Consider the following 105000-nt stretch of genomic DNA (forward strand, 5'->3'; position numbering starts at 1 on the left):
CTCTCTCTCTCTCTCTCTTGTATATTTGAAGAAAATATAGGAGGAAAAACCTGTCCAGACTCCGTCGATGCAGTTTGAACAATACTGTATTGAATACAGGCATCTTAATCATTTCTGCAGAAAGATTATTGAGTTCACAACACAGCCAATTCTCAGACAACACCCCCAGTTGTTTCTTCCTATGGACACAGCGACTGGCCTTACTGTAGTTACAGCTGTGCCGGTTCGAAGGTCACTGCAGAAAGAACTTCTTAGTAGTGGGCAAATACCTTTTCAAGTGACCTAGGGTAAATGCTGAAAGATCACTTATTGGCTATAACATCCATCTTTTTAGACAAGGGTGACATTCCTCAAGTTCCCCCAATTCTGTGGTTCTGGGGCCTTGTTGCAGCTAAGTCTGCGGAGAGAGACAGACTTACTCCACAGACATATTCACCTTTAACTGACCAGGCAAAAAAACAATATAGTCCAGTATGAGTTGTCTACAAAAATGCACCTCTCTCTATATATATACTGTCTATATATGTCTATATATACTCCCCCTCTCTCTCTCTCTCTCCTCTCTCTCTCTCTCTCTCTCTCTCTCTCTCTCTCTCTCTCTCTCTCTCTCTCTCTCTCTCTCTCTCTCTCTCTCTCATCTCAGAATCAACTTAATGTAGTGTAGCACCTCTGTCTTCCCTTGTATTGATCACACTTTTATAGACTGGTCAGTTCATTAGGTAGGCGGCGTTCCGGCTCCAGAAATCCCAGGTAATCAATCAAAGCGAATCCATTACTTACGTCCCCCTAGTGACATCACCAAGACATCACCAAACCCTGTGGCCAAACAGCAAGGAGTATATGAAGTCTTTCCCCCAGCGTCTAAATAACCTTCCAGACCAAATCCATACGTAGACTAGACAAAATCAATTTCCCATCATGTGCCTCCTTTAAACAAACCTTTTACAGCCACACAATGTAGAAAATACAATTACGTTCTCATATTTACCTTGTTAGTTCTTGTATCAAGAGCTCAGTCAAGTGAGAAAACACGTCTGCATGTCTCATTCCTGGAGGCGGGGGCTACCCATTTATACATGTTTGGATAACTGATTGGGGCTTTAATAACACTTCAGACATTTCCCTGGTTTGCCTTGATAAAGGGTTGAAACGTTGCCTACTGGAGTATTGCTTGCTGTAATGCAGTGTGTGGATGGATGTATTGTGGATGCTGCACCTCGCCCAACACATGGCTGGAAGTAAACACAGCTGCTTTACTGTGTTTCCCTTTTTAGCCATATTCATCATAATATTCAATCATATTAGATCTTGAAGGAAACAAGGGAAAAACAGGCTTCATCATGCCCTGTTTCTCATGTTACATATAGAATATACCTTGGAGGGGCGTCTAAGTGGCGCAGTGGGCAAGGTGCTCGCCACTAACGCAGGAAATGCTGGGTTCGAGCCCAGCTCTCGGCGTTGCCTTCCGGCTTGGCTGGTCTTTCATACTAATACAATTGGCAGTGTTAGGGGGTGGGAAAGCTGGTGGGTGGGGATCGGATGTTGTGGACAGCGACTCCTACAGGTCGGTTGGGTGACGCCTGTACAGCAGAATCAGGAAGCAACGGGGGCAGCGTGAGCCTCCCACGAGCTGAGAGATTGCGCTGTACAGGTGAAAATATGCGACAGCTGCCTCCTTGTGTACCGGAGGGGACACGTGATGCAAGGCTTGGTCCACATTGCAGCCGACCAGTGGGAGGCCTGGTCTAACAACGTTCGAGACAGGGGAGGGTAGAATTGGATAATACGAAATGGGATGGAAGAAAAATGTTAAATGGGGAGAAAAAGTAGATAAAAAAAAAAGAATATACCTTGGAGGAGGCAGATGGAGCTCTGTAATTCCAGTAGTAGTATTCCAGTCACTAAAGAGACAGGAGTTCTAAATGAAAGTTCAACTGAGAGCCTGAACCTCTTTCGGCCTTCATGTCACTTTTACATTTAGTCATTTAGCTGACATTTATCCAAAGCGACTTGCAAATTGTGTACAACAAGTCAGCAGGAAGGGTACAACTCTAGCAGCTTGGGTAAGTGGTATTGTTCGTCAAACAGTGTAGAACTTGAGTACTACACTCTGAGTGCATAGTAGTATAGACATATTAGCAAAGTACATAATAGTAAAAGACAGTTTTTTATTTATTATTGATTGAAGAAGTGTGTTTTTAGTCTACCGGGAAGCGTCTATTCTTTTACCAATGGATTTCCAGTTCCGCGTTCGCGTTCTGCGACTGATTGGCCACTGACGTTTCTGGTGCGATCTGTTTGGCCACTGACGTTTCTGGTCATGTGACATGTGCGCCCAATCCGGTGACACACCCATTTCCGCCTTGAACAGCAGCAAACTACCTAACGCCTAGTTTATCAGGCGACTCTTTCGAAGTTGGTTAAGGTTAGAGTATGAAATCAGGGCTGGTGTTCTATCGCCCTGCTCTAAGACAAACTCTAACCTTAACCAACTTCGAAAGAGTGCCTAAGCTTAACCGGTAAAAGAAACAGGCGTCACACGATTGGCGCGACCAGAAACGTCAGTGGCCAATCAGAGCGCAGAACGCGGAACTGGAAATCCGTTGGTAAAAGTATTCAGGCGACCGGGAACGGCTCCCTCCTACCTCCGGACCGGTCAATGGTCTCTAACTACACACACCCTCAAGACCCCTCCGCTCTACATCCTCTGGCCACCTCAGACCTACTCCTATCCGAGCTCCGGGAGGGCCATCAAAGAGAAGCCGCCTGTTCTCGGTCTTTGCTCCACAATGGTGGAACGAACTTCCCACCACAGTTAGGACCTGAAGAAACATGACCAATCATTCGACTAAAAACACACTTCTTCAATCAATATCTGAAATGAGAATTTTTTTATTTTATTTTGTATCTTCTTACTGTCTTATACTATCATGCACTTTTCCTCTAACATGTCTCTACTACTATGCACTCAACACTCTAGCAGTCAAGTTTCAACACTTTGATGAACATTGTTACTCAGCTGAAAGAGTTGTACCCTTCCTGCTGACTTGTCGTACTGAACTTGTCACTTTGGATAAAAGCGTCAGCTGAATGACTGTAAATGTAAATGTAAATTGTGGGGCGAGAACAGAGAATAGCCTGCTTCACTATGACGCCCCTAGGAGCCTGAATAAGAGTGTGTCTCAGAGCGTAGGGGTCTTGAGGGTGTAGTTAGAGACCATTGACTGGAGGTAGGAGGGAGCCGTTCCCCTCACTGCACAGTCTGCCAGGTCAAGGACCTTGAAGTGCATTCGTGCGGCAATGGGGAGCCAGTGCAGCTCTAATCGGAATTGGACAACAATTTTATAAAAAGTAAACAGTTATACTGTATTTTCTGCATACCACAAAATATTTTCTTCTTCTTATTTGTATTATTGTTAAAATATTTAATCGTCACCCCTGTATCGTTATAGGGTCATTCTACAGAAAATAAAATCTGCTGAAAAGTATTCCTTCTTACGTACCTACAACTTTTTTAACAGAAATAACTAGCACCTAAACTTTAAGTAGAGCTTAATGACGATAACACCAGTGACGATTGTATGTGGCTCACAAGAACATCACTGGTGTTACTGGTGTTAACAACACCATTTGGAGAGAAAAAAGTCCAAGTTTAACAAAATGGTTGTGTGGAAGAATATATCTCTATGATCCTACATTCCTTTGTCTGATCAATATCCGCCTTTGTAGGGTCAAGCCCTCTGTCTGAAGATCTGTCCACATGATGTATTGATCCAGTTCCACCACAACTGCCATGACATGTCTTCAGTCATATCAAAGTTATGCAATGTAATACATTTGTATGTTTGATTTTTCACCCTCATGGCCAATGAGTAACAATGTTAATGACTTAAAAGCTTCTAAAATAAATCATGACATTTTAAACTAATGAGGTAAGAATATGCCTTTGTGCACTGCACTTCCTCCAATTACCTCTTAATGTGTGTGTGTCCCCCGACCTTCTGTTGTTGTTGCTCTACCAGCGTATAGAATTCAACACATTCTCCTCTACGGTTTCTTCACCATTCCTCACCAGCCTCCAATAGGAACAAACTCATAGGCATCACACACACAGACACACATTTAGAATCTTTATTCATGTCCACATAAATACAATGTCTAAAGGACACAAATATTATCAGTGCAATTGGACAATGTGGGTTATTCTGTTACATTCATGCCCAAATTGGCAATGGCAATCAAAGTTACACATAGGGTGATGAACCAGACAAGTAGCATACAGCTCATGGGTACAGATAGCAGCGTCTTCTCCAAATTGCACGGCTGCCAATAATAGCTGACACTGAGCAATATCTTGCTAACTGTTTGGCTCTTCACTTCGGAAGACCGGCCATCTGAAGGCCTCTATCACCAACTTATGAACATGACCCAGGCTTCCAAATATGAAAACTAAAGGTTTACTGTTGTAGCCCAGTTGTGATATGATATGGTATGCTCACACACGCACGCATACACATACACATACACACGCATACACATACACATACACACGCATACACACACACACACACACACACACACACACACACACACACACACACACACACACACACACACACACACACACACACACACACACACAGGCGGTCAGGGTGGGGGGTCAGACCTCCAACACCATCACCCTGAGCATCGGGTCCCCCCAGGGCTGTGTTCTAAGCCCCCTGCTGTACTCACTCTACACACACGACTGTGTGGCCAAGTTCAGCTCCAACTCCATAGTGAAGTTCGCAGACGACACGGTGGTGGTGGGGCTGATCTCGGACAACGACGAGAAGATCTACAGGGAGGAGGTTGAGGTACTGGAACGCTGGTGCCAGGACAACAGCCTGCTCCTGAACATTGGTAAAACCAAGGAGCTGATCGTGGATTATAGGAGAGGACAGCAGGAGACACACACACACCACTGATGATTAACGGGGCTACCGTGGACAGGGTGAGCAGCTTTAAGTACCTGGGGGTCCACATCTCAGAGGATCTGACATGGTCAACACACATAGACACAGTAGTAAAGAAAGCGAAACAGCGCCTCTACCACCTGAGACAGTTAAGGAAGTTCAGAGTATCGGGGAAGATACTCCAGTCCTTCTACTCCGGAGCTGTAGAGAGCATCTTGACTGGAAACATCACTGCCTGGTATGGAAACAGCACGGCACAAGACAAGAAGGCCCTACAGAGAGTGGTGCGCTCAGCCGAGCGTACCACGGGTATTGCACTACCTCCCCTGCAGGTTCTATACAACAAGAGGTGCAAATCCAGAGCCTGCAGGATAATGAAAGACCCTCACCACCCCAATAACAGCCTGTTCCAGCTGCTGAGGTCAGGCAGACGCCTGCAAACCCCAGCTACTAGGACAGAGCGGCTTAGGCTCAGCTTCTTCCCCCAGGCCATCAGAGTCCTGAACAATGAACATTGAGTACCACTGTAACACTTTAGCATGAGCGGGCACACACTCAGGCCGCACGCACCCTCACTTATTGCCAAAAGGAAAGGCCACTTTAAATTAGTATTAGCAACAGTAACAGTGTATTGCACTACTATTACTACTACTGTTAACTGTCAACTGTTACCCGTCATTGCACAAATTTATTGTTACCTGCTACCTGTTATTGCACAATTTTATTGCACAAATTTTTTGTATTGGATTCTATTATATGTTATATGTTGTACCAATTGCACATTGTTGCGGGCAAGACCACCCGCATTTCATTGTATATCCGTATGCCGTGACAAATAAAACTCTTGACTTGACTTGACTTGACTTGACTTGACTTGACACACACACACACACACACACACACACACACACACACACACACACACACACACACACACACACACACACACACACAATGCCTCCAAAATGATTGGCCTCCCCACCACCCAACCTCTCAGACCTCAACAGCAAAGCCATTACAGGCAGAGCAGCACGCACCATAGCACATGACACCAGGCAGCCCCTCCACCCATTCTTCACACTGCTTCCATCTGGTCACAGATACAGGTCCCCGGCCTTGAAACAGGCACGTTATGGCAGGAGTTACTGTATGTCCCCCTCTGCCCCAGCATCACTAAACAAAATACCCCGGTATAAATGTGTATAATGTACTATTTATATCTATCTATCTATCTATCTATCTATCTATCTATCTATCTATCTATCTATCTATCTATCTATCTATCTATCTATCTATCTATCTATCTATCTATCTATCTATCTATCTATCTATCTATCTATCTATCTATCTATCTATCTATCTATCTATCTATCTATCTATCTATCTATCTATCTATCTATCTATCTATCTATCTATCTATCTATCTATCTATCTATCTATCTATCTATCTATCTATCTATCTATCTATCTATCTATCTATCTATCTATCTATCTATCTATCTATCTATCTATCTATCTATCTATCTATCTATCTATCTATCTATCTATCTATCTATCTATCTATCTATCTATCTATCTATCTATCTATCTATCTATCTATCTATCTATCTATCTATCTATCTATCTATCTATCTATCTATCTATCTATCTATCTATCTATCTATCTATCTATCTATCTATCTATCTATCTATCTATCTATCTATCTATCTATCTATCTATCTATCTATCTATCTATCTATCTATCTATCTATCTATCTATCTATCTATCTATCTATCTATCTATCTATCTATCTATCTATCTATCTATCTATCTATCTATCTATCTATCTATCTATCTATCTATCTATCTATCTATCTATCTATCTATCTATCTATCTATCTATCTATCTATCTATCTATCTATCTATCTATCTATCTATCTATCTATCTATCTATCTATCTATCTATCTATCTATCTATCTATCTATCTATCTATCTATCTATCTATCTATCTATCTATCTATCTATCTATCTATCTATCTATCTATCTATCTATCTATCTATCTATCTATCTATCTATCTATCTATCTATCTATCTATCTATCTATCTATCTATCTATCTATCTATCTATCTATCTATCTATCTATCTATCTATCTATCTATCTATCTATCTATCTATCTATCTATCTATCTATCTATCTATCTATCTATCTATCTATCTATCTATCTATCTATCTATCTATCTATCTATCTATCTATCTATCTATCTATCTATCTATCTATCTATCTATCTATCTATCTATCTATCTATCTATCTATCTATCTATCTATCTATCTATCTATCTATCTATCTATCTATCTATCTATCTATCTATCTATCTATCTATCTATCTATCTATCTATCTATCTATCTATCTATCTATCTATCTATCTATCTATCTATCTATCTATCTATCTATCTATCTATCTATCTATCTATCTATCTATCTATCTATCTATCTATCTATCTATCTATCTATCTATCTATCTATCTATCTATCTATCTATCTATCTATCTATCTATCTATCTATCTATCTATCTATCTATCTATCTATCTATCTATCTATCTATCTATACACAGTTATAATATATATTACATTTTGTATATAATGACAGAGGTGGAGAGAGAAGCCATATAGTTCAGTTTTCAAAATACTTTATTCCAGGCGCTATCGTGTCATTTGAACAACTCTTTACGTCAAGCCATTAGCAGAGCTGGATTCACACTCAATTTGGATTCGATTTGGGTTACTGTAAGCATCCCCAGTGGAAGACCCGAAGTGGCAACCCTGGGGTCTTCATCTACTTTAGTAGGCCATTTGACCTCCTCCTGTGCAGATAAACACAGAACTGCAGTTATCACTTAAGGCACTGGGACAGGAGAGTTAAGCTTGGGGTAAGCGTAGCATCAATTGTCCTAAATAATTTATTCATGGTGCAAAGCCTCTCTTTCCTGAGAGGAAGAATTGGTCACAGATGTGGGCTAGCATTTACATGAATGAATCTGGAATGGCATTCTAGTTTAATCCACCATCAATCTCTTGTAATACAATAATTTAGCAATGACCTTAATTCAGAAAGTGCATTAGAAAACCATGATTGCTAATATATCATCTACAAGCATCTAATATTTATTTTCAGGATTAATATTAACAGGCATTTAATGAGAAAAGTCTGGCATTTAACACTATTCCCTGAGCTACCATGTGACCACAAATCAATTATTTTAGCAGACATTGTAAGTCGGATTTGCAGAGTTTAGCCTAACATTCCAATATATACAATATTTACATACTGTAGACAGTAGACATAACAACTGACAAATGGAAAATTTTACATCTATCAATGTATCATCTCTTCAGCTGTTAACCTTGTGGCCCCTTACACATCAAGCATCTTAAAAGTACAGTAGTAGTGCTGATCAATAATCAGGGCCTGTATTTATCAAACATTTGATTCAAGTAGGAGTGATGATCTGAGACCAGATTGGCTCATAAGAGGCATTATGACCTGAGCGGTGATCTTAGATAAATATGGGCCCAGAAGATAAGTCTTTTGATCACAATAAAATGGGATCACCTCTGTGTTCTATCAGCCCAGTGTCTCATGGTCCTTAACAGAGTGATACAAGGATATAATGGGCTGAGGGAACATAGGCCTGAAATTGGGGGAATATGCATGGTGGGAATGAATGAATGAATGAATGAATGAATGAATGAATGAAAACTTTATTAACAGATTGCAGAATGGGTACAGTGCAGTACAGCTCAATACATACAATTGTTAAGGGGATGCAGACCAGAGAAAGACTTTCGTCTTGTTTACACCAGGGTCCCCCATTTCCAATTCATCGTAACATATATGACATACATGACATACAGATAGACAGTACTGCTACATCTATACATTTATGACATACCAGATTTGCAATTACAGTACTGTATTTGTGATACAAAAAGAGTCCAGAAAGAAAAGAGTATATACATTAGGCGTATAAACTGTACATTGGATTGGGTAGGTGGGGGTGGGACTGTACATTGGAGGTGGTTGGGGGGGGGGGGGGGGGGGGGGGTTGGGTAGGAGGGGTGGGTGGGGGACACTGTATAACTGTACAAACAACACTGTACATTGGATTATGGGACTGTACATTGGACTGTACATTGGAGGTGGTTGGGTGGGTGGGGGGGGGGGTGGGTAGGAGGGGTGGGTGGGGGACACTGTACAACTGTACAATGTGGGAACCTACAATTCACCTATCTCAAACCCTGCTCTCTTTTCTTGATCCTCCAATTACAGGGAAGTGATCCAGTCGTTTCCCTCGGACACACTTTGTTGGGAGGGGTTTGAGATAGGTCAATTGAGGCCTTTCACAGAATTCTTGTGTAGTTGTCTTTCTCTTCCAAAATGGATGCCTGTAACCATTGGTTATAAAATGGTACATTTCTGTGCAGTGGTAGAGCAGGTAAAACACTGGAAAAGCATGATATTACCTTTCCACTGTGACTTGTTTACAGGATCCAGTAATATGATACCACATTAGAACACATGTATTATAGTTGTTATATTTATCATATACAGTAACAACTCTTCTTCCAACATGGTGGACAAATTGGATTTCTAAACATTCTGTGAAAGGGCTCTCGCTAAATGTATGAACTGAAAAGACATTGAGCATCAAGGAATACAGGTTCATTGAGCATCATGTCACTGTGAAATCAGTGGTCATGACTGGAATGGTTTTCAATTATGGCTGAGAGAACCTGGGCTGAGGGAACATGGGCTGGGGGAACATGGGCTGAGAGAACATGGATTAAGAGAACATGGGGTAAGGGAACATGGGCTGAGAGAACATGGATTAAGAGAACATGGGGTAAGGGAACATGGGCTGAGAGAACATGGGCTGAGGGAACATGGGCTGAGGGAACATGGGCTGAGAGAACCTGGGATGAGAGAACATGGGCTGAGAGAACATGGGCTGAGAGAACATGGGCTGAGAGAACATGGGCTGAGAGAACATGGGCTGAGGGAACATGGGCTGAGAGAACACAGGTTGAGAGAATATAGGGCAGACCCCAATGAAAGAGATTGGAATGAAAGATGGGCCCCACCTTCTATCTTAGATCGATACTCTTACTGTAGGAACAGAAGACCCTGACGTGTCATCATCACATACAGTAGGCCTATGCATATTGCAGCTGTCGTCAGAGAAGCAGTTTGCATAGTATCCATGTTATGCTGTGCTGTACAATATCAACCAAGCACTACACTGTAAAAAAATGTGTCGTCTCAACATATATATTCTCAGGTAACCTTTGCACATTGGCTGATTTCACAGTTAGGAATAAGAATAGGAATGATGTAAACTTGCTATTTAATATTAACTCACTCCAATTTAGTTGATTCAAAGCCTAAAAACACATGTTGAGACGTCCCATGACTTATTTTACAGTGTAGGGCACTAAGGACACTGTCGAGGCACACAATTGCTAGTGAGCTCAGAAGTGGGGAAGCATTCAGAATGACACACAGCTCTCCTCGATCCCTCACTGTCCTAATGTCCTCACCGGTAGAGACGGGGCGCTGATCGGTCATTGGTGGAAGTGGGCTTCAGCTTAACCGTGGCAAAAGGGTTGGCACCCCTATATAACAGAGAGAGAGAGAGAGAGAGAGAGAGAGAGAGAGAGAGAGAGAGAGAGAGAGAGAGAGAGAGAGAGAGAGAGAGAGAGAGAGAGAGAGAGAGAGAGAGAGAGAGAGAGAGAGAGAGAGAGAGAGAGAGAGAGAGAGAGAGAGAGAGAGAGAGAGAGAGAGAGAGAGAGATTAACTGCTATCAGAAAATGGCCTGGCCTATGATACTTGCCTGGCTGAAGAAGATACAGTGTGAATAATGGTGAAACGGCGAAAGCACATGTGTAGCTTTTCCACTTGATGAGCACCATCGAGCAAATTGTTCATTTGAAATAAGAGAGAGAGAGCAGCTATCGCCGAGGTAACTACCATGACTGAAATGGTTCTCTGCGCCAGACCAGCACTTCAAACGTGAACGGGGGAAGCCGTAGCAACCCCCATTTATGGGTCTCTGTCTGATAGGAGGGTTTCGTCTGACGCCATGGTTCAAAATAGATGGAAATGTTCACTGCAAATAATGGTCTTGTTTTTTTAAACAATATTGTTTAAAATGTGTCATTTGCTCAGAACACAACAGTGGAATGAATGTTAAGTGTAACGGCAGAGTGTGGTGTTCTTACTTTGGGAAGAGTGATGGTGGACCTTCGTGCTTATTCCGTTTCTATAGAGGGGTTTGAGACATGGAGAGAGGGTTTGTTAGCACAGAGATGGATATGACAACATTTTCGTGCGACCCCAAAACCTATAACCAGATCATATGCAGGTTTATGAAACAAAATGTACACTTTTCCATAATTTTTTAACCTGAGTTTCCTGCCGGTTATAGCTAACCGCTATAGCTAGTAGTAAGCTGGAGCAATATAGTGCTATCATATGAAGCTAGAGACCTTGGGGCATGCCATGAGAGCTTACTTGGAAAGGGGTGACATTTTGCTCCAAGGTTAAGCAAAGTTTCGAGGTGAAGAATTGGCACCGCCGTTTCCACAGGGGAATGGCAATGAATGTAAATGTAAATGTAATGAATGCCAATGGACTCAGTCCAGCTCGCCCCCCTGCTCCCAACAATGGGTATGTGGGTCTCAGACGGTTAAGGTGGGTATCAGTCTACCTTACTTAATATATACTACATTTCGGGGACTTGAAACTGCCTACTCTTTGGGTTCTGACACAGTAAACTTTGTCTCATAGGCCTGCAAATTAGCTTGTAAAATGGTTCTGGGGTCTGGGAACATCTGGCCTACACCACTCAAATACCAGCCAACCTCAAATGATTCTTCAAATGAAGAACCTGTCACACAGGGTCGAGCAGACAGAGAACACCATGCCAAGCTTTCAAAACCATGCAGCAAAACTTCTACTCACACGTGCATGCACGCAGCACGCACACACACACACACACGCACGCACACACACACACACACACACACGCACGCACACACACACACACACGTGCACGCACGCACACGCACGCACGCACGCACGCACGCACGCACGCACACACACACACACGCACACACACACACACACACACACACACACACACACACACACACACACACACACACACACACACACACACACACACACTGCCTCACCCCCTACACTGTGTCAGCAGTTGGAGCTGCCCCCCTGCATCCACCAGAAGGAAGGGTGTGGCGTCATGGAGCAGAGCACCGTGCCACAGTGCCCCTGCTGGGTGGAGGTTAAAACACCCTACTGGTCATAATGGTGGTAAGGATCTAATATGGCCGTGATGAAGACATGTCAGTCCAAACGTTGGTAAATAAGTCCTATAGGGAGGTGTCTGACGTCACTTTAGTTTCCCGCGCGGTCCACCCGTATAGGGATTTATCATTAGGAAAATGTATTATCGGATATTGTAATAATTCTGCCTTGCAAAACTACTTCATTAAGTTAGGCTATGGAAAAAAGTGCGATATGTATTTAGTCTCAAACAGCAGCTTGGATCACACTCTCCCTGAGATAATCCTGACAAACGCCCACTACATACAGTAGGGCACATTTCTACATCTTCACAATATGTAAACAACATTGCATGGGCGGAGTTTATGGGGGTGGCCGGGGGTGAAATTGCCTTTTTTTTTTTTTTTTTTTTTTTTTTTTTTAATCAAGATTATTTTTATTTTAATAAAATTATAATAATTGTGAGAAACAAATCTGAATTCTATTATGTTTTGTTTTACAATACATTCATTTTATAGTAGTAATCATGTCACATTATAAGGCGAACCTTCTGTAGTGTGGCAGTGAAAGGGTTAACGGCAACGCGCGGCCAGCAGCAGCAGCAGCGCGATACAAAGCCACTTATTCTGAGATGATAATTAATGTATCTGGATAACCAATGCACGAATTTTGTCGAGGCAGGTAGCGTTATTTCGGGAAAATTGATATCTATAGCCTGGTATATTTTTCGTCCACGAAAAATGGAGGCTGTAATAATTATTATTGCTCGAGAGTCTCTATGAATAATAATAATTAGAGCCTAAGTCAGTTAAAAATGATCCCCCGTAGTGCTGTGTGTGTGAGTGTGTGTGTGTGCTGCTGTACTACCTAAATAAAATAAAAAATTAGGGGTTAGGGCATTGTAAAAACGCTAAAATAATAAAATAAAGGTCACAAAAAATCGCGCGTGCACGCTGAGCGTGCGCGCGGGTATAGTTCGCCAAGCAGTCGCACCCCCTGGCGTCAAGTTCAAACTCCGCCTATGCAACATTGTACCTATACAACTGTGAGGTAAAGTGTAAACAACTGAAACAAGATAACACATTTCTTTTTTTAAAGAACTCCAACAGCGCTGAACCAGCAGCCCCAGTCATTAGCCTACTTGGGGTAACACAATCTTTCAAATAAACTGGGCTCAAGCCCTGCTCTAGATAAGCTCTACATGTAACTGGCCAGTGGCCATAATTTGTCTAATACTAATGTATTTTTGTTTTCGATCGAATCGTTAAGGGACAACTGGGTGGGTTTTCTTGGTGTCATTTGTTACTTATTTTCTTCGTTTGCTTGCACAAACGTTGCGTGTATCTCCTGATGATTCTTCCTGAGGTCGGAGATTACATTTGAAGTATTGAAGGAAGACATCTTGGTTCCTCCTTGCATAACCTCCGCTTTACAGTCACTGCGCCCACCTCAGGAAGAATCATCCGGAGATACACGCAATGTTTGTGCAGCAAAACGATGAAAAGAAGCAACAGGCAACACCGAAAAAACCTACTCAGTTGTACCTTAACTTAAACGGCAAGTTTAATATCCGGAGACACATGGAAATAATTCCAAATCAAAGACATAGTGAGCGACTCCACTAACAGGCTTGTTGTTTTGCTGCAAGTGACGATGCAGTTTGATGTTGTCATCAAGCGTGTGCCGATAGACGTCTGCCCAAACATCTTCAGGGTCGGCTCAGAAATACGAAAGCCACAGCATTTATTGCGAGTTGTGGCAAATAAACATAAATATCTCAAAAACGATACATCACATTTCTCATATTGACATTTTGATTAAGAGGAGAAGTAGCTTGAAGAGTTTGATGTATAAAATGTGCATTTTGTGTAAAAGTTGTCATTAAAAAAGTTAAAACCGATACCGATCACTTCCGATATTAAATTTTAATGCTAATATCGGCCGATAATATCGGACATCTCTACTTGATAGCCTTACCTTGCTGTCTGAGTAAGTCTCCGCCCTCCTGTCAGAGGTGGGTGTGATTGGTTGCATCTCTGATTGCCTATTGGACGACAGAGATGGTGGGGGTGGCGGTGCGGGCAGGGCTGCACTGTAGCTACTGCCTCCTGATTGGTCCAATAGGTTGCTCAGGCTGTTGCTGCTTCGGAGACTGGTATAAGGCGGGACGAGAACGTGACACAAATATCAATGTTTGTAGTCTTTGTTTTGATATCTACTGTATCTGTTTTCAGTTGTGACAGTACTGTTTCACTTTTCCAATTCACGAAATGTTTGTACGGCACATTTGCCAATAAACAGCAAAAAGAAGAAATATGATTGTGTGAATACTGTGGGCTTTTGGAGTGGGTTACACTCTTGCTTATGTCATTACGTCACTAGTCGCAATGTCAATTACAGCAAGGATGATAACGGAGAATCACTGGTGATTGTATTTTCTTATTTTTGGCAGAATGACCTTTTTACAGTGCAAACTGTTGCTTGAGTAACGTTGCCTTTGTTTATATACTAGCTACAGTTTTCTAATCAACAACCATCATATTCTGTCAGCACAGGTATACTCACTCTTTTTGAGCTGCATGAGGGCAGCATCAATGCAGAGAACTAAACCAGTCATCCAGTTCCTCACAGCCATGGGTCACCCAGATAGCTTAACTAGTTCACGAAATTCTTTCAGGGCTGGGTTTGTAGTTGACCCAGTTTCCAGTCTGTTTATTCCATAAACCATTGGGAATGGTCTGGGAATAATTCTAGCTTTGTGTAGAAAGTTATACCTTGCAGTCCTCACTCTTTCTTTTTCATATTGTAGAGATATGAATAGTTTTCTTCATATTGTACACAGAGAACATTTTCCCGGAGGTCAAAAAGTGTAAAATGAATAACAACTTAATGGAACGTAATCCATTTTAATAATTCACATGTGTTCTTCCTGTGCCCCAGAACAGTTCAGTTTGTATTTGTGGAACACCACTCCTAAAATCAGAGAGAGAGAGAGAACCCTCCAGAACCGTCCAATCGTAGATGTAACTGGGATGTAAATGATGGGGTTCCTCCATAGTCAAAGAATGCAGCTCTGACGTCATGAGGCCACAACATGTGGCCAAATCAGGGTTTAATTCTGGTTCAAACCTTCTCGCAACGCTAGAACATGAACCTCATTCTGGGTGTAAGAGCACGCTGTCTCTTCAGAGAACCGTTTACCTGTAGCTACGCAGTTTGTTAGACGGTGGTGGAGTGTCGTCCATGGTTTCCACATAAGCAGCTGGGAACCAGCCGGAACTGAAGGAGACAGAGACAGACGTGTTTAGTGGATATAAGTATATAGAGGAGGACAGTTGTAAAGATGATCTGTTTCCACAGCAAAACGTAAACATACTCATTTGGACCGAGTTGAAAGTAGTATGACAAGTATAACATAGAAGGATAAGATAGAACATCTAGAATAATAAACACACTGTAAGTAACCAACACAAGCAGATATAGACAGACAGACACACACACACAACAAGTCGCGTGCGAGTGCTCTCACCACTATCTATCTATGATTATAGTTAGAGTTAAGGTTTGTTTTAATATTCGCTTAATGGCTATTTAAAACATAAAGTTAGGATTAAGGTTAGGGTTTGATCCCCAGCAGGGGAACTTTAAATGTTTCTGACAACGTTAAATGTTTTTGAATATGTACTTAGTTGTAAATACAAATACAATATTGGAAACAATATGTAAATATATTACTTATGGCTATAACATAAGATAAGATAAGATATTCCTTTATTGATCCCCTTGGTAAAATTCTGTAACATTATGTACCTTTTAACATAACGTTCATTATGGACCTTTTCTCCTGTGGTCTATTAGTACTTAAAACCTGTTAAGCCTTAAGGTCCCCCTATAGGGGACTTTTCTTTTCTTTATCATAAATCGATCAATAGAGACCGTATTAGATCCCCAATTATCATATCATGGGGTATCATTGGAAAGCCACACTCATTGGCTACAACCCTGTGCAATGATTTTCGAGATCGCCAAATGATTTACGGAGCTATAGCCCCGGGAGTCAGGGGTGGTAATGTGTACTTTTGCGTACTTTGGGGCACGCCTCACATATCGGCATGTAACTCGAGAACCGCTGAACGGATTTTGTCACCTGAATCGACAGGCAACATATAGGGCTTTAATTCTATAATCTATATATTGTATTAAAAGAAATGCACACCGAGCCACTAGAGGTCGGCAAAGAATCGTCCACATGTGGGCCCTTGGATGTTAAGAGGTCAATGTTTTTAAATATTTTTTTTGTAGCCAAGAGTAAAGACCATAACCCTATCAAAAACAGTAGTCAAAGTGTATATTTTCATTTTTACCGATGTTTTATACGATTTATCGGAAATACAAATTTATCGGAAAATGCTAATTATCGTAAAAACTAAGCAAGAAATTACTAAATCCAGATTCAACCCTGCCATTGGAAAGAGGAGCATTTCCCCTATCCATAGATGTATGATTTGGCCATAATAAGGTCAAGGTCAAGTTCAAGGTCAAATATGAATTTATAATTAAAGTCGATTATCATTAATTACTGTATCTACAAATCCTTCTGTTTAATCATCTTCCCGCGGTTCATTTGCTTAGATTTTTTGTACACATGATCTCAATAAGGTGGTGAATGAGCTCGGTGAGCATTTTCTCCTACCCGTATCAATTTTTGATCAAAGATGCAAAAATCATAATTCTCCTTTTCTTCATTACAATTTACTCAGCCTAGTAACAGACGCAATATTTCTGACACTGGAAATACATACCCCCAGGTCCCTAGATGTTCCTAGATACCATGCAAATTGACCTTGCAGAAGTGGAGCAATCTTCCATTTACTTAGGCATGTACCTTTAGGCGAAAACGGTCTACAGATTATGTACATATCCTAAGCAAGATCGGGCTGCACGAACAACAAACAAATCGATATGAAGTCACACACAACACTCCCGGACCACACAGACAAACTCCAAACTGAAGTCTTAGGGCGCGTTCACACCTACCCTGTTCGGTCCACTTTAAGTGGACCATGGTCCCTTTAGATCGATAGTCCGTTTGGTTTGTACAGGTATGAACGCAAACCGAACTATAATGAGGACCAAACAACCGAACCATGGTCCTCTTGAAAAGTTGGGACTCGGTTCGTTTCAAAGTGGACCATGGTTCGTTTGCTGTTGGTGTGAACGCAATCGAACTTTATATAGTATCTGTTACAAAGGGTCAGATTAAACCGAATATATGTATTTATTGATTGATATATATTGCATAATATTTGTATATCGTTTGATATCCCTTGTGTATTCTTTGTACATATACACGGAATATCCCTTTAACCTAGTAGCCTACAGACCATAATATTTCGTTCTCTTATTGGATAGCGTTCCACCAGCGCCAGTGTCTTACCCCCAGAGTCGAGTTCAAAGCTACCGTCAGGACATGTCTGTACATGCCCGGTTCTGCCCAGGACTACGAGACAGAGGTGGGGCTGGTACTAGTTTGTTCGCCCAACATATAAATATGGCGCAGGTGAATACAGAAGTAGTTCAGTCCGCAGTCCGTTCAGTTCAGTCTTAGTAACAAGTGAAGCCTCACCCACTATGCAACGTGCGGTGAAGTAGGGCTCGTATTGCCCCAAGATAGAGTCTTGTTTATCCTAATACGTTTGTTCAACGTATCGTTCGCTCCTTACTAGTAAAAGCCTTCATCACGAGTCAAAGACCAAGTGAAGTGAGCAATTGTGTGTCTAAATAGAGCACTTATAGCCGCGTGCGAATAGGATAGTAAAGTATTAGAGCCTAGTTGAGTAACGTCAAGTTCAACTTAGTTAATGTGAACCACCGCGCACCGGAGGATATAGACCGGTGAATGCAGACCCCCTTTCCGGCTGGAGGATTATTATTATTGCTTTGGACCATGCTGTTGGAGCGGATAAGAATCGTGGATCTACCGTGAGGACCATCATTCGAGCCCGTCTCTATTGGAGAGGCTGACCGGCTTCCACCTGTGCTGCGCGCATACTGGGATTACAGTCGCTGCCCTTCGTCTGCCGAGCAGGGAGTAATATACCGCCTCCAGGAGCCTATTGAGTTCCCGCTGACCCAGACTTTGCATTAGAGCATTGCCTCCCCCTGCTGGCTTACAACCGGTAGGAACCCCCCTACCAGTATCCCCTAGATATAATTCCTAATATTCAAGTTGTATTATTATCTCATGCGTAATATGAGAATGGACATTCATTATTGATTTGCCTACGCACATTCCTTTGCCTTACAAGTGCATTCAATTAAAGTATATTATGTATTCTTGCTGCTAATAAATACTTAATTACCACTTTGTGTGGAACCGATTCATTGTGGGAAGTGTTCTCATCATATACTCGTGTACGGTATGGCCAGTATAATGTACATAAGACGGTAGTGGTTTAATGATACCATACTTGATTAATACAGTCAGGGAATTGTACCCCTCAGTTACAATTGGTCCTTCGAGCCGGAGGGTAACTAGTGTAATATTAATATAGTGGTATTAATATTGACATGGCCTATGATGAACACTCCACAAAACGGTTCTCCTAAAGTAGATCGCCCGCAGCGTAGACGGCAGACACCTCAGTACTTAGAGGATTACGTTGCCAATATACTACCTAGCTTTCTACAGACGGTAAACGCGGAAAAAGGAGATAGTAAAATTATGTCCGACCCTATCGACCAGGCTACCCCGCCAATAGAGGCCCTAGTGGGTTCTAACGTAACTGACCAAGCTCACGGTAGGGACCAGGAGGGACCCGACATGACTTTACCCCCCGCCAAGACCGAAGAAGTAGTCCCCGGAGAGCTCCAGGATAAAGACAGCTCTCCAGGGATGGAACTCTACCCGCTACAAGAAGAGGAGAGCACCCCGGAGATGGATCTCCAGGACTCGCCACAGGAGAACAGATCTCCAACGAGTACTGCCAGGAGCGGATCACCTCAACCAGCGTCTTCCCCCAGCGAGGCGGACAAGATGCTGGCACAGGCATTCCTCGCCAGCCTGGCAGCCTCCACCGAACGCGATCGACTTCAAGCGCAACAGACGCGCGAGCGCGAACATTCTGCAACCGAGCGAGAGCGCTTCCAGGCGCAACAAAGGAGTGAAGACGACCGCATAAGACTGGAGACCAGACGCCTTCAGACGGAAGAGAACATTGAAAGAAGCCGCGCCGATGCACAGCACGCCGCCGCCAATGCACAGCGCGACGTCGCAAATGCACAGCTCCACGCCGCCCATGCCAGCGCCAATGCCCAGCGCGACGCCGCCAACGCACAGCGCGACGCCGCCCAGGCCAGCGCCAATGCACAGCGCGACGCCGCCAATGCCCACCGCGAAGCAGCGCGCGACGCAGCCCATGCCCAGCGCGAGGCAGAGCGCGACCGGCTGCAGGCGCAGTTGATGGACAAATTGGTTGCCATGGCGACACCTCCTCTCTCCGCACGGAGCTCCCGGAGATCGTCACGACAAGAGTCTAGGACACATTCCCCTACCCGACCAAGCGACCCGGGACCCCGCCAACAGGAGGATCCTGTCCACGTCTCTGAACCCCCTCCCCGGCCGGTCCATACGAGACCCAGCAACCGGGAAGAACCGGACCGCGCCGAGAGACTGAACAGAAGACTCCAGGTCCTAGCAGAGGAAGAGGAGGAGGAAGAGGAGGAATGTCAAGCCGACCAGCAGCAACGTACTCTGGACCAGGAGGCCCAGTACAGCCCCGACCAGCAGCAACGTACTCTGGACCAGGAGGTCCAGTACAGCCCAGACGTCAGCCCCGAGGCCCTGCGCTACAAACCCCTGACTCAACTCACGGGTGAGTTTGACGCACCGCCAGCCCCGAGGAACAGCACCTGGGTACCCGGCCCTTGGTACCCACCAAGTACCAGCCCAAGACAACACGTAAGAGGAGACTCGCCTAGGAGGCCTCTCCCCCAACGCTCACCGATGTGCCAGTCATCCATGGCATCGTACCTTGGCACACCGACGTTCCCGGACTTCACACACGAGAACAGAGCACGTACACAGAGCTACGAATGTGCCTAGAGACTATGCTGTCTGACGTACCAGATGAACCGTACAAGTATGCTATCCTACTCAAGCACCTGAAGGTGCCCAGAGCGCACAATATAGCGCTGGCATATTCCAGCTCTACTACCCCATACACCGCGGCTCTAGTAGCCCTCGACCAACGTTATGGACGCATATGGGACTACGTGATACAGGAGATAAGAGACATTGACCGTCTCCCCCCAGCCAGAGACAACAGAGCATTAGATGACCTCGCTATCAAGGTACAGTCCCTGGTAGGGATGCTGGGGTCCCAAAAGGAAAAAGGGATCTATGAACTGTACGCTAACTCTAATGTAGAGAGGATACTAGAGAAGCTCCCTCCCGCCCGACAAGAGCGCTTCAGGCGGCAGAGAGACCACCGCGACCCCAACAGCCCAGAGGCATCCCTCCTAGACCTATCTGAGTTCCTCGCCAGGGAGGTCAGTAGCCTACGACTCGACACGTTCGTATGGAGTGGACCAAGCCCAAGACTCGGACCTCGGGGATCAACGGATAACCGCCGGTTGGTGACCGTTATGCACCAAGCCGAATCAGTACCGCAGCACAACAACCACCACACCCCCTCGACGAAAGAGGACCAGTGGAAGATTGAGTGCCAGTACTGTGAGGGAGAACATCGGCTGTACCAATGCGACACTTTCGGGAAGCTGACCACGGACGAGGTGAGTCAGTGGATCAAGGACCACCGCCGCTGCTTCCGCTGCGCGCGCAGCCACCTAGCAGCTGAGTGCCGCTTGAAGAAGAAGTGCAGCAGGTGCGGTGGCACCCACTTGGAGGTCCTGCATGACATCAACAGGCGTCAGCCAGGACAACAGAGTGGGCCCGTCGTGGTAATGTACCATGCCGAGGCGGTGGCACCAGCACCAAAGTTCCACCAGACCGCTCCCTGGTGTCCCGACTGCTACAGCAGACACTGGGAGTCACGGTGCGACTCGCACCATATAGATTCTGTGTCACCACAGACAGGTGACAACCCCCCCGAGCGGGACCCCCCGAGTGCTCCTCAAAGTGGTCAGAGTGCTCCTGAGCTACGAGGACAAGGTCCTGGACACTTACGCCGTCCTGGACGATGGGTCTGAAAAGACTCTCCTCCTCGCTTCCGCAGCAGCCCAGTTGGGCCTGCGGGGTGTCAAAGATACCATGACCATACGCACCATCAGAAGGGACCAGAAGACCATAAAAGGTGAAAGGGTCTCCTTCAAGATAGCAGCGGTGGACCAGCCCGAGAAGCAGTATAGTATAACCAACGTCTTCACCAGCCACGACATAGGCCTGTCTCAGTACACCTACCCCATCCCACAGCTGATGGCTAAATATGTGCACCTACGTCAACTACCTATACCGCTTATCGACGGCGCCACACCGACCCTGCTCATCGGCTACGACCACGCGGACCTCATTCTCCCAATTGAGGCGGCCCACATCGGACCCAAAGGATGCCCAGTCGCGGTTCAGACCCGACTGGGATGGACGCTCCAGGGCCCCCTCTACGGACTTGACAGTCAACCCACGTCTACACGCTGCCTACACACAAAGGCGAGCGACACCGGCCACTCCCTCGTACAGCAGAGGCTATTGACATTAAGCGAGAGGCCCGTGAGAGAACCGTGGGCACCAGAGGGAGTTCGGAACTCCACCCCCCTCAGCTGCGCTTCAGACGTAGCTGACCTCGAACCCAGCACCCCAAGCGACTCCTTGACGGGGCGGCCGGGACCGGCCCCTCCTCAGACGGGGTACAGAGCAAACAAGAGAAACAGACGGAGGAGGAGGAGGCACAGCCAAGCACAGATCAAAGCAGTCTCAGGCCCGCTTCCTCCTAAGCCCCCCTTCATCCCGTCCAGTCGTCATGACCATAGACCAGTCACTACCCCGAGCTGCGTGGCCGGCCGGCCGCGTAAGCAAAGTGATCACCGGTGCCGACGGAAAGGTCCGAGCAGCCGAAGTGCTCGTCCAAGGACGGATCTACACCCGACCCGTGGCGAGGCTAATAGAACTGCCAAGGCTCCCCGATACTATCGATGACGACCATGACCCCATGACTTTGTGAACTGCCCGACCCCTCACAACAGACATTGAGTAGTGGACAGTGCGGTTAATCTGTCTCTGCTTAGCTAATTAGGTGGGACTAATTAGGAGGCGGCTGTTACAAAGGGTCAGATTAAACCGAATATATGTATTTATTGATTGATATATATTGCATAATATTTGTATATCGTTTGATATCCCTTGTGTATTCTTTGTACATATACACGGAATATCCCTTTAACCTAGTAGCCTACAGACCATAATATTTCGTTCTCTTATTGGATAGCGTTCCACCAGCGCCAGTGTCTTACCCCCAGAGTCGAGTTCAAAGCTACCGTCAGGACATGTCTGTACATGCCCGGTTCTGCCCAGGACTACGAGACAGAGGTGGGGCTGGTACTAGTTTGTTCGCCCAACATATAAATATGGCGCAGGTGAATACAGAAGTAGTTCAGTCCGCAGTCCGTTCAGTTCAGTCTTAGTAACAAGTGAAGCCTCACCCACTATGCAACGTGCGGTGAAGTAGGGCTCGTATTGCCCCAAGATAGAGTCTTGTTTATCCTAATACGTTTGTTCAACGTATCGTTCGCTCCTTACTAGTAAAAGCCTTCATCACGAGTCAAAGACCAAGTGAAGTGAGCAATTGTGTGTCTAAATAGAGCACTTATAGCCGCGTGCGAATAGGATAGTAAAGTATTAGAGCCTAGTTGAGTAACGTCAAGTTCAACTTAGTTAATGTGAACCACCGCGCACCGGAGGATATACACCGGTGAATGCAGACCCCCTTTCCGGCTGGAGGATTATTATTATTGCTTTGGACCATGCTGTTGGAGCGGATAAGAATCGTGGATCTACCGTGAGGACCATCATTCGAGCCCGTCTCTATTGGAGAGGCTGACCGGCTTCCACCTGTGCTGCGCGCATACTGGGATTACAGTCGCTGCCCTTCGTCTGCCGAGCAGGGAGTAATATACCGCCTCCAGGAGCCTATTGAGTCCCCGCTGACCCAGACTTTGCATTAGAGCATTGCCTCCCCCTGCTGGCTTACAACCGGTAGGAACCCCCCTACCAGTATCCCCTAGATATAATTCCTAATATTCAAGTTGTATTATTATCTCATGCGTAATATGAGAATGGACATTCATTATTGATTTGCCTACGCACATTCCTTTGCCTTACAAGTGCATTCAATTAAAGTATATTATGTATTCTTGCTGCTAATAAATACTTAATTACCACTTTGTGTGGAACCGATTCATTGTGGGAAGTGTTCTCATCATATACTCGTGTACGGTATGGCCAGTATAATGTACATAAGACGGTAGTGGTTTAATGATACCATACTTGATTAATACAGTCAGGGAATTGTACCCCTCAGTTACAGTATCTAATCTAGAGCAAATGAGTGACAGGTGCCTAGTGGCGGCGGCGGTCGCGCGACCCAACTTGACAGCGCCAAGTGACAGCTTGCGCGCGACCCAACTCAAATGAATGACAGGCGCGCGGACAGTCTCTCTCTCTCTCTAGTCGACTTGCGCCACGCTGCTTTATCACAAGAGACGCTGTCTGCAACTGTTTACGTTTGTGAGTGCTAGTCCAATAGATGAACGACTTGGCGACAGCATGTCCTTTGTTTACAAATTAGATCTGCACCAAACAGGGTAGTGTGAACGCAGACCAAAATCAAACAATGTATCATTTTCACATTTGGTCCACCAGAAAGTCCACGGACTTTCAGGTGTGAACACACCCTTACACTTGCGCAACACGTGATCCTCCTCTTACCGTTTGGAACTCTCGGCTCGTCCGTAGAGCCATCCGTTCCGGGCCTCTTGGGCCATTGTGGTGACCACCTCCCCCCGGGAGAAAGGCAGCAGGGTGGGGAAGGAGGAGCCAGGCTGGTGGGCGACCAGGGCCCTCATGGCTCCTCCACCTCCTCCCACTGACTCTGCCATGGAGCTGGCGCGAGAACGGTTCCCCTGAGGAGACGGCGCTGGAGGGAGGGATGTAGAGGAATGACTGATATGGCAAGACAGATCTTGAGTTGACAGAATGGCCTTCCCTGGTCGAATCAACATGCATGGATGGTTGTTTGTTTGGCAGCCGACACCATAAAATGGCTGCCATATAATGTTTCATAATGTTGTCATGGAAATCAACGTTGTTTTTGTAAATCCTTTATTTACCCTGGCTAGGTTTACTGAGCACAGATGCTCTTTTTCAGCAACGCCCTGCTTCACATTCACACAGTTCCATTCACACCTGGGAGCTGCCCAGAACAACCACAGTCCGACACTGTTAGCCACTGAGCAACTCCACTGGAGCAGTTTGGGGGTTAAGTACCTTTCTCAAGGGCACTTCAGCAGTTGGTATTGAGGGACGGGTGAGAATTATTCATTCACTTCGCCACCCTGAGATTTTTCCTGTTGGTTCGGGGGATCAAACCAGTGACCTTCTGGTGACAAACCCGCTTCTCTAACCTTTAGGACACCGCTGCCAAATATGAGGCTCAGGAAGTGGATGTGTGGTGAAGAACAGATCGCCAATGCTGTTGCGTGCCCTTAGGGGGAAGGGGGAAGGGATGGGCCAAGTGCAGAGGGTGACCCAATGCATGTGTGTGTTTGCTGCATGACAAATAAAGACCATGGTATAGTGTAAGGAGATTACCACGGTATATGAAAGACCCTCTCTATCAATTAAAGTTTTGCAGAAGACCCCCACCTCAAGGTATCACACTTCTAATTATTTGGAAAATAGACTGAATGCTATACTACAGTATGTGGAATGGATGATGTTGTTGTTGTCATTTTTTTTTTACAATAATGTAAAAACTCACGTCGAGAGGGCACTCTTCCAAGGGGCTGCTCCTCTGTGCCCCTCCCTCTGTCCTCCTCCCTCATCCCCACCTGTACAACCAACAGAATACAACACATGTTAGTGATCCAGCCAACCTCACTGTCATCCACACTTGCAGGCAGTCAGTCAGTCAGTCTTTCTGTCTTTTTCTTTTCCAGCCAGTAAGGAAATCGGTCCCTCAGCCAGTCCACCGGTCTTCTAGCCTGAAAACCACCAGCCAGCCTTCTGACATGGCTGTAGCCTACATGTCAATCAGCCAATAATCAGCCATGTCAAGCAACTAGTCCCACAGCCAGTCCAACAGACATAGTCAACAAAGCCACCAACAATCAATAAGTCAGTCAGTCAGCCACCATGTCAGTTCCTCTGTTTGGCCCATGAACCACATCAGGCAACCGGTTCCAACAAACCGCTAGCCGGCCAGCAAATCCGTCAGCCGGCCAACTACTGCGGCTGTCTCAGAGAGATAGTGGAGCTACATATGGAGATAAATCCCACTGACATCAAACCAAAGAAAAAACAATCAATCCATGCCAATCCCATGATAGTTATTATGGCAGCATGCAGACGCATACTGGGTGTCTACTCGACTGTTGCCTTCCAATCAGAGATAGATTTGAGCCCATCGGGTTTATCTCAGGGGGGGATTATTCCGGTTTATTGGAATAGCAATTAAAGAAAGTGATTGCTGTCCCTATTGCCTTTTGTCAATGTGTTGTTGGTTTTAAATACTGATCAGGATAGTTGGAGGTACTGTAGCATGCTGTTGTATTTACCCCTAGGGGTAAGCTACATTAGTTCTTACTTATCATTCACTATTGTAAATAACTATGTCAGTGTTAGGAGAGCACTGTTCCATCCTCGTCACCGAATTGCTTTCTGTGCCACGAACCGTTCCCCTCTGATCTCTGTCTTCTCGCTCCACTATCGAGACCGTTCCCCTCTGATCTCTGTCTTCTCACTCCACTATCGAGACCGTTCCCCTCTGATCTGTCTTCTCGCTCCACTATCGAGACTGTTCCCCTCTGATCTCTGTCTTCTCACTCCACTATCGAGACTGTTCCCCTCTGATCTCTGTCTTCTCACTCCACTATCGAGACTGTTCCCCTCTGATCTCTGTCTTCTCACTCCACTATCGAGACCGTTCCCCTCTGATCTGTCTTCTCGCTCCACTATCGAGACTGTTCCCCTCTGATCTCTGTCTTCTCACTCCACTATCGAGACTGTTCCCCTCTGATCTCTGTCTTCTCACTCCACTATCGAGACTGTTCCCCTCTGATCTCTGTCTTCTCACTCCACTATCGAGACTGTTCCCCTCTGATCTCTGTCTTCTCGCTCCACTATCGAGACGTTCCCCTCTGATCTGTCTTCTTGCTCCCCTATCGAGACCGTTCCCCTCTGATCTCTGTCTACTCACTCCACTATCGAGACCGTTCCCCTCTGATCTCTGTCTTCTCGCTCCACTATCGAGACTGTTCCCCTCTGATCTCTGTCTTCTCGCTCCACTATCGAGACTGTTCCCCTCTGATCTCTGTCTTCTCACTCCACTATCGAGACCGTTCCCCTCTGATCTCTGTCTTCTCGCTCCACTATCGAGACTGTTCCCCTCTGATCTGTCTTCTCACTCCACTATCGAGACTGTTCCCCTCTGATCTGTCTTCTCACTCCACTATCGAGACCGTTCCCCTCTGATCTCTGTCTTCTCGCTCCACTATCGAGACTGTTCCCCTCTGATCTCTGTCTTCTCGCTCCACTATCGAGACTGTTCCCCTCTGATCTCTGTCTTCTCGCTCCACTATCGAGACCGTTCCCCTCTGATCTGTCTTCTCGCCCCACTATCGAGACCGTTCCCCTCTGATCTCTGTCTTCTCACTCCACTATCGAGACTGTTCCCCTCTGATCTCTGTCTTCTCACTCCACTATCGAGACCGTTCCCCTCTGATCTCTGTCTTCTCGCTCCACTATCGAGACTGTTCCCCTCTGATCTCTGTCTTCTCGCTCCACTATCGAGACTGTTCCCCTCTGATCTCTGTCTTCTCGCTCCACTATTGAGACCGTTCCCCTCTGATCTGTCTTCTCGCTCCACTATCGAGACTGTTCCCCTCTGATCTGTCTTCTCGCTCCACTATCGAGACCGTTCCCCTCTGATCTGTCTTCTCGCTCCCCTATCGAGACCGTTCCCCTCTGATCTGTCTTCTCGCTCCACTATCGAGACGTTCCCCTCTGATCTGTCTTCTCGCTCCACTATCGAGACCGTTCCCCTCTGATCTGTCTTCTCGCTCCACTATCGAGACCGTTCCCCTCTGATCTGTCTTCTCGCTCCACTATCGAGACCGTTCCCCTCTGATCTGTCTTCTCGCTCCACTATCGAGACTGCTTCATTTTGAAGCCTCAGAGTCTTTCACCTAAAGAAAATATTTCACTATTTTATTTCACTAGTGGCATGTGTTTTGTTTAGTATAGGGCTGAAAGAATGAAAGAAATGAATATCCAGATAATAATACACCCCCCTCGACATTGATATATATCACAATATCTGTTCACATATGCAAAATCACAAGATAAATAATCTGATTGCTGTTCATGGCATTGAACTGCATGGTGATATAAAGTGTGACATCAAACCAAAACTCTTATTCTCAAACATCCCCTCAAATGCTAAAGTTTGAGTTCAAGTGGTTGTTATTATCGTTAGTGTGGGTGACAGAATTGTGTGGATCGATATTACAGTACCGTAATTCCATCACAATATGATCCTGATTGTAATTATAATATTGAATTATCACCCGACCCTGGTTCAGTCTCAGAGGTTCTGAATGAAACAGGGCCCTGGCAGCAGAAGTACCAAAAGATGCATCGGAATATTTTTCACTGACGTGTGGGAAATATATAGTGAAGGCTATTAGTATGCAACATAGGATGTGGGAACGTTGGCAGCCAGTGTGGCGGGAGGTCCCTGAGGTGTACATCAAGGAAAAACATAATGCATTCATGGTGCTGGAATGTCAGTGTTATTTCAGTAAAGAGAGGAGAGAGGGAACAGCCCCCCGTCCCCTCCCCCCGTCCCTGGTACCTTTGTCAATGGGAACCATATGTCACACCACTCGCCGCTGAACATATTCAGCTTCCTCCTGTGGCAAGCAGGACCGTCACTGCGAGCTACAGGGCGCAAATTGTGGCCACTCACTCACTCACGCAGTAGGACCTAGAGGGACAGTTCGTAGGACGTTGAGTGGGATGCATGCATACATGCTTCTGGAGAGAGTTCCACAGCTGGCTGAGATAAAGTTGCACTGTTTTTTCTTTTTCATTTTTTTTTAACGCTTTCGGGTGTATGACCTCACGTGCGAGATTGGAATTTTGACAAATGAACATTCCGGTGATGATGTGGTAACAATGGCGACTGGTCTTCTAGAATTCCAAGATGGAATTCTGAGGTAATATTGAACCTGATCTTTGTCTTCCTCCTGCATGAGGCTCAACCATAGAGATACAAAAAAAAGCTGTGAGATACATTTAAAAATATCTCCCTTCAGCCAGTTAATCTCCAGCTCCAGAAATAATGAATATCTAAAACTATTCATAAGTCATCATTATATTGGCCATTTAACAAATCCGATAAGTAGGGACAAACCAAATAAACCAATGTTTAACTTTAAGTGATATATGGACCACCTATACAACCCTTACACAAATAGAAAATTATATTGTGTGCATTTGAGTTGTACTTCCATATTAGCTCATCTGTAGAAAATATATTCCAGTAATGTACTTCCAACTATCACAGACACCCTAGGTGGTTACACATAATGCAATGCTTTATAACAGTGAATGAAAGGTGTACAGTATGTATAGGACAAGTGAAAGCACCATACTGTGTACATGCTACTTGTTGGCTTCTGTTCAGAACTGCACCCAGGCTGCCATATGGTTCCATCCCAGAATTCATGATGACATGTTGCATCAAAGGTTTTATATCTACGAGCCCGACACCCTTCTAACATACTGTAGTCTTTCAACACCAGCCTATTTTGGGAGTGTCAGCACTGCAGCAGTAAGAAATAACCTTCTCATGCCACAGGATCTCACCTGATCTTTGCCTTCGCTCTCCACAGGGCTCCCCACAAGCACACGTCCATGTCTCTCACCGGTGGGGGACTGTATGTGTGTTTATTTTGTGTTTTTATTATCTTATTATTTTTATTGATATTATATTTATGTATTTTTTTATTTTCTGTATATTATATTATGTGATATCAGCACCATTGAAATGAGGACCCATCCTCAATGTGCCTCCTGAGAATTTAAATAGAGGAGGAGGAGGAGGAGGGGGAGGAGGAGGAGGAGGATGATGATGATGATGATGATGATGATGATGATGATGATGATGATGATGATGATGATGATGATTAGACACCCAGACACAGAACCTGTCCTGTGTTCTGAACCAGAACATTCAAAACAGAACGTTGTCTTTTTGTAACCCTCCCCTGAACACCATGTTGAATAGGGTGGCATTGAGAGGGCAAAACCCCTTTGCATTCGACAAGGACGTGCTGTATGTTATACCTGTGGTTTTCCGGGCAGTCCAATCAATACTTGGGAAGATGAAACCTGTGATATGATCAGGGTGTAACGACTACAGCTGCACCATTCATTGGACCAATAGCATGTCTGTTATTTTACCCAACAGGCTTCACTCTAAACTGTTATTATCAGTTTGAATCAGAAGGCTCCACCCTTATCCCCAGCAGACCCTCCTGTGGGATCTTTCACTAGGGATGGGTACCGAAACCGGTACTTTTAAGGGTATCGACCGAAACACGTCGGTACTACAGAGTATCGATTCACGTGAGATCCACCAGTGCCACATTTCGGTAATGCAAAATAATATTAAATAAAACGAAACCTATGAAGTGTGCCGCACGTTCACGTCAACCTTCATGCGCACAATACACGCTTACCTAGGATTTGACTTGATTCAACAACAACAAAGCAGTCGGGGCAATGGCAAGCCGAAAACGGTTGCAAGTGTGGTTACACTTTACAAAGCTAGATGCAGACAATGCTCGCTGCAATATTATATATTATATATATATTAACAAATTGTTCTAAATAAATAATAATGATAATAAATCATTTGAAGTTTGGACACATTTTTTACAACTGAGGTAGATAAAAAAATTTGAGACTAAAGTACAGAAAAAAGTTCCGTTGGGTACCGGTATCGGTTCAAATGTGAACGGTACCCAACCCTATCTGTCACAGACATCTTCACCATCTTTCATCATGTATTGTCTGCGAAGCAACTCCAGATAAGTTTAAAGGGGAACTATTTTACTATTTCTTTCACTATTTGGGCACTTTTACACAATTCCTGTGAGTCTATGGAACACCTCTGTAATATATATATATATTTTTTATTCATTGTTTTGTATTTCTAATCAAGTCCTCAAAAACAGCATTTTTCTACCTCAAGATCTCGAGCCGTTTTGAGCCTGGGCTCCTAAACCACGCGGCTCGGCCCCGCCTGAACATTAACATGCAGCGGTGTCTCTCTGACATCACATATCGCGCACATTTTCAAATGACTCAGTTCAGTGAGGGTGAATATTGTGAGAGGAGATGAGTGAGTGAGTGAGTGAGTGAGTGAGTGAGTGAGTGAGTGAGTGAGTGAGTGAGTGAGTGAGTGAGTGAGTGAGTGAGTGAGTGAGTGAGTGAGTGAGTGAGTGAGTGAGTGAGTGAGTGAGTGAGTGAGTGAGTGAGTGAGTGGGTGAGTGAGTGAGTGAGTGAGTGAGTGAGTGAGTGAGTGAGTGAGTGAGTGAGTGAGTGAGTGAGTGAGTGGGTGAGTGAGTGAGTGAGTGAGTGAGTGAGTGAGTGAGTGAGTGAGTGAGTCAGGGCCAGACCTCAGCAGTGCATGTTGCTCTTCATTCTGGCAACCATGTTATCGGGTGAGAGCAGCCATACAGACGGAGGTGTTTCATCTTAGAGATGACGCAGCATGAGACGGGGGAACACAGGGAACATTCTCTGGTGATGATGACACACCGGCTGTGTGGACAGCAACACGCACGCCAGTCGCTGCAGCTCAGCCGTCATGCTAGCGGCGTGAGCCGGGCCTCGATGACGTCGTCCGTCCATGAGGTGCTCCGCGTCTCAAAATGAAACGTGCGTTTGATCCAAATTAGATGATGTGAAATTAGCATGAGGGCGTCCTGGTGGCCCGATCACGCCCAAGACACAGGGTGGAATCCACAGAGAATGGATTGCGCCAAGCAAATTGCATCCACGGAGCCTGCTCTGCATCTGGGAGCTATCCACGAAAGCACATTGCGCGATGAGATACCAGCGCAGACACGCCCAATATGTGTGTCTCGCGAGCAGTCTGCACTCTGCACCCCTGACAGCGCTCTTGGCAGAAATGTGTGTCAAAATGTCCAAAAAAATTAAATAAACTAGAAATCAAGAAATCAAGATGGAAAGCAGTCAAAAGAAACCTGCAGTTAAAACCAAGAACGACAAACGACTCATGCCGTTCCTTCGAATGTGGAGAGATCTAATTCTGTATTTTAATCTGTATTTAACCTTTATCTATTCGGTGAAGACCAGTTATTCTAATTAAAGAATTTACATTATCTATCTGTCCCACTTTGTCCCACCAAAATCGTACTGTTGTGTGTGTCCCCCCCCCCCCCATCCATTAACTCAACTGGACTGTCACTGTACTATTTATTTGCACTAGCACTATTGCACTTGGGACATTGATATTATATTATTGATATTATTATTTTGTACATGCTATATTCAGTATGTTTGTATGTGGTGATGCTCTAAACTCAATTTCGTTGGACCAACAATGACAATAAAGATTCTATTCTTTTGCACTCCTCTATACATTACGAAGTAAACGAAATACAATACAACGGAATACTAAAGAAAATAGATTTTATGAGTTATGAACCGTATCTAACTTGTTCCAGAAATATAAAGCTGCGTGCCTGCCAAGCACTGACATTTCAAATGCTTGGTTCTGAGATGATCAATACAGTAAACATTTATTTCTGATATAGGTGCTGATCAGCAGTAATGCAATGTGATGATTATTATTATTCTTAAGTTATTATTATTATTATTATTATTATTATTATTATTATTATTATTATTATTATTATTATTATTATTATTATTATTATTATTATTATTATTATTATTATTATTATTATTATTATTATTATTATTATTATTATTATTATTATTATTATTATTATTATTATTATTAATAATCGAGTGGGCGGAATCGAGGCCGCATGAGCAACCTCGATTCACTCATTTGAGAGCGAGATGCACCGGCTCTGCTTCGGAAAAAGCTGCGCAAAGCCTTTGTGGATTCCGCCCACAGTGTCGTGAAAACATAGCTTCCTACGTTCATGCCCGGGCCTCAGACCTTTGTTTACATGTATCACCCTTCTCCCTCCCCATGGTCTCCATGTCACTCACTGGCCTATCACAGGCCCCTTCGTAATACAAAACAGAAATCCTCCCTAACATATCATGAAAAAAAGATGTGAAACTTGACAGGTAAACAGATAACAATATCCGCTGACTTCTCAGGTCGTGACCGAATGGTCTATGTGTCTCAGCCTCACCATGCTGTCCAGTCTGGAGGTCCCTCTGGTGGCGTTCACCTCCTGTTTCCAAGCCTCCGCTTTCTGCTGGAGACCTCCTCGTGTCTACCACACAGCAGGGTTACATACAGTATACAGACAGACACACACACACACACACACACACACACACACACACACACACACACATACGTGAGACACAGGGGACTTTCCCTTGAAATATCTAAACAGGGGTAAAACTATGCAATAACTGTGACAAATAAGTAAAAATGTGTAGTTCGATACTGTTACGGACGCTGTCCTATTATATATATGGGGAGTTATGTGTGTTATGTATGTAGTCTGGTTTTGGTTGTTGTTGTCTTCTGTCTCTCCCTCCCAGGCATGCGTTCGTCATGGGACGGGGTTGCACTCCGTGCAGGCCCAGGGTAAGATAAGTACTCGCTATAAGTAGCCTACCCACCTGGGCTACTTTGCATATCAATAGCGCCGGTCGTCAGGTGTGTTAAATACGTTCTCAGATACATTCACACCTAACTTGTTGTGAATGATAAGTGTTACATTCCATTCGTAGAGGCAATTAGGCACTGTCTGTAGTCTGTGCTCAAGCGAGGGGACATTTATGCGCATTTACTGCTCGCACACCCCCTGAGGCGGCCCTTGCGCGGGAGCGCGCATGCACGTGGCGCCATTAGGTGCGTGCAACCCCAGTTGATTTCAGGAACGCACGCCTGCTCCCTCCTGTGTCTCCATATCTGTTCAGATCCATCTCCTGGTTTCAGTCCCCAGCACCAGCTGGTCAATCAGCACCTCAGTCCTTCCCCAACAGCACCTGATCCCAATCTGCAATCAACCTCCACACTTAAGGCGCTCCCATAGTCCAGCAGACTGTACAGAGCAGACTCCGCGGACGTCCGCGCGGACTCTTGAGCTTTGATCTCAGCGGACAGCAGACCCACAGGTGCGACGCTCCTATTTTCTGAGGCGCGGACATCCGCGCCGCTGACTTGGTGTCACACAAAACGCTGCTCGGCGTTTTGGTTGACATCGAACTGCATTAAATGTGACACTGCGCGAGCGATTGGTGGCGCGAGGAGAGAGATGAGCCCGTGAAGCGCTCTCTCTCTCTCTCTCTCGCTCTCTACTTGAACGACCACATCAAACAAGAGGTGGACGCGGGCAAATACTGCGGCATGGTCATGCTGGACCTACAAAAGGCCTTCGACACTGTCAATCACACCATTCTGATTGACAAGCTAAAAGCAATTGGTTTTGATAGTTTATCAGTGAGCTGGATACAATCCTACCTGGAGGGGAGAGAACAGATGGTGGAAGTAAACGGTACCCTATCCCCCCCCCTCACAGTGAGCTGTGGTGTTCCACAAGGAAGCATACTAGGACCGCTACTATTCCTAATTTATGCAAATGACATGTCGTCAGCTTGTGACTGCAACTTGTTCCTGTTTGCGGACGACTCAGCCCTGCTGGTCTCTGACAAGAACAAGTTACAGGTTGAAAAAGCCCTCAGCTCGGAACTAGGCAAAATCTGCATATGGCTCGCCGACAACAAACTATCATTACACATGGGCAAAACAGAGTCCATTCTCTTCGGTTCAAATAACAAACTCAGCAAGACTGACGACTTCTCGGTTACAGTGGGTGACAATATTGTCACAAGGAAAGATGAAATTACCTACCTGGGTTCCATCCTAGAGGCTAATCTTTCCTGTGACAAAATGGCATCCAATGTAATAAAAAAAGTCAACCAACGAACGCGATTCTTGTACCGGATCTCCTCTCTGGTAAACAAGAATACCCTGAAGACTCTAGCAGGAGCACTCATTCAAGGGTACTACGACTATGCTTGCACCTCATGGTACCAAAGCACCTCAAAGGCACTAAAAAACAAATTACAAACATCTCAAAACAAGCTAGTCAGACTACTACTTGACCTGACTCCTAGAACCCACCTCACCCCTGCCCACTTTGACAACCTAGGATGGCTTAGAGTAGACGACAGAGTACAGCAACTTGCAATGGGCCTGGTCTACAAGATACACTACGCGACCAAGGTACCCATGTACATGTCAAAATACTTCCCAAAGGTCAGTGAATACCACGATCACAACACCAGAGGGAGCTCCACAAATCATGTAAAACCCAGATTCGGCTCAAACAAGGGACTAAACACGTTTCGCAATTATGCCACATCAATGTGGAACGCCCTGCCTAAAGCTGTAAAGGAATGTGAATCACTACCCACCTTCAAAAACACTCTCAAAAAACACCTACGTGAGACTGCAATTCGAAACTGGCCCCTACAAATGTCCTAACCTAGTTGTACAGTAAATGACCAAGTAAGGCTTTGTCAACATTCCAATGTACAGTGTAAAATGTGTGTGTGTCCCCTACCCAACCCCCCCCCCCCCCCCCCCCACCTCCAATGTACAGCCCTCACCCAACCCACCCAACCCCACCCCACCAACCTCCTCCAATGTACAGTTTCTACGCCAAATGTATATACACTCCTTTTCTGGACACTTTTGTATCACAAACAGTACTGTATTTGCAAATCTGATATGTCATAAATGTATAGATGTAGCAGTACTGTCTATCTGTATGTCATGTATGTCATATATGTTATGATGAATTGAAAATGGGGGACCCTGGTGGAAACAAGACGAAAGTCTTTCTCTGGTCTGCATCCCCTTAACAATTGTATGTATTGAGATGTACTCTACTGTACCCATTCTGCAATCTGTTAATAAACTTTTCAATCAATCAATCAATCTCTCTCTCGCTCTCTCTCTCGCTCTCCCGCTGATAATGTTCCCTCTGATCTGCCAGTACAGTAGAACAGACAGAATTGTGGGAAATGTAGTAAAACTGGTGCGAGAAATGTAGGAAATAGACCGCGGACGTCCGCTGAGATCTGCTCGACTATGAAAGCTCAAAGAGCCGCGCGGACATCCGCGGAGTCTGCTCTGTGTACAGTCTGCTGGACTATGGGAGCGCCTTCAGACTTCAAATATCCCAGTCTTTGTGTCAGTTCCCTCTCTCTGTGTCTTTGGTGTAGAGCTCTGGCCGTATGTTTTGGTAAAGAGCTGGTGAAAGCTCTGTTTCTCTGCGCTGTTAGTTTATAGGAAAGTATCTTTAATAATAATACATTTTATTTGGAGGCGCCTTTCAAAACATGCAAGGTCACCTGTTTTGTAGTAATAGGTATTTTGTGTAGAGCTGGTCAAAGCTCGGGTTCGTTGCGCTGGTCGTTATTATCAATATCTTTTGTGTAATCCTTTTGGTGTAGAGCAGGGCCCTATTCCCCGTACCTGGTTCAACTAAGTCGATCAAGAGTCCCATTATCCAGATTCAATTAACCCGATGTTTGAATCCGGGATTTTCCTGTTCCTCGAACGCTGATTCAGTCTCGTTCATTTGAACCAGACTTGAGACTCAGGATAATTGCGCGCGGCCGCTTCAGCTGAAAAGACAGCAGATGTCGATCGCAGAAATCCTGATTTTCTAACGGCATTGATTGATTGATTGATTGATTTAAAACTTTATTAACAGATTGCAGAATGGGTACAATACAGTACGGCTCAATAGCCTCGCCGACAAGTTAAATGCATAATATATAGGCTAATTTTAAGTCCCTCATTACCCCAATCAATCAGATTATATTTCTTTAAATGTGCCTGCTGGCAGTAGGTTTATGGATTGAATAATCAAATGAGATCTTGCTAGCGAAAATAATTTGTTCAACTATTTCAGAATAAGGATATGGCTCTCTTATCCATTTATGGATGTATGGTGGATGTTTTATTTGTCTGGCACTGTGGTCTGATGGTTTGTACTTATGCCTTTCACGCGGACGACCAGCGTTCGAATCCCCGTCTTTTCTAATTTATTTTCTTCTTTTTGCAATGTAAATACTTCAATTTGGTGCACTTTGAGAGCTATATAAAGAATGACATCCTCAATGCATGTAGATTTATAATATTTTAACTTAAAACTAGGCTACTTTTGCGTATATTCATTAATATTATATTCCAAAAAAAGTATATTGGAAACGCGGGGTCTCGAACTAGGGTCGTCCGCTTGACAGGAGTGAGCACTAGCTCATCAATACAAGAGTCCCCTGTTTCGAATATTTTTCTTTTGAATGAAGTTTTATCTCTTTATTCTCAAATGCATTAATGTGATGTCAACGGCTCATTCAATTGCTCAAATCCGTCAAACAGCGCATCTCATTCTCATCAGACATTTTAATCCCAGTTACAATATCACAATAACGTGTGAGTGATGATACAATTCAACAATCCTCAGATTCCTCGTAATTCATAATCCACAAAAACCACAATCCATGCATAGACACTTCAATTTTATGCTTGAATGAAACACAATCCGGGCGCTCCGTTAAGCAAATCTACAGCGGAGAATATATGAAACTAATCAGAGCCAAACGGCCGATAGGTTTCATTCATTAAAAATATCCCCGCGGGATTCACATTTGCAATGCGCCATTATTAAAATAACCACAAGCAGCGTGTATCGCGACTCCGAGCGCCGTATATGACGTGCATTATTTTATTTAGGACAAAGTAAATCTATAGGCTGAATATGATTTATTATCAGCATTTAGTTCTATTATTATACATTTCAAAAGCCCCCTCTAGGAAAACGAAGCACAAAAACATAATTCAGAATGGTATAATGGGATCTAGACTGTGAGAAATATTTCAGGAAGCGAGCTGGCATTTCTTTGCGAGGGCGTGGCTATGGTTCATCCAGCTAACTGAACTTAACCCTGCTCCAGACCAGGTTCAAACTTTCTGATCTGTTACCATGGTGATTTAGAAAATCCGACTTCGGGGAACAGAAAGGTCCGGCTTAAGTCAAGCTATGCTGGAAATTATCCGGCTAACTCAGTTAGCCAGGTACGGGGAACAGGGCCCTGGTGACAGAGCTCTGATTCATTGTATTGTGTTCAGTAGTTATTATAGTTTGTTGCACATTTCTGTATTAACCCTAACCTTTGTATATTTGTTTGTTCCCTTGTCACCCATCCTATGGTGATTCCCTTTTCTGTATAATAACATTTTGTTTTCGCACACAGGGACAATTGAGGACAGGAAGATACCCTGGGGTCTACATTTTGCATCACGTAGGTGACCTGATGTTAGGGACACCAGCTTAGAGTGAGCACCACCCACCTGTACTTTTGGGCGCTTGGCACCTGTAAAGGGGGGGGGGGGGTGTTGGTTGGTTTTCTTTTCCTTTTTGTGTATTGATTTGGTGCCACTGGTAGTCCTCCTTGCTCTCTGTGTTGCTGTGTTTGTGAAATAAATATTATTCTTTTGCAAACTGTTTCGGGATTTTGTGTCACTGCACCCTCACCTATAATGTATGTTGCCTTGTGTTGCGTCCCCACACTGGGGTGAGTAACATACATAAATGTAAGAAATTATTAAAATATAAGGTGATACATAAATATAAAACCTTATTATTATCCTAATATTTTATAATAACATAACTGTATTAAAATCGTGAGAAATGTTATATAAAAATAAATTTGTATATGTTTTGTATATAAAACTATGAAACTTTTGTAACCTTTTTGTTTTTGCAAAATTATGTACTTTTTGTGTGTAAATAATGTAATGTAAAAAGGGTAGGCAATTATAAGCCTCGGCTTCAGCCTACACCTTTTCGGTAATCTTCTTTATTTTATAAATGTTCTACTACTGTACATTGCTTCGTAAAAGAAGACTGAAATAAAATCATTCATTCAACAAAAGGTCCACTGAATGACGTGTCATTTTCAGGTCCAAATATCAGAGATGTATATATAGACCCTACCTGGTCACTAACCGACCCCTGAGGTGTATGTATACCTTCTCCATGAGGCAGACGATGGACTGTGACAGACCAGTGTGTTTCTCAGCAAGGAACCGGTACCTCCTCTCTTCCTCCTTCAGAGCCTCTTGCTGGCTCTCCCTCAGGAACTGCACATACTCACTGCCATCCTGGGAGAACACACACACACACACACACACACACACACACACACACACACACACACACACACACACACACACACACACACACACACACACACACACACACACACACACACACACACACATACACACACACACACACACACACACGGAAAAAGCACAAACCACACACACAAGGATGTATACATGATGCAATCACACACATGTGAAGTACACGCACAAGCGTACACACACATTTGGAAAAACAAATCCATACACATACAAAGTATTCTATTAGAAATTAAGATTTAAAAGTAGCTACAGTATTCCTACACATTCACTAATATGCTACACACACAAACACACACACACAAACACTAACATTTACATTTGAAATATCTATTCCACACATTGAATTATATACTAACTATACTGTATCATTACATACTGTACTGTATATGCTGTATTATGTTTACAATACACACACGTACACACAGACACACACACACACATAAAGGTTTTACACACACAAACATACAAACAACTGAGAGTTAAGTAAATTTTCATACATGCCCACACGCACGCACGCACGCATGCACGCACGCACGCACAGACACACACGCGCGCGCACACACACACACACACACACACACACACACACACACACACACACACACACACACACACACACACACACACACACACACACACACGCACACACACACTAACCTGGTAAGCTCCTCTCCTCAGCTGTCTCTCTAGAGCGGTTGCCTGGCTGCGTACCTCCGTCTCATAGCGCCTCCTGCTGGCCTGGGTGGAAGAGTGCAGGTCTGTAACACCTTAACTCAGGCTTTCCCAACCTTGAGGTTGGAATCTATAGTTCAAAGGTTAGAACCTTGATTGGGTTGCCCTGATATGAATATGGGATCCCTTGAAAAATTGCTAATGAAACTGAAATAGCTGTAGTAATATTTGGTCCTCACGGATTTTGACTGTACTGTAAGGCAAGGCAGCCACGTTTATTCATATAGCTATTCATATAGCATACAAAACTACATTTTAATTAAAGCCAGTGGTGAACATGAAGGCTTTTAGTCTAGTTTTTGAAAATACTCAGCACTGAATCCTGAGAAAACCTTGCAACTTGTCTATAAACAGGCCTTTTGCACCCAATTACAATGTATCACTTTTATACTGTTAAAATACATAGGAATCATTGAGAAGATCACCCAGTTTGTTTTCTAAAGTTCTGAAAGGTAGACTCTTTGGAGTTATGAGGTTGTACATATGAACAGGTATCTCCTAAATTTTTAAACGAGAGAGACAATACAGTAGTACATTCCTGATGAGGTCATCAACAGAGTAATACTGGAGATGTTTCCTGATGAGGTCATCAACAGAGTAATACTGGAGATGTTTCCTGATGAGGTCATCAACAGAGTAATGCTGGAGATGTTTCCTGATGAGGTCATCAACAGAGTAATGCTGGAGATGTTTCCTGATGAGGTCATCAACAGAGTAATGCTGGAGATGTTTCCTGATGAGGTCATCAACAGAGTAATGCTGGAGATGTTTCCTGATGAGGTCATCAACAGAGTAATGCTGGAGATGTTTCCTGATGAGGTCATCAACAGAGTAATGCTGGAGATGTTTCCTGATGAGGTCATCAACAGACTAATGCTGGAGATGTTTCCGGATGAGGTCATCAACAGAGTAATGCTGGAGATGTTTCATCCCTGAGGAGACCATTTTGTGGACTCTAGTGCCAGGAACAGTCTTACCAGGATATTATGGGCCCATGTTCTTGTTCATAAAAGTTTTTTTAATTTGGATTTTTACCCCGCAAGCAAACATTATATAAGCCCCACAAAGTCAACCCCAAAGTAAATTGCTTCTCTTGAAAGATTATAGCCTTGGCTCCCCATTTTATTTTCTACACATTTTATTTTAAAATTGTATTTCAAATATTGACTTTAAACAGTTTAAGATCATAGAAACTAAATGTCACATTTTGTTTTGGAGTAGATTTTCTAATTATTAAGACTGCAAAATAAATGTATGATGAGCATCCAAAACATTGGTTTCGCCCCAAAAATGCACAACAAAGGAACTATTTGAGGCCCCAGTTGCTCACAGCTCTTAGTTTCTTCCTCGGGTCATGTTGTTGGATCATTTCACACAGTAGGAAGCAGATACACAGAGTAGGAAGGAGATATACAGAGTAGGAAGGAGATACACAGAGTAGGAAGGAGATATACAGAGTAGGAAGGAGATATACAGAGTAGGAAGGAGACATACAGAGTAGGAAGGAGATATACAGAGTAGGAAGGAGATATACAGAGTAGGAAGGAGACATACAGAGTAGGAAGGAGATATACAGAGTAGGAAGCAGATACACAGAGTAGGAAGGAGATGCACATAGTAGGAAGGAGACATACAGAGTAGGAAGGAGATATACAGAGTAAGAAGGAGATACACAGAGTAGGAAGGAGACATACAGAGTAGGAAGGAGATATACAGAGTAGGAAGGAGATATACAGAGTAGGAAAAAGATATACAGAGTAGGGAGCAGATACACAGAGTAGGAAGGAGATGCACAGAGTAGGAAGGAGACATACAGAGTAGGAAGGAGATATACAGAGTAAGAAGGAGATACACAGAGTAGGAAGGAGACATACAGAGTAGGAAGGAGATATACAGAGTAGGAAGGAGATATACAGAGTAGGAAGGAGATATACAGAGTAGGGAGAAGATGCACAGTAAGGCATGAGATAGTAATTTATTATACAGACTTTCTCTTGGTAGAGCCTGACATGTTCCTCCCCTTTTCCCACTGAAACCTGATCCATAGATCAGACAAAAACAGAAACTGTGTAGTACCCTCATCTTTTGCCTAGAGGTCGTTGTTTGACGATGTTACAGATTCTACCTTTAAAATGATACTGGTGCTCTTGGGACTTCGATTCAAATCGATAAAATCAAATATTTGAATACCCATTGACAGTACATCTTGTAGCTCCCTCCAACTCCTGTTCATCCCACAATTTGACAGTATCGTCTTCCGTCTCTGTTGCTTTTGACGTGTATATTATTATTATTAATTATTATTATTATTATTATTATTATTATTATTATTATTATTATTACTTACTAATCCAATAGAGAGGAATAGGGTGGTTGAGATTTTGTGGAATTATTAACCCCCCCCCCCCCGGAACTCCAAATGAAAGCAGAACCACTGTGTTAGACAACCCGGAGAACCTACCGATATGTACTCTTTGTCCAGCCTGATGTTGTTGTCCATCTCCTGGAGAACCTCAGCGTGGAACCAACGGAACTAGAACAAGACACACGACATTGCATGACGTACATTTCAAGCGAGGAAAGAATTATGAATAATACGAGTACTGAATTATAATCGTAATGTTGTCAGAGCGTTAGTTGAACATACAACTCCCTCCAGCTCCATGGTGAGCCTCCTCTGACTCTCAGAGATCTGAAGCAGGACGCCTCCTACAAGATAATACAAAGATAACAAGAGTTAAAGATCTGTAATGCCATCAAACAGTGACATCTATAAGCCCTGCTTGGTATTGCACTTTGTTTACATTTAGCTTAGTAACTGTTACGTTCTGGACACCGACCTCGGTCGGTGACCACCCACATTCCTGGCATATGTCACTGGGCTTGTCACCTGTCATTTCTCTGTCAATTAGTGCTGTCACTTAGGGGTGGTTCCTGATTGGCTGTCACAGGGGTGTGTGTGGAATGTTGGTATTTTGTCTCTATTTAACATACCTCTCTTCTGCTTGTCCATTGTCAGGTCTTCACTAATTGCGTTCGGGGATAACGCGGACGGTTCTACTGTGGACCTCCAATAAGCTCCCATTTACCTTATCTTACACTTGTGCTTTTAGCACTTGTTCTCTCTTAGAATTTACTCTGTGTTCTTACTATTAAAGTCGAACCTGTTCAAGAGTAAACACTCTCTGTCTCTGTGATTGCCTTCAACCATTGGAATTCACCTACCTGCATTCTGACAGAAGACCTGACCATCAGAATTCCATGGAGGCCATCATGGAGATGCTCCGGACGCAGGGAGCAGCCCAGACACGGATGGAGGAACATCAGCAGCTGGTCAGCGCCGAGTTAATCCGACTCAATGGGGTCGTTGGATCATCCCAAGCGGTGGCGCAGTCGGCGTTGGCCACAGCCCGACAAGCCCAAGAAGGAGTGGCTGGTGTGCAGTCGGCGGCGGGGGAAGCAGCGCTCCACGCAGAGGAAAGTCGGGGGGTGTTCGGGGTCCAGGAGCGGTCCCGCGAACCACATCTGCAGGCGCCCGCTCGCTATGACGGATCACCGGATGGTTGTCGGGAATTCATCACCCAGTGTCTACTCGTTTTCCGGCTGCAACCACGATCATTTCCATCGGAGACAGCGCAGGTAGCGTATATTATCACACTGCTCACCGGCCAAGCTCTCTCCTGGGCTACGGCGGAATTAGAGGCAGGGGCGATAATCTGCGACAGTCTGGACGCCTTTACCCGGGAATTGAGAAGAGTATTCGATACTTCCCGGGTACTCTCGATCTTCGAGGCTGGTGGTCGTCTTCTCGACTGCCGGCAGGGCCTCCGCACAGTCGCAGCTTATGCTATCAATTTTCGGATCTTGGCTCGGGAGACAGCTTGGGCGGAGAACGTCTGCGTGGTTCTGTTCGTCAGGGGACTCTCAGCGCGGGTGGGCTCATTCCTGCCAAAACCACGGATTCTCGTACATTTTTTGAGGTGGCGATCAACTGTGGGGGTGACATTAGGGGAACTAAGGCTCTCATTGACTCAGGGGCGGCGGGCAATTTTATTCACGTGCGATTGGTGAAGGAGTGGGGAACCCCGGTGGAGGATTTAGGGGTTCCCTTACCAGTCTATGCCCTGGACGGTCGGCCCCTGGGCAGTGGGAGCGTCACCCAGCGCACAGTTCCCTTACACATCCGGGTGGAGGGTGGGGAGTGGGAATGGGTTACTTTTTTTGTCATCTTTTCCCCCTATTCTGTCATGGTGTTGGGTCATCCCTGGTTGTCGTCATGTGTTCGTGTCATTAATTGGAGCACGGGCGAACTCTCAACGGCGGCCGACGTCAAGTCGATCGTCAGCGGGAGTTTGCCCAAACCCTTGTCTCCCCCCCCCTCTTCTCTTTTGTCTCCTCCCTCTTTCTCCAGGATGGTGGGGAGCGTGGCAGATTCTGATCTACCCTCTAATCCCGATTTAATAGGGGTGCCTGAGATCTATTGGGACCTGGCGGACGTTTTTAGCAAGACGCGTGCTAAAGCACTTCCGCCTCATAGATCATACGACTGTCCCATTAATCTTCTACCCGGTACCTCCCCGCCTCGCGGGCGAATGTTCTCTCTCTCACGCCCCGAAACCTTGGCCATGAACACCTACATAGAGGAGGCATTGCTTGCGGGGCACATACGCCCTTCCACTTCCCCTGCCGGCGCTGGCTTCTTTTTTGTTGATAAAAAGGATGGGGATCAGCGCCCATGCATTGATTATAGGGGATTGAATGACGTTTCCATCAAGAACCGATATCCTTTACCCCTCATGGACACGGCCTTTGAGTGCTTACAGGGGGCACAGGTCTTTTCTAAACTTGACTTACGTAATGCATACAACCTGGTCAGGATTAGAGAGGGAGACGAGTGGAAGACTGCATTTAACACACCCAATGGGCACTATGAGTATTTGGTCATGCCCTTTGGTTTGGCTAATGCTCCGGCAGTCTTCCAAGCCCTGGTTAACGACGTGCTGCGAGACTTGATTGGGGTGTCGGTGTTTGTCTACTTAGATGATATCCTGATTTTTTCTCACGATATGGTGCAACACCAAATGCACGTTCGGGAGGTGCTAGACCGTCTCCTCAAGCATCAACTATTCGTTAAGGCTGAGAAGTGTGTGTTTCACACGGACACCGTGTCCTTCCTGGGCTTTGTGTTGACGAAGGGCGATCTGCGCATGGATCCAGCCAAGGTGAGTGCAGTTTTGGACTGGCCACGGCCTTCGTCGCTCAAGGGGTTACAACGTTTTTTGGGCTTTGCAAATTTTTACAGGCGCTTTATTCGCAATTTTAGCGCCTTAGCCAATCCCTTAACAGCTCTCACTAAAGCCTCTCTCCCTGGCTTTGAATGGTCGCCTAGGGCTGAGTCGGCCTTCTGCGATCTTAAACGTCGTTTTACATCCGCTCCTGTATTGATCCGCCATGACGCGGAGGTTCCGTTCATTGTGGAGGTGGATGCCTCTGACGTCGCGGTGGGGGGGGGTGCTCTCTCAGAGATGCTTAAAGGATGGGAAAGTGCACCCGTGTGCTTTTTTTTCTCGCCGTCTGTCACCAGCCGAGCGTAATTACGACGTGGGTAATCGGGAGTTATTGGCGATCAAATTGGCACTGGAGGAGTGGAGACATTGGTTGGAGGGGGCGGCACATCCTTTCATTATTTGGACTGATCATAAGAACTTGGCTTACATCCAAGGGGCTAAACGCCTTAACGCTCGCCAGGCCAGGTGGACGTTGTTCTTCACACGATTTCGATATACCATCTCCTATAGACCCGGCTCCAAGAATATCAAACCTGACGCGTTGTCGCGCCAGTTTGATCTTCCTGGGCGGGAGGAGCAGCCCCATCCCATTATTCCACCGGCCTTGATTTTGGCACCCGTGTCTTGGGACATAGAGAAGGTGGTAAGGTCGGCGCTAACGCGGGAGCCCGATCCTGGTGGGGGTCCTCCGGGACGGTCGTATGTTCCCAAGGTGGCGCGCTCACGCTTGCTACAGTGGGCACATGCGTCATCCCTCACCAGCCACCCAGGGGCAACCAGGACCCTGGAATTTATCCGTAGGAGGTTCTGGTGGCCGACAGTGGAGGGGGATACGCGTTCCTTTGTGGCGGCCTGTCCGGTGTGCGCACGTAGTAAGACCTCTCGACGGGCACCGGCGGGTCTCCTCCGACCACTTCCTATTCCTAAACGACCCTGGTCACACATATCTCTGGACTTTATTTCTGGTCTTCCCCTTTCGGACGGATTCACCACCATTTTGGTGGTGGTGGATCGGTTCTCTAAGGCGGCTCACTTTGTCCCTCTCCCAAAGCTTCCTTCGGCCCGGGAGACTGCTGATTTAATTATACAGCATGTCTTTCGGGTCCACGGGCTGCCAGTAGATATCGTGTCGGACCGGGGTCCTCAGTTCGCCTCCAGGTTCTGGAAGGCGTTTGCCGCCGGCCTGGGCGCCTCTGTCAGTCTGTCGTCTGGGTTCCATCCACAGTCGAACGGGCAGACGGAGAGGGTCAACCAGGATTTGGAGGGGGTCTTGAGGTGTTACGTTGCCGGTAGTCCGGCAACGTGGAGTAGGAGGTTGGCTTGGGCTGAGTACGCGCATAATACCCTTCTCTCCTCTTCTACCGGTATGTCTCCCTTTCAGTGCCAGTATGGTTTTCAACCTCCTCTGTTTCCCGAGCAGGAGCAGGAGGCGGAGGTGCCCTCGGCCCAAGCACATGTGGCTCGCTGTCGCAGGACGTGGAAACAGGTTCGGAAGGCGCTACAGAAGGTTTCGGTTAGTACCCAACGGCAGGCTAACCGTAAGCGTCGTCCGGCTCCAGTTTACCGTCCAGGGCAGCGGGTTTGGCTTTCCACCCGGGATCTCCCTCTCCGGGTGGAATCCAAGAAGCTGGCTCCTCGCTTTATAGGACCATTTAAAGTGATTAATCGGGTTAATCCAGTGGCTTACAAGCTACGACTTCCGAGCTCTATGAGGGTTCATCCGACGTTTCATGTGTCCCTGTTGAAGCCATTCCTCTCATCGCCCTTGGCCCCGCCACTGCCTGTGGTTCCTCCGCCCCGGTTTATTGGCGGTCAACCCATTTACACGGTGCAGAGGATACTGGGTTGTAGGCGGAGGGGTAGGGGGTTTCAGTTCTTGGTGGATTGGGAGGGGTACGGGATAGAAGAGCGTTCTTGGGTGCCTCAAAGGGATATTTTAGATCCCAGCCTGATCGTTGATTTCCGGCGGCTGAATCCCGAGGCTCCTAGGTGAACGTCTGGTGCCGTTCGTCGGGGGAGGGTACTGTTACGTTCTGGACACCGACCTCGGTCGGTGACCACCCACATTCCTGGCCTATGTCACTGGGCTTGTCACCTGTCATTTCTCTGTCAATTAGTGCTGTCACTTAGGGGTGGTTCCTGATTGGCTGTCACGGGGGTGTGTGTGGAATGTTGGTATTTTGTCTCTATTTAACATACCTCTCTTCTGCTTGTCCATTGTCAGGTCTTCACTAATTGCGTTCGGGGATAACGCGGACGGTTCTACTGTGGACCTCCAATAAGCTCCCATTTACCTTATCTTACACTTGTGCTTTTAGCACTTGTTCTCTCTTAGAATTTACTCTGTGTTCTTACTATTAAAGTCGAACCTGTTCAAGAGTAAACACTCTCTGTCTCTGTGATTGCCTTCAACCATTGGAATTCACCTACCTGCATTCTGACAGTAACTTATTATAACATGACATTTCTCCAGACCTCTATTGGCCGAGCCTGAGGTGTGGCCAGCAATTGCAACCCCTCCCCTATGCCCACACATCAGACCAAAGCAGAACATGTAAACAATGTGCAGTACCAAGCGGGGAGGTCGCTGTTTGACAGCATTACAGATTCTACCTTTAAGTAAGTATACAATATCAAAGCTCTTACATGTAGAATTTCGAACAATAATCATATATCATTACCAGATTAATTGTGAAAACTCATGTAAACAAATGAGACGGCTGCCTCCATGTGAGAAGCCATTAGCCTACAATTGTCCATCTATCCCACAATGCAAGACATCCGGCATCCGCTTTTGTAGAATAGACCACTGCACTGTTACATTGAGCTCATGGAGGAGAGAGCGGGGGGAGAAAATAAATGAATGTGATTGAGAGCCTTGACATTGAGTGGTTGTAGCTACGGCTGTGGGGGTGCTGGAGACATGATCCAATAGACTTGTATACGCCTGAGTCTCCTGAACACGGAGAGACTAATCCCAAGTCGATCTGCACTTTCTCGGCCGAGCTATAGTCACTTTTCCGCACCTCCCGAACTCTGCATGCGCAGATTGCCCACGGAGTCTCTCTGGAGTGTCCAGAGATCTAGGTTTATCGATCTGCGCATGCAGAGTTTGGGAGTAGGTGCGGAAAAGTGACTATAGAGAAAAAGCTGTTCGATTGGTCTCTCCGTGTTCAGGAGACTCAGGCGTAAAAAACAACAGTTTATTGGATCATGTCTCACAGCCGTAGTTACAAGTTACAACAACCACTTAATGTCAAGGCTCTCATCCACATTCATTCATTTTCTCCCCCGCTCTCTCTCCCATGATTTCAGAATACCGGAAGTGTTACCGTTACAGTACCTGCAACATTTAGTAACTGACAAATATGCACACACATTTACATCTGCACAAGCACACACACACACACACACACACACACACACACACACACACACACACACACACACACACACACACACACACACACACACACACACACACACACACACACACACACACACACACACACACACACACACACACACACACACCAGTACACGCACAAAAGCAGACGTTTGGCTCCTTTTAGACACTTGGCATTCACTCCCTCGCCACCAGTAGCAGAGAGTCCATTAGAGATGTATGCTGGAGTGTTCTCAGGTACAGCAATACCTCTTAGTGTAGTAGTAACGTATGGGTTAAGTGAAGCGAGAAAGGCCAACTGGAAGACTGTCATCTTGTATTATTCATGCTTCCCACTGGCCTGACACCAGATACCCAGCTACACTCTTAGAACACTAATGTCTCTCTGGCCTCTGCCCACCATAGTTCACACATGCTCCAGACTGCTTGGTGTTGAAATGCACCATCTTCGTTTTTTTGTTTTGTTTTTAACATTTGGCTGTTGAAAAGGATTAACTTCTGGGACACTCTACTACTAAACACTGCACTGTGCAGTGTGTTGCTACTACTACAGTATATATACCATGTATACTATTATCAATAAAATATACTGCCATTCTATTATTATTATTATTATTATTATTATTATTATTATTATTATTATTATTATTATTATTATTATTATTATTATTATTATTATTATTATTATTATTATTATTATTATTATTATTATTATTATTATTATTATTATTATTATTATTATTATTATTATTATTATTATTATTATTATGTTCTATTCTATTATTATAATTATTTTCATAATATATCATTACATTATATTATTATTTATATCTGTATATGATATAATATTATTTTATATAATTGTATCATATTGTTTTATCTTATTATTATAAGAAATATTGTACGTTGACCAATATGACATAAATATTAGCATTGTCTTTAATTTTCTTTAATATATATATATATATATATATATATATATATATATATATATATATATATATATATATATATATATATATATATATATTTTTTTTTATGTAGTTGTGGATTTTCTTTCAAATTCAGATTATTAAAAATATTTTGGCATGAAAAGGTTGTATTTGTAGAGCTCACATAGTGACAGCATGGGCTGAAACACAACAGACACACTCACACACGCTCACAATGATATGTGCAGACAAGCATGCAAACACAAAAACACATTTCTGACTTGATTGAATTGAAAATTTATTCATCCCAACCCTGACACACACTCACTCACTCACACACTCACTCACTCACTCACTCACTCACTCACTCACTCACTCACTCACACACACACACACACACACACACACACACACACACACACACACACACACACACACACACACACACACACACACACACACACACACACACACACACACACACACACACACATGCACAAACGTGTGAGCACACACACACACACACACACACACACACACACACACACCATTGTGACGGGAAGGGGAAGTAAAGAGCCATATATGAGGTAAACTTTGCTCCTGTTCTGTTGAAGGACATCGGCTTTGATGACTAATAACCATAAAGAGAACAAAGCGAGAGAAAGAGACACACACACACACACACACACACACACACACACACACACACACACACACACACACACACACACACTCTCTATTCATAATATATATATGTGTGTGTGTGTATATCTTTTCTTTTTTTTTTTACTTTTTTTTCCTTATTTTCTATTTTTCTCCCATCCCAATTACGTGTATCCAATTCTCCCCTCCCCTGTCTTGAACGTTGCTCGACTATGCCCCCCACTGGTCGGTTGTAGAGAGGATAGAAGCCTTGCATCACGTGTTCCCTCCGGCACACGAGGAGACAGCCTGTCACATCTTTTCGCCTGCCAGCGCGGACTCTCATTGGCGAGGTGTAACGCATGGGAGGCTCACACTACCCTCGCCACTTCCTGTCTCTGCTGTGCAGGCGTCTCCCAACCGACCTGTAGGGGTCGCTGTCCACAACATCAAATCCCCACCCATCGACGTCCACCCGCTGACGCTGCCAAATGAGCCAGTACGACGGCCGGACCAAGCCGAAGGCAATGCTGGGACTGGGATTCGATACCGGAATCTCTTGCATTGGTGATGAGCGCAATCTCCGCTACGCCACCCAGCCGCCTTTATGTGTGTATATCTTTCTATATCTTTTGTATCTATCTTTTTATATATATATCTAAAATATCTATCTATTTATAGTATCTATTGTGGCAGATCTCACCCCCCCTCCCATGGATATGTGAAAGATAGGAGATACTTTTGCCATGGAAGGAGTAGAGTCAATTAGGTAGCTGATAGAACACACCTGCACATCAGTAGTCCACCCACATCTCACGTGCACACACCCAGACCCACACAGTACAAAGCCAATAGGTTAGTGAGGAGTAAGTTGAGCGGAGGTGAGGTTGGAGTTGTTGTTAGTGAGAGAGTAGTGAAGGTGAGAGGTAGTGAGAGGAGAGGTGAAGGCGAGTAGGTGTTCTTTGTGTACTGGCCCCTGGACTGGCTGAGAAACCCCCTTGTGTACTGACCCTGCACCGGACGACTACCATAGTATTCAGTGATGCACCTGAACGCGTTCAATGAACAATCGTTCAATGAACAATCGTTCATGAACGCGTTCGTATTTTGGGCGAACGTGAACTGAACGTACTGTATATCCGCTAAATGAATGTAATTGAGAACACGTTCATTCTCAGCGCTGTGTAACGGAGTTCAAAAGTGCGTTCATTCTCAGCACTCTGTTATAACGGCGTTCAAAGATGTGCCAGATTTCATATGCATTTCAGCGGAAAACCCAGTTAAAACACACTGTAAACAGGCTTCAAAATTATGTGGAATGTCATATGTCATCAGACTCATCACAACAACAGTGGACCAGCTGAGCTGAATCTGCGAGCAGAAGCCGAGAGCTGCAGCAGCACTCGCTCAGAGAACTCTACCTCTAGACGTCGGCGTTTGAGCATTTAAAAGAGTTTAACGTTAAAGTCAGGTTGGGTATGAGGGGTGACACCCTTTACAATTCAAACTATTTGATAAACTTCTACTTTCAGCCCGGAAATGCATTCTGATAAACTGGATTAAGGATAAGCCTCCATTTTTACAAATGTGGTATAGAAAGATCTTCGGTGTGCTACCCCATGAAAGACACTGTGCAATGAATAGAGGCAACAACGCTTCCTTTCAGGAGGTGTGGGCCCCACTATTTGACTATTTTCCTGCTGAAATTTCTCGGATCCTTCTAAAGGCCCAGTGCCCTATTGTATGGACAGACCTAGGATAGGAAAAAATAAATATATGTCTACATGTGAATGGGCTCGAGGCAAGTGCAATACTGTACAGTGCCTGTCTTGGTTTGCTTTCCTTTTAGCTTGTTTTTCTTTTTGTTTTGTTTTTGCTTGCTTATGGTGTGGATGATGGCATAGAGATGAACTGGAGGACCCCCCCCCCCCCCTTGTCCCAATGTGTGTTTTTGTAATGTAAGTAACTGTACGTGAAAAAAGAAAATTCAAAAAAGAACTAAAAAGAACTAAATTAGTTCATATTTGAAACCATGAACTTTAGTTCAACATTTTGAATTATGAACTATGAACTGAACTAGTTCATTTAAAAAATTGTGAACTGTGAACTGAACTAGTTCATGTAGAAAGTGAACTTTCCCAACACTGCTAGTATTGAACAATACCCTTTTCTGTCTGTTTTGTGTTTTTGTATCACAACCATTCTTTTGCTTTTCCCACTGGATTCTGCCTTTAATTCAATAAATACTTGTATTGATTGATATTGCTCTTGTGTGGACATTTAAATTTGTTTGTATTTGAACTGTGGCGAGTCAGAACCCCACCAGGCTCGTCACACCATCTATTCATAATATATATATATATTTTTTTTTAATTTATAGTAGCCTATATATCTATTTATAGTATATATCTATTCATTATATATATATATACCAGTACAAGCATGTTCTGTACCACCAGCTATTTATAATTCAGTATTAGAAGAAGAATCATCCTCTAAACTGCTTCATGTTTTGTTATTGACTTCAATAATAATATGCCTTGATGTAGCTACTGATCCTTTCCCCAGCAGACATGGCAATGTGGAAGAGATGGTAAAAACAACTGTAACTAAAAACCTTAATATTGGGTCCATTTAGTTGTGACAGTGAGCCACACTGGTGGGCCAGCATGCACAATACTGGGGGCCCTACCTCACTGCTGGGCCAGCATGCACAATACTGGGGGCCCTGCCACACTGGTGGGCCAGCATGCACAATACTGGGGGCCCTGCCTCACTAGTGGGCCAGCATGCACAATACTGGGGGCCCTGCCTCACTAGTGGGCCAGCATGCACAATACTGGGGGCCCTGCCTCACTGCTGGGCCAGCATGCACAATACTGGGGGCCCTGCCTCACTGCTGGGCCAGCACGCACAATACTGGGGGCCCTGCCTCACTGGTGGGCCAGCATGCACAATACTGGGGGCCCTGCCTCACTGCTGGGCCAACATGCACAATACTGGGGGCCCTGCCTCACTGCTGGGCCAGCATGCACAATACTGGGGGCCCTGCCACACTACTGGGCCAGCATGCACAACACTGGGGGCGTTATGTTTTTTCGTAGCCGCATTTTGCGGAGACGCTCTCTGATTGGCCACTGACTGACGCTCTCTGATTGGCCACTGACATGACTAGTTTATCACTAGTTTATACACTAGAGGGCCAGCATGCACAATACTGGGGGCCCTGCTACACTAGAGGGCCAGCATGCACAATACTGGGGGCCCTGCTACACTAGAGGGCCAGCATGCACAATACTGGGGGCCCTGCTACACTAGAGGGCCAGCATGCACAATACTGGGGGCCCTGCTACACTAGAGGGCCAGCATGCACAATACTGGGGGCCCTGCTACACTAGAGGGCCAGCATGCACAATACTGGGGGCCCTGCTACACTAGAGGGCCAGCATGCACAATACTGGGGGCCCTGCTACACTAGAGGGCCAGCATGCACAATACTGGGGGCCCTGCTACACTAGAGGGCCAGCATGCACAATACTGGGGGCCCTGCTACACTAGAGGGCCAGCATGCACAATACTGGGGGCCCTGCTACACTAGAGGGCCAGCATGCACAATACTGGGGGCCCGGCCGTGTCAACATTTTAGGCAACCAACTTGTGTTCAGCGTTTCTCTGATTGGCCACGACGCCCATGTGACCGCGGCAGCGCGAGACAGCGGCAGTGCGGAAATAGGCTGCATTCTATTGCCATTCTCTGCGACAAACTCTAACCTTAACCAACTCCGAAACAATGCCTAAACTTAACCCTAACCTTAACCAACTCCGAAACAATGCCTAAACTTAACCATAACCTTAACCAACTCCGAAACAATGCCTAAACTTAACCATAACCTTAACCAACTCCGAAACAATGCCTAAACTTAACCCTAACCTTAACCAACTCCGAAACAATGCCTAAACTTAACCGGCGAAAGAATGCACGTTAAAAAAAATAAAAATAAAAAATTGAAGGGATTCAAACTTGTCACCAACGCACCACAGGATCCACAGCAAGGCGGCAAACCAGTTGAGCTAAGCATCGATGTTAAAAGACGGGGGATTACGGCTGCATAATGCCGCGGCAGAGCTCCGCCGCGGGGGCGTGGCTAGGCGCAAGCTGGTTGCCTAAAATGATTAAGCGGCCCGGCCACACTGGTGGGCCAGCATGCACAACACTGGGGGCCCTGCCACACTGCTGGACCAGCATGCACAATACTGGGGGCCCTGCCACACTGGTTGGGCCAAAATGCACAACACTGGGGGCCCTGACACACTGCTGGACCAGCATGCACAATACTGGGGGCCCTGACACACTGCTGGACCAGCATGCACAATACTGGGGGCCCTGACACACTGGTGGGCCAGACGTCCACAATACTGGGGGCCCTGCCACACTAGTGGGCCAGACGTCCACAATACTGGGGGCCCTGCCACACTAGTGGGCCAGACGTCCACAATACTGGGGGCCCTGCCACACTAGTGGGCCAGACGTCCACAATACTGGGGGCCCTGCCACACTAGTGGGCCAGACGTCCACAATACTGGGGGCCCTGCCACACTAGTGGGCCAGACTTCCACAATACTGGGGGCCCTGCCACACTAGTGGGCCAGACTTCCACAATACTGGGGGCCCTGCCACACTAGTGGGCCAGACGTCCACAATACTGGGGGCCCTGCCACACTAGTGGGCCAGACTTCCACAATACTGGGGGCCCTGCCTCACTGGCACACATAAATGGAACAGACCCATTGTTAATGTTATTAGTGTTTACCCTGCTATGACATGTCAACATGTCTGCTGGGGAAAGGGTCTGTTAATAATTTAATACTTTAATCATTTAGAGGAGTCGTTAATTTTGTAATGAAACTCTTCCAATACAAGCAAACTCTTGCACGCAAGCACTCAAATACATGTTTACTGTGTATACACACATACACACAAATACATGCCTACTGTATACACACATACACACAAATACATGCCTACTACTACATACACACAAATACATGCCTACTACATACACACATACACACAAATGCATGCCTATAACATACACACATACACACATACATGCCTACTACATACACACATACACACAAATACATGCCTAATGTATGCACAAACACTCAAATGCATGCCTACTGTATACACACATACTGTACACACAAATATATGCCTACTGCATACACTCATATACACAAATACATGTATACTGCATACACACATATACACAAATATATGCCTACTGCATACACTCATACACACAAATACATGTATACTGCATACACTGATACACACAAATACATGTATACTGCATACACTCATACACAAAAATACATGTATACTGCATACACTCATACACAAAAATACATGTATACTGCATACACTCATACACAAAAATGCATGCCTACTGTATACACACATACACACAAATATATGTCTACTGCATACACACATACACATTGTGTGTTTCTTACCGATGGAGCCTGAAGAAATGGTGTGTGAGGCCTGCTCTCCAATCTTAGCAAGAGCATTGAAGTATGCCTCACTGGTGACAGCAAGGGCTGAAACACACACACACACACACACACACACACACACACACACACACACACACACACACACACACACACACACACACACACACACACACACACACACACACACACACACACACACACACACACACACACACACACACACACACACACACACACACACACACACACACACACACACACACACATTTGAATACTTTATTTGGTTCCACAAATTATATTACATGAACAGGGAATCAAATATATCGGGGCCAAGCAGCACTGAACACATAAGGGTACACATAGCACCTCCTTCTCCAAGCTTCTCTAAGCTGCCAATAATAGCTGAGACAGAGCAATATTTGGCAATTTGTTTGGCTTTTTTCTTAGACATTGCAGCAATTCTCAGGCCGGTCATGGTGCATTTATATACATGGCCAAGTCTTCCGAATACAAGTACACTATATCTACACCTGTACCCAAGGCCGGCCATCACACTGAGCAGTGGTTGGTATTTTATATACTTTTCCCGGAAAGCCTGGTCCATGTACAGGTCAAAGGCACATCCTACTTCTATGATTAGCACCTCCTTGTGGCTGGTGTCAACAAAAACAACATCAGGTGTATTTGGTATGTTGGCAAAGACATCATTTGTAAGACCAAACCATTCTGGTAGCACTCTAGTATGTTTGTACATTGCTGCACTAGATGGGGAGATGTTTTGTACCGCATCAGACACAATGTCCACAATACAGTCATAATGAGCTATGTACGGGTGTTTGTTATGTGTGCAATGGATTCTAGGTATAGGTCTGAGAAGGAGGTGGAGGAGGAGGAAGAGGAAGAGGACAGGGATGAGGAGGGGTAAGAGGAATAGGAAGAGGACAGGGAGGAGGAGTAAGAGGAGTAGGAAGAGGAAGAGGACAGGGAGGGGGAGTAAGAGGAGTAGGAAGAGGACAGGGAGGAGGAATAAGAGGAGTAGGAAGAGGCCAAGGAGGAGCAGGGCAAGGAGGAGGAAGAGGAGGTGGAGGAGGAAGAGGAGGAAGAGGACAAGGAGGAGGTGGAGGAGGAAAAGGAGGAGGAAGAAGACAATGAGGAGGAGGAGGAAGAAGAGGAGGAAGAAGAGGACAAGGAGGAGCAGGACAAGGGGAAGGAGGTGGAGGAGGAGGAAGAGGACCAGGAGGAGAAGAAGGTGGAGGAGAAGGAAGAAGAGGCCAAGGAGGAGCAGGGCAAGGACAAGGAAGAGGAGGTAGAGGACAAGGAGGAAGTGTAGGAGGAGGAGGAGGAAGAGGAGGAGGAGGAGGAAGATGACAAGGAGGAGCAGGACAAGGAGGTGGAGGAGGAAGAGGACAGGGAGCAGACTAGTTGTTTTGTTTTGTTTATTTCCTGTTATCTCTTTAATTTTTAAAACATTATATGGTAATATTTTATGTACTTTATACGTCACATGAAGGATTTGGGGTGCTTTTTCAATGTATGTGATGTATAGATTGGGGGGACCACAGCTAAAATGGTAGATCGAAATGTGCATGGAAGACGGTGATAGAACGGTGACCAGTGGATTGAATACACTGCCAGCGAGGGTGTTTTGTTTTGCATTCCTTGGAAGAACACAGATAAGAGCGAGTGTACTGTAGGCCCAGAGCGAGGGAGAGGGGTGACCTTTTTAATGCAACAGTGAATGAAACGTTTAATGGTGTGTAAAGGTTATTAACGCAGTTGTCATGACAACACGTCACATGACAACCAGAAGGCGGGGCCGTCGTTGCGACGACGAACATCTATGAGTCGAACGGTGTTTCCGGGTGGAAGGCAGACTAGAATCTGACCAAGAGCGAGTAGGACTGAGATCACACAGAGGACACTCTCTCCTCTCATTGAGAGGGGGGGGTGGGGGGGGTGGGGGGGGGGGAGGAAGAAGGCCACATCATCATTTAGCTCCGGCTAACGCGAGGAGGGTTAGGCTAGCGAACAGGCCTGAACACTATTGGACTGAATCACAAAAGGACGATAGACGAACACACCGAAAGATCATTAGAATCTTCAAGGACGATACAATTTGATAACATCTGATAACATCTGATTATGAGGTTCTGTTTATAGCAATAAAACAACGCTTCTCCTCATAAGGTATTTCACGGTGTCGAAGTGTCGAATTCTTACGGAGGTGGAGAATTAGTATGGTTTATGGATTGCACTAACGGGGGAGATAAGGATCTTATCTACCAGTATCGGAGACGTCAGGACCATTAAAAGTACACAACGCAGAGGAATTGGATGGAGGGCCAAACAGACGAAGACGTGATACTGGCCAGTTTGATCAGGATCTTACAGTCACAAATACAGAAAAACAAAACTTGAAACATCCAACAGGTGATAATGTAACACTGAACATGCAAAGGCATAATTCTACTGATAAAGCGTTCATATAGTGTTTTCCATTCATACTATAGGGTTTTCCATTTTGCACACCAGTGTTCAATGAGTGCTTAGAATGTCTACTCATATGATGTATGTGTTTGTCATTTGAAAAGAAAATACCATTTAGTGAAGAGTTAACACTGTTTGATGGCATGGGCTTTTGCAAGAGAAGTGTAGGATTTAGCATTTTATGTGTGAGTTTTGAGATTTTTGTTTAGGGTTTTGAGGAAGTCAGGTAGTCTATCAGGAAATTGTTTAACCTCTTAAGCCGTAGCCCTATTTTCAGAAAATCCACCTAAAAATACATACCTAAGTAAATGGAAGATTGCTCCACTTCTACAAGGTCCATTTGCATGTTCTTGGTATCTAGGGACATCTATGTATCTCAGGGAATGTATTCACAGTGTCAGAAACATTGTGTCTGTTACTAGGCTTGAGTAAATTGTGATGAAACAAAGGAGAATATAAATTATGATTTTTCTTTGCATCTTTGACGGTGAATAACACCATGCTAAAAATGACCAGACATGAAAAACCGCCACTGAGCTTGTTCAGCACCTTCTTGAGAAATCTAAGCAAATGAATAAAGGGAAGATGATTAAACAGAAGGGTTTGTAGATACAGTACTGAATTCTGCCATCCGGACACATGCAATTTGAAATATTATTATAGAATATAGAATATCAGGCCTATAAATTACCTTATTATAGTAGCCAAGTTGCACATCTATGGATCGGGCCAAATCTACTCATTCCAATGGCAGAGTTCAATTTGGATTTAGTATCACCAGGCTTGCAGTAAGAACCGTGAATGAAATCTACTGTAAGTACAGTTCCATTTTTATAATGGATATGGCTCCACCATTTTTAATCGGTTTGCAACGTGGATTCTTACTAAACGTTCACATAAGGTAGACACACTAACTGCGCCCCAATCTATGCCAATTACGTTCAGTTTGGTGGTAGATAATCCAGAGAAATAAATCACCCACAAGTAATTTGCTGTAGTAGCTGGCTTGGGCTGAGTAGGGTAGTTTTTTCATTCTAACCTCAAGGTCTCTTCTCCTCATATGACTACAAACCAAATTGCGACACGAATAAAAAATTGTGGATAATCGCTTGTAAATGAATGCCTTTCAAAAACGAATAGTTCACTAATAACACTTTAGACTATTGGTAAACAAACGTATTGCTGATCATATACACTATGACTGCTGTTGTGACATGGTTAGGGTCTTTACTCTTGGCTACATTTGAGAGAGAAAAAACGCAACATTATTCCATACAGTCTGTAGACATGGATTTATGACGTGATGTAATTTTTGGGTCCGGTACCGGACCCTTAATAAAATATGTCCTCAAAATTCAATTTCACATAAGATCGTACGTCTGAAATGGGAAATACCAGCGCCTTTTCGACCCATGGGTCCCAAGTAGGGATGTCCGATATTATCGGCCGACCGATATTATCGGCCGATATCGGCAGTAAAATGTGATATCGGAAAATATCGGTATCGGTAAAAAAAAAAAAAAAAAACAATAACAATTTTTTTTTTTTTTTTTTTTTTTAACATTTATTTAACCTTTATTTACCCAGGCAAGCAAGTATGAACCAATTCTTATTTTATTTATTGTCAAAAGTATGCATGTTGGTTTAAAATGTTCATTTTTACTTTTTTAATGATCATATTTTGCACAGATAATGCTTACATTTAGAAAGCCTTTTGAATGCATCCAGTGAAATTATTAGTTACCTGAAATTATTCCGTTTTTTGGGGGGGAAACCCTGCATATATCGGTATCGGTTGATATCGGTATCGGTATCGGTATCGGAAATTGGAGTTGGACAATATCGGAATATCGGTATCGGTAAAAAAGCCAATATCGAGCATCCCTAGTCCCAAGTCATTCTTGCCTCGAAAACAAAGTTTATTATTTTTCAAAATCATACCATTACAGTATCTGAAAATTACCTAAACTAATGAAAATAAACAACATGCCATGCTAACCTCTGAGGTGCATATATTGGAGAGGGAATGTAAACAGAATCCATATGTAGACACCTGAATAACAATAATTCAATGTGTCTAACCTAATTCCTTGTACTCTACTGTGCTCACTGCTGTGTTCAGGATAACGTTGTGTAAACTCACTGACCCGTCTGATTCTCCACCTCCTAACATTGACATTTAATAGTGGGACATGATACTGGACTGCCGCCAGGAGGAGCTGGTGCGACGTTGGGTAGGGGAGACAACAGGTGAAGAAGTGGCTGGGTGAAGGTGGAACTCTTACAGCGGGACTTCCTCTTCATCGTTTTTCCACAGAAGCAAGTGGTCGCGTAGAGCCGGAGCTCTAGACATTAAGCACGCGGAATATAAACCCAGTCACGAGGCGGGTTAGTAATGTAGTATGCGATAGCTTAGCTTCCAATGAATGCTAAAGAGACATTGTGAACAAAGAAGCAGACGTGCTACTGCCAAAGAGTGCTGTAGATATTGCACACGTTGCGTTCTAGTTAAAGTATAAGCGACAGGACAGGGGGTCGTCCCGACCCACAGCTTAGCTTCAGTTAGGCCTAGCACCACAGTTTAGCCCGCGTGTCGCCCCACCTCCCCATCCACGCAGCGGATGCCGCAACAGACATTGCCGGACTACACCCACCTCCAGCCGTCACCTGCCTAACGTCAACTCAGCCCGCCTCTTGCTATCACAGGTGACAAGCACGGGACAGTTCGACGGCCATCTCACCACACGTACGTTTGGTGCGAGAGCAGGCCGGCACTTGGTTGGTACACTCAAGCCAGGTACAGTTAGCGCTCAGAGCACTGGAACTTTATCGATGAACATTCTTATTTTCAAGAGCGTGCCCTTTAAGGGCAAAGAGAATAGATACTTTGAGCCACTGGTACCAGAGACTAGGGGCACCCCGAAGTTTGTTATTTTGGGGAAAGCCGGCTTAGATAGGACTTTTGTTTTGATTGTGGGCTCACTGTATTTTTTGTTAAATGTGTTGTGCGGTAAAGGTGTGTAGACTGCACATGTGTGTAAGTGGGAAGAGCTTTATTCATGGTGCCTTGGGTAAGTGGGAAGAGCTTTATTCATTGTGCCTTGTGTAAGTGGGAAGAGCTTTATTCATTGTGCCTCGTGTAAGTGGGAAGAGCTTTATTCATTGTGCCTCGTGTAAGTGGGAAGAGCTTTATTCATTGTGCCTTGTGTAAATATATGCCTAAGAGATATAAAAGAGAGGCGTATAAATGGGATCACTGTGTGCGTGTCCATTAATGTGTTGTCTTGTTTAACCCCTTCCTTTCGGGTAAGGTATATTATTGGTTAACCCCTTCTTACCCACGGCCTATGCATCATTGGGACAGGTCTCTGCTCGTCAACAAGGAAAGGTACTGCTTTGGGGAGAAAGAATATCATCTATCACTACTGCCCCCGGGTGTGGGAGGGTGCGGGAAGTATTAGGGGAAGTGTAGGGTGTGTGGGGAATTACTCCGAGTCGCCCTGGAGGGCAAGAAGGACCAGCGCACCACCCCTAGGTTAGTAAATCCTAGGCCCCATCCACTCCCTCGGCTAAATCTCAACTCTAATACTCCTGCACTACAGTCGGGGACTCAGCCGGACCCAGATCTGCTGCGTTCCCACTACCTGGTGACAGTGTACATCTACTCTCATAAAGTAGGGATAATCCACCCTTCTACACATAGATACTAAATATTTGGTTAACACAGACACATGTGTGCGCGCACACACACACACACACACATTTTAATATATTTATTTATTTACTTTGGACAGCTGAGCCAGTGCAATCTAAACGTGTACTGTGTACTATTTGGCCCGGCCTTGGCTGAACCTCATTAACTTGTGTGAAAGTTATGGCTGTACTCTGTACACAGGGAGGGGTATTATGGGCTCCGGGCTGTCGGAAAGTGAGAACAGATTATCTCTGTTTGTGTCCTATGTACAGGGAGTGGTGGTGTGCAGATGTTTCCTCTAGGTGCTGCAGGAGTAGTTTGCTACATGACCTTAGATTTACAATGATATTTGCATTTTATAGTTGCATGTAAATATGCATTGTAAAGATATATCAAAGAGATAACTTTTGGTACTAGACGGGATGGTGGGTGAAAAGGGCAAGATACTCTAGAAGGTTACAATAAGAAAATAAGTGGAAGACAGTTCTCTAGCTCAGTGGAGCATTAACACTGCCAGGGTTAGGGGTTTGATTCCATGTGTAGCTCGATGGAGCATGGCACTAACACTGCCAGGGTCAGGGGTTTGATTCCATGTGTAGCTCGATGGATAGAGCATGGGACTAACACAGGGTTGGGGGTTGGAAGAAAGTGTCCACAAAATGACTAAATGGCATTTGTTAAGACACTTGTAAAGCTTTTTTTGTGTGTGTGCAGAAAAGGTTACTTTGCGTAACCAGTAGGTCTAGAACACATGTATACACAAGACTAATGTTTACATGTCTGCCTGAATACTATGTTCTCTGCCTCTATAGATTTATATCAACCTGTTTCATTGGTAACAATCTCCACCAGCCCAGATTACAAGCTCATAACCCAGGCCATAACATGGCTGGGATATTCCTAAAGATACATTTACTTATGGTAGGAATAGGGTCATTAGCAATAGTAAACTAGATTCCTGAGAATGTCCATATCTTTTATCTGTTGCATCACCGTTATTTTAGTGTATTGCACTTATAAGAGAAGAATTTCACACAAGGAAATGTTACTGCAATGTAAAATTCAACATTGCAACTCAAGTCAACTTTCAGACCTAATATAGAAGCTCCCCGTAGCGCTTTTCTCTCTTCACTTCCTTTCTCTTTGATCTTTCTGTGTCTTTCTCTTACCCTGGAAGGCCTGGATGTAGCTGGTGCCCAGGGAGACGAGCTTCTGCAGACTTGGGTTGAACTGATCCATCAGGCTCTGATTGGGAAACACACACACACACACACACACACACACACACACACACACACACACACACACACACACACACACACACACACACACACACACACACACACACACACACACACACACACACACACACACACACACACACACACATACACACACTCACACACACACACACACACACACACACACACACACACACACACACACACACACACACACACACACACACACACACACATACATGCATGCATGCATGCATACATACAAACATACATACAAACCCACACACACACACACATGCACAGACACACACACACGCACACATACATACACACACACACACACACACACACACACAGACACACACACACACACGCACACATACAGTACATACACACACACAGACACACACACACATGCATACAAACATACACACACACACACAGACACACACACACACACATGCACACACACACACACACACACACACACACACACACACACACACACACACACACACACACACACACACACACACACACACACACACACACACACACACAAGAGGTGAACTTCTTGAAACTGCAAAGGTTATTCTCCCCTAAAACTGAATTTTCAGTGAATTTACAGTTTGTTTATGATTTGTTGATTCTCATATATCAACACATAGCAACCATTGTTTTTGCACTTAGCAACTGTTATCTCTTTCAACGTGGAGGAATATGGGCATTCCAAAGGCCTCTATTATCTGAATGCACTAAACCAACGCTGGTTTCTAAAACAACTATATTACAGTAATAATTCTTTGGCAGACATTTTATGGTGTACCTTTAATGGCCTTTCTATGTATTTACCTTCTATGGAGTATCCCATTTATTATCAATGAACCAGCACCAGAAAGTCTTTCAAAGTGGCATTTTAGATTAGAACATTGACTCCTATTTCTTGTTTAGAGAGACTTCTGTACACACATTTACAGTATCTCATAAAAATAAATATTGTATCTTTACTTTTGACTTTGACATAATGGTAACTGTCTGCAGCACAAGGTAAACGCACAGGACCAGCCTTTGACCCCATCCATCTCACAGAGAGGCCTACTGTTACAGTATATTATACTTATTTTACAGTAAATTCTACTGCTGTTACAGTATTATACTACTGTTACAGTATATTATACTGCTGTCTCAGTATATTATACTGCTCTCTCAGTATATTGTACTGCTGTTTCAGTATATTCTACTGCTGTTAAAGTATATACTACTGGTGTTACAGTATATTATACTGTTACAGTATATTATACTGCTGTTAAAGTATATACTACTAGTGTTACAGTATATTCTACTACTGTTACAGTATATTATACTGCTGTTAACATATATCCCACTACTGTTACAGTATATTCTACTACTGTTACAGTATATTCTACTACTGTTACACAGTATATTCTACTACTGTTACAGTATATTCTACTACTGTTACAGTATATTCTACTACTGTTAAAGTATATACTAGTGTTGTTACAGTATATTCTACTGCTGTTACAGTATACTGTATTCTACTACTGTTACAGTATATTATACTGCTGTTAAAGTATATACTACTGGTGTTACAGTATATTATACTGATGTTAAAGTATACTACTGGTGTTAAAGTATATTCTACTACTATTACAGTATATTATACTGCTGTTAACATATATCCCACTACTGTTACAGTATATTCTACTGTTGTTACAGTATATTCTACTGCTGTTTCAGTATATTCTACTGCTGTTAAAGTATATTCTACTGCTGTTACAGTATATTCGACTACTGTTAAAGTATATTCTACTACTGTTACAGTATATTCTACTGCTGTTACAGTATATTATACTGCTGTTAAGGTATATTCTACTACTGTTACAGTATATTCTACTGCTGTTGAAGTATATTATATTACTGTTACAGTACAGTATAGTATACTGCTGTTACAGTATATTATACTGCTGTTACATAATATTCTACTACTGTTACAGTATAGTCTAGTGCTGTATCAGTATATTCTACTGCTGTATCAGTATATTCTACTGCTGTCTCAGTATATTCTACTGCTGTCTCAGTATATTCTACTGCTTTTTCAGTATATTCTACTACTGTTAAAGTATATTAATAATAATAATAATAATAATAATATCTTAAATGTATATAGCGCCTTTCAATATACCCAAGACACTTGATTGATTGATTGATTGAAAAGTTTATTAACAGATTGCAGAATGGGTACAGTACAGTACAGCTCAATACATACAATTGTTAAGGGGATGCAGACCAGAGAAAGACTTCCGTCTTGTTTACATCAGGGTCCCCCATTTTCAATTCATCATAACATATATGACATACATGACATACAGATAGACAGTACTGCTACATCTATACATTTATGACATATCAGATTTGCAAATACAGTACTGTTTGTGATACAAAAGTGTCCAGAAAAGGAGTGTATATACATTTGGCATAGAAACTGTACATTGGAGGAGGTTGGTTGGGTTGGGTTTGAGGGCTGTACATTGGAGGTGGGGGGGGGGGGGGGGGGGGGGGTTGGGAAGGGGACACACACACATTTTACACTGTACATTGGAATATTGACAAAGCCTTACTTGGTCATTTACTGTACAACTAGGTTAGGACATTTGTAGGGGCCAGTTTCGAATTGCAGTCTCACGTAGGTGTTTTTGAGAGTGTTTTTGAAGGTGGGTAGTGATTCACATTCCTTTACAGCTTTAGGCAGGGCGTTCCACATTGATGTGGCATAATTGCGAAACGTGTTTAGTCCCTTGTTTGAGCCGAATCTGGGTTTTACATGATTTGTGGAGCTCCCTCTGGTGTTGTGATCGTGGTATTCACTGACCTTTGGGAAGTATTTTGACATGTACATGGGTACCTTGGTCGCGTAGTGTATCTTGTAGACCAGGCCCATTGCAAGTTGCTGTACTCTGTCGTCTACTCTAAGCCATCCTAGGTTGTCAAAGTGGGCAGGGGTGAGGTGGGTTCTAGGAGTCAGGTCAAGTAGTAGTCTGACTAGCTTGTTTTGAGATGTTTGTAATTTGTTTTTTAGTGCCTTTGAGGTGCTTTGGTACCATGAGGTGCAAGCATAGTCGTAGTACCCTTGAATGAGTGCTCCTGCTAGAGTCTTCAGGGTATTCTTGTTTACCAGAGAGGAGATCCTGTACAAGAATCGCGTTCGTTGGTTGACTTTTTTTTATTACATTGGATGCCATTTTGTCTTAACAGGAGGAGGCAGCTAAGGGAGGGGAACAGGGAACAATGTAACAATAAAATAATAATCAAAAGGAAAGAAAGAAAAAGAAAAAAGGGAAATCAGGCAGTCATTTACTAATTTGGTGAAGAGGTGGGTTTTGAGTTGGGGTGCAGGGATGTAGCACTACGGATGTTTGGAGGGAGTGAGTTGCAGAGGGTGGGTGCGGCCACAGAGAAGGCTCTGGGACCAACAGTCCGCATGTTGGTGGTGGGGATGGAGAGGAGACCGGAGTCAGAGGACCACAGCCTCCGGGGCGGGATGTAGGGATGGAGGAGGTCAGCTAGGTACCTGGGGGCAAGGGAGTGAAGGGCTTTGTAGGTGATGAGGAGGATCTTGAAATTGATGCAGGACTTGACTGGAAGCCAGTGGAGGTGGATGAGGGTGGGGTAGATGTGGTGCCAGGACTTGGTGCGGGTGAGAATCCTAGCAGCAGAATTTTGTACGTATTGTAACCTGTTTAGGGCATTGCTGGGTAGCCCTACGAGGACAGAGTTTGCATAGTCGAGACGGGAGGTGACGAAAGCGTGAATGAGAGTCTCTGCTACAGAGTCGGGGAGAGAGATGGTCTGGAAATGTTCCTGAGATGGTAAAGGCTGATTTAGTTATTGTTTTCATGTGGGAATGAAAGGAGAGGGTGGAGTCCAGTATGACACCCAGGTTGCGGACTTCTGGGGAAGTCCAGCCATCCACTTCAAGGAGGAGATCTCCAACCTTCCGGAGCAGTGACTGCTTGGCCACAACCATGAGCTCAGTCTTCTTGCTATTTAGCTTCAGGAAATTGGATGACATCCAGGCCTTGATGTCAAGGAGGAAGTTGACGAGGTGCTGTGGGGGGAGAGGAGTGGAGGGTGAGGTGCTGATGTAGAGTGTCATCAGGAAATTGTGACCATGTTTCCGGATGATGTGACCAAGGGGGAGCATGTAAATTGTGAAGAGGAGTGGACCAATAACGAAGCCATGTGGCACACCTTGTTTGAGTGGGGCATGGGTGGAGGTGGAGTTGCAGATGGAGATTGACTGTTTTTGGTCAATGAGGTAGGACTCTAACAAGTGAGAGCAGTCCCAGTAACACCCAGATGGTCAGAGAGGCGGTTGAGGAGAATGGAATGGGAGACAGCGTCAAAGGCCGCAGATAGATCCAGGAGGATGAGGAGGCTGATGTGACCGGAATCGGTGGCAATGAGGAGGTCGTTGGTAACCTTGGTGAGGGCGGACTCGGTGCTGTGGTGTTTCCTGAAGCCAGATTGAAAGGGTTCATAGAGCTCATGGTTGGACAGAAGTTGGTGCAGTACAGCAGCCACTGCTTTTTCCAGGATCTTGCTTAGGAAAGGAAGGTTGGAAATCAGCCGGTAATTCCCAAGGTCATCTGGGTCCAGACCAGGCTTCTTCAGGATGGGCGTGACTGATGCTGTCTTGAAGCCAGTGGGTACCCTGCCTGATTCCAGGGAGGAATTAATTATTCCCACGATGGTAGGGCACACGGCAGGTAGTCTGGCTTTGACCAGGACTGTGGGTAAGGGGTCAAGGGAGCAGGTGGAGGCCTTGGCCTTGGTGACCAGCTTAGCCACCTGGAGAGTGTCGACAGGTGCAAAGGAAAGGAGGAGAGGAAGCACTGAGGCTGATTAAGAGCAGGAGGGGGGTGTAGTGTCCAGCACCCCCACCCCATCACACATTGGATTGTGAGTGGAATGGGGGGGGGGGGGGGGGGGGCAGGGATTGAGAGATGGTGGTAGATGGAATCCACTTTACCCTGAAAGAAGTACTGGAATTTTGAGGGAAGGTCGGTGGCATCTGAAGGGTGAGGGGTGACAATGGGGGAGAGCAGGCGGTTGATGGTCGTAAAAAGTTGTCTGGGTGGTTTTTCTGGTTGGTGATGAGGATGGAGTAGTATAAAGACGTGGCCTTGGCCAAGGCATCCTTATACCGTCCCAAATGGTCTTTGTAGGCCTCGCGGTGGACAGTGAGGCCGGATTTATTGCGGCGCCTCTCCAGCTGGCGGCCAACAACTTTCAAGGTGCGAAGTTCAGTGGTGAACCAAGGGGCAGTTATTACTGCTGTTAAACTATATTCTACTACTGTTACAGTACATTATATTCTACTATTGTTACAGTATATTCTACTACTGTTAACGTATGTTCTACTGCTGTTACAGTATGTTCTACTACTGTTACAGTATACTACTGCTGTTACAATATATTCTACTACTGTTACAGTATATACTAATGCTGTTACAGTATATTCTACTACTGTTACAGTATAGTCCTGTTTCAGTATATTCAACTGCTGTTTCAGTCGCTTATATTCTACTGCTGTTACAGTATATTCTACTACTGTTACAGTATACTACTGCTGTTACAATATATTCTACTACTGTTACAGTATATTCTACTTTCAAACATAAATCCACACACAACGTTTCTAGCAGTCTTACCGAGTATATGCCCAATGTAGCTCGATGCAGCTGATCGCTGTTCATTCCCGACATTTTTGTTTCTAGTATGTTCCAAATACTGGTGAAATGGTGAAAGTGTTTCAAGGCCTTGGATCATCCACAAAAAGTCGATAAAATAAAATAAATAAGAAACAAGAAAGGTCCCCTGGTGAGGAGTGAGAGTGGTTTATCACCGTGACTCTGGACAAGGACAGGAGGGAACAGAGCATGTAGTGAAATTCACACCAAGCCCAGAGTAAATAATTAAACAAGCACAACCATAAAAAGACACACTGACACATGCTGATATAAAAGCCTGTGTGTGCGTGCGCGCGTGTGTGTGCGGGTGTGTGTGTGTCATTACCCGCTTAGCCCCTCCTGCTGTATTTAGTCTGATTGTATTCACAAGAAAAAGGCACCTCCTATCCGTCTTCTGTGGAAGACACTTTATGGAGACTGTGATAGTATGTGAAGATGACTGTCTGGGTGCACTTTTAGCACTGCCTTGCATTGTTAATGAATTTACAATGGAAATGTGCCGCCATTCGTCGCTTGTTTACTGTTGTTTAGTGTTTACTGTCTTATCTGATGTCTGGGTTAATAATGTTAAGGGACTTTCAGAGACATGCTTCTGTCGACGGCCCCTCAGAGGGTTTTATTGGGTCTGAGAAAATATTAAAGTATATTAAATGATGAACACAAAAAAGTCTATAAGATACCCATTTTAATAAAAACAAAAACAGTGTTTGCTGGACTTTAATGTAATGACTCGTACTTTTATAAAGTACCGATATCCGATATACCGTCCAACTCTTAATTTCCGATACCGATATCAACCGATACCGATATTATGCTGGGTTTCCCCCCCAAAGAAATGGAATAATTTCAGGTAATTAACATTACATATCTCTTGTCATGGAATTAACACAACATTATGCATACTTTTGACAATACATAAAATAAGAATTTGTTCTTACTTGCTTGCCTGGGTAAACCGATACCAATACATTTTAATGCCAATATCGGTAGGCCGATAATATCGGACATCCCTAGTTTCTCAATCTCATGTCAGGGAAGCAAAACTGGATTTAGGGGCTGAATCACTAGCTGCTAGCTGCTGAATGGCTAGCTGCAAGCTGCTGAATCACTAGCTGCAAGCTGCTGAATCACTAGCTGCTAGCTGCTGAATGGCTAGCTGCTAGCTGCTGAATGGCTAGCTGCAAGCTGCTGAATCACTAGCTGCAAGCTGCTGAATCACTAGCTGCTAGCTGCTGAATAGCTAGCTGCTAGCTGCTGAATGGCTAGCTGCAAGCTGCTGAATCACTAGCTGCTAGCTGCTGAATAGCTAGCTGCAAGCTGCTGAATCACTAGCTGCAAGCTGCTGAATCACTAGCTGCAAGCTGCTGAATCACTAGCTGCTAGTTGCTGAATCACTAGCTGCTAGCTGCTGAATAGCTAGCTGCAAGCTGCTGAATCGCTAGCTGCAAGCTGCTGAATCCCTAGCTGCAAGCTGCTGAATGGCTAGCTGCAAGCTGCTGAATGGCTAAATGCAAGCTGCTGAATGGCTAACTGCAAGCTGCTGAATCGCTAGCTGCAAGCTGCTGAATCGCTAGCTGCAAGCTGCTGAATCGCTAGCTGCAAGCTGCTGAATCACTAGCGGCAAGCTGCTGAATCGCTAGCTGCAAGCTGCTGAATCGCTAGCTGCTGAATGACTATGATGAATCACTAGCTCACCTGCTTACTTATTTACCCGCTGCCCTAATTTATGCTTTCTCCGGTTTAAATCCCAACTGGTCCATTACATTTTACATTTACATTTAGTAATTTAGCTGACGCTTTTATCCAAAGCGACTGACAAGTTCGGTATGACAAGTCATCAGGAAGGGCACCATTCTCTCAGCTGAGTAACTATGTTCATCAAAGTGTTGAGTGCTACAGTGTAGGTTAGTATATTAGGACAGTATATTATAAGTGCATGACAATAAGGTAAGTTAGGGTTCGATTTTTATTTAATTTTTTTTTAGATCGTGTTCGACGGCGAAAGAGTGGACGGGTTTCGGCTGTCCTAACTGTGGTGGGCAGTTCGTTCCACCATTGTGGGGCAAGGACTGAGAATAGGCGGCTTCTCCTTGATGACCCTCCCAGAGCTCGGATAGGAGTGGGTCTGAGAAGGCCAGAAGATGCAGCGTCTCTGAATCTATTTACACCTATCAGGTCTGTAAAGCAGAATATTAGCACCGTAATTCAGCCAGAAGCATTCTCCAGTCTGAATAATGAGGTTTCAAGGCCGCAGATAACAATATGCTTGTATGAAGCGCTGCCACAGAGTGTGAGATCACAGCTGTACAGTATTCCTGTATCACACAGACAGAGATAGAGGGAGTTCTCACTTGATCCCATCAAAAACTAACAATCATTAATAAGCAACTGATTGATCTGCTTTGTTTCACTTCAATCAACAGATGGTCCGGCACACAGCGTGTTCTTTTGCCAGCAGCACACCCAAGGAATTCTATAATGTAACAGGACTTTGGAAGAATACACACTGCTGTGCACAATGTGAGCCTGTATTCCCTGTGCGCTGAACCCACCATGAACCTCCAGCAGACTGTTACAGATACCCCCCATGTTGGTCTCCGCCTCCTGGCTGTTGAAACTATTCTGTTCCAAACCAAGGCCAGGTGGACTAGCAGAATAGGATAGTGTGAGATCATAGACTGTGGGAAAATATCTTTAATAATTTATTTTCGAGAATCCCTTTCTTCCCTTATTTTAAACAGGACATTATTGGTATAGCACATACCACATGTTTTTGATTAATTATCCCCTTCCCTGTCTGGCTACCCCACACCCAGGAGTAAAAAACGTTTGCAAACTTGGCAGAACATTAGATACTAGGCGGTGATCCTGGCTCCAAAAACACAGCTAACCAACCGATTCATCAAATAATTTGTTTATTTTGTTCCCATTGTGACATCATCGAGGGAAGGCAAATGTGAACAGCTTGTTTAGGCGTGTTAATCTGAAGATTTCAAACCCTGGCCAAATGGCAAGGGAAATAACATTTCAAATTGCCAAATCCACAGATGCAAAACCCATTTATCATAATATGATACATTTTTACATTTTCTCATTTCAGTCCTGGTGTGACATTGCTAGCCGCTAAGCGCACACACGTAAATATTGTAGTAGGCAACAGTACTCACCAATTCTATGAAAATAGCATTTGTCTGTCAATGTCTGCCTGTAATTTCTGCTTGAGTTATGTTCTTCGGAGTTGTGGGATATTTTCAATGTTTTAGCAAATTTTGATTTAAATTGTATAATTCCCATTTTAAAATGTTTTACCATGGTATGTTCAGCACAGCCTCACTATATGACCTGACAGTTAGTTTTCATACTGTATAATACTGTATATACTGTATACTGCATAATGTACAACACAAAACACAAAATCGGATTGAGAAAATGGGTTCTTTTTACTATGAACCAATGCAAACATATTCAATCAAGCATATAAAACAGTGGAAATGCACCCTCAGGTAGCATATTTACATAAACAAAAGAGAACAGAACAGAATTCAATTTACAAAGCATTATTTTCTCCATACACAGGTAATAAACACAAACGAAATTTTGATTCTCAATTGGAAATTATCACCAGCATGCTTTTTATTTTTTTACAAAAAGTCAGTAAAGGTAAGTTTTTTTTACAAAAAAAAGTAAAAAAAGTTTTACAGTAAAAAAAGTTTAAAAATAGGTAAAGTGGGATATTCAATATACATATATACAGTACACATATGACTAGAGTGCAGTCATATATAGTGCAGGATGCCTGAGGTGGATCCTAAAAAAGAAATACACTACACACGTGTGTATGTACGTGTGTATGTACGTGTGTGTGTGTGTGTGTGTGTGTGTGTGTGTGTGTGTGTGTGTGTGTGTGTGTGTGTGTGTGTGTGTGTGCGTGTGTGTGTGTGTGTGTGTGTGTATGTGTGTGTGTGTGTGTGTGTGTGTGTGTGTGTGTGTGTGTGTGTGTGTGTGTGTGTGTGTGTGTGTGTGTGTGTGAGAGAGACAGTTTCTGTCTATAATGAGACAGAGGGCGACATCGCAGCTCTTCATGCTCATTTCACCATTGATACCATGGAGACCCTGTGTATCAACACGAATAAACATGTTGCACTAAACATTGCAATGGGGAATATTCCATTCTGTATATATTGCGTACAAAGTCTGCAAACCTAGTAATAATAAAAAAGCAATAAACATCCATAATAAGTCTCTCACCTGTCTGGGTCATTTCTTGACCTGGACCGGACTTGGGCACGCCCTGCCCCCCTAGATGTCCCAGGCAAATCATTGCTGTAGACAATGACATGTAAAAATACATTATTTTCAACTTTTATGAACAGAGTTATAACTAAACAAAAGCACTAATAATAATAATAATAAGTCTCTCACCTGTCTTGGTTAGCCCTCCTTCCATGTTTCGCCTGCACTGAACTGCTCCTTCCTTGCTCCTCACTGTAGAAAACAATAAAAAGCACATTATTTTCAACATTCAACAAGGAATCTCTTATCTTATACAGCACACAGCACAGCACATATACACATATTTACAATCCAAAGAGTGTATATCATGTACATTTATCATAATAATATATAATAACTTTATTTGTATAGCACTTTTCATACAGAGGTTGCAGTTCAAAGTGCTTGCATTCATCATGTACACATATCATGTACATTTATCATGTACACTTATCATGCACACTTATCATGTACACTTATCATGTACACTTATCCTGTACACTTATCATGTACACTTATCATGTGCAAGCCTTTCTTTGCAAACCCAACAAGTACAGTAAGAGTGTGACTGACTAAACAAAAGCAATAAATGTCCAAAATAAGTGTCTTTACCTCTCGTTGTTGTCATCTACAAAAGATGGATCATCAACATCTGAATCATCTGAATATTGGCACAGAGCAGACACGCTCACCTCGCCTCATGTTAGCACCGGATAGCTACTACTAAAACTACTACTACTACTACTACTACTACTACTACTACTACTACTACTACTACTACTACTGCTACTACTACTACTACTACTACTACTACTACTACTACTACTACTACTACTACTACTACTACTACTACTACTACTACTACTACTACTACTACTACTAGTTACAGTTACAGTGGGTGACAATATTGTCACAAGGAAAGACGAAATTACCTACCTGGGTTCCATCCTAGAGGCAAATCTTTCCTGTGACAAAATGGCATCCAATGTAATAAAAAAAGTCAACCAACGAACTAGATTCTTGTACCGGATCTCCTCTCTGGTAAACAAGAATACCCTGAAGACTCTGGCAGGAGCACTCATTCAAGGGTACTATGACTATGCGTGTACCTCATGGTACCAAAGCACCTCAAAGGCGCTTAAAACAAAATTACAAACATCACAAAACAAACTGGTCAGACTACTACTTGACCTGAACCCCAGAACCCACCTCACCCCTGCCCACTTTGACAACCTAGGATGGCTTAGAGTAGACGACAACAGAGTACAGCAACTTGCAATGGGCCTGGTCTACAAGCTACACTATACGACCGGGGTGCCCATGTACATGTCAAAATACTTCCCAAAGGTCAGTGAATACCACAACCACTACACCAGAGGAAGCTCAACAAATCATGTTAAACCCAGATTCGGCTCAAACAAGGGACTAAACACGTTTCGCAATTATGCCACAACAATGTGGAACGCCCTGCCCAAAGCTGTAAAGGAATGTGAATCCCTGCCCACATTCAAAACCGCTCTTAAAGAGCACCTACGGGAGGCTGCAATTCGAAACTGGCCACCGTAAATGCCCAAAACCCCCACCACCTCCTAATAGACAGTCTCCTCGCCACCGCATGTATATATTCCCTCCCCGCCGTATGTATATTTCTCTCCCACCCACCCACCCCCTCCTAATGTACAGTCCCCTCCCCATCATATGTATATACTCTGTCAGGATCTAGGGGTAACAGTACTGTATATTGGAATACCGTTTATGTCACAAATGTATCAGTACTAAATACCTATATGTCCCTATGCCATAAATGTCATGTATGTTGTGTATGTCGTAAATGTCTATATGAATTGAAAATGGGGGACCCTGATGGAAACAAGACAAACGTCTTTCTCAGGTCTGCATCCCCTTAACAATTGTATGTATTGAGCCGTACTGTATTGTACCCATTCTGCAATCTGTTAAATAAAGTTTTCATTCATTCATTCATTCATTCACTACTACTACTACTACTACTACTACTACTACTACTACTACTACTACTACTACTACTACTACTACTACTACTACTACTACTACTACTACTACTACTACTACTACTACTACTACTACTACTATTACTACTACTACTACTACTGCTACTACTACTACTACTACTACTACTACTACTACTACTACTACTACTACTACTACTACTACTACTACTACTACTACTACTACTACTACTACTACTACTACTACTATTACTGCTACTACTGTTATAAGTCTAAAGTTTTGCTGGCTGGAAAAACGTGTGTGTTCCTCAGAAATTATCTTGTGATTCTCTCTCACTTTCGTTCTTCTTCTACTGTTCTTTTCTCGCAGTCAACGTCCGCCTCTCTCTGCACTTCCATCCATTTTTTTCCGTTTGATTCTAGCACAAGAAATGGCCAAGATATTGATAAAAATACAACGCCTGTAAAATTAAATCTGGCACATTTTACGCATGCGTAAAAGTTTATTTAGCATCGAATTGAAATGATCCTGGTTCAGTTATTTATTGTTTTATCAACACCAAATAAAAAGTAGAGTGTAAGTTCCTGTCTAGAGTAGCTTCCTATGTCAAAAGAACCTGGAAAAAGACTACAATTCCCAGGCAGACCACGTCAAACAATTGACGTCATTCTATTGCGCCCGCGATATCAGCGTCGCCGTAGAGAGCTATGGTTCTCAGACCACTAGAAGGAAGGTTACAAAAACGACAGTATTAGTGGTTCACTGCTCACAAAGCTGTATGGATACAAAGGATGTACTGTATACAAAACTGAAGAATGTTACACCAAAGCATAGTATAATTTTGAATGTTTAATACACAAGTTGTTGTTATTGCTGCTGCTGCAGCAACTGTATCAGATTCAGATTCAGATTCCATTATTTAGGTAATTGTTGCGGCATTACAGTGTATGCATATTTCCTTTTTTTCTTCACAATAACAACAACAATAACAACAGACACAGGACAAAAACAGTGCAGTGGAGGAGTAATCATTTAAATAAAAATATATAAATAAATATATATATATAAAGTGTAATTTGTAAAGTGCAGAGTTCCAGTTAGACCAGTGCAGCATATTGCCAGTGTCACTTGGGGGGGGGGGGCCTCAGTCATTGATCAGCCTGGCGGCTGAGGGGAAAAAGCTCAGTATGTGTCTGGCTTTCACAGCCTTTGGTATCCACAACCTTCTCCCAGAGGGGAGCAGGGTGAAGAGGCCATGGCAGGGGGTGGGAGGGGTCGGCCATGATCTTCTTTGCTCTCTTCAGCGCCCTGGAGTCGTGCAGGGACTTGAGGGAGGGCAGGGGACAGCCGATCATCCTGTCCGCAGTGCGAATCCCCCGCTGCAGCTTGGCGAGATCCTTTGCCGCTGTGGCGGGAACCAGGAGATGATGGGAGTGGGTTCGGATGGATTCAATGATGGCCATGTAGAATTGGGCCATCATGGTCCTCGGCAGTTTGAACTTCTTCAGTTGCCGGAGGAAGAACATCCTCTTCTGGGCCTTTTTCAGCAGAGCGCTGGTGTTAAGCTCCCACTTCAGATTCCGGGAGATGGTCATGCCCAGAAAGCGTAGTAGAAAAGACTCACGCACATCCAAAGTATAGTCACGGGTGCTCGACTCAAATAGATATGTAAAGTTGTGGAAAAAAAGTCAGCACACCGTCTGCAGTGTTCCCAAGTTTAATATACTTTTACACAACGTTTCGGCCTGTGGCCTTTTTCAAGTGTCACCAACATGTGAAAAGGGGTGGGGTATATACATACATATTAGGGGTCAAGGTTGAACCAGGTCAAGGTTCAAATCAATTAGCCTATAGGCTACAAATTTACAAAACATACTGCAGCTCAAGTGCCAGAACATACGGTACATAGTTACAATAACAGTATTACGGTAGTTAGTAGTTAGATGTAACACACCTTCACATGCAAAATATAGAAAAATATATATAATAAGAAAACTTAAAAAACAGAACCAGACAGAATGTGTGTATTTACAGGAAGGGTTTAATGTCAAACTCTTCATTCAGTCCAAGAGGGGCCATAGTCTGAAGGGTGTGTATATGGTAGGTCTCTCTCTGCAAAAGTAGTTTGCCATGGTCTCCTCCTCTCGCTGGTATCTCTACCTTTTCAATGCCTGTGTATCTTAATGAGCTGCTATTGTGTCCTGCCTGTTTTTGAATTTTTCTGTTTTTTAAGTTTTCTTATTATATATTTTTTTCTCTATTTTGCATGTGAAGGTGTGTTACATCTAACTACTAACTACCGTACTACTGTTATTGTAACTATGTACCGTATGTTCTGGCACTTGAGCTGCAGTATGTTTTGTAAATTTGTAGCCTATAGGCTAATTGATTTGAACCTTGACCTGGTTCAACCTTGACCCCTAATATGTATGTATATATTTATACCCACCCCTTTTCACATGTTGGTGACACTTGAAAAAGGCCACAGGCCGAAACGTTGTGTTAATGTATATTAAACTTGGGAACACTGCAGACGGTGTGCTGACTTTTTCCCCACAACTTTACATGCCCAGAAAGGGGCATGACTCCACAGAGGCCACCTGGGTGCCTCCCAGCATGATCGGAGGGGGCGGGGCTGCTTTCCTCCGGAAATCCACCACCATCTCCACTGTTTTTAGAGCATTGAGCTCGAGGTTGTTGCAGCTGCACCAGCTCTGCAGCCTCTCGATCTCCCTCCTGTAGGCCGACTCGTCCCCCCTGGAGATGAGGCCCACCAGCGTGGTGTTGTCTGCAAATTGTAGGAGCTTGACCGAGGGGTGGAGAGAAACACAGCTGTTGGTGTAAAGGGAGAACAGTAGTGGGGACAGGACGCAGCCCTGCAGGGAACCGGTGTATCCGCCACCTTATCCTCCACCTTATCCTCCACCTTATCCTCCACTGTATCCTCCACCTTATCCTCCACTGTATCCTCCACTGTATCCTCCACTGTATCCTCCACCTTATCCTCCACCTTATCCTCCACTGTATCCTCCACTGTATCCTCCACTGTATCCTCCACCTTATCCTCCACCTTATCCTCCACTGTATCCTCCACCTTATCCTCCACCTTATCCTCCACCTCATCCTCCACCTTATCCTCCACTGTATCCTGCACCTTATCCTCCACTGTATCCTCCACCTTATCCTCCACCTTATCCTCCACCTTATCCTCCACTGTATCCTCCACCTTATCCTCCACCTCATCCTCTACCTTCTCCTCCACTGTATCCTCCACCTTATCCTCTACCTTATCCTCCACCTTATCATCCACTGTATCCTCCACCTTATCCTCCACCTTATCATCCACCTCATCCTCCACATTATCATCCACCTCATCCTCCACTGTATCCTCCACCTTATCCTCCACCTTATCCTCCACTGTATCCTCCACTGTATCCTCCACCTTATCCTCCACCGTATCATCCACCTCATCCTCCACCTTATCATCCACCTCATCCTCCACTGTATCCTCCACCTTATCCTCCACCTCATCCTCCACCTTATCATCCACCTCATCCTCCACTGTATCCTCCACCTTATCCTCCACCTCATCCTCCACCTGATCCTCCACCTCATCCTCCACCTTATCCTCCACCTCATCCTCCACCTTATCCTCCACCTCATCCTCCACCTTATCATCCACCTCATCCTCCACTGTATCCTCCACCTTATCCTCCACCTCATCCTCCACCTCATCCTCCACCTTATCCTCCACTGTATCCTCCACCTTATCCTCCACTGTATCCTCCACCTTATCCTCCACATCATCCTCCACCTTATCCTCCACCTTATCCTCCACCTTATCCTCCACTGTATCCTCCACTGTGTCCTCCACCTTATCCTCCACCTTATCCTCCACCTTATCCTCCACTGTATCCTCCACCTTATCCTCCACCTCATCCTCCACCTTATCCTCCACCTCATCCTCCACCTTATCCTCCACCTTATCCTCCACCTCATCCTCCACTGTATCCTCCACCTTATCCTCCACCTTATCCTCCACTGTATCCTCCACCTTATCCTCCACCTTATCCTCCACCTCATCCTCCACCTTATCCTCCACCTTATCCTCCACCTTATCCTCCACTGTATCCTCCACCTTATCCTCCACCTCATCCTCCACCTCATCCTCCACCTTATCCTCCACCTTATCCTCCACCTCATCCTCCACCTCATCCTCCACCTTATCCTCCACCTTATCCTCCACCTTATCCTCCACCTTATCCTCCACTGTATCCTCCACCTTATCCTCCACTGTATCCTCCACCTTATCCTCCACCTCATCCTCCACCTCATCCTCCACCTTATCCTCCACTGTATCCTCCACCTCATCCTCCACCTCATCCTCCACCTTATCCTCCACCTTATCCTCCACCTCATCCTCCACCTCATCCTCCACCTTATCATCCACCTTATCCTCCACCTTATCCTCCACTGTATCCTCCAATTTATTCCTCAAATTTGATGTCCACATGCGTGACCCCTAGAGGAAAAACCCTATTGACTTTTGTGACCCACCACATGACCTTTCCTCTAGCGCCACCATCAGGCCAAACATTATATTTACAAATGAGCATATCTCCTGAGCCATTCATCAGCCGAAGCATCACCAAAACTATATCCAGAATGCGGCTCAACAGTTGTGATGGGCGGAACGGGAAAAGAGGGCAGGGTTTGAGATATGGTCAATTCTCACAAAGTGGATTTAGATCGTTGATGGTCAAACCATATGATCGATTGAATTTCGCCTGGTAAACAAGAAGTGATGTGTTACTAATGTCCAATTGGCACCAAACTTGACAGATATGTTTGTCCTACAATGGCAAGGAAACCTGTGAAGTTCTGACGTGTTTCACCCAGTGGCGTCGTTTCAGTAAAAGGCAAGGTATAGGCGAGGAGTGAGTTTCCCCCCCTTGGTGGATTTCTTTTGTCAAATCAGTTGTGCAAGGTTGACTTCCGGTTTAGCATGGCGACGGGATAGACGTGTTTAGAGTGGCTCCCACACAACTTGCAAACTATCTATTTATTTGACAAGCGACATGCTACAATGCACCATCTAAACTTTAAGACTAAAAGACGAATACTGCACTACGTTTCACAACATGACGGGAAGAGCAAAGAGAATTGATAAAAGAGAAATATCGAAGGCAACTGCTGCTAGCCTCGAAGCTATTGAACTTGCTAGTGGGGCTATTGAACTTGCTAGTAGAGCTAAAGACATGCCTGATTCCCCAGCCAAAGCGACGCCAGCCTTGCCCAACGACTTGGAGAACCTCCGTACTGCCATACTTACCCACACGACGGCAGTGGTCACCTCGCTGCTAAACGCAGCTCTCACACCGGTGAATAGGACCCTGGAGGCAATAAAATCCACGCTGGATATACACGGACAACGGATCACCTCTGTCGAATCGGGCTTGTCTGACTACAGCGACAGAGTCGTCGAGATGGAAGGCGCATATGCTCAACTCAAAACGGAGAACGCTCGGCTGGCCGACAAGTTGGATGATCTTGAAAACCGCTCGCGCAGAGCCAACTTGAGAGTGATCGGCATCCCTGAAAAAATGGAAGGCTCGGATCCAATCCAATTCATGACCGAATTGTTCTCAGATATTTGTGGGGCTAATTTTTTCCCCACGCCGCTCATACTGTCTCGCGCCCACAGGCTGGGGAAAGAGAATAAAGCCGGGGGAAACAACCCCAGACCGAGAGCGTTCATTGTACTTTTCCACAACTACCAGGACAAGGAGCGTGTTTTTGGGAAGAGAAGAGAGGATCTGCGATACCATGGCCACAAGATCTCACTCTACCCTGACTTCAGCGTCGAACTGTCCCGCAAGCGCGCGGCTTACAACGACGTGAAAGCCCGACTGTACAAGAAAGACATTCGCTTTGGAATGCTGTACCCAGCTCGCCTCCGCGTGGACTTCGAAGACCAAACGTTGTACTTTGACTCTCCCGCAGCTGCTCAGACATTCTACAACGCTCATTGGCATGACTGAGGTAACTACACAACGGTCGGGGTTTGTTTACACACCAGATTTAACGTAGGCTGGCTAACAGCTGGCTTGGACTGAATGACGTTAACACACCAGCCTACTGGTTGGTGCTCCCCCTACTCTTTTCTTTTCATTGCTCGACAAATCTCGAGCTGTTATTCAAGTTCAGTATCTTTCAGTTATTTCTATTTCTATAATGTAATTCTACAACAGCTGGCTTGGACTGAATGCCGTTAACACACCAGCCTACTGGTTGGTTGGTGCTCCCCCTACTCTTTTTCTTTGCTCAACAAATCTCAAGTTGTTATTTTCAAGTTCAGTATCTTTCAGTTATTTCTATTTCTATAATGTAATTCTACAACAGCTGGTTTGGACTGAATGACGTTAACACACCAGCCTACTGGTTGGTTGGTGCTCCCCCTACTCATTTTCTTTGCTCAACAAATCTCAAGTTGTTATTTTCAAGTTCAGTATCTTTCAGTTATTTCTATTTCTATAATGTAATTCTACAACAGCTGGCTTGGACTGAATGACGTTAACACACCAGCCTACTGGTTGGTGCTCCCCCTACTATTTTCTTTGCTCGACAAATCTCGTTGTTATTTTCAAGTTCAGTATCTTTCAGTTATTTCTATTTCTATAATGTAATTCTACAACAGCTGGCTTGGACTGAATGACGTTAACACACCAGCCTACTGGTTGGTTGGTGCTCCCCCTACTATTTTTTTCTTTGCTCAACAAATCTCAAGTTGTTATTCTCAAGTTCAGTATCTTTCAGTTATTTCTATTTCTATAATGTTTCTACAACAGCTGGCTTGGACTGAATGACGTTAACACACCAGCCTACTGGTTGGTTGGTGCTCCCCCTACTATTTTCTTTGCTCGACAAATCTCGAGTTATTTTCAAGTTCAGTATCTTTCAGTTATTTCTATTTCTATAATGTAATTCTACAACAGCTGGCTTGGACTGAATGACGTTAACACACCAGCCTACTGGTTGGTGCTCCCCCTACTATTTTCTTTGCCCAACAAATCTCGAGTTGTTATTTTCAAGTTCAGTATCTTTCAGTTATTTCCATTTCTATAATGTAATTCTACAACAGCTGGCTTGGACTGAATGACGTTAATACACCAGCCTACTGGTTGGTGCTCCCCCTACTATTTTATTTGCTCGACAAATCTCGAGTTGTTATTCAAGTTCAGTATCTTTCAGTTATTTTTATTTCTATAATGTGTCGCTTGTCACAGCGAAATGCTCTTTGATATATACTTTTTTTTTCTCTCTACACTCTTAAATTGGGAGCTCACGCTCACGTTCTAGGTTAGGTTAGGTTCTAGGTTCTAGGTTAGGCTAGGTTCTAGCTTCTAGGTTAGGTTAGCTTCTAGGTTAGGTTTTAGCTTTTAGGTTAGGTTAGGTTTTAGCTTCTAGGTTAGGTTCTAGGTTAGGTTAAGGTCTGTAGATGCACCGGAAGTTTAGTAGCAATTACCTGCGGTTCTCTAGATGTGGGAAGAAGAGAAGGGAACCTAGGATGGGAATGGGGAGGGGAGTATTTTGGGGGTTACTTACACCGGATGCGGTCCGGGAAAGGTCTGTCTTTTCTGTTGTTATTGTTGTTTTTGCAGATGTTGTGGTTACACATACTTATGTTTATAGTTACTTATTTGTTATTTGTTTTTTTCTTTATCACTTTATCACTTTGTGGAGTCTACAATACCCCTGTACAGGGGGCCTGTATATGGGACAATCAGACCACTCAAATCTTGAACTGAATCATGACTTCATCTAATAATAGGAGGGACAACTCTGTTAGACTGATCACGTGGAATGTCAAATCTATGAACGGGCCAGTCAAACGTTCAAGGGTTTTTACTCACCTAAGAAACTTGAAGGCAGATATCATGTTTTTGCAAGAAACTCACTTATTGAAAGCAGATCAAATTAGACTACACAAGCCTTGGATCAGCCAGGTATTTCACTCCAATTTTAATATTCGGGCAAGAGGTGTTGCGATACTGGTGAACAAAAAAGTTCAATTCACATCCTCTAACGTTATCTCTGACCCGGATGGCAGATATATAATAGTAACGGGCACTCTATTCCAAACCCCAGTGCTCTTAGTCAATATTTACGCTCCCAACTGGGATGATGTTGGTTTTATGAACAAGATCCTCTCCTCCCTCCCAAACTTAAACACACACCAACTTATTTTGGGGGGCGATTTGAACTGTGTTGTGGACCCGGTTTTGGATCGCTCTTCTCTAAGACCCTCAACACTCTCTAAAATGTCCAGGTCCTTATCAGCCTTTATGAGGGAAAATGGATGTGTGGACCCATGGAGATCTGCTAACCCACTATTAAAGGCATTCTCTTTTTTTTCACATGTACACCACTCCTATACCAGGATAGATTATTTTTTTATTGATAAAACCCTGTTAGACTCTGTCCGCTCAGTTGACTATTTAGCCATTGTAATTTCAGACCATGCGCCTATACAAATGGACATCTCCCTTACTCTGAATAGAAAAGATCGCCCTCCCTGGAGATTCGATACCTTGCTACTTTCCGACAAGGGGTTTTGCGACAAAATTTCAAAGTCAATTGATGACTTCTTACTCACCAATAGATCGGATTCAATATCTCACTCACTGTTGTGGGAGACTCTAAAAGTGGTTCTGCGTGGTGAAATTATTTCCCATGTAGCCCATGCGAACAAAACCCAGAGAAAGCGGCTGCAGGACCTTACAGATTCTATTCTCCAGCTTGATGGTGAGTACGCCGCAGACCCTTCACCTGAATTGTATAAAAAGAAGCTGGATTTACAGTCTGAATTCGATCTATTATCCACAAAGAAAGCTGAAGGTCTGCTGCTCCACTCCCGCGGCCTGTCGTATGAATATGGAGACAAGAACAGTCGGCTGCTTGCACATCAGCTCAAGCGCAGAGCAGCCTCCAGGCTGATCTCACAGATAAGGGATCGCTCTAATAACATAGCCTCGAAACCCCAAGACATTAACAAGGCCTTTGAAGTGTTTTACTCCACTCTCTACACATCCGAACCCCCTCCCGACAGAATATCTATGGATACTTTTTTAAATGACCTAGAATTCCCGTCTATAGACCCGGAGCTGGCTAAGGATTTAGACAGACCATTGTACATTGAGGAGATCAAGGAGGCTATCAATGCTATGCAGAGTGGCAAGGCACCGGGTCCAGATGGCTATGAGGCAGGTTTTTATAAAAAGTTTTGTGACAAACTCGCCCCGCTTCTGATGGAAATGTTTAACGAGTCCCTGAAAAATGGGACACTGCCACATACACTCACCCAAGCAACCATTTCCCTCCTACTTAAAAAGGACAAAGACCCCACAGACTGTGGATCGTATCGCCCAATTTCGCTGATTAACAACGATGGAAAGGTCATTGCCAAGGTGATGGCTAGGCGTCTGGAGAACATCTTACCTCTGATTATTTCTGAGGACCAGACTGGCTTCATTAAGGGTCGCCACTCCTTTTCTAACATTCGCAGACTCTTGAATATTATACACACTTCAGGTCCTTCTCTCCCTCCTGAGGTAACTATATCTCTGGATGCGGAGAAGGCCTTTGACCGCGTGGAGTGGGAATACTTGTTCACGACTCTGCAGACATTTGGGTTTGGGGACACATTTATCTCATGGGTCCGGCTACTCTACTCCGCCCCCTTGGCCTGTGTCACTACCAACTCTATAAACTCCCCTTATTTCCCACTTTCCAGAGGGACACGCCAGGGTTGTCCTTTGTCTCCGTTATTGTTTGCCGTCGCCGCTGAACCTCTATCCATTGCACTCAAGTCCTCGCCCCACTTCCGTGGTATCACCCGTCACGGAGTCGAACACAGGGTCTCCCTTTACGCTGATGACCTTCTGCTCTATATGACACATCCTATTACCTCCATCCCTCACATAAAATCTATGTTAAGACAGTTTGGCTCTTTCTCAGGCTATAAGCAAAATTTTCATAAAAGTGAATGTTTCCCCATTAACAACTCAGCCTTACAAATTACACAATCTTCAATTCCCTTTCGTCTGTCACAGACAGGCTTTAAATATCTGGGCATAAAGATCACCCACACCTTAAACTCTATTTTTGAAGCTAACTTCCCCCCATTAATCACTAACATGAAAGCTGACTTTCAACGTTGGAGCAGCCTGCCCCTCTCACTCTCCGGTAAAGTACAATGTGTTAAAATGAATATCCTGCCCAAATTCCTGTATGTCTTTCAATGTCTCCCTTATAGGCGGAGTTTGAACTTGACGCCAGGGGGTGCGACTGCTTGACGAACTATACATGCTGTGCGCGCGCGATTTTTTTGACCTTTTTTTATTTTATTTAGGTATCTAAGATGCTAATTCATCTGTATCTGGATAACCAATGAACGGATTCTGTCGGGGCAGGTAGCGTTATTTCGGGGAAATTGATATCTATAGTCAGGTATATTTTTCGTCCATGAAAAATGGAGGCTCTAATTATTATTATTCATAGAGACTCTCGAGCAATAATAATTATTACAGCCTCCATTTTTCGTGGACGAAAAATATACAAGACTATGGATATCAATTTTCCCGAAATAACGCTACCTGCCTCGACAAAATCCGTGCATTGGTTATCCAGATACATTAATTATCATCTCAGAATAAGTGGCTTTGTACAAGCATTACAATGTACTATCCGCAGGGCATTCTGCTGCTGCGAATGGTGGTGCTTGGCTGCGCGTTAACCCTTTCACTGCCACACTACAGAAGGTTTGCCTTATAATGTGACATGATTACTACTATAAAATGAATGTATTGTAAAACAAAACATAATAGAATTCAGATTTGTTTCTCACAATTATTATAATTTTATTAAAATAAAAATAATCTTGAAGAAGGAAATACTAAAATAAAAAGACCACAACAAGTATATTGCTGCTCCACTAGACCACTTTACTGTACCAAACATGACATACAAAAATAACAATACTGTGCAACACTCTGCCAAGCGCACAGCCGCGCACACGTATGCATACAGTAGGTTGTCTTGTCAAAGGCTGTACAAACAAACTCTCTCTCACCTAGTGGAGAGTCAGGCGCCTTTTTTTGCGTCCATCATAAATGTCCACAATCTTCTCCGGTTCCAGCTTTGCCGTTATATCATTCTCAATGTTCAGAATGGACAGAGAAGAAAACCTTTTATCACCCATTGTTGATCGCAGCCAATTTCGGATCCTTCTCATGGCAGAGAAACTTCTCTCTGTGGTAGCAGATCCAATGGGTAGAGTGAGTGCCAACTGTAGCAACTTGTACAGATTTGGATAGCTGCCCTTTGTAACAGTCTTTTTAAGATGATCAAGTGAAACAACTGTGTCACAAGACGCCTTTACAAGATCCATCTCTGATCCAACCAGAATAGGGTTGATTTTCAGCGGCTGTGCATATTTTTCCAGGAGAGGTTCGATTCCTTTTTTGTCACATGTAAACACTGCTGCACATGCCTGTGCAAGTGGTATTGCCTCTCCTGTGAATCGCCTGTCCAGTTCGCTGATGAGAGTATCCAGTACAGGTAGAAATAGGTGTTGGTGACGAAATCCAGGTGTGTGTGTGTGTCTCTCTGCTGTGTCAGTGTCACCCTCTGACACTGTCACAGTCACTACTGCACTGTCACGTTCAGTTTCATGCATTTCCCTTTGGCCCAAAGTAGACGTAACCAAATAACTGTCGAGGGCAGTGGGAGGTCTCGTGGCCCGTTTACGTTTGGGTGCTGTCGCTGCATCGGGGTCAACAGCAGTTTGGGTTGCATCATCATCATCAGGCACGTTGTTGTCCTTGCAGAACGTTTTGACTGATTCCCACACGTCGCTCCATGCATCTGTCTGCCTCTGAGATTTGAAGTGCGCTTTCAGATTGTTAGTGTATCCTACAGCTTCGGAGAGTGTGCAATTGGTGGACTGTAGGCACTTGTGCGTAACATGAATCGTACGCAGTATGCCTTCAAATACAATGAGACATGTAATGAATGACATTCTTGTCAAGTGTTCATAAAGGCCAGTGGCGTCAGGAGACCACCTTCCTCCCTCTTCACTAATTTCTTTGAGGCAGGCTATAATAGCGGAATAGTGGGTCTTAACCGCATGCACAGATTTCCACTTGCATGCCCATCTCGATTCGGCTCAAATAAGGGACTAAACACGTTTCGCAATTATGCCACATCAATGTGGAACGCCCTACCCAAAGCTGTAAAGGAATGTGGATCACTACCCACTTTCAAAACCTCTCTCAAGGGACACCTACGGGAGACTGCAATTCAACACTGGCCCCTGTAAATATCCTAACCCAACCCCCTCCAATGTACAGTCATTTACCTAGTATGGTTTTGTCAATAGTTCAATGTACAATTGTGTCTGTTTGTACAGTGTCTCCTCCCCCCCCCCCCTCAATGTACAGTGTTACTTGTTTATACAGTGTGCCCCCCCCCCCCCCCCCCCAACCACCTCCAATGTAAATTACCCAGTATGGTTGTCAATATCCCAATGTACCCAACCCCCCCCACCCAACCTCCTCCAATGTACAGTTTCTACGTCAAATGTATATACTCCCTTTTCTTGACTCCTTCTGTATCACAAACAGTACTGTATTTGCAAATCTGGTATGTCATAAATGTATAGATGTAGCAGTACTGACTATCTGTATGTCATGTATGTCATATATGTCTATATGAATTGAAAATGGGGGACCCTGATGGAAACAAGACAAACGTCTTTCTCAGGTCTGCATCCCCTTAACAATTGTATGTATTGAGCCGTACTGTATTGTACCCATTCTGCAATCTGTTAAATAAAGTTTTCATTCATTCATTCATTCATTCATTCGTTTCACTGGGCTGTACAATCTCAGTTTGCTTCAAATTCAGAGATTTCTGGATTTCAATAAATCTATGGTGATTTGACGGTTGTGCAAATACACAGTACAGCTTATCAATGACATTCAGGAATGTTTTCACGCTGCGGTTGGCAGTGCAAAACTCAACAAGCACCAGATTTAGTTTGTGTGCCAAGCAGTGTATGTAGACTGCGTACGGATAGGTCTCTTTGATGCGCTGCTGCACGCCTGAAACGTGACCCGACATTACGGAGGCGCCGTCATAACTCTGAGCAACAATTGTGATGTTTTTTAAACCACCCATCTCCAGTCCTGTGTTTATAGCGTCCACTATAGCAGCTGCACCACGAGATGCTGAGCAATCAATAAAACACAGAAAACGCTCCTTGATTTCAAGCTGCTCAACGTATCTTAAACAAATTGACAATTGTTCCGTTTTAGAGGACCTGGCCTCGTCTGCCATAATACTGAAGAAACCAGTATTCTGTACTGTTTCTGCAATATCTGCATAAATCAAGTTTGCACAGATATCAATTATTTCATTCTGGAATTCTGGGCTTGTTGAATTAAAATAAGTTGTCTGCATGCTTTCAAATCCTTTATCATATTTAGAGAAGAAGCTGCACACCTCAATAAAATTGCCCCGTGTTTCTGAATCTATCCCCTCCCTGTGTCCACGGAAAGGCAATCCAAGTTTAGACAATAGCCTAATAATATCAACAACTTTGGACAGATACAACCTGTTCTTCTCTACAGTAGCTTTGTGACTTTCTGAAAGTTTAGCTGCAATAGACCCTGAAGATGCACTCTTTTTAAAGTGATCCCATTTAATCATGCAACTCTTATGGGCATCGGATATCGCATGTTTATCCAGTTTCGAGCCCAGTTTATTCCAGGCACTCACGCCGGTATTACGAAATGAGTCCACGACGTTGCTGTCATTCTGGAAGTGTCGGCAGGCAAAACAAAACACTGCATCCTTTAAAACGGAATATTCCATCCACGCATGCGTCTCGTAATAGAAGGTGGAAAATGAACGGTTGTTTTTTGCTATTAACTTTGTGGGGAATTGCTGTAAGATAGGCTGCTTTGGACAGCCGTGTTTTTCCCCAAGATCACCATGATCCACTACCTCCACTGATGGCCCCGGGGCAGGTGGGGGGGGCGGCGGGTTTGTTGTGTCCAAACTGCCCGGACACGGTGGTTGTGACTGCTCTGCTGGGGGTGCGGGGGGCAGGCGGGGCAGCTGCCTCTCTGCTGGAGACCCCAGCGCCGGTGACTCTTCTACGGGGTCGGTAGCAGCTGTGGCGCCGGTGCTCGTTGTTGGCGGGTGATGCTGCTGCTGGACGGGTGGAGCAGGCCGCGGCTGTGGCTCTTTTTGTTTGTGCGGGGGTGCGGGTGGAGGCCGCGGCTGTGGCTCTTTTTGTTTGTGCGGGGGTGCGGGTGGAGGCCGCGGCTTTAGAAATTTACGGATATCCATATTTACTTTACGTTTTCAAAACGTCGTTTTCCAATACTACAGGTAAGGTAGGTCGTGTGACTCGTGTACTAGGAAGGAAGAGGTCAGAGGTGGGTTAGTTCAAGTTCAAACTCCGCCTATGACACGCAAGGTTACCACCTGCTGCGTGTCTGTCTGACTGACTCACTTCCGTCACAAGTCATTACGAAAATAATATAATGTGACATGATTACTACTATAAAATGAATGTATTGTAAAACAAAACATAATAGAATTCAGATTTGTTTCTCACAATTATTATAATTTTATTAAAATAAAAACAATATTGATTTAAAAAAAAAAAAAAAAAAAAAAAAAAAAAAAAAAGCAATTTCACCCCCGGCCACCAGGGGGTGCAATGCACCCCCTGCACCCCCATAAACTCCGCCCATGGTCTCCCTCTATTTCTACCCAAATCCTTTTTTCTCACAATAGACCAAGCAATATCTGCCTTTATCTGGGGGGGAAAGATCCCTAGAATAGGCAAAGCCATCCTACAAGGACCTAGGAGGTCAGGTGGACTTGCGCTCCCTAATTTCATGCACTACTACTGGTCTGTCAACATCCATAAAATTATTCTTTGGTTTAAAACCCCAGAAACTGACTGGTGTAGCTTAGAAGCGCAATCGTGCCGTTCATCCTCCCTGGCAGCTCTGGTCTACTCTTCTTTCCCTCTCTCTCCTTCTCGGCACTCCTCAAACCCTGTTGTTCTGTCCACTCTAAAGATTTGGATACAGTTTCGTCGTCACTTCAAACTCTGTGCAGCATCAGTCTTGGGGCCTATTAGTAATAACCACCTGTTTGTTCCCTCCACTCTGGACTCGTCTTTTACACGCTGGAACAGACTTGGAATAAATACTTTCAAGGATCTATATGACGGTGACACTTTCTCTAGTTTTAGCTCCTTGTGTCTCCAATTTGGTCTTCCACGCTCCGATTTATTTCGTTATCTTCAGATACGTCATTTTGTACGTTCACAATTTGACCCATTTCCTAGCCCCCCTCAACGATCAAATTGGGAGAGACTCTTGGGTCTATCACCAAACCAAAAAGGGCTTATATCTGAAATTTATCAAAATACTATGTGCTTGATCAAAGACAAAAGCGCTAAGACGAGATCCAGGTGGGAGGAGGAGCTGGGGGTGGAACTGACAGAGGGGTGGTGGGGGGGAGCACTGGATAGGGTGAATTCCTCCTCCACTTGTGCCAGACTCAGCCTAATACAACTAAAGGTGGTACACAGAGTACACTACAGCAAAGCAAGACTAGCTGAAATCTACCCAGACTCCAATCCCAATTGTGACCGCTGTAATAGCCCACAAGCTGATCTCTCTCACATGTTTTGGTCCTGCCCGGGTCTTAGACCATTATGGTCCTCGATATTTAATGTGCTCTCGATAGTACTAGATACCACAATACAGCCCTGTCCACTGTTGGCCATTTTCTGCGTACCAGCTGAACCTCTCCCTATTAAGCCAAACGATACTGACATGTTGGCTTTTGCCACACTCTTGGCCAGACGGAGAATACTCCTAGCCTGGAAACTGTCTACACCTCCCCCCTTCTCCGCCTGGCTAAAAGATATGGTATCGTTTCTAAAACTAGAGAAGATTAAGTATGCACTTAGAGGAGTTAACGAAAAATTCTTTAAAAAGTGGCAGCCGTTCATTTCCTACTTTAACAGCCTATCTGTTCTCCCTCCTGACTGAGTGTCTTCCTTCTTTGAGTGATCCTCCCATCTAACCAGGCCCAACAGTACTATGTAATACCACCAGATAACTATGTAGATACTCTATAATTGATTAATGTACCATATCTGACTCAGACTATTTTCCTTTTGTTTACTATTATTATTATTTTTTTATTATATATTTTTTTGTTGTTGTTATTATTATTTTTGTATTTTGTATTTAATTTAATTTAATTGTATCATTGTAAGTAGCAATTGTTATTACTGTCTGTAATCTAACCTTTTCTCTGGTTGTATGTTATGTACGTAACCCTACCTGTTGATTCGTGGGGTGGGTTTGGGGGTGGGATGGGTGGGGTAGATTATACAAAAAAAAGGGGGAAAAAAAAGGGTGAATGAATAATTCTGACTTTGTAATTGTACAAACTTGCTTCACCAATAAAAACTTTTGCTTTAAAAAATCAGTTGTGCAATAGTCACTTTTGGTGAGTTGTTTCTATACAATTCAGTTATATGATATTTAGGTATGACACAGGACTACACAAGCATTTTTAGTATAGAAATGTGTCAACAGACTAAAGCAGGGAACCACAATATTTTGCATACGAATTATGCAGAATGTAATATCATAACTGTCTATTACTTTTCTTGCAATTGAGCCAATTTTCCTTAGGTACGGTTTTGAGGTGTGTGTTCAACAGAATGTAGTATCAAAAACACATTCACAAAAAGTATGGGTTACTGAATGCTGAACTGCACTATTATAATCACTAAGCCAGACATTACCTGTGTCCCTGTATCACTTGTCTCTGCTGCCCTTTGATTAAAAAACTTCCCTATGTCCATTTTCCTTTTTTTTGGGCATAAAATTATTTCAGTTATAGTCACAGTAAAAGTCACCTAGTAAAAGTGAGATAATTGACAATATCAAAACATGCTAGGGCTGTACCGAATAGTTCGAAGCTTCGTTCATAATGTTGACATTCGAATTCTAAATCAACATAAAAAATTGTAATAACATTTTTTTTATTTTTTTTATTTTTTTTACATTTTTATTTGCCAAGGTATGGTACCAAAACGACGCCCCTGGTTTCACCTCACACATTTTTCTGTACAATTGAGTCATGTAAGAGAAAAGAGAGCGAGGGAGAGAGAGAGAGCGAGAGAGAAAGAGAGAGAGAGAGAGAATCAAGTACAATGTGAGAAAGAATGAACGAAAAGGTATTAGGGAGATGATAAGGAGAGATAATGGGAAAGAGTGTGGACCTTGAGACTGAGCATAAACCAAGAGCTTTAGTCAACTTTATTTATACAGCACATTTACAATGACTAAAAGCCAACCAAAGTGCTTTACAGGTAGGACATGATAAAAATAAACACATACAATGCAGAAATTACAGAAAAGGGTATAGTACACTTACTACACTAAGAAAACAAGAGCAAGGTGCAATATAAAAGAGACAAGAAATATAGATAAAAAGTCCAGAGTAACAGCAAACTTAATGTCAAAGGCAAAGGCAACACCGGCTAACTCTGGTCAAAGGCCAGGGGACAAAGGTGCGTTCGAAGCACTGATTTAAAGGCCTCTACTGGCTCTGGGCAGATCTAATGTGGGGGAGACCAGACCTGTCATAAAAGCTCAGACCGCATTCATTTCACTGGGGCAGGCTACTCCCTCCTTACACTAGATGGCGCTGTAAAACCAAAGGAGACATGACTGGAATCTTAAACAGTTCCCATAATACAGAGCTAAATTGGAATCTTACAGTTCCATCTGGATGCTAGGAATGACCCACTTCTGTCTTTGATTGACTTTATAATCCACATTGCAGTCAGTAGCTCCCATTTAATCCCCAAACACAGTGACTGACTGTCACATTTGATTCAAAGTTTGAATTTCAGTTCTCACATTGTTTCCCCACATACTCACAATAAGTAGTGGACGAAGTACACAGTGGCTTTACTTAAAGGTAAAAGTAGATAGGATAGGTACTTTGGTATAAATAGAAGTTCTCCACTCAAAATCATACTTAAGTAAAAGTATAGTAAAGGTATTTGCTTGGGAACATTCCATTTTTGATCCATTGCCCCAAATGTTATTTTAAAGTAGTTGGTTATATGCTTGGCCTGGCCCTGATTATGTCCTCTTGAAGTTGACAGGCTTCAATCACACACAGAAATCATGTGGAGCCGTCGCCTGGTAATTGGAAGGTTCCCAGTTCCATTCAGGCTCCTCCTGGCAGCGTGTCGAAGTGTCTGTGAGACACTTAACCCCTAACTGCTCCCGATGAGCAGGCCGGCACCATGCATGGTTCCCTCCGCTGTGAATTTGCACGTGAATTAATGGGTGAGCCATAAATTGTTTGAATTAACCCGTTCACTACCACACCAAATGATTAACCCTTTCACTGCGACACTACAAATAGTTGACCCTTTCACTGCCACACGACAAAGGGTTAACCCTTTCACTACCACACTACAGACGGTTAACCTTTCACTACCACACTACAGACGGTTAACCTTTCACTACCACACTACAGTCGGTGTGGTAGTGAAAGGGTTAAAGAGCTATATAAATGCACTCCCTTTACCATGTAAAAGTAAAAGGTCCCTAAAATGGAAATACTAAATTACAAGTATCTCAAAACAGTAGTTGAGTACAAAATACTTAGTTACGTGATGAGGCGTTTATAGATCTCTACCAGCGTATTCACTATTAACCAGACAGTAATATCCAGAAGGTTTTATTTATTTCCATGCTCTTGTACATATAATTCCACTGAGCTGGAGATGGACTTTGTGTTACAGCCACAGCCAGGGCTGTTTTCTCTCCCAGGCCCATACATGGTCCTTCCTGTCTCCACCTCACAACCACTGTCTTCCTGGGCGCGGCCTACACACCTGAGAAGTGAGAACCCTCACATCATCAAGGAGCCAGGATAAAGAGGCCTGCACTCCTGTCACTCCTGGTCCGAGTGTTGTTTTCACCTCCCGTGGTATAGGACTCTATTCAGACCTCACCGTTCATGGAATCATGTCTTCTTGTGCCCAGTGACTTTTTGCTCCATACTAACTCTTGTTCTCTGATGTCTCCGGACTACACCTCAACCACGGACCCTCACCAGCCTGAACCATCTTGGACCTCACACACACACACACCCACCCAGTCTGTCGCTCCTCCACTCCTTGACCCTTGTCTCTGAGCTCCTCTCACCACCTTGGACCTTGCTTCCCATACTCATTAAATATTCTAAACCGCTCCATTCTCCTGTGCCTGTGTCCTGCTCCTGGGTTCTAGAAAAGACACTTAACCCATAACACTTTGCACAGGTGAGACATTTAGAGCCATGCAGTGTCTGAATCTCTTATTGTAGAGGCGAGCCATGCAGTGTCTGAATCTCTTATTGTAGAGGGGAGCCATGCAGTGTCTGAATCTCTTATTGTAGAGGGGAGCCATGCAGCACACAATTATCATAATGTAGGCCACTTAGAGTCAGTGAATGCTATATTTATTTACTTGGATGTCATCTAAAAACAATTGGAATACATTACACTCATTTTTCCCGGGATCTGGGTCTTTGTCTAGTATTCTGGCCTTCCCACAGCCCACCCCTCTCCCTGCGGTAGGTGAGGGGGGGGTATCCTGCTGGATGGAAGTGGTGGGTATACAGCCCACCCCTCTCCCTGCGGTAGGTGAGGGGGGGGGGGGTATCCCGCTGGATGGAGGTGGTGGGTATACAGCCCACCCCTCTCCCTGTGGGAGGTGAGGGGGGGGGGGGTATCCCGCTGGATGGAGGTGGTGGGTATCTTGCTGGATGGAGGTGGTGGGTATACAGCCCACCCCTCTCCCTGTGGTAGGTGAGGGGGGGGGGGGGTATCCCGCTGGATGGAGGTGGTGGGTATACAGCCCACCCCTCTCCCTGTGGTAGGTGAGGGGGGGAGGGTATCCTGCCACTTTAGTTTCAATGATTTTTTATTTTTTATTTGATTGAAGTTTATTTTAAATATGCAACATAATAATAATAATAAATGTATATAAAAAAAAAAATAAGAATATATATATATATATTCTTTTGTCATTTACATATTTGAAAAGGAGTGGGAAGAAGCATACACTTATTAAATCCCACCCCTTTTTACTCATCAGAACATACTATATTATATTTACTAATTCATACATTACTGTTACGTTCTGGTTGCTGACTGCTGTCTGGAACCACCCACCATTCTGTCATCTGTCACTTGGCTACTGTCACCTGTCTCCCCTGTCACTTAGTGCTGTCATTTAGGGTTTGGTTCCTGATTGGCTGTCACGGGGGTGTGTGTGGAATGTTAGAATGTGGTGTCTATTTAACCTTCCTATCTTCTGCTTGATCTCCGTCAGGTCTTCATTATAGCGTTCGGAGATAACGTGGGCGGTTCCGGTTCTGGACCACCACTAAGCTCCATTATTCTTTTCCCCTCTTCTTCCTGCCACTCATTGCATTGTATCCTAGTATTACTCTTTGTGTTCTTTACTATTAAAACGAACCTGCTTAAGAGTACACCATCTACGTCTCTGTGATTGCATACCACAATTGGAACTCACCTACCTCCATCCTGACAGAAGACCTGACCATCAGAGTTCCATGGATGCAATCATGGAGATGCTCCAGGTGCAGAGGAGTGCGCAGGAGCGAATGGAAGGACACCAGCAGCTTGTCAGCGCCGAGTTGGTTCGGCTGGGCGGGCCACGGCTATCACCACCGGGCCGCTACGCGGGATCACCGGAGGGATGCAGGGAGTTCATCACCCAGTGTTCACTCGTGTTCCAGCTGCAGCCACGTTCATTCCCCTCTTCCAGATCCCAGGTCGCATACATCATCACCCTCCTCACCGGTCGAGCACTCTCCTGGGCTACGGCCGAATGGGAGAGCGGGGCGTCAATCTGTAAAAGTGTGGACGCCTTTACCGGGGAGTTGAGAAGAGTCTTCGATACTTCCCGTGTACTCTCGATCTTCGAGGCCGGTGGGTGGCTTCTCGCCTGCCGGCAGGGCCTCCGCACTGTCTCAGATTACGCCATTGATTTCCGGATCGTGGCTCGGGAGGCAGCTTGGCCGGAAATTCCCTGTGTTGTCTTGTTTGTCAAGGGGCTCTCCGCACGGATGAGGGATGAGCTCGCCGTGCATGAGATCCCGGAGCAGCTGGAAGTGCTCATCAACACGGCCATTCGGATGGACAACCAACATCGGGAGAGAGAGAGGGAGCATGAAGCTACTACCCAGGTACGTGTCCCTTCTCCTCCCGGTGTTGATAACTTCCTGCATTACACGAGTGGGCCACTGGGTGATGAATCCATGCAGCTTGGGGCGCTATCGCTCTCGGACGACGAGCGGCGGCGCCTCATCGAGGAGCAACGCTGTTTCCGGTGCGACCGCAGCTGTCGGGACCAGGCCGGCTCGACTCGGCGCCAGTCGGGAAGGGGAGGTGCTCCGCCGGGCCTCGAGAAAGCGCCAGCAGATGGGCTCACCTCAGCTCTACCCACGGACACATGTACATTTTTGGAGGTGGCGGTTAACTGTGGGGGTGAGGTTAGGGGAACTAAGGCTCTCATTGAATCAGGGGCGACGGGCAATTTTATACACTTGGGGTTGGTGAGGGAATGGGGAATCCCGGTCGAGGAGTTGGGGGTTCCTATCCCCATCTACGCCCTGGACGGTCAGCCCCTGGGCAGTGGGAGCGTCACTCAATGCACTGTTCCTGTACACATCCGGGTGGCGGGTGGGGGGTGGGAGTGGGTTCAATTGTTTGTTATTGTCTCCCCCTATTCTGTTGTGGTGTTGGGTCATCCCTGGTTGGCTTCTTGCAGACATCATATTAATTGGGGCACAGGCAAACTTTCAACGGAGGTCGACGTGAAGTCGGTCTTCTGCGAGAGTTTGTCCATTCCCTTTCCCCCCCCTCTTCTCTTTTGTCTCCTTCTTCTCTCTCCAGGATGGTGGGGAACGTCGCAGATTCTGTTCTACCCTCTAATCCCGATTTGATAGGGGTTCCTGAGATCTATTGGGACCTTGCGGACGTTTTTAGCAAAACGCGTGCTAAAGCACTACCGCCTCATAGATCATACAACTGTCCCATTAATCTCCTACCCGGTACCTCCCCGCCTCGCGGGCGTATGTTCTCTCTCTCACGCCCGAGACCTTGGCCATGAACACCTACATTGAGGAGGCATTGCTTGCGGGGCACATACGTCCTTCCACATCCCCTGCCGGCGCTGGCTTCTTTTTTGTTGGTAAAAAGGATGGGGGTCAGCGTCCGTGCATTGTATATAGGGGATTGAATGACGTTTCCATCAAGAACCGATATCCTTTACCTCTCATGGACACTGCCTTTGAGTGCTTACAGGGGGCACAGGTCTTTTCTAAACTTGACTTACGTAATGCATACAATCTGGTCAGGATTAGAGAAGGAGACGAGTGGAAGACTGCATTTAATACGCCTAATGGTCACTATGAGTATTTGGTCATGCCCTTTGGTTTGGCTAATGCTCCGTCAGTCTTCCAAGCCCTGGTTAACGACGTGCTGCGAGATTTGATTGGGGTGTTGGTGTTTGTTTACCTTGATGATATCCTAATTTTTTCTTGCGATATGGTGCAACACCAACTGCACGTTCAAGAGGTGCTAGACCGTCTCCTCAATCATCAACTATTCGTTAAGGCTGAGAAGTGTGTGTTTCACACTGATACCGTTTCCTTCCTGGGCTTTGTGTTGACGAAGGCTCACGCTTGCTGCAGTGGGCACATGCCTCATCCCTCACCAGCCACCCTGGGGCCACCAGGACCCTGGAATTTATCCGTAGGAGGTTCTGGTGGTTGACAGTGGAGGGGGATACGCGTTCCTTTGTGGCGGCCTGTCCGGTGTGCGCGCGCAGTAAGACCTCTCGCCGTGCACCGGCAGGTCTCCTCCGGCCGCTTCCTATTCCTAAACGGCCCTGGTCGCACATATCCCTGGACTTTATTTCTGGCCTCCCCCTTTCGGATGGGTTCACTGCCATTTTGGTGGTGGTGGACCGGTTCTCTAAGGCGCCTCACTTTATTCCCCTCCCCAAGCTTCCCTCGGCCCGAGAGACGGCTGATCTGGTGATACAGCATGTCTTTCGGGTCCACGGGCTTCCAGTGGATATCGTGTCAGACCGGGGTCCTCAGTTCGCCTCCAGGTTCTGGAAGGCGTTTGCCGCCGGTCTCGGCGCCTCCGTCAGCCTTTCGTCTGGGTTCCATCCGCAGTCGAACGGGCAGACGGAGCGCGTCAACCAGGACCTAGAGAGGGTCTTGAGGTGTTACGTTGCCGGTTGCCCGGCAACGTGGAGTAGGAGGTTGGCCTGGGCTGAGTACGCGCATAATACCCTCCTCTCCTCCTCTACCGGTATGTCTCCCTTTCAGTGTCAATATGGTTTTCAACCTCCTCTGTTTCCCGAGCAGGAGCAGGAGGCGGAGGTGCCCTCGGCCCAGGCAAGCGGGTCCGGACGGCGCTGCAGTATGTATGTATATATATTAAGGCTGTCAAATATATCGCGTTAATATCGCGTTAACTCCCGATTCTATTAATGCCACTAATTTTTTTAACTCAAGATTAACTAAAAAAAAATAAAAAAATAATAAATTTTTTTTTACTAGACTTCACTCAGGTGCTTATATTGTTTCCTTTGCTTATATATTATTGATGCTCTCATTGATACTATGTTTTTTTCTGAAGTGTGTGTGTGTGTGTGTGTGTGTGTGTGTGTGTGTGTGTGTGTGTGTGTGTGTGTGTGTGTGTGTGTGTGTGTGTGTGTGTGTGTGTGTGTGTGTGTGTGTGTGTGTGTGTGTGTGTGTGTGTGTGAGATATAGAGAGAGAGGGGGGTGAGAGAGATGAGGAAGGGGCAAAAGAGAAAAAGAGCTGGGAGAGTGTGTGTGTGAGGGAGAGAGGGGGGTGTGTGATTAATCAGCCCTTGTGTGTGTGAATGTAACAAGTTCCTAACGTTTTCTTTCCCCTATTATTTCATGCACACTTTATTCATTGTTTTAAATTATTATTTTCTTTTAAGTTATTTTGTGCATCACTCTGTTTTGAATTTGATGCAAATTTGCAATGCATGAGGGTCATCCTTTTGTGTTAAATGGCTGCACAAAGCAAGCATTTGTTGACTCGCATGTTGATAAGAGTATTAAAACTTGGAACTTGAAAAAGATCTGTTTAAGGTAAAAAAAAATTTAAAATTAAAATGCGATTAATTTGCGATTAATCGCGAGTTAACTATGGACAATCATGCGATTAATCGAGTTAAATATTTTAATCGTTTGACAGCACTAATACATACACATACATACTGCCAGTCATCAAACCCCTTCTTCATCTCTGTACCTCTGGAAAACCATTTTACCATTTTACATTTTTAAGGTCTCTCATTTTTACTTGGTCTTGATTCGGTCTTGGACAAAGACCGGTCGAGGCCACAACTGCCTTTTTATTGTCTATTTTTTGGGGGGGGGGGGGGGTTCTGGGATGTAAAATGTCCCCATTCAATTGCAACCAATGACTCACGTTGCAGGTTATGTATCTCAGGACTGATGATGCTTTTTTTTTTCTCTCTCTTTCTTTGTATTTTGATTCCATTCATTCATGCATTCATTCAAACTGTGAGTTGTTATGTATACCTTACGGTATATGGGAAAGCAGAGCGGTATTCCTGTGCATTATTTGCATTGGAGGATGTGATTATGATGATTCACAAGACAAATACAACTGTGTGGAGGGAAGCCACTACCTTGCTATGACTCACAGAGTCATTGTTGCTTAACTTTACCTCAGATCTCTCTCTCTCTCTACCTCTCTCTCTCCCTCTCTATCTCTCTCCCTCGCTCTCTCCCTCTCTATCTATCTCTCTCCCTCTCTCTCTCCCTCTCTCTCTCTCCCTCTCTCTCGCTCTATCTATCTCACTCTCCCTCTCTGCTCTCTCTGTCTGTCTCTGTTGCCCCTGTCTCTGAAAGAAGTACTTAACATACTTTAGTATTCTATTTCCCCCTGAAATGGGAATGGGCTATTTTTTGCTGCAAAGATCATGCATGTTTGAAGCGCATTCTCCTGCTGATCTTAATAAGGGTTTTCTGCGTCAAATCTGACTTTGAGAGGACTTACCTATCTTCCTTCCTCACTTGTGTGGAAGATCTATCACTTGTAGGTCTTACACCAACCCACACTAAAGCTATTTTCCTCTGTTTTTCTCTCTCTCTTGCATCTATCTTGATGATTTAATGAAGTATGCTAATATCAGGTCTGTATCATGCTCTCTCTCTCTCACACACACACACAACAGCTAGCTTTTACACACTCACATACATAGACACACATAATACACACACACACGCACACACACCCACACACACATACACACACACACACACACACACACACACACACACACACACACACACACACACACACACACACACACACACACACATACATCACTAATCCTGCACACACACATGCTGATATAGACACACAAACACACTCACAGTCACACATAATCTGTTGTTGATCCGATGTTACACCTACACTATATATCTGTCTCTCTCTCTCTATCTTTCTCTCTCTCTGTCTCTCTCTCTGTCTCTCTCTCTCTCTCTCCCCCCCACTTTGTATCCATCCCCCTCTCCTGCACCAAGCCATCACGACCATCAGTCTCTGCTGCTCCTGCTGTACCACAGGGAGCCTTAAGGTTGACTTATGGCCGTGTCACGAGAAGGCTTGGTTCTGTATGGTGCTTGAGCTCCAAACCATTCAACCAAATACATAAATAAATGAATAAGAACAAGTTAGAAAATGCCTCTTTCTGAAAGCTAGAAACAAAAAGTTTTTATTCTTTATTATTACCCCCCCCCCCCCCCCCTATCTCTCTCACACTCTCTCTCTCTCTCTCTCTCTCTCTCTCTCTCTCTCTCTCTCTCTCTCTCTCTCTCTCTCTCTCTCTCTCTCTCTCTCTCTCTATTAACGAGATAGATGGAGCAGCAACACTGAAGGCATGCGCACGGCACTGGGGGAGGAGGTGGAGCAACGAGTGTCTTGTTTTGATGTTGACTCCATGATCTCAATTATGGTTGGCAAATCTGCTTTTCTATCCGCCTGTTTTTATGGATAAGAGAGGCAGAGTAAGGACGGGTATTTCATGATATCGACACACGTAATTTGTCTCCTTGCGGCTCTAATTATTAGTGTCTTATTGAACCAACAGGAGCTCGTTCGTTTTTTCTAATTATCGATAGATCCCGCCGCCAACCTGAAGTTCATTGTTATCATCTTGGCCGCCGGGATGGTGGCCTTCATCGGAGCGGTTGTCTGTATCATCGCCGCGGTCCACACTGGATCCTCCAAGGCTGCCGCGGCACCACAGCAGCCGGCAGCCGACAACCAGTCACTGTACCCGGATTTCGCAGCACAGACTCCGGCTTCTGTGGGCACCGTGGCGCTGGCTGGACCATGGGGCGCTCTCCATGGTTCTGAAACGCCTGATTCAGTAGCGCCTACTTTCAACATAGGACTCAGCGGTCTTGACGGAGTCACTGGACTCACTGGACACGACCCAGCGGTCAGTCGTCTCATTTGCACTCCAATCCCCCTGGGAGAGTGCCCGAAAAACTTTGAGAAACAAGCGGATGAGCCATCACTGGAAGCGGGCGAGGACTGGGGCCACCTCCGCACCGCTGCCGAAGAGCTCCGGCAAACAGTTTTGCTACAAAAAGACCAGATTCTCACCGACCAAAGGACCATCAAAGATCTAACTGGAAAACTATCGGAGTGCGAGAGTGGTATTGACGGCCGCAGCATCTCGGAGAGAAGGGGCAGCGCCGCGGGGCTTTGGGGGGGTAGAGTTAAAGGCAGTGGGGAGGAGAGGCGCTACGACCGTATGGTGCGGGATAGCCCGGCGTCGGCGCCCTACACCGCTCACCTGCTGCCCATCCGGGCTGTGGATGAGCTGGAGCAGGCGATCACGGAACTCAAAGACCGCATTGAGAAACTGGAGGTATGTCGCCTGTAAAGCCAGCCTCAGATAAATTTCCCTCGAGGTTGTTATTTGCATAATGCAAACAACACTCGAGCAATGCGGGGATACGTTCAGTTAACTAAAGTCTAGCCTGCTATTATTTTGTTAGTGCTAATGTTTGCGCGGCTTTGATTTGTGTTTGTCAAGAGTTTACCTGCTGCTTGACAGACTCTCTTTCTCACTCACTCACTCACTTTGAGGTTCTCCTCACGTAGAGCCGTTCAGAGTGGGTGTCTGTCTGGGCACGTCCACGACCACGTGTGGTTATGAAAAGGAAATACTTTATTTCTAAACATTTTCTCAACAATCCAGTGTATCAGAGGGAGGTTTGGAGCTTGTTTGTGTGGACGTTGAAATCTGTTGGAAATGACACTGATTAAGCCATTGATTAGTCTGTTTCTCCTATAGGGAGAGAGAGAGAGAGAGAGAGAGAGAGAGAGAGAGAGAGAGAGAGAGAGAGAGAGAGAGAGAGAGAGAGAGAGAGAGAGAGAGAGAGAGAGAGAGAGATCTGAGGTAAAGTTAAGCAACAATGACTCTTTAGTCATCTACCTGTAAGTCATAGCAAGGTAGTGGCTTCCCTCCACACAGTTGTATTTGTCTTGTGAATCATAATCACATCCTCCAATGCAAAGAATGCAGAGAGAGAGATGATAAAGAAGAGGAGGGGGAGGAGGAAGAGATGGAGAGAAGGGAGGAGTACACGAGAGAAAGGAGGGGGATAGCAGCATAACATGAAACTGCCTCCACTCTGACCAGAATCTTATGATTTACAACCTCATTTTTTGCTGGAGGAGTACGATACATTATGCATGAGATGCCTATATTTGTGGAGACCACAGATCAACATAGAGCTTATCTGCAGTATATCCCCTAACTCTGTGTGTATGTCATGTGTGTGAGTGTGTGTGTGTGTGTGTGTGTGTGTGTGTGTGTGTGTGTGTGTGTGTGTGTGTGTGTGTGTGTGCGCGTGTGTGTGTGTGTGTGTGTACTTATGTAGGACATGTTTGTATGGGGCAGATACGCATTCAAGTCTGTTAATTTCCCCCGTGGCTTCAGTGTATTTTCAGAATGCAAATAAACAGACCTATAGATAGTCCAATATTCCTAAAGATTGAAAGGAACGTTTCTGTCTATACTGGCCTCAGCAGTGGTGGCTGGACTTTCACCATGCAACCAGTTTGATTTCTTAGCGAAGCAGTTTTTAGAGAAAGGACTGATTGAACACAGGTTGGTTGGCTGCCTGCCAAAGTGATTAGTGGAATTGGCAGATTTATTAGCTACAGCCCCAATTTACTGGTACCTGGCTGTTGGGTTAAATGTGAGCCCTGCTTGGTAGTCCCTCTAGGGATGGACACAGTTAATCGAATAGTTTAATATTTTACTTAGATATTTGATTAGTTGGGTTTTTTGTATGTCAACTGCACTGATTCAGCCTATTGATTCCATTACAAGGTTATGTACATTTTGGTAAAAGTCAAACTGGCCTTAGATCAGCGCTCCTATTCTGAAAGCAATGATACATGGGCATATATCTATCTGTAATAGAGCGGAATATTGTTGACTTTGGCAGCTAGAAATTGTTTGGATGTGTTTAGGAATTGTCATGGGAAAGAATCTACATAGAACAAATATGATGTATAATGACAACACACTGTTATAAATATTGGGGAAAGCATTCTTTGCCTTAAGCATTTCCCTCAAAACGTTGCCGATCGTGGCCCAAAGACGGGTCATCTTATGAATACAGGCTCTGGACCAACAGGACTGTACAGGGTGTGCTATGGGACATGCATTATGACCTACAATCTATTTCCCCCCCTACCTCACCTCCCCTGTGGCCTAGTGTGATACGATATGATATTCTACAATATACTGGTATGCCACAGGAAAGAATTCTGCAGAGTCTGGTTTCCGTATATTCTTGTCCCTGTAGGTCTGCTGTATTTCTACTGAGCCGGTACACAGAAGAGCATGACAATCTGCTGTAGAGTGAGAACAAGATTTATCTCTTGGCACCTTTCTGGCCCTCAATTATTCTCTGTTTTCCTGTGCATACGTGATTCAGTTTAATTGGGGAAAAGAAAACTCTAGAGATTAAAATGCTTATCTTAATGAGGAGGTGTTCATTAATCAGACTTGAGTTATGGCGCTAGTGAGACTATAGCTTAAACAATTGCCACTCCGAAGACTCCAAAATATATTTGAAGGTGAAGCCTTAAGGTGGGTGGGTGGATGTTTGTTTGGTGGTTGGTGGTTGGTGGTATCTTAACGAGGAGGTGTTCATTAATTAGACTTGAGTTATGGGGCTAGTGAGACTAGCTTAAACAATTGGCACTCTGAGGGCGGCTACGTGGCGTAGTGGGCAAGGCGCTTGCCACAAAATCTGGAGACACTGGGCTTGCCTGTTCGAGCCCAGCGCTCCACATTTGCTTTCAGTTTAGCTGGTCGTCCGTACTAATACACATTGGCCGTATTAGGGGGTGGGAAACTGATGGGTGGTGATCGGGCGTTGTGGACAGCGACTCCTACAGGTCGGTTGGTGCGCCTGCGCAGTAGAATCAGGAAGTGTCGGGGGCAGCGTGAGCCTCCCACGCGTTACTCCTCGCCACTGAGAGATCGAGCTGCGCAGGTGAAAAGATGCGACTGCTGTTACCTCAAGTATCGGAGGGGACTCGTGCTATGTATGACTTAGTCCACATTGCAGCCGGCTTGTGGGAAGCAAGAAACAGCGTTCGTGACAGGGGAGGGTTGAATTGGATGATACGAAATTGGGATGGGAGAAAATATAGAAAAATGGGAGAAAAAGTGGATAAAAAAAAAAAAAATGGCAC

At 44.6% G+C, this 105000-nt stretch overlaps 2 protein-coding genes across 2 annotated transcripts in view; one reads left to right on the forward strand and one right to left on the reverse strand.

The window, feature by feature from the left end:
* Positions 1–10536: 10536 nt before the first annotated feature.
* baiap2l2a (BAR/IMD domain containing adaptor protein 2 like 2a) lies at positions 10537–68741 on the reverse strand (the record flags this gene model as incomplete). Its single annotated transcript, XM_084329162.1, has 13 exons — positions 10537–10615; positions 11222–11262; positions 14283–14457; positions 15507–15584; positions 24247–24454; positions 25298–25367; positions 38837–38968; positions 39671–39751; positions 42207–42278; positions 42393–42454; positions 55531–55617; positions 62884–62959; positions 68688–68741. The coding sequence occupies 13 exons, from the start codon at positions 68739–68741 to the stop codon at positions 10537–10539; spliced, it is 1215 nt and encodes a 404-aa protein (XP_084185288.1).
* Positions 68742–101437: 32696 nt separating this feature from the next.
* The window catches only part of LOC311240778 (neuronal pentraxin-2-like), a gene marked incomplete at both ends in the record, with an annotated part of 21175 nt that continues 17612 nt past the window's right edge, over positions 101438–105000 (forward strand). The window contains one exon of the mRNA XM_084329363.1: positions 101438–102148. Coding sequence (XP_084185489.1) covers positions 101438–102148 — 711 coding nt within the window. The remainder of the gene's footprint in view (positions 102149–105000) is intronic.

This window comes from Notolepis coatsorum (genome assembly GCF_963971535.1).
Source record: "Notolepis coatsorum genome assembly, chromosome: 14".
Lineage (NCBI taxonomy): Eukaryota > Metazoa > Chordata > Actinopteri > Aulopiformes > Paralepididae > Notolepis > Notolepis coatsorum.